Raw genomic sequence first — 144,179 nt, forward strand, 5'->3', positions numbered from 1 at the left:
GCTTAGAGGGAAAATAGAGTAAGGAAAAACAACAGTAGCTGAAAAGGTCAAGGTATTTTGTTTTGTTTTTTTAAGGACAAGGGAATACAAGATACTGCTTGAACAGTGAAGGGAAGGAGCATAGTCCACCAGGAGGAGTTGGGAATGGGGTTTTGGGTGAGAGGGAAACAGGGTGGGTCAGATGTATATAGGGGAGTTCACCTTGAAATCAGAGACTGGGCTAATGAAGCAAAGAATGTAGGGTGGGGAATACAAGTCACTTTGCAGATCATGTCTGTTTCTTCTCCACTTGAGGATCCCAAGAAGAGAGTTGTGGAAAATGTGCTGGTGATGGTGTATGATTCAGTATTGTGTTTAATGCAAGTAAAATATTCTTGTTTGTTCCATTTTAATTTGTGAGTACAAGCAGTTACTTCTGCTGTGCACTGGCAATACTTACAGCACACCTGCCTTCAAACCAACTATGGTGCCCTTAGTCTTAAATAAAGAGCTCTAAATTGATACCCTGTACAGTGGGATTCAGACCAGGTGCTGCTGGAGAGCCCTGATCCTGAGTTCTGACCTGGATAGATGTGCCCACACAAAGTCGAAATGAAGAGTGTCATTCCCTCTGAAACCACGCTGTCTTCCGCCCACGGGGGACTGCAGTGCAGGATTGGAGCATTAAAACATAAAATTGGTCAAACTGAACTCCTTTTTTCCCTGCCCAAACATCCTTTGTAGGTTGAATGAGATTTGCATGTAACTGTTTTCTTACCTGCCATAAATATTTCAAATGGTGTAATTACTGGCATGATGGTCATCTGCCCTGCTGGATGTGTGTTAACAGAACAACCTCATGAGTCCTTTGTAAAATGTAGCTGTATTCATTAAGATTGACCTGTATCACAGTTAAGGAGCACAATAGCAACAGTGCATCTTGTCAATTTCAAGCCATTATCACTGTAACTGTAGTAATCTGGCTTGTAAAGCTCTTTTGATGAGAAGCATTTAATGGGGGACTGTGTAAGCTGCTCTAAAAATGCTGGAAAATGAATAAGGAATAAAGACTAGAAGGGACATTCAGATATATGGGACAAGAATAATAAAAAAGGGACAAAATTAGGAGAATGAGTAAAGGAAATAAAAGAGAAATTTTCTTAGGATAAGTGGAGGCTGACGGAAACTGATCAATGAAAAGAAATTGACAGATGCAAAGTGGCAGTAAAAGACTTATATGATCAAAGAAAACTAAATTAAGGATAAAGAGTGCATAAGAGACACTGGTAAGAGGAACAATGTAATAGACGGGGGGAAATGTCAAGAACATCTGAGGATAAAAAAATAATGTAAGAGCAGAAAACCCTTGGAGCTGTTGTGATTAGCGTATACGTTCTGGAGTTTATTCAACTTCTTTGTGTGGCAAACTCTCATTAAACCTGGTAGGTGCATGCATATAACTCCTAAAGGAGAATTTAAGTGTCTTTATTGGTGTCAGTTAAGGTAAGATGTAAAGGGATAAACTTTTCTTTTTTTATTTTATGATGTATAAAGTTGGATTCGCTATTTATTTTGTTTTCCAAAAGTCCTCTCCTTGCCTTAGTTTACCTTAAAAGTATTAGGAATATCTATCTAGTGTTGGCTTCCCTGTCTTTTTCTAGTATATACTTCAGAGGAGTAAGGAACTAGAATCAAATAGGTTCCATCTATTTTTGTTCTTTCACAACCATCAGGACTAGAGGTGTAAATTTTCTTTTTCTGTGGGAACTTGGCAGAAATGGACTTAGACCTATAGCCAGCATGAAAAGCCTTCCACTTGCCACTGGTAAATGTATTTTTGAAGCCTTGATTTACAAGCTTTTCCACCATAGCCAATGTTTTAACAGGAAAATATGTAATGGAACAGTGTCACAGGAATACAGTGGGAGCATATTATTGTTGGGGTGGGTTGTGCAAGTCATAGTGATAATTGTGGATTCTTAGTTTCAACTACCTGATGGGGAACTAATCCTTCCAAAATGGAGAAGATAAAACTTGACTTGGGGGCGGGGGTGGGGGGGGGGAAGAGGGAGGATTACTTGCCCTTCTCGTTCACCTCCATTTTGCTCCATGAGAAGTTGGATTTGACTGTGGTTTTTTTAAAAGGTATTATTTTTGTTAGTGGTAGTTTTGTGCTTGTGCAAAATGAATTAACTGTATCCAGTTGGAGATGTAAAGTCTCCATATGGCCTCAATCACCTAAAGTAGCACAGAGGAAACAATGGCTTATATGACTTCAAATTAGGGAGGAAATGAAATCTCTTATTAAATAATACAGAGTGTACGCAAATGTTTTAACCTATTGCCTTCATATTCAAGGTGTATGGAATCTTTAAGAAAGTTGAGATCAAGAATCCTTGGAATATATTGGTTAGAAAAGTCTTAAATTCTAACTTTATCCCATGAATACCACTAATTATTTAGTAAATCTTCAGCTTTTTGCCACAAACAGTTTTCAATTGGACACTCTCAGCAGACAAAGATTTCTCTTATGTCAACTTTTAAACATCCCATTTTATAGTCACCGAACCATAATATCCAAAGGAAATTCACGTTCTCCTTTTCCAAAACACATTTAAAATTTTCATCTTTCATGGAACTGATTAAACTTAATATGTGGTTTGTATTTCTTCAGTGTACCAGAAATAGCAGAACCAACTGACACGACACCATCAATTCTTATGAAGTAATATGCTCTAACTTTTTTTTTTCTGGAAAAAAGTGTGGTGATTGTGCACACTCTTTTCTTTAATAAAAAATAAAGAGAGCAAAATAAAAAGCCTAATTGTGGGGCACCTTTTTGGAATAGCTGAAGCCATTCTTCCGATAAAACAGATGTGATCCAAAAGTAGTTTCTTTAGGCAGACAGGCCTAGCTGGGTGAAAAATTGTGGTGTTCCCTTTTGTCCCTATAGGGTGCCTTCTCCCATAACCCACATGACATTTCCTTAGAGGAAAAAGGGTGCTACCTCTGCCACTCCCTTTTCCACATCAGGAAACCTGTAGGACAGGGGTTGGCAACCTTTCAGAAGTGGTGTGCCGAGTCGTCATTTATTCACTCTAATTTAAGGTTTCACGTGCCAGTAATACATTTTAACGTTTTTAGAAGGTCTCTTTCTATAAGTCTATAATATATAACTAAACTATTGTTGTATATAAAGTCAATAAGGTTTTTAAAATGTTTAAGAAGCTTCATTTGAAATTAAATTAAAATGCAGAGCCTCCCGGACAGGTGGCCAGGACCCGGGCAGTGTGAGTGCCACTGAAAATCAGCTTGCATGCTGCCTTTGGCACGTGTGCCATAGGTTGCCTACCCCTGCTGTAGGATTACAAGGGAAGGACTCTACAATGGCAAATCTGATGAACACAAAACCAAATGGATGCTTGAATTTATGGTTTGAAAAATACTTTGGGTTAATTTAGTGTTTGCAAAAGGTGCCAGATTGCCAGGTTTGAGACCAAAACCTCTCTGCTCACATAATTAGACTTTGTGCTCATCAGCACCACAGAGGCAGATGTAAAAATAAGTCTGTATCATAGAAAGCTAAGAACTGAGCACTTCCAGGACACTTCTGATTGTATCTCGGCATTTGATGTCGCTCAAGGTTTTGGTTTTTTGTGGTGGTGTGGAGGGGGAAAGGGGAGTGGAGAAGAGCTTGGATTTTTAGGTACCAGCCTTGCAGCTTTCTTCTACAGGGGTGGTTGTGTTCTCTGTTCAAGTTGTAGCCATAGTTGCAGCTCTGTAACAATATATGAATACTGTATGTTCACCTGATTTTTTGGATGTTTACTATATGAGTATATTGGTCTAGTTTAATACCAGACTGTAAGGAAAAACAAGGAGGAAGAGGAAGAAGAATAGCTCAAGATAAGCTACCCCTCAGCAAACACATGAGGGTTGCTACAGGACAATGGCAGGGCTATTGGCTCCAAGGAGTCTGGCTCGACTTCCTGCTGAGCCTATCAGACTGGTTTTGTGCAGAAGAGCCAAAGCCTAGAAACAGACAAGAACAGAGGAACATTGATTGATTTAAAGAGGCACCCTTAATAGAAGAGGTAATTGTTGGGGAGCTGTTTGGGGGGGATCAGATTGACACACAGGACTTGCAACGATGTCTGAAGAAAGTAGACCTTTCTAGGCTACCATCAGGTAAGCTGTTCGGTAAGATTAATAGCTTTCAAGGTCTGAAGGAACCAACGTGATTATGTAGTCTGACCTCTTATATAACACATTTGACGATTACATTTTGAGACCTATCCGTTAGCTAGCTTTTGGTCCATTTAATGTGTGTCATGTTAATTTTATACCATTCTAGTTTTGTAATTAAAATCTCTTGGCTGCAAGTTATACGGAACTGCTGATTTAAAAATATCTAACTTTAGTAGCTACTGTTGAACATCCTTCTATGGTACTAATGGAATGGAAAGAGAATTATCATCATCATCATATGCTATCACTACTGTTGTATTAATATAGATGGCATAAATTGGCCCAAAGAGTTAAATGTGTTAATATGACCCTGTCACTGTCCAATATTAAACAGCGTTAAACAAGGGTTGGGGTTTGGTATACAGAACTCTCAGCCTGGTTAGTACCATACATTACTAAAAATCCGTCTTAACCTTTTATTAAAGCTACAGGAAAAAAGGGGAAAACTTTTAAAGCATTTGAAATGTAAAATGTTAAGCAAGGCTTTCATTTTAAGATCATTCTTTATTCCCTTTCCTTTAGCTGGAAAGAGTCATTAGAAGACACCCCTCTCACCCCTTTTTGACAGTCTCTTAGATGGTAAAGATAGTAATTACTGTCCTTTTGGGGAGAAGAGACATTAGTTGAGATTGGCCGGAGCTGTTATTACTGTTGTTAAAATCCAGTTATATTTCCTAGAAGACAAAACAAGACAAACACAGAGAGAATTAAAAGAAAAGAACAGCAAAGATAAGAAAATGAAGCTTCTGTCTCTGGTGTTGACACTCACTTGCAAGCTTCTTGCTGGAAAAACACAGGCCTGGCACATGGTCTTATTAGCCACTTTCAGACCTGGTAAACTTGTTCCAGTGTTGCTATTTAAGGCATTGTATTTAGCTGCCTCTTTATTGTCACAGGCTTATGGCAGTGTTGTAAAATATATGGTCTTGGCTGGCTAAGCCAAACTCTTTATTAGACAGAAGGAAAAAGGAGAGGGATAGGAAAGAGAAGAAATAAAGGGGAAAGGAAAAGGACACACAAAGGGGAAGGTGGTATGATGAAGTCTCACATCCCAAACGGTGTTCAGGATTTGGCCAGAGCCTGTGGAGGTGGCAGTGTTATCTGGATCTCTCTCTCTGGCCCAGTCAGTTAAGGATATCCCTTGGGATCAGGATAACAAAGGCCCACTGGTGTTGTGGTAGATATAGGGGTCCCAGGAGACAATTGGGGTGGCAGCCATCATGGTGAAGCTCTCTCCTTCCTAATCTCCTATATTTCAGTCAGCCAGAATCTGCATCTGTCCATCCATAATTTCCCTGCAAAGTTTCTCTCTTAAAAAAAAAAAAAATCCCAAAAGAGAATGATGGGTGGAATAGCTCATCCCCTCCTTATATTGTTCACCATCTAACTTCTGACATACCAAGTTTGGTCCACTGATTTTTGGTCCCACATTTCTCTTATTTACCAGCTATGACTTTAACCCAGTCTTTGAATTAAATCACAAGGCCTTTTTGTTTAGACTAATTCAGTTTTCCTGTCTCCCTTTTGCATCTTTTCTCATCAACACTTGTTATTATAGGTTACTGTGACATTTTATTAACTTTTATTTATTTTTCACAGTTGAACTCACAATTAGGCCCAATTATTACAGCACTATGTGTGTTTCCCCCCCAAATATATAACAACTATTCATTGAACCACTTCTGCTTTTCCTGCATTTTAATCTAATAATGGGCCAATACCATTGTTAGGAACAAAACAAAATCCTAATATACTTAAAAGACTCCTTATTGTCTTTAATTACACTGGCTATGTACACTGGCCAAACCAGACAGTCTCTATGCAAAAGAATAAATGGACACAAATAAGATATCAAGAATTGTAACATTCAAAAACAAGTAGGAGAGCACTTCAGTCTCCCTGGACACTCAATAAACAGACTTAAAAGTGGCATTTCTTAAACAAAAAAACTTCAAAAACAGACATCAACGAGAAACTGAGAACTGGAATTAATTTGCAAACTGGACACCATCAAACTAGGCCTGAATAAAGACTGGAAGTGGATGGGTCACTACAAAAAGTAATTTGCCCTCTGCTAATACTCACACCTACTTGTAACTGTTGGGAATGGGCGACATCCACCTTGATTGCATTGGCCTCGTTAGCACTGACCCCCCACTTGGTAAGGCAACTCCCATCTTTTCATGTGCTGTAATATATATACTGCTTACTGTATTTTTCACTCTATGCATCTGATGAAGTGGGTTTTAGTCCACGAAATTGGTTAGTCTCTAAGTGTATGTCTACACTACGAAATTAGGTTGAATTTACAGAAGTCGATTTGTTAGGAAGCGATTTTATACAGTAGATTGTGTGTGTCCCCACTAAGCTCATTAAGTTGGCGGAGTGCGTCCACAATACCGTGGCTAGCGTCGACTTCAGGAGCGTTGCACTGTGGGTAGCTATCCCACAGTTCCCGCAGTCTCCGCCGCCCATTAGAATTCTGGGTTGAGCTTGCAATGCCCGATGGGGCCAAAACATTGTCGCGGGTGGTTTTGGGTACATGTCAGTCGCCCCTCCCTCCGTGAAAGTAACGGCAGACAATCGTTTCGCGCCTTTTTTCTGTGCGGGCGCCATATTGCTTTCAGAAGACGGTGCAGTAGGACTGCTAACCGTTGTCATCGAACGACCGCTTCCGCTGCCACTCTGCTCTTCTGCTCTGGCAGGAGGGGTGGGGGAGGAGGGAAAGACAAGACCACACTGCACTTCACAACTTATTGAATGCCAGCCTTCTGTTGCTTGGGCAGTCCTCTGGGGTAGAGTGGTTGGGTGCCTGGGGCCCCTCTCCCCGCGTTCTTGGGAGTCTGGGTGATGAGGCTATGGAACTTGGGGAGGAGGGCGATCGGTTACACAGGGGCTGAAGCGGCAGTCTGTGCTCTTGCTGCCTTTCGTGCAGCTCAGCCATACGCTGGAGCATATCAGTTTGATCCTCCAGTAGCCTCAGCATTGCCTCCTGCCTCCTCTCATCACGCTGCCACCAGCTCTCCTCTTGCTCCAGCCATCTATCCTCTCGCATGTCCCTCCTGTACTCGCGTTCATTTTGTGCTTTCCTGGACTCTGACATTGTCTGCCTCCATGCATTTTGCTGGGCTCTTTCAGTGCGGGAGGACTGCATGAGCTCAGAGAACATTTCATCGCTAGTGCGTTTTTTTCGGCTTCTTATCTGCACTAGCCTCTGGGACGGAGATGATAGGGGGAGCGTTGAAACATTTGCAGCTGTGGTAGGAAAAAGAAGGGAGAGTAGTATTTAAAAAGACACATTTTAGAGTCACATTTTGCCTCTTATATTGAGGGCCGGCCGGTTTGGTGTGAGAGATCACATACGTAGGGCCGTGCAACAGAATTCGGCTTGCAGGCAGCCATGGTAAGCCACAGTCTTTTTGCTTCTTTAAGTCTTCAGGGCAAATTCATCATTAAACACGCTTGCTTTTAAACCATGTATTATATTTACAAAGGTACACTCACCAGAGGTCCCTTCTCTGCATTCAAGGTCTGGGAGCCTGCCTTGGGAGGATTGGGAGGGTATTGGCTCCAAGGTGATAAAGAATTCCTGGCTGTCAGGGAGAATGGTTTCTCCGCTTGCTTGCTGTGCACTATCATCCTCATCCTCATCCCCAAAATCCTCATCCCTGTTGCGTGAGACTCCCCCCTTGCAGGAGTCCACAAACAGGGGTGGGGTAGTGGTGGGGGCACCTCCTAGAATTGCATGCAGCTCATCGTCGAAACGGCATATCTGGGGGTCTGACCTGGAGCGGCCGTTTGCCTCTTTGGTTTTTTGGTAGGCTTGCCTCAGCTCCTTAAGTTTCACACGGCACTGCTGCAGTTCCCTGTTATAGCCTCTGTCCTTCATGCCCTTGGAGATTTTTTCAAATATTCCAGTATTTCGTCTTTTGGAACGAAGTTCGGATAGCACGGATTCGTCTCTCCATACAGCGATAAGATCCAGTACCTCCCGTTTGGTTCATGCAGGAGCTCTTTTGCGATTCTGGGACTCCATGGTCACCTCTGCTGATGAGATCTGCACGGTCACCTGTGCTGATCAGCTTGCCATGCTGACCAAACAGGAAATGAAATTCAAAAGTTCCTGGGGCTTTTCCTGTGTACCTGGCCAGTGCATCTGAGTTGAAAGTGCTGTCCAGAGCGGTCACAATGGAGCACTCTGGGATAGCTCCCAGAGGCCAATACCGTTGAATTGCATCCACACTACTCCAAATTCAACCTGGCGATGTTGATTTCAGCGCTAAGCCCCTCGTTGGGGAGGAGTACAGAAATTGGTTTTAAGCGCCCTTTAAGTTGACAAAAATGGCTTCATCGTGTGGACGGGTGCAGGGTTAAATTGATCTAAGACTGCTAAATTCGACCTAAACTCGTAGTGTAGACCAGGGCTAAGGTGCCACAAGGACTCCTCGTTGTTTTTACTGGCCATAAAGTTTTTCTTGTGTCCCTTTGCTTCCCTTATCAATTTTCTACAATTTCTAGATTCTGATTTATATTCATTACTATCAACTTTTATTTTTTATAGTTGCTTTCACTTCTCCTATAAACCAAGTTGTTTTTTTAACCAATATGGCCTTCTTCCTCAGTTGTGGCTTTTTGCATCTAGTAGAGTATTCTTAAACAATTTCCAATTATCATTCACATGTTTCTGATTAAATTGTACCTCCTAGCTGATCTGGCTCATAATTGTTTTCAGCTTTCTGAAACTGGCCCCTTTAAAGCACCAATTATATATATTATTGATCTAGACTTATATATAGATAAATATATAGACATTATAAATGTGATCAAAGTAGATGTATGCAGACTGTTATTCTTACTGTTAAAATAAACAATACTTTAAAGAAGCTGTTTGGTCACTATATTCGCTACTGGTCACAGACAGGGGACTGGACTAGATGAATTCTCAAGGTCTGTAACTGGGCGCATCACTCACCACCGCAGCGCCTCCTGCTGGCCATCCTGGGAATTAGCTTAGGTTGCCAGTGTGCCCGCCTCAGATGGAGTCTCACCCATCGTCACTCCTGTCTCACGTCCAGGACCTGCGTCGCTCCCCGGACCACATCATCCTCTTCTGGAGACAGTCCTCCAGCTGTGCCCCACTCAGTTCTTTCCCCACTTCCAGGGGACTGACAGTCCTCAGTCCAACCACTTGCCTCAGTGGTAAACTGCAATCTAGGTTCTAGCCACTCGTCTCAGTGGCAGACTGCAGTCCGTAAACAGGCCACTTCCCTCAGTGGCCAGTGGGGGTAAGGGAGAGATGGGGGGAGCCTGGGCCCACCCACTACTCCGGGCCCCGACCCAAGGACCCTATATCCAGCAGCAACTTATTGTCCCTCCTCCAACTCTGCCGTATCTTTCTCCCACGGCCCCAGCACCTCCTCTGCTCTTGTATCAGGGCCTCAGTTTGGCAGCCATCAGCCTGAAGCTTTCTCATACTCTGCTGACTCTGACCAGCACGGCTCTATGCATGGTGCTCCAGCCCTCCTCCCTCAAACTCCAGGGAATGACTGCCCCTGCTTTGCTCAGCAGCTCCTTCTTATATGGGCCAGCCTGACACTGATTGGCTCCTCCAATAAACCTTCCTCTAATTGACTGGCACCAAAAGCCTTTCTTATTGGCTGCGTCCTGCGCAGCCGCTCCTCCCCCTCCCCCCAAAGGTTGCTTTAAGCCCTTACATCCCAGTGAGGGACGGCCGCCCCATCATAAGGTCCCTTCCAGTCCTATGATTCTGAGTCCCAAAGGGAAAAACCACAGATGTACAGATCCAGCTGGACCTTCTGGGAAAGCACAATTGATACACAGGGTGCCGTAGACCAGGGCCCAGTCTTAGAGTGGGAGGACTGTGGAATTCTACCTATGAGATATGAAGGATTGAAGCCTGACACCTGAGAGGGTGCACTGAGAGAGAGAGAGAGAGAGAGACAGAGATAGTGCTACAACAAGCCCTGCAACCAAGACAATCATATTCCCTGCTCAAGATGTAGCCAGATTTCTAGCTGAGTTATCCTTCATGTTTATAGGACAGGAAAGTTCTTCTTCTTTGTCACCCTGAATCAGAATCTGGTCCATGAGATGGGTCTAATAATTCAGAAACCCATATGTGTAAGAACATGTTGAACTCCAGTGATGATGTGTGGCTATCTTAGAAGGCAGGGATAGAAAAGCTAAAGGTTTTGTCTTTGCTTACAGCAGACCATGGCTTTAGTGTAAGCTGGTCAGGAATCTTGAGCGAGACAAGGTAGGTAAGGTAATATCTTTTATTGGACCATCTTCTGCTGGAAAAAGAGACACGCTTTCAAGCTGCACGGAGCACTTGGATGAGAAGAAGTGGGGTACATGTCTTTTCCAGAGAGTGACTATTCTTTGTGAGAAAGTCATTGAGTTGAGCAAAGTCTTAGAGTAGGTAGTCAAATTTGAGGGCTTTGTTTCATAAGATTACTTGCTTAGTAAATGTGCATCTAACGCAGAGGTGGGCAAACTACGGCCCGGCCCGCAGGCCACATCCGGCCCACAGGCAGGGCCGGCTCCAGGCACCAGGCAACCAAGCTGGTGCTTGGGGCGGCACCTGGAGGGGGGCAGCGCGGCGCTCGGGCCGCCGGGGAGAGCGGGGCCACAGCCTGGCTCGCCGCCCTCCCCCCGGCGCTCTGGCCGCCCTCCCCCCCGCGCCCTCCCCCCGGCTGCCGGGGGGAGAGCGGAGCCCCTGCCGGGGCTCGCCGCCCTCCCCCCCCCCCCGCGCCCTGCCCCCGGCCGCCGGGGGGACCGCCGCCCTCCCCCCGGCGCCCTGCCCCCGGCTGCCGGGGGGAGAGCTGAGCCCCAGCCGGGGCTCGCCGCCCTCTCGCCGCCCTGCCCCCGGCGCTCTGGCCGCCGGGGGGAGAGCGGAGCCCCCGCCGGGGCTCGCCGCCCTCCCCCCCCCCCCGGCGCCCTGCCCCCTGCCGCCGGGGGGAGAGCGGAGCCTCCGCCGGGGCTCGCCGCCCTCCCCCCCCCGGCGCCCTGCCCCCGGCCGCCGGGGGGAGAGCGGAGCCCCCGCCGGGGCTCGCCACCCTCGCCCCGGGGCTCCGGCCGCCCTCCCCCCGGCGGGAGAGCGGAGCCCCCACCGGGGCTCTCCGCCCTCCCTCCGGGCTCCGCCCCCCCCCCGCGGGGGGGGGGGGGGGGGGAGGCGGCCGGAGGCTTTTTTGCCTGGGGCAGCAAAAAAGCCAGAGCCGGCCCTGCCCACAGGACTGTCCTGCCCAGCCCCCGAGTTCCTGGCCCGGGAGGCTAGCCCCCGGCCCCTCCCCCGCTGTTCCCCCTCCCCTGCAGCCTCAGCTTGCATGCTCCGCCACCAGCGCAATGCTCTGGGCGGCGGGGCTGTGAGCTCCTGGGGCAGCGCAGCTGCAGAGCCCGGCCTGACCTGGTCTCTGTGGTGCGTGGTGGCGGCGGCAGCGTGGCCCGGCTCCAGCAGGGCGGCGTGGCTGTAGCGCCGCCAGCCACCGGTGCTCCAGGCAGCGCGGTAAGGGGGCAGGGAGCAGGGGGGGTTGGATAGAGGGCAGGGGAGTTCAGGGTGGTGGTCAGGGGGTGGGGTTGTGGATAAGGGTCGGGGGGAACAGAGGGTTGAATGGGGGCAGGGGTCCCGGGGGGGCAGTCAGGAAGGAGGGGGGGTTGGATGGGGGTGGCAGGGGGCAGTCAAGGGACAGAGAGAAGGGGTGGTTGGATGGGGCAGGGTCTCGGGGGGGGTGCCGTCAGGAATGAGAGGAGGGGTTGGATAGGGTGGCAGGGGTTCGGGGGCAGTCAGGGGACAGGGAGCGGGGGGGGTGGATGGGGCAGGAGTCCCGGGGGGGGGGGGGCAGATAGGAGGTGGGGGCCGGGCCACGACCCCTTCCCCTAACTGGCCCTCCATACAATTTACGAAACCCGATGCGGCCCTCAGGCCAAAAAGTTCGCCCACCCCTGATTTAACGTATCTGATATCCCTGTCAGATTTATTTGGACTTGTCTTTGTGATTCGTTTGTTAATAAAAGACTAAACTTTCCACTCTCTGGAAAAGCAGACTGTGTTATAGCCATGACAAGCTTTTACGAGGCTAAATAGTGAATGGTAAATGAGAGGAAGAACAGCACATATGGAGAGAGGATACCATCCCAAATCTGTGTGTTTTGTAAACTGAAGATGGATAAAGCCATTTCTGTGGATTGGTGGAATTGGTGTGCAAGAATATTGGTATACAATTTATAAATTAGATGTGAACTCCATTCTTCAAAAATGAGAGGTTTTTAAATGTGAAGTAATACTTGTATTATAACTAGGGTGACCAGATAGCAAGGGTGAAAAATTGGGACGGGGGCGGGGGTAATAGGCACTTACATAAGACAAAGCCCCAAATATCGGGACTGTCCCTATCAAATCAGGACATCTGGTCACCCTAATTATAACTGGACTGTTTTGTTAGAGAAAGAGCCTGTTTGCATCATTGTGTTTTATGGTTGTTAATAAAACAAAACTTAAAAGTTTGGCCTGGGCAATATAAAGATGAGAGTTCAGTCCTAATGCTGATTCTGTGCACTTCAGATGACTTTGCAAATCCCATATGAAATCACTTTGTTTCCTAACAGACAAGGCAGAGTGCACTGTATGCTCATTAATGGAGTTGGACTCCCATTGACTTATATGGAAGTTGGATCAGGCCGTAAATAACTAATCCGAGTATGTGTGGATGACTGTATGCAATAAACTATGCTTCTTGACCTATTCATTTGTTTATTTTCCCAGAAGTTTATATTTTGCAGCATTACTGATTTGTAACTTAAAGTGGGTTTGAAAAAGACAGGTTTAATCACGTGATAGCGCTATCTATATTTATATCTATATAATTATTAGTCCTATCTCTAAAAAGTTAATTTTTATTTGATTCTCCATTGTAATTTCTATACAAACAGTGAACACAATGAAATCCTTAAAGGTGACATGCATTAAGAAGGCCTGAAGGGTTTTGTTTTTAATTTTTCTAGTTTGTGCTTTTACATTAGAAATAACAGAAATGTCAAGTTTGGGTTATCTGATTTTGTTAGAGGTCTTCTTGAGGGAGGTGATAACACAGATGTGTGTTGAGAACTCTCAAACAAGAATTGAGATAGTGTGATATGTAATTTTTAACAAAGACATTACATTGTTTCTCTTGCTTGTTTATTAGGCAATGGAAATAAATTAGGTATTCACAAAAACAAACAAAAAGTGTTTTCAACTGTTTCGTTCAAACAGTTGAAAACACATCCCCTCTTGGTTGCTCAGTGTTCAATCTCTTGTCATATAAAAAATTTATCGGTTACAAGGTTGCCATAGAGTCTTCATGGGAGATAAGACCTGAACTTCCAATATAAAAACAAGCAGATTTTTTTTTTTTTAACAAAAGCCTTATCAGCTGATTTCATATATCACAAAGCAGCTAAAATAGGAACAAGCTCAATTATGTTTTTTTCCTTTTCAGTTTATCTTTTAAATTCTGCACTAGAGATATTTTAGAATGTATAAGTAGTTGTGACTTAAAATCTTTCTTAACCCCCCACAACCCCCCCGCCCCAACCGTATTGCTTCTGTCCCCTACTCCACTAAAGTTTTCCATCTTTTCCTTTTACTGATTCATAAATATAAATTACATTTTTGGGTGGTAAAATATTGTCATAAATGTATGTGATTCTAATCTTTGATCAGAAATTGAATATGTACTGGGAAGTTAAAACACCTATTGCTTTCAGTGTAGTGTGATCATCAGATGTGCACCATATGTGAGTTTTTTGAGCTTTCCATCACTGCCAGTTCTCCTTGGCTTGTGATGTGCTTGTAATTTGTGTGGCCATTGGAAAAGAAAGGACTATTTGCCCTTACCACAGGCTCTTAAAATGTGGTTAGCTTATATATGCTGAGAGAACTTGTTTCTTTACAGCAAATATATTTACAGTGGAATAAAGTTTTGTTAATACTGCCTTTCCTACAAACAGTGCCCCAAGATATTAATGCAATTACAGAGCTAAATACGATTTAAACGTGGAGGCAAGGGTTAAGACAAGTTTTCGGTTGAGATGCTTAAAGAAATGGAGAGTGATACTGAAGGCTGTAGGAGCAGCAGCAGGGAAAGTTCTTGCACTAGTAAGGATGTGACTGTGTGGAGACTAATTGGCTCACAGTATGTTTTAGTAATAGTTAAAAATTGACCCTATCTCTTAACTAGAAAATTAGCTAGCTAAAAATCAACAGGGATTACATGTTGCCATGGAGTGTGGGACCGAATGCTTAGCCTTTTGCTTTGTTCTCAGGCGGTTGGTAGGGGCTTGGGAGCACTGCTCATAATGCTCTGTTAGCCCCTAGAGGGACTGAAAGATTGATGGGGTGCAGATGTAGCAAGGTCAACCCTTTTCCTGCTGGAAGAAGAGTGTCTGAAACATGGACACTTTGAGTAAGGACAGTTAACGGAAGGGGGATGCTGGGGGAGCTGGGAGATAGAGGCAATGGAGAAAGATCCTTTCTATTCCATTAAGAACCCTTGGAGTGGTCGCAGAGGGGTGAACGTGACAATAAACTCTCAGTGGCACAATAACACTAAACTAATGTTAAGTTTAAAACCCAGGCTTAAGTGCTCTCTGGAAGACTGCAGAGGGCAGCTCCCTCCTCAGCACAGTGAGAGATCTATGGTGGGGCAAATAGACAAATACTCTCTACCCGCAGAAGGGGTGGGAGGTGATTCACTAAAGAAAAAGCATCATCAGTGGGGTCAGCACAGGAATGAGTCACGGAAGTGAGTTTTAGAAAAGGGGCTATGACAGAGGAGAGGGAAGGGGACTGGGTGTACAAGAAGGGAGAGAATATTCCAAGTGTATGGGGCAAGATGATAGAAGGTAGGAGAAGACAAAGGCTCTCTGTGGAAGGCTGTGGACAGCTTGCTGTGCTTCACTGCCAGGAAAATAATGTACAAAAACATGACAAGTAAATTCTGTACAAAGACAACTGAGACACCATATTTTGTGACTATTAAAGTTGGACAGGTTGCCTGTCTATAGAGAAGGTTACACAGCTGCCTCTATTCTTTGCTTGTCTCCTGCAACCCTTTTTTTTTTTTTTTTAAATGGGAGAAACCTAAAAACAATCAACATTCATATTGTCATTTAATGGGCAGAAATGGTGTCCCTAGCCTCTGTTTGCCAGAAGCTGGGAACGAGCAACGGGGTGGGTCAATTGATGATTGCCTGTTCTGTTCATTCCCTCTGGGGCGCTTGGCACTGGCCACTGTCGATAGACAGGATACTGGGCTAGATGTACCTTTGGTCTGACCCAGTATGGACATTCTTATGTTATTACGTATTTTAAAGGATTTTATTTCACTCATTTGTAACCTCAGTTGCATTAATTAAGAAAAGACATTTTATTATCATTTCCTTATTACACAAGGGCCTACTTGACACTTCCCATATTAATTTTCATTTATTTTTAGATCTCTAATTAATGGCAAGGATTGCGCACTGGAAATCTTGTGTTAAAAGTTGGGGGTTTTGGGGGTTTTGTAACCATATCTAGAGTGACCATATTTCCAAAAGTAAAAACAGGACGGCCGGGCCCAAGCTGCCCCGCCCCCCCGCCCTGCCTGCTAGTCAGAGCCACCCCCCACTGCTGACCCCCCTCCCAGCTCCGTGCCCCATGCCACCCATGGGTGGGGCTGGGGCCGAGTGCCTGAGCTCCCTACCGCCCATAGTAGCGGCTGATGCCCACAAGTGCCGCAACACCAGCCGTTGGGACTGACCTCCCCTGAGCTCTGTGCCCCTGCCACCCACGGCTGGGGCTGAGCCCCCAAGCCCCCTGCTGCCCACAGTAGCGGATGATGCCCCCGAGCTCCGCACCACCAGTGACTGGGACTGACTCCCCACCCCGAGCTCCGTGCCCCGCACCTCAGTTGCCACCCTCCTTCAATGTTCCTCCGTGCCCCCGCTGCGGGGGGGGGGCAACTTTTTTGGTAAACTGGGCATTTGTTTGTTCTTGTCAGCTGATCAGTTGGGAAGAGCAAATGGGAGAAATGCCCATTTTCCTCAAAAAAGTAGGGACCCCCGGGACAGAGCTTAAAAATGTGACTGGCCCGGCCAGAATGGGACATATGGTCACCCTAGCCATATCCAGGGATTTTTTTTTAATAAACATGAAACAGTCTTTGTTGTTCTCCTATGGTTTAATTCCTTTAGAAGCTTGAGATGGAAATTTGTCCTTCCTAAAATATTTTCTATATCTTGGCTTGTGCACTCTGTTTTGATATATGTTTGTGTGTGATTGCAGGGCTGCTGGCATTAAATTTTGTTCAAGTATATTTTTATACTGATAATACTGTTATAGCACTTTTCCCATCTGTCTCAGAGTTTTATGAAGACTCATGCATTAAACATTTCAAAATGAGCCTTGGTGAGGTAACTATTCACAATTTTTACGATTTCTAAAAGAAAGACACAGGGCTGCAAATAGAACCCAGGAGTCCTGTTTATTAACTAGACACATTCTCTCTTTTAAAGGAAAAAGAGAGGTTAATGATTTTTTTTGTGTGAACAGGAGAAAACCATAAAGTTACATGGACTTTCAGATTGACAAATGAAGCCTAACAATAAACTGAAATGTTTCAAATATTTGATATATCCATGCCAAACATCTTTGTACCATTTCTGTTCCAGATGTCGGTGGTATTCCTGTCAGTCAGAAGAATATTGTGAAAAGCTCATTTCAGTTGTGCATTTTAAAAATGCCTTTTTAAAAAGTTTCAGCATGTATTTATTAAAATATATTTTCCTTCTGTTACTTGCAGGTCAAAATTTACCTGGCTGATTCATACTCGCTTTGTCTTAACCATGTTATAGAAGAATAAACATGATGACAAACAGAGGTAACGTCTCTTCCTTCCAGAGCATTGCATCAGGTATGAAATGCACAAAGCACGTCTTGTAACTTTACTGGAGACTTCATTGGTTTTGGTGCTATAATTTTGTTTGCTCTGTAAATTGTCAGTTCTCTGCTCTTGTTACCTTCATAATTTATTTTTCTAAGAGGGACCTATTGTCATAGCACGGGGTGGACAAACTTTTTGGCCCGAGGGCCACATTGGGGTTGCAAAACTGTATGGAGGGCCGGGTAGGGAAGGCTGTGCCTCCCCAAACAGCCTGGCCCCCGCCCCCTATCCAACCCCTCCCACTTCCCGCCCCCTGACTGCCCCCTTCAGAACCCCCCACCCATCCAACCCCCCCTGCTCCTTGTCCCCTAACCGCCTCCTCCCGGGACCCCCCACTCCTAACTGCCCCCCAGGACCCCACCCCCTATCCAAGCCTCCCTGCTCCCTGACTCCCCTGACCCCTATCCATACCCCTGCCCCCTGACAGGCCCCCCGGGACCCCACGCCTATCCAACTGCCCCTGTTCCCCGTTCCTTGACCCCTATCCACACCCCACACCCCCTGACAGGCTCCCTGGGACTCCCATGCCTATCCAACCCCCCACCCTGTTCCCCGTCCCCTGACTGCCCCCCAGAACCTCTGCTCCATCCAGTTGCCCCCTGCTCCCTGTCCCCTGACTGCCCCCTGGGACACCAACCCCTTATCCAACCCCCCAGTCCCTTTACCATGCCACTCAGGACAGCACATCTGGTAGCCGCGCCACCCAGCCGCGTGGCTGCGGGGGAAGGGGGACAGCGGGGGAGGGGCTGGGGGCTAGCCTCCCCAGCCGGGAGCTCAAGGGCCGAGCCGGATGGTCCCGCAGGCCAGATGTGGCCTGCGAGCCATAGTTTGTCCACCTCTGCCATAGCCTCTGGGTGCATCACAAAAAAGAACAAATCTCAGTTTTATGTCTGTCCTCAGTGAGTAGCAGAACTGACCCTCTGATTAACCACCTAGACAGAGAAACCAGACAAGGAAGAAAAGAGAAGATGCTGCCTCTTTATAACTCTCTCCGGCAAATACTTGGCTTAAAAGATGATCCTTGCACTGTGCACTGAAGGTTAAGCAATTACAGCTCTGTCTGACCTCCAAAAGGAATGAATTCCTTACACATTACCAAGCACACGCTGCCTCTAGTCTTCATGAGTACATGTGTAGGGAGTGCCAGCAAGAGTATCTAAGGAGTCATGGTACATTCGGAGAGTCATTACTGAAAGAATAGCTTTAAAAAATTCCACCAAAGATCTGGTTTATGGACAGACAGCTAGATTCAGCTAAGTGTAGAAGTCCTATTGATTTAAGTGCTTTGCTTCATTGAGGCTGATGTGCTGAGGAATTCATATAAGGTAAAGTATGGAACAGTTAAATTCAAGCGGCTGCATAGAGGTATTTCTGACTTTTGTTTGTTTTGCTCTTTGACATGAGAAGTACATGAACAAATGTGATAATTTTCATTAGTTTACTTGTTCTTTCGCTAATGGCTTTATTCTTCATGAGATTAAATGTGCCCCTTCAGTGTTGAAGGGTAGTAATGAAACAGTCCCTAAAATTACATTACTGTGCCTGAACATGTTTCTGTACAGGAGTCAGTAGAAATTATGCAAAAAATAGGGTAATGTTTGATGCTAATTTAGGCTAGTTGCATCATGATCTTGTTTTGAATGGTTAGTATTTGATGCGAGATTAATTGAAAGTGTGAGAGAGATTTGGAATGGGGGGGGTGAAGGGGTTGTTAAGTACTATTAAGAATGGAGTGGTGGATATGAAGAATAAGCTCTCACAATCACAAATAACTTTCATGTTTTTGGTCTTCGGGTTTGAACTTCTAAACACCACTCATGCAAGTGCTTAATCTTTTTCAGTTGGTTTTGTTTTGTTTTACCAGACAGAGCCCTGTGGAACACGAATGGCTTTTTTTTCTTTTTGTCAATTTGAACTTGATTGTCACCACTAAACAAAACTTGTACAAGTCCTGTTGAAGTTTTCTAACTAAAATTTCACATTATAAGGAACTGTCTGGCTCAAAGTACCAACAATGAGATATGAAGCCTTTCATCACTAAACTTGCTGGCTCAAATCCAGCCAAGATTATTAGTATTCAAAAGCCATTAACATTCGATCCTGATTGACCCTGTGAAATGAGTTGGTGGTGTTGTCTACTTTCCAGGGACCTACATGCTCTAGCATGAAGGCATGAAAGGGTATGTAGTGTCAGACTTTGGGTTCAGGTCTGAAGCTGCAGATAGTGTTTTCAACAGGCATAACAGGGAAGGTCCTCTCATGGATCAGTAATTGGTTAAAAGATAGGAAACAAAGGGTAGGAATTAATGGTCATTTATCACAATGGAGAGAGGTAAACAGTGGGGTCCCCCAAGGAATTGTACTGGTACCTGAGCTATTCAACATATTCATAAATTATTTGAAAAAGGGAGTGAACAGCGAAGTGGCAAAGTTTGCAGATGATACAAAATTATTCAAGATAGTTAAGTCCAAAGCTGATTGTGAAAAGTTGTAAGAGGATCTCAGAAAACTGGTTGATTTGGCAACAAAATGGCAGATGAAATTCAACATTGATAAATGCAAAGTAATGCACGTTGGAAAAAATGATCCCAGCTACATATATATATAATAATGGTTCTACATTTGCTGTTACTTGGAGTCTCCATGAATAGTTCTCTGAAAGTTTCAGCTCAGTGAGCAGCAATAGTCAAAAAGGCTAACAATGGTAGGAACCATTAGGAAAGGGATAGAAAATATGACTGAAAATATCATCATGCCACTATGTAAATCCATGGTACACCCACACCTTGAATACTGTGTATAGTTCTGGTCTGCCCCATCTCAAAAAAGATATATTAGAATTGGAAAAGGTATAGAGAAGGGCAACAAAGATGATCAAGGGTATGGAATGGCTTCCATACGAGGAGAGACTAAACTGATTAGGGCTATTCAGCTTTGAAAAGAGATGACTAAGGATGGGATATGATAGACGTCTATAAAATCACGAATGGTGTGGAAAAAGTGAATAGAGAAATGTTATTTACCCTTTCCCAAATACAAAAACTAGGGGTCACCCAATGAAGTTAATAGGCAGCAGGTTTAATACAAACAAGAGGATGTACTTTTTCACACAGTGCACAGTTAACCTGTGGAACTTATTGCCATGGTGTGTTGTGATGGCAAAAAGTATTACTAGGTTCAAAAAAGAACTAGATAAGTTCATGGAGGATAGGTCCATCAATGGCTGTTAGCCAAGGTGATTAGGAATGCAACCCCATGATTGGGACCACTCTAACCTGATTGCCAGAAGCTGGGAGGGAATAACGGGGGTGGATCATTCCAACTGCTCCATTCTGTACACTCCCCCTGAAGCTCTGATACTGGCCACTATTGGAGACAGAATACTGGGCAAGATGGACCATTGATCTGACCCAGTATGGCCGTTTTTATGTTCTTAACAATTAGATGAGACAATAACTTTAGCAATAAGTAAAACAGACTGCACTGTGTTCATATGGTGAATAGGGATGAGATAACCCTTTCCAGTTAATTGATTTCAGTTGGAACTGCGGGTACTCAACACCTCCGAAAATCAGGCCTATGACGAGTCCTGTACCCTCACCACAAGACCATTGTTGCTGTGAAGGATAATTGCTTCCTTAACTTCAAATACACAGCTAATTCCTTGATTTAGCCTGCCAAAGAGTGGCTTTAAAGGTTAAGTGAGCTGTTTTACATCAGCAAAGGCCTGAGATCAAGCCCCCTCAGGGTTCTGTGTGTCTCTGGCAGTGGCTGATGCTATCACTGACAGAAGGAGAGCAGGAACTGCATTCCTTTCACTGCTTTAGGTACCAGAGATTTCCTTTCTAACGAAAACTCCTCAGAACTCTTGGGCTGAAATTTGGATCTTGACACGTAACTGAACAAAAAATGATTTTTCATCTCATGATCTGTTTGACTATGTATTTATAGCTTGTAATTCTGAACTATTGTTCTACTAGGGACATGGGTTCTTAAACAGCTTTCTGTATTTATAACAACCTTGGATTCCCCTTTAATAACGCAAGGTGGCTAACTTCATATTTTTTTTACATCTTAAAGACTATAGTGCTTATAGAGAGCTTTTCATCTTTCAAGTGTTCTACAAACATCAAAGAACTAAACCATAATACCCTTGAAAAATAGGTTGTATTCTCATTTTACAGTGGGGGAAACTGAGGCAAGGGGGTGATTTGTCCACATTTATATAGGACCTTGGTACAAAGCCCACTGAAGCAAATGGAAGCACTCTCATTGACTTGAGTGAGCTATGGACCAAGCACATAGTTAATAGGTTGCACTTAGTCTTTCTGTGTCTCAGTTCTCTGGCTGTAAAATGGGATTAATTTCACTTCCCAACCTCACAGGAGTTTTGAGAAGATACATAAATGAAAGATTGTGAGTTGCGCAGATTCTGTAGTGATGGGGGCTATATATCTACCTAAGATAAATAGATAGGGATAGGACTTGAATTCATGAGTTTGTGTCTCCTTCTCATGTGTTCTAAACCAGTTGTTCTCCACCATTTTGAGCTCAGCACCCATTTGTAAATGTTCGTGGTCTGTTGCCACCCAGTAAATAGTCTGGAGTGGAGGTCCGGGGTGGTTTCAGTCAGATCCTGCCCCCCGTAGTGTTGGGTCCTGCCCAGCACTCACCCCACAGTGGTAGCGCCTATAACCCCTGTGCTGTGGGGCTGGCTGGGATTGGATCTCCACTCTGGGCATTGCAACCTCCATGGTTGCAGTGCTGCTCAGATTTGGCCCCACTCCCCGACTGGACAAAATTTGTGTGAGTGGAGTTGTGATTTGGCTCATGGGGTTGCAGTGCCAGACACTCAAATATGGCGTATCCGTATTCTCATCGTCATAATGGCTGGGCTAAATCTGAGTGGTGCTGGGACCTGCGAGACAGCAGGGAGGTGGGCCCAGCCCACCCTGTTGGACAGGAGTCACGGGAGCTGCCCCACAACCCTTTGAAACATTCTGGCGATCCAGTTTTAGGTCCCGACCCATGGGTTGAGAAACCCTGTTCTAAACCACACCTTTAAAAAACTCTGTTAGAAAAACTAGGGTCAGTATTTCTAGTGGGCAGGTCACCAGAACAGGCGTCAAGGGATGTAGATTCTTTTCCCATCTGTGTCACTGATATGCTATGTAACCTTGGGGAAATCGCTTGACTGCTCTCTGACTCAGTTTCCTTCTCTGTCAAATTGGGATTATAAAATTTACACACCCACCTTTTGTTAAGGTTTCTAATAATATAATTACATATCTTAGAACAAAGTTATTTTTCCATGATAGATTAAGTATATACGATTATTTTTAACTAATTTGGGGGTGAGGCTTTCTCATGTATTTGCTGAAAACTAATTTTTCCCCTTTTTTCCTCTCTCTCACAGATTCCAGTACGATTATGGCAGAATACAGCCACATACAAAACCAGCTGGAATTACAAAATACTAGTTTAGGAAAAAGCTCTGTGATTAATTCCTTTGAAAATGATCTCCAGGATATTATGGATAGCCTCAACCAGAAGAAATATTCATCAAGCCTTAAATTTAAAACAAATGGGGACTCCTCCGGTTCCTATTTAACCCTATCACAACCTGTGCCAGCTAAACCCAGCCCTTCATCTAGTGTTAAAAATATAAATTCCGCTACCAAAATTCAAGGATGTAAACCCTTTTCTTGTGAGAGCCCTTATCTTTCAGATAAAAGTGTCTCTGTAAAGCATATGGGTTTCACTTCTCCATCCTCTAGTGGGTACAGCCTGGGAAGGACAGACTTCGATATTCATGCCAACAGAGAAAATGAAAAACTCTTTGGACATGTGGATAAGTTTCACTATTCAAAATATAGTCAAAAAAATAAATCGTATGACAATGTCTTCTTCCCAGCAGTGCTGGATGGGAAGAAGAACTCAGGCTCTCTTCTTGCAATGTGGAATGGAAGCTCAGGTAGTGAAATAATTCTCTCACCTGTCAGCAGTTCAGGGGCTGCAAGCATGCCTTCCAGCCCAAAACAAGGCAGGAGGATGAATATTCAAGACCACCTAACCCTTCATTCAAGACCAGTTAAGCATAAGGAGACCATGACTGAGACTCTGGGTTCAAGAACTAGGAAGTATTCTGGTGGGTCACTGGGTCATATGGGAGTTTATAGTCGTTCTCTGCCCAGACTGTACAAATCGACAGAAAGCCAGCTGATGCCATTAAGTTTGCCTCCAAGAAACTCTCTTGGTAATTCCAAAAGAAAAAAACACGGAGAAAAAGATCTACCTCAAAGTGCATTAGATGCTGATAATTACCTTAATTTTTCTTCTTGCAGCTCAGGGGTGTCACCATATACAAATTCTGTGTCTGACAGTAATTCCTATGTTAGTTCAACTCTTAGTGTTCCTGCAAGCCCCCGAATAGCTAGAAAAATGCTTTTAGCATCTTCCTTCTCCCATGTTTCTGATGATTTTGATAGATTTGGACTCTCAGGGACAAGCCCCAGTAATTCTTTTTCCCCTGTGGATCTTGACAGAACATTCTCTGTCAGAAGAAACATTTCCACTAGTTCCATGGAGTTTGATGAATCTGACCTGGAAAGCTTCAGACAGACACCTACCTTACGGGAGAGAAAGAACAGTATTAGTTCAATTTCTGGAAGAGATGACCTAATGGACTATCACAGGAGACAAAGGGAAGAGAGGCTTAGAGAGCAGGAGATGGAACGACTGGTAATTTTTCTTTTCCTTTTAGTTTTTACCAGTGTTTAATGCTTTCAAAACTAACTTTCCAAAGCAAACTGTTAAGAGTATACAGTAGATGCAAAACATCTGCTGTTGTGTTTTGAAATTCAAATACATGACCTTGTGCGCTGGCGGCTTGTTTACTATGTCAGTCTCTAAAGTTAATGGGTATATAGTATGCTACATCAACATATCAGATGGTATCATTCAATCATTTGAAAAAAATGTAGGAAATTCACAGAAATTATGGTAGTTCAATCTATGGGTTCCGCCAAAATATCTATGTACATAAAACCCACAAATTGCACGGCAGGGCTCCAACACTCTTAAAAACATTTTTTTTCCCAACTTGATGGCACTGTTTTGTGGTAAACACCGGGTAAAAAAACAAAACAAAACCTATGTCTCCACTGTAAGATTTCAGGGTCATGCTTCAATAAGCACCAAAGAATTGGACAACAAAATTACCTGATGTGTAATTGCTTGGTCAAGACTTTGTCTCCTGAGTGTCTTCATCAAAGCATTGATTTCTCTACTTGTTGGTTCTTTCTAGTGATCACAAGGCGAGGGAGGAGGGGAATCATTTCCATTCTGTAGGACATCCAAAATGTTTGATTCAAGACAAAATATTAAGATTATATAATGCTTCAAAAATTAAAGGTAAAATAATTAGAGCTATACTGATCCATCAATTAAAACTGAATAATACCCCAAAAGGAGAAATCATATAACGGAAACACACTATTTGAAAAAATCAAATCTTTCAAAATGTAAATTTAAAAAAAAATTGTATTTTTAAACTTCCTCACGAGAATATTTACCTTTTTCCCCAAATATTTTTACACTTATAGCAAAGTAAAATGCACCCTTTGTTGCAGGGATCATATAAGGTCATGTATACACAGAAGTTGCACTGATTTTATTCCATCAGTTTAGAAATTGATGTACTTAAATGGGTGCAGTCCCATTTGTGAACACTCCTAACTAGTTTAAAAGTGACTCTATATCAGTTTAGTTCAGGGGTGGGCAAACTACTGCCCACGGGCCGGATCCGGCCCATCAGGGCTTTGGATCCGGCCCGCAGGATTGCCACCCCCGTGACGCCACGGGCCCTGCACTGCTGCCAAAAACGGTCGGCACCATGTCTCTGCAGCCCCTGGGGGGAGGGAGGTGGGGCCAGAGGGCTCCATGTGCTGCTCTCGCCTGCAGGCACCACCCCCTGCAGCTCCAATTGGCTGGGAATGGGGAACCGTGGCCAATGGGAACTTCGGGGGAGGTACCCACAGGCGAGGGCAGCACACAGATCCCTCTGCCCCCTGGCTCCCCCAGGGGCTGCAGGGACATGTCTTAGCCCCGCAGAGAGCCTGTCTTAGCCCCGTTGCACGCCACTGCCACCCTGGAGCCGCTCCAGGTAAGCAGCGCCGGGCCAGAGCCTGCACCCCGAACCCCTCCCGCACCCCAACCCCCTGGCCTGAGCCCCATGCCGCACCCCGCACCCCTCCTGCACCCCAACCCTCTGCCGCACCCCTCCTGCATCCCACCCCCTTCCCTGAGCCCCCTCCCACATCCCAACCCCTTGCCGCACCCCTCCTGCACCCAAGCCCTGAGCCCCCTCCCACGCCCCTCCTGCACCCCAACCCTCTGCCCTGATCCCCCCTGCACCCCAGCCCTCTGCCCTGAGCCCCCTCCTGCACCCCACACCCTCCCACACCCCAACCCCCTGCCCTGAGCCCTCTCCCTCACTCTGCATCCCCTCCTGTACCCCAATCCCCTGCCCTGAGCCCCCTCGTACACTCCACACCCCTCCTGCACCCCAACCCCTTGCCCTGAGCCCCTTCCTGCACCCCACACTCCTGCACCCGAACCCTCTGCCCCAGCCCTATATTCATGGCCCTGCATGCAATTTCCCCACCCAGATGTGGCCCTCGGGCCAAAAAGTTTGCCCACTCCTGGTTTAGTTTGTCAGTTCCTTATACATTTTGAGGTAAATTAAACTAAGGCACTGTTGAACTGATCTAGTTCTATGGGTGCAACTTTTGTGTGTAGACAAAGCCTAATATCTGCAGTGCAGTTTACTTGATTCTGCTCTGTCAGATCATTGTATGACAAAATTCAGGGATACAGATGGAAATTTGAAGAAAGAGTGGCGGTTGGCTATTGAATCCACAAATATGCTGATTCAGCGACCACAAATACTCATATAATGAGTATACGGGGTCATGGCCTTTATTCTAGGCCAAGTTGAAAGCGGTCTCTGGTTGAGGACTGGATTCTGTTTAATTCTTGCCCCTAAATCCTGTGTATTTCCCCCCCACACACACTCCCCGCCCCAACCTCATACCAGTGTAGAGGCATTAATTTCACCAATGTTAGTTATTTAGAGATACTGAACATATTATACTATAATAGGTATACTCAGAGTTAAAGTCTATTATTATTTTAAAAAACAAAGCAAACATTTTCGAAGTTGGGTGCTTAAAGTAAGGTACCTAAATCCATATTGGATTTCTAAATGAAACTAGCTAGATTTTCAGAGATATTGAGGGCCTATGATTTCCATTAAAGCCAGTGAGTGCTGCAAATAGAGTTGGATGGACAACTTGTGGGGGGGGGGGGGGGGGGGGGGAGGGAGGGAATCACCATTTTAATCACATTTTTGCTGAAATCTTTTTGGATATAAGTATTGTCTCCCATTTTTTGACCAGCTTTAGGTATGAGTTGTCAGTGCTTCTGATAATGTGGTGACTTATTTTGGTGCCAGACTTGAAGTGTCCACTGTGGAAAGTTTTGGTTTAACATTTTTACTGTGTTAGAGCCATTGACTCCTTTCCAGTGAACAATGCTACCAGCTTGCAAGAGGGAGGTACTCCGTCACTGAAAAATTCAAACCAAGTATGGTGTAGTGGTTTTGTATTTTTAAGAGGAAAATCCTGGATTTTGGGCGGGATGCTTCTACAGTTAGTACTGCTGTTCTCTTGAAAGTAAAATGCCAATCTAAAGATATGTTCTGATTCTGTTTTTAGATGAGATGACTAAATCTTTCCTTTTATTTAGCATTTGTTTCTCCCAGCTCAATACTTCCTTAGAATCCTGATCCTATAAAAGGAGAATTAGCCTAATGTTTTCTCAACATGTTAAAATGTGTGAAAGATTGACTGTTTTAGGTGCTGTATGACTTACACATGAAGGAATTTGCTCGTTCTTGATTTAGTCTTCTCTTCAACATCCTGCTATATATTACTTTTTGAAGTTATCCAGTTAAGGATTGGAAATCAGAACAATACATCTGAGAGCTTGAGCAATCACTATAATTAGTTAGCCAAGCCCTGGCAGGAAGTATATATTTGTAAAAATACCATTTCTTTATACCCTGTATATAAAAATCAGTGTTGGGTCTCCATGCATTCACAGTCTGATTTTTTCCAAATGGGCTGAGCACCCACAGCTCCTTGGGACTTCTTTACTTTTAGCTTGATTTTGCACACCTGCTAAAGGTACTTAACCCTTCTTCTTCCTGCTTGATGGAATGTGGATTTGTACAGCATGTTTCCTGTGGAAAAGATGATAGATAACCAAAAATGCGTGGATTCAAAGTGCTGAGTAGAAGTGTGGGTTGAATGGCTTAACGATAAATGATTTGGGGAAGTCAATTTTTATCCAAATATTTGGCCTTTTAATGTGAGGTAAGGTAAGCCAAATAGAATGTGTTTAGAGAGAGTCTGGAAATGCAAACATCAGTTTTGAAACCGTGTTTCAGGCACTGTAATACTTTAAAGAGTCAGTGTAGTTTGGCCCACTATTTTCCTTTGAACTAACCAATTTTTTTCTTTTCTTTTTCTTTTTATGATTTTTTAAAAAACATCTCTGAAACTGCTTTTTGTGTGTGTTTGCTTGCTTTTAACTTGCACAGGCTGGTGGAGAATGTTGAAACTGCAGCCTTTGTTAGTCCCTGAATATGAAACTAAATGGTCTGCTTTTACTGTTCACATGGAGTAAAACACCGAAGTAAACAAACAGCACAAACAGTGAAATGTCCATTTCAATTTCTGGAATAATTTTAGCTTCAGTAATGTAATTCTAATTTTGTTACCCATGTGACAAAGTAATTTTCTTTTTAAGAGCAGGGTTTGGTGTTCTTTCTCTCTTTTTAAAAAATATATGTATCCATGGGCCAGAGTCCAAACTGGTGCATGGAGGTGTCAATCAAACTTTCCTGTGCCAGCCTGTTTCCCTGTATCTCATGAGGCTGGTTGTGTCCCTGATCTTGTCCTCCTGTCTGGATTTTCTGTAATGGGTATGAGTGTGTGTGTCATGAGCTGCAGGACAGGGAAGACAGCTTTAGGGTTATAGCCAGAATTCCATAAGAGCTATGCTGATCAAGGTTGCTGAGGAGATAGGGTGATTGGACTTTGCATCTTGGAGGAGTGGAGTGTGGGGAGGATCTTTCAGAATTTTTACCATCAGACGCCATTGTAAATTCTGGCTGAACTTAGCCAAAGTTTAAAAACACATCTCCCCCTTATAACTGGTTTATGAATGTTTAAAGGGAAGACCTATTAGACAAATAAACATTCATAAAATACTTGGCTAAACCTCACATGTTTGAGTATAATATAAACCTCAATACATATTGAAGTTCGAATGCAATCAATCATCTGAATCTAAGAAAAGCAGGGGGATGAATAGCAGTATTGGTTGAAATACTGACTGTAGTAAGGAATTTATACACAAGCTGACAGAGACAAGTTGGATAGATATTAAGGACAATCTAGGCAAGTTGATACTTAGGTGCTGTCAGATAGTCACAACCTTGCTGGAGATTGTCTAGTGCTGATTTAGAGGCAGTACAATATTTTACCTGTAGGTGGAGCCACATATTTAAAAATTACTATTTGGAATTATGTAAAATATTGTCCACAGCCCATCTCTTGGTATGGATCTGTAAACCATACTTTTATAGGTCAAGCAGCCTTTCTGGAAATCAGGAATGTATTCATGAGAGATTTTAACTTAAATGAGCAATGAATTAACAAGCAATATGAATATGGAGTTGGAGGAGAACATATTTTAAGAGACTTGTTTCTCCCAGTTTGCTGAACATTTAAGCATGGTCAAAGTTTATTCTGTAAGTAGGAAATAATACAAAATTAGGTTGAATGTAGAAAACTTGTGGCATCATCATAGTTATGTGTGACGTGTTCATGTGAGTTAAAAAGAAATAAACATAGGTAGGACATTGAAATCAGTACAAGGGATTGACACACATATCATCCATTAAAAATAATTATAATTTGTCTGGCTCAGTCTTCCATACTGCTTGAAAATGTCAATCACTTTCTTTAACCTATCACTTAGGATATCGAAGGATTATGTAAAAAACATTAGCTAGTTAAGTTTTGCAAACAGCGCCTTGAGGTAGTTGAAGGCTAAATATAGATAATTTCTCTCACTGTTTATATTTAGCAATCTTTGTGGTGTTACAGGGCAGCTGTTTAAGAGCAGCTGAATTTAATACAGGAACAAATACCACACATCAGGTTGAAGCCACTAGATGCTTTAGATACACAGGATGTAATTAACCTTGGTATCCTGGTGAATTTCCATCTTAAGTAACACCCCTATTTTTGCAAAATAGTACTGTAGAATCTTTAATGATCAGCAGTGTTAAGGAGGACCTTACTTTAGATCTCTTCCAACAGACCTAAATAAATGTAAGCAGTTAACTTATTTTTTCCTGCTCTCTCTCTCTCTCTAACTTTTTATATATACACATACACACACACTTAGCTTAATTTCTCCAGCCTTGTATTTAATTAGAAGGTGCACTATAGGCCAGAATAGAAATCAATTTCAATGGAGTTACTCTGTTTTTACGCAGAGATCAGAATATGGAACCATACGAGGGCTTGAATAATTTTGGACTCCTACTAGCCTGAGTGTGATATGAAAAATAAGTACAAGTGTGTGTGTTTGGGTAGGGAAGGAAGGCACCAATCTGAGCAAAATGCAATATCCTGGTGAAAACCTCAGCCCCTGCCTCAAAATGCTTTAAAAAAAGAAAAAAGGTGGGGAGGGTGAGGCTGCTAGGATTCCTAGCAAGTGTACTTTCTGCTCAGGGGCTTCATGTTTGCTGGGTAACTAGTGTCTGATCAATTCAAAGCTCCCCAATTCCCCCACCCTTTTCCTGGTTGCTGGAAGAGAGAAAGAGCTTTCTCTCTGGGTTTGTCTACACTGGGAAATTATAGCTATTATGGAATAAACAATAGCTCTTCCAAAATAGCTCCTCATGTGGACACACTATTCCAAAATAAAAATCACTTTATTCTGGAATAAATAGTGTGCTCACAAAGTGCACTGATTATTCTGGAATAAAGTGATTTATTCTGGAATAGAGTGTCCACATGGAGAGCTATTCTGGAATAGTTTATTCTGCCATAGTTGTTCTGGTCAATTTTCCCAAATTCCCTCTTCTTTTTAACTAACCTTTTCCCCCTCCACCTTGAGTGTGCGTGTGTGTGGGTATGTCTACACAGCGTTTTGGAACCTGAGGAGTAAGCCTCCCGGCTTAGGTCGACAGACTTGGTGGTGTTTGTGCTAGCGCTCTAAAAACCTTTGTCTATTACCTTGGGTATATGTGAAGCCCAGCCCACATCTCCTTCTCTTTAATACTGGAAGGAAAGCAAGCTAGGGAAATGTGGTCTAGATGAAATTACCATAAGGTGGGTGCACCACTGGTTGAAAGAACCGTACTAAAAGAGTGGTTATCAAAGGTTTGCTGTCAGACTTGGAAGGTCTATCGAATGGGGTCCACAAGGGTCAGTCCTGCCCGGTCCTATTCAATATTTTTTATTCATTACTTGGATATTGTAGAGGAGAGTATGCTTATAAATTTGAAGGTGACACCAAGCTGGGAGTGGTTGCAAGCTCTTAGGAGGACAGAATTGGAATTCAAATGACCTTCACAAATTAGAGAATTGGTCTGAATTTAATAAGGTGAAATTCAGTAAAGACAAGTGCAAAGTACTTCACTTAGGAAGGAAAAATCAAATGCACAACTACAAAATGTGGAATAACTAGCTAGGTGATAGTACTGCTGAAAAGGATCTGGGCGTTATAGTGGGTCACAAATTCAATGCAAGTCAACAATGCGATGCAGGTGTGAAAAAGGCTAATATAACTTTGGGGTACATTAACAGAAGCATTGTATGTAATACATGGGAGGTAATTGTCCTGCTCTACTCAGCACTGGTGAGGCCTCATTTGGAGTAGGGAATCTAGTTCTGGCTGCCACACTTTATGAAAGAGACGGGCAAACTGGAGAGAGTCCAGAGGAAAAACAAAAATGATAAAAGGTTTAATAAAGCTGACCTATGAGGGAAGGTAAAAAAAAAAACTTGGCATGTTTACTCTTGAGAAAAGATTAGTGAGGGGGACAGGGGACTTGATAAGTCTTCAGATATATTAAGGGCTGTTATAAAGAGGATGGTGATCAATTGTTCTCCATGTCCACTGAAGGTAGGACAAGAATAGAGACACTTAATCTGAAGCAAGGCGGTTAGATATTAGGAAAACTTTCTAACTACAAGGATAGCTAAGCTCTGGAATAGACTTCCATTTGGGGAATCCCCATCATTGGAGATTTTTAAGAACAGGTGGGAAAAACTCCTGTCAGGGGACAATCTAGGTGTACTTGTTCTTGGCTCAGCACAGGGAGCTGGACTAGATAACCTTTTGATGTCCCTTCTAGCCCTACATTTCTAGAATTCTATTAAAGAAGCCTTTGCTCTTTCTGTCTTCTGTTTCCCATAAACTCCTGGATCTGTGATTGGGAGGAGGGGGTGTCTCTCTACTACTCTACCCCATCTCAGTCTCTCTTTTTGAGTCTTTCTCCCCTTTGAATAGCTCCAGTGCACATACTGTTGCTGCTCGATGCACCATGAAGCTGATAAGCTTCTTGTTAGTTTGTTTGCTACTCACAAGATTCTGAAGAGTAGTGGTGGAAACTCTGGTCACTTTTCAGTCTTCTGCTGCTGCTTGGCAAAGCTCTAAGCCATATCAGAGGCATTGGAGCAATCTTGCCTGCTAACAGCAGTAGGCACTGTTGCATTGATTATATCTGGTTCGTGTTAACTTGACAATAATTAGGGGTATAGACTCTATTTCTATATATTTTATTAATGGAATCTTAGATTCTGCTAATGGCACTTTCCCTGAAAAGCTTCCTACTTGCTACAGATGACTCGTCAAGTGGATTTTTCAAGCCCTGCCCTGATATCTTGATCTGACATCACCATTTTGCATTTACATAATTCATACACCTGGCATGTAAATGAGATTCACAGAAAAGAGGAGTAGTTGAAGTGGTTGCCATGCCTTCCCACTATCCAGTTTATCTTCATCAGTGCTAACAATGGTGTGTGTGTTAGTGTAATATAGGCACTAGAGTTGTACACATCACTTTTCACAGCAGATGGCATGGTTAGAACCCTGCACAGATACAAAATTTATATCTCTGGATACAAAGCGAGTATCTGTGGAGTTGTAGGGTTCTAGCGACAACGAGCAAGACCAGCAGGGCCACGGTCAGCGACCGGGCCAGGAACCGCAGCAGTGAAAGCAGCACAGCCGCTCGCTGGCTCCTGCGAGCGGCGGCCCAACACGCTGCTGCCTTTGCCACTGTGGTTCCTGGCCCAGTCACTGGCCGTGGCCCTGCTGGTCTCACTCATTGTGGCTAGACCCCTGTAACTCTGCAGATATCTGCTTTTTATCCGCGAATATCCACATCTGCTGATATACATTTTGTATCCGCGCAGCGCTCTAGGCATGGTGGGTTAAAAACACAGGCAAATGGTGTACATAAAAGGGAAAATGTGCTGAAAAAAGGCTTAAAAGTCTTGATTCAAAGCCTCATGCACTGAATGTAAAACAGCACAACCCAATCTGGCATATTTTATATTTTCTGTAGTGTGTAACCTGAAAACTAGTATGATACATTCCTTGCATAATTTAGTTTATTACATTTTTATCCACATACCACCTTCTTTATCTCTTCAGTTGCTGGGACATTTTCTTGGCTTGCCAGTTGATTTAAAAATTTATGGCTTGAACTGGTGAATGCAGGTGTGTTGGAACTAGAAGATGTTGGCTGCAAACAAAGTGATAAAAATAGAATACATGAAATAGCATCAGACAGAACTTCCTGTGTGTAAGCCTCTTAATACACTGCTGCACATTTTGAAATAGAAGTGAGATAACTTATTCCCCTCTTAGTTGTGCAGCAGTGAGGACAGCAAAAGACACTATTTTTGGTACTGGACATAGGCATTTCTATAACGTGTCCTCAAATATAGAAGTTCATCAGAAACTTTCTGAAAAGTGAGCGAGATTTTTGCCCTAATTTGTGTTTTTTCCCCCAAGTGTTAGAGAGAGCTTTCTGCATTGCCAAGACTTGTAAAGATACCCAAAATAACCCACCCTCCTATCAGCTGACAAAGTGGTAGTTTATCATTGCTCCCATAAGCCTTTTAATGAAGATAAAATGTAGTTATGGTTTAAAATCAGGTATTTCCTATATTGACGAGGTGGGAGACAAGAAATATATCCTGTCATTGCAGGGCAGGATGGGACTGTATGTTTTAATATTGTCTGTCTCATTTCTATCTCTTATGACAATAGTATCAAAGGGCCAGGCCTCACCCAGTGGCAACCACAAGAGATACCTAAATGCTGGAGTTCCTGGCCAGCCATTGCGCAGTGTTTTAGGGATTGGGTTGCCTGCCCTAAAGGTAGCAGCTAGGAGGAAAGGAGGATGAACCTGTTAGGGCAATAAGGAGAGGCTTAGAAGCTTGGGTATAGTTGCATGGAGGGCTTTTGGAGACTAGGGGGGGGGTGTCATAGGTTTGAAGTTGACATCTGTCTACTGAATCTGCCACCTGCTTTATGGAAGAATGTATAAAAATTACTGTATCAGATCAGGCTAGCGGACCATGTAGTCCAACAGCTTGTCTCTGACAATGGCCCTAGTAGCAGAGGCTTCAGAGGACGGTGCAAGAAACTCCATAGTGAACAACTTGGAATAAGCTACCCAAAGGGGAAATTTCTGTCTAATGCCTGTTGCTTATGCCCTGAAACAGGAAGGTTTAGATCTGTTTTAAAAAATACATACATCTGTTCTCTTTAACATTAACTGTGGATGCTCTCATCCATGTAACTTTGTAATCCTTCATTGAATCCTACTAAAAGCTAAGTACTGGTTAATTTGTGTTAAGATTTATTACACTCATGGTTTGCTTCAGGGAAACCGGAAAGAGTGTCTTGCTCTAACTCTTCTACTTGGTTCTTGTTTCTAATTGCTGCTGACTCAAGTGAGATAGGATTACAAGAAGTTAGCTATCTTGCAAAATCTGATTTTGGATTTACTGCCAGGTAGAATTTGGAAACTGAATAAGCCTGTAGTGGTTCTGGCAGGAGGGAGATTCAGAAGAGATGTTGTTGCTGTTGTTATTGTTTTTAAATGTTCTGAGTGATAGTCTAGAAGTGTTTCCTAGAGATAAGATGAAAAATTTACAAAAACCTTATTCATTAGTGTTGGTATTAATGCAAAACATGAAGCTGTCTTAATGAGGTCTTAATATCTTTAAGTAGGCTTATGGTAAGCAGTTTTCCAATTAAAATTTGTTTTCTCTCTTTTTTTTTGTTTAACAAAAGGAACATGAACTTAAGTTATAGTATATTTTTAAAAAATCTAATAATTTTGTTCTGAATTTGATATTAAAAGAAATTATGTATAGCATTACAAATCTGGTTTTGCTTTCTAATAAGTTTTAAAAATACTGCAGAGCTGTTCAAAACTTCTGAGGAATTAAGTGTTTCTACAATAGCTTGAGCCATGACAGCTTGAAGTCTGTCATAGTTGTTCATATTCTCAGTGTTAAGAAAATGGTGTGACTCCTTCATGAGCTTTTATAACTTAACAGTTTGCTGGCAAAGCAATAACCCCCTGTTTTAGGTTCTGTTCCATTTTGGTCAACCTTTGGTCATGACATATTATTTTCCTTCTTAACCTCCTAAGGATCAAAGGTGGATGTCTCCAGATGTAAAGCAACTTACAAAATTGGTGGGGGAGTGTGGAGAAGAAGGGGGAAATGAAAGTTAATGAAACAGGAAATCCTAAAAAAAGGGAATGATTTCTGTGTAAATTGGTTCTATGTAAAATGAGTGTAATCGTTTAATCTCTGCCAGGAGCACAGCCAAAAGTACAAAGTAGATTGACACATCTTTTTGATAGTAAGCTCTATTGGGCAGGACCGTTCACGTTTGGGTGCTGTTGGAAATAAATAATAATTATAATCTTTTTCTGTGGTGAAAAGGGAAATTTGAAACTCGAATGTGGGATCATCTTGAATGGAGAACAGCTTCTATGTTCTCTATCTTACAACTCACTTTTGACTCAGTTGCTTTTTAAATCCCTTTTTATATATATATATATATAGAAAAGAGTTTAATGTAAAATCAGTGTAATCGTTTAATACTGTAATATATATATATATTACAGTATTAAACGATTACACTGATTTTACATTAAACTCTTTTCTACAGAAATTATTTCCCATTTTTAGGATTTCTTGCCTCATTAACTTTTGTTTCCTCTGCCACACCATCATTTTATGTATATGTGTAAACATATATAATACTTTATCCCTAGATTGATAAAGGCACATAAGGAAGTTTAATGAATTTAAAAAATTACATTAAAAAATAGTGAACCTCTGTGTAGCTTTGACATTTTCTTTGCTTGAAATTTGTATGTTAAGTTTAGCACTGTTTGTTTCAATTACTAGGAGCGACAGCGGCTGGAGACCATCCTCAATTTATGTGCTGAATATTCCAAGTCTGATAGCGATTCTGCTGCTGCTACCACTGTTGCTGATGTTCAAAAAATTAATAAAGAACTTGAAAAACTTCAGCTGTCAGATGAAGATTCTGTATTTGAAGATTCTCAAATGAATCCAGAAGCAAGATTTAGAAACCACTTGAAATCATCAGCAAGTGATTCTGATTTCTCAGAGTGTAGTAATCTCAATCGAAGTGCTGCCACTTTCCTTTCCTCTAGAGGGATTAGAGCTGATGAACACTTCAGTGACAATATGAAGACTCCAGTTTTAGCTTCTTCTGCCTTCTTGAAGGGTTCCAATGAGTCTTCGTACCTAAGTATCATACCAAAGGTAAGATTCTTGAGAAGTGAACATCACATATTGGGAACCCTTGGTTGAAGTCTTCCAGTTGAATTCAGTTTTCATGGTGGAAATCACAAAGAAAAAGGCTTAAAGATAAGTTTTAGTCACACAGTACAACTGTTTTGGTCCAGTATGAATTGAAATGTTGGTGATTTCGTTTGCTATGAAAACTGTTTATTTTAAGTACTTTTCCCAAATGATAAACAGTTTAGGAAGAGAGAGCTTGGTAAATAACAGTATTAAATGATTTAAATAGTAGCGTTTCAATCGTCCTGTAGACAGCTCGAGTTTCATGAGCAAAATTAATCTATAATTGTTGTCATGTGGAGTATGACATTTTTTTAAGTTTTAAGTATTCAGGCCTGTTGCCAAAAGAGGAGGAAATCACGTAACTTTTCTCTTCCCCTTGACTGAGATTTCTGCCTGCTCTCAGATCACCAGATTTTTTCTGACAGCGAACCAGAATAGTTTTAAAGGGTGCAGAAAAGAATCACCTGGCTGAATTTACTTCCCCATCCCTTTTTCTTATTCTGAACAAAGCCATTGTTCCAATCAATAGGCTGCCTCTTGCGAAGTGTACTGTGACAGTTGACCTATTCACACACCACAAAATCTGTCCAAGGATATTTTCCAACAAACATCTACTGCTTTTTAAGAAACTGCTTCAGAATATTCCCCATTCATTTCACAGTGCAGTCTTGTAAGTTAAAAGGGTGCTCCTTTTAATAAAATAAAATAATTTCCTTAGTGATGTTACTAATAGCTAACACTTCAAAAATCAAATTAATATTTTGCTATTCATTATGTCTGTTTACCTTTTGGCAGCTTTCCTTCAGATGGAATAGTGATAGGCTAATCTTCTACATTTTTGTATTGTAGTTAGTTTTACTTGTAAGTTCCTTTGCACTGAATATATGTTGTAACTTTCAATGGCCCTGTAACCAGTTTGCATGGAATGAGCAAATTTAATTTAGAATTATTTTCATGTAGAGCCGGTCAAAATTCAGAATTTTCATTCCATGGGAAATTCCGCCATTTTGAAAAAATAGAAATTTCCCGCAGAAGGGAAATTAAAATTTTTTGTTCAGAAAAATCAAAGTTTTTCTGTTTGTTTTATTTTTAAATGAAATCACAAGCTCCATCCTTCTCCAACTCCAGACGCCAGGGGACTCCCCTCCGGACTTTAGAGTTGTAGGAATTTCTGCCATGGAACAGGCAGCCTGGAAGCCCTGAGAGCCCTGGTTCTGTCAGACACCTGACTGTCTGTCAAGAAAAGTTCATTGAAATCGAAACATTTCCATGAAACATTTTGGTTTTGATTAATGAGAATTTTCTGATCAAAAAATGTTTAGTGGAAAAATTCCCAACCAACTTTGTTGTCATAGTTCAAGCAATCAGGCCTGTGGCCAGAAGAAGAGGAAAGAACTGGAATCGTCTCTCATTCCTTCCTCCCTAAAATGTCCACTGTAATGGAAATGTTTCTGTTGGCCTCATATTTTTTAGGAGGGTTGGGGCACAGAGGCTTGCCCTGCTCTGCTTGCCCACCTGGCACTCCAGCCGGGGCATGGGGTCGGGACGCAGAGGCTTGCCCCACTCTTCCCACCTGCCTGGCACTCCAGCCAAGGTGCGGGGGCTTATCCCGCTCCACCCGCCTGGCCCTAGCAGGAGCACCAGGTGGGCAGGCAGGTGGAACGGGGCAATCCCCCACACCCTGACCCCGCTCCACGGCTGGAGCGCTGGGTAGGCAGAGCAGGGCAAGCCCCCGTGTCCCGACCCTGCTGCCTGGCAGGAGCACCGGGCGGGTGGAGCAAGACAATCCTCCACTCCCCAACTCCGCTCCCCGGCAGGAACACCGGGCAGGTGGGCGGAGCGGGGCAAGTGCTGGGGCCAGAGCAGAACTGGGGCTGGGGAGGTGGGCCTGGATGCTAAGTGGGTTGGCCATGGCCCACCCACTCCCACCCGTGGCTACAACCCTTCACCACCCCCGCCCCACCTCTTCCCACCCCCGCTGCACCCCTGCCCCTCCTCTCCCCCACCTCTTTTCACCCCCTCTCCCAAGCGTCCCTCTCCCCACTCCTCCCCCTCCCTCTCAGTGCCTCCTGCATGCCGCCGAACAGCTGTTGTGCGGCGTGCAGGAGGCACTGAGAAGGAGGGGGAGGAGTTGATCGGCGGGGCCGGTGGGCTCGGACATGACTTGCGGACCCTCTGGAGTACCCTTACAGACCCCCATGGATCTGCAGACCCCAGTTGGAGAAACGCTGAGATAGATTACATCAGGTTGCAACAGGAATATCCAATCAGTTACAATATAACTAGATCATCATTTTGTTATTTCAGCAGCTAATCCATTTCCATGCTAACTCTTTAAGGACTCTCAAAATAAAGGAGATGTCAAGGTACAACTCTTCAGTTTAGTCATCTTAATCATCACCTCCATAGTAGGGGATTTTTTACATTGTCTGCTTGATGGTGGCTCCCGTATTTGATGGTAGCTTTCATATATTTTCTGTTTCTCTCCTTACCCCTTTGTAGTAAGGACTACATTAGCTTCATTGCATTTAAATATAAGTTTACAGGGTATCTTCTGTTTGACTTGTTTTTGTTCATGTATAGGTAAAAGGGGGGATATCATTTTCTTTAAAGGAAAAAAAGAGGGATGCTCCTCTAGAACTCTTTCTGCCGAGTCTTTAGAAATAAGGGTATTTTAAGTAGAAACCAGTTCCCTGTAACTACATCTTAATATATTGATTCTCTCCTTTCTTTATCTGAAATTTACATTAAAACACTTCATGTGCAAGTTATTATGCTCTTGAAACCCTTCCATGCTCATGACTTACTTTCTTTCCATAAATGAAAGATCCTATTTTTAATCTCTATTGGGAAGTTGAAATTGAAGATGTTATGTCAGCATTAGCCAAACAGGATACCAGACAAAAAGAGGCTTTCCTGATAGGATTACTAGCACTAGTAAGTAAGGAATACCATTCATTCATGGTAAAGTGTGTTCTGCTAAAGGAAGAGAAGAGCTGTAACAGGCACCTGAGTGTTAATGAAATGCAGTTCATTGTTCTCAAATATCAAGGTCAGATTTGCACATGATCTCTTGTTAAAATGTCTGCCCTCAGAATAGTAATTAGGTAGTTGAGCTTCACTGGGTTTTGAAGAGGGCCATATGGTCTAGCAGTTAAAGCAAGGGACTGAGAGCCAGGATCTGATTCTAATTCTGTCTGGAGACAATGAATGAGTGACCTTAAAAAGTAATTTGACCCTATTGCTTCAGCCTTTAGAAAACAGGATAATTTGCAGGAGCACTTTGAAAACTAGCTGCTGTTTCAGAACAAGGCTTTCTGGGTAAAATAAACTCCAAAAATATCTTTAATGCTGCTTTTTATATCTGTCATAATTGTCCAATAAATAATTGAGGCAAGAGAGAGGGATTTTAAAGATGGTTTGCCATGCTAATTGTGCACCCATCTTACAAAAGCCACTCATTTTGACACTTGCTTATGAAATGCTGTAACATCCAGGTTTTTGTTATACACCTCTACCCTGATATAACGTGACCCGATATAACATGAATTCTGATATAACGCAGTAAAGCAGTGCTCCGGGGGGGGGCGGGGCTGCGCACTCTGGCAGATCAAAGCAAGTTCGATATAACGCGGTTTCACCTATAACACGGTAAGATTTTTTGGCTCCCGAGGACAGCGTTATATCAAGGTAGAGGTGTATATAGAACTGAAGTATACTTTAAAAGGAGAAATTTATCTTTCTGTATCTGTTTTACTTGAGAACGCTGGCTTATTACAACCAAAATAACACAATGTATGAAGTGTCTGAAGAATATAGCTAACAAGAAGAGTTAATGAGAAAAGACTTCATATAGTATGAAGTTCAGTAACCAATGCTTCCAAGTGAAATGTCAATTAGCAGGCATAAAAGCAGAACTCTTGCAATGCAACAATTGTGTAAAGTAGTTGAACACAGAGTGAGAGGAAGGAGAAAATGTACTGCTTTGGAATTTTATTAATAAACACTGCCTAATGACTAATTGCAGACGCCAGAATGCACAAGTGATGAGCAAAGAGGGCAGGAGCTTGGTCGGCTGGAGGAAGAACACATAACAATACTAAATAACTTAGAGGAACTTGAACAGAAGATCAAAGAGTTAAATGACCAGATGGATGAATCTTCAAGAGAGGTATCAAGAAATGAGGTCTCCTGTTTCTTTTCACTTGTTGATTTTAAATGTCATGCTCATTAAATAGCTAAAATTGTATATATGCACGTATCTTGTTTTTTTATATATATATACATTATATATATAATGAATGTGTGTGTGTGTGTGTGTGTGTGTGTATAAAAAATACACAGGAGTCTCATGCATCCACATAGCTTTCAAATCCTCTGCCTTTTGTCCAAAATTAAGTGCAGTATCATATTAACTGATATTTCCGTACTACGGGGACTATTTTCTTCCCTTGCAGGAGGCTAGATAACACGATCTATTTGGCCTTTTCTAGTTCTAACTACTATGCCCCTAAATGTAATTAGAATAGTCCTGATTATTGAATGGTTGATGGATTCATCTGAGTATCTTGTCTCACTTGGGAGTATTGTATCTCATGTAGCCATTTAAAGGGTAAGGATGTGAGATAATTTCTTTTTAAAACTCCTCACCCTTGTGCTGGCAAGACTATGAAGCACTGTTGGTTTCTGGAATCTCACACTTGCAAACCAAGCTGTATGGGCCTTAAGTTGTCCTGTCTCTAATTAGTAACAACAGGAAAGAAGCAGCTGTTCCAAAAGTGGTTAGTGCAGAGGCTGGCACGAGTAGTAGGTACAGTATCATACAGAAGGAAGCAAAGAAGAGGAGAATTTAAAAAATAAGTGCTGAAAAATAATATTTAAAAGTTGGTTTGTTGGTTTATGTTACAATATTTTATGGTGAGGTTTTCCTTTTTACATATTTTTGATCTCTTTGTAAACATGTAGAAGCTTGGTGGCATCAACACTGCTTTTTAAAATGTAACAACAACAAAAAGTGTACGAAGAGTTCTTTGTAAGCTGGATTGCTTTTGAGAAATGTTTTGTGTTCCCTAGCTGGATATGGAATGTGCTCTTTTGGATGGGGAACAGAAATCTGAAACAACTGAACTTCTGAAAGAGAAGGAAATATTGGACCATCTGAACAGGAAAATAGCTGAGCTGGAGAGAAATGTTATTGGTGAAAAGACAAAGGTAAATAAAGTTATCTTCACTAATTTTGTGCTATTTAGTCCTTGATCTTCAAATTATTAACATAAAGGAGGAGCTCTATAACATGCACTGGCTATAGGCAGGTTACTGGATTTAATCTCTCTCTTCTCCTGTTTCTCACCTGTAAATCAGGACTGTTTCCTACAGCGTTTTTGTACATTGTCTGGCACAAGAGGGCTCCAATCTGCTGTAATACAAGACAGGATTGAATGGCAATGGGCAGGGCCGGCTCCAGGTTTTTTGCCGCCCCACGCAAAAGAAAAAATAATAATAAAAAAAAAAAAGGCCAGAGTGCCACCCCTTGAAAAGTGCCGCCTTAAGCACATGCTTGGGACACTGGTGCCTAGAGCCGGCCCTGGCAATGGGGCACAACTCTTGTATAATATAATCTCTCGTGATTGGTTAAACAGCCAGTTCTCTTAGTCTTGCAAATATGCCCTCGCATTTTTTTGTGTGGGGTTGGGGGAAGAAAATAGTATTGAATTGGTCATATTTTTAAAATAAAGCTCTTTGCTCACCCCTCCTAAAAGAAAAAAAAAAAGAAAAGAAAAAAGAAAAAGAACCCATTCCCTTGTCATTAACATTATTGTAGACATCAGTGCCTTGCATTTTAACTTACAAAAAATGCAACACTCTGAAATAAATCTAATTTCCCCCATTCTTCATGACTGGTGTAATGGTATTTTCACAGGAAGGTTTTTTTAAGAGAGAGAAAGGATGTGATTTGCACTGGTGTTAGCAGAGGTGCAACTGCACCATTGCTGCAATCTGGTATACACCAATCCACTTTTAGGTCTTGGTCTACATTAGAAAAATATGTACCCAGATTGCGACAGTGGTGCGGTTGCACTTCTGCTAACACCAGTGCAAATCACTAGTCTAGACAGGGCTCTGGTTTGTTTAATGCCATGCTATGAAAACCTTTTCTGGTAGTAGTGCATTGCACTGTTGCTGCACCATTGCTGAAACATGGGTAGGAACTTGGTAAAAGTAAATGGGCCAACAAAGCCAAGATTCTCCGAAGATGAAAGTTACAGGGGTTTTGGCTGATTGTTTTGTAGTGCTATTAGGTAGCCTCTGGTAAACAGGCTACAGAGCAGAATTTCTGCTTGGTTCTTTGAGTGTTCAGTGGAATTTTAGACCATGTTAGCTTACATAGCAAGGTGTGACTTTTTTGCATATTTGGAAATCGTTTTTGCCTCCAAGCTATCACAGAGGTTGTAGATTAAGCAAGCAGTTTGACCACAGTTTGCAATCTTCCCATTCTTGTAATAACGAGAAGCATTTTTACCCTAAGTGTTCATGTGATTGAAAAGACAGTGCTATTTTGTGCATATTTATTATCATTCACAGGGGGGGGAAACAACAGAACACTGTGAAGCCTAACCAGCTGAAGCCTAATCTAGCATTTAAACACTTCAGTTATAGAATTGCTCGAACTTCAGTAGCAAACTATTGATTGTATGCTCTAGTTTGGCAGAGGCAGTACCAGAAATAATTCAATGCTAATGCAATTTGATACTTGGTTGTAGCTTCATGCTTCCTGGGAAAGAACTTTAGTACAGATTTTGACAAAATGATTTTAACCTGCCTTCTTTGGATAGAACCAAACTGTACAAGTACAAAAAATAAACATTCCCTGCTCCTGCCTCCCCTCCACCCCGTCCCGCTTCCCTAACTTGCTGTTTACTGGAAGGACCATGTCTGCATTCTACTTATGTGGTAGTGCAGGGATTGGCAACCTTTGGCACCCAGCTCGCCAGGGTAAGCGGCGCGGGCTGAGGGATGTGCTGGCTGCTGCTTCCCGCAGCCCCCATTGGCCTGGAGCGGTGAACCGCGGCCAGTGGGAGCCGCGATCGGCCCAACCTGCGGACGTGGCAGGTAAACAAACTGGCCCAGCCTGCCAGGGTGCTTACCCTGGCGAGCCGCATGCCAAAGGTTGTCGATCCCTGTGGTAGTGACACAATTGTGAAGGCTGAATTAGCACCTCTGTTCCATTGCGCTATTTTCAATGACAGCTTCCTCAGAATTACACTTTGAGATGGACTTTTGCCATACTCTATCTCAGTCCACAAGTGATATTTGTCTTTATGAAAGTTGTATAAAACTATATTTATCCACGTTGAATTATCCAGATGTGCAAATAAATTTTGTCATACGTAGCTGAATACCATCATCGACTTGGTTTACGCATAACCAAGTTAACGCAATTTGAAAAAAATAGAGATGAAAATTAGTGAAAAAGAAAATGAAATAATGAATAGGTTGACATGACAAAAGGACAGTGCTTGTGAACTTTGGCACAGATTAATAGAAGTTGTGGCATAAAGGCTTTGCTGCCTGGAAATAAGTGGCCCAGAGACTTAAACCTAAATTTTAGGAGTGAAGAGTTATCCTTCCTCTGTAGGACCCCTCTCATGTCTTGCTGAAATGTATACTCTGGAATGATGACTCTTATCATCCATAGTGTTTCCTGCCTGTTTCCTCAAGAGCAAATTCCATACAGAAGTCAGGGAGTGGTTGGCAGAGGATAACGCGCCTTACATTTTTTTTTGTGAAAGTATTTTTGGGGCAAAAAACAGAACATCTCACACATGCCAGGATATTTGAAACTTGGCTCATCAGAGCCAAATCTGTACTGTAAGGATTGCAGAAACTGAGCCAAGGAAAAGATGCCAGTCTGCCAATCTTTTAAAAGGGACTCCAAGAAACAAAATAATACACATCGGTAGTTCTAACGGTGAGAGTCCAATCTCCTCTGGATCTAAAATTCAGGTTATTGTTTTTGTGCTGCAGTGAAAATGTGCAAAGCCTAAAGAATCAGACAGATTAATAACTCCATAATTTTGTACATCTTCCCTACTAAGGCCTCAATTTAGCAAGATATTTAAGTATATGTATAATTTTAAGCAGTTGGGTAATTTAATTGAAGTCAAGGCTACTGGTTACCACCTAAAAGTAACAAATATGCTGAAGTCCATAAAGGCTGTGAATAGGGTCTGGCAACAATGAGGATACTGATAGGGGAAAAGGATCATTATAGGCGATAATGGATAATTGGAAACCTCAAGTTCATTCCGAGACAGCTATGAAGAAAGTAAATTGAACAGTGGGTTGTACTGCTAGAAAGATACCTGTTCTTTTGTATCCTCTTGTCATCAACCAGTATGTGTTAAGATTGTCCAATATTTTGAAGTTTTCTTATTTAAAGCATTTTGTGCTGCTGGGGATATTATGGTTAGCTGGGAAGACTGTTACTTTTTCTGTTCTGGTAGTGATATTGAAGGTGTTGTTTTCTAGAAAGAGAGATTTTTTTTTAATCAATGAGGAAGCATGCTCAGAGTTTGAGTTTAGGAATCCCAGTTCTCCATTGCCTTGCTGTGTGTCTGTCAACAAATTGCAACGTCTTTCTGTTTCTCCGTGTGTGAAATGGGGATAATACTTTAAGGATATTTTAGACTAAATTAGTTGAAAATTGAGCAGCATTTGGAAGATATGAAGTTCTTAAGGTGTACTGAGTATTAAAATGCTGACAAACTGGAAAAAACTTGTTTTTTTTTTTTTTTTTTAAAGTTGATGTCTGCCAGTGTGGGGCTGTACTTAAAGCAGCAGTATTGTTTAGTCTAATACAGAATTGCTTTAGCTTTGTAGTTGTTTTATGCTTGCAACATTTGATAGAAAGCTCCTGATTCAGATGAGTGAGCCCCTCCTACGATATATCCTAATGTATGTCATCTGTTATGGTATGCATGAGAAACAGCATGCCCTTGTTCCACCACGAGAAGTATTAGGAAAAGAAAAGGAAATGACTTTCCCTTTTGTGTCATGTTCCTTTCCCCATGTCTGGCAGGCACCTATCATTCCCCACCACTAGTGTCTGAGTGACAACCTTAACTTTACCATTAGTAATTAAATTGTGCCAGCTTTCATCCACAACTGTGCTTCTGTCCTAAGACAAAAGAGTGTGGGAAACAGGCCCTAAAGAAACAGGGGAAAGTACAGAGGGAAGAGCAAACAATATGTCTGCTTCATTCCATCCTTGTTTTTTTGTTCTCAGAATGTCAAGCAGCCCTCTTTGTTTTATGAAATCCAGCCACAACTTGCAAGTGCTTTCAATTTTGGGAAACTGGCAATATGTTAGAAACACTAGAAAGGTTGACATTCTTCAACCCTGTCTCACGGTTCTTCCATTAGCCTCCTTTACTGTCTGACCATCAAGGGGTGTGTTCCCCACCTGCTGTCTAGTTGGAGGACTAAGGCTGACTTTTGGGGGGTGGAATATATCCTGACAAATTCCCTACAGATGTTATAGCTCTACTGATAGCAAGTCACTAAAAGCAAAGCGTCTTCCTTCCACTGAAATAGTCAGAACGCAATGCCACTAAGAATTTTATTTTGTGAACAAAGTGAGACTCCCCTTGGGAGCATATACATGTCTATATAGTGATGTGACCCTTCTTGGGGCACCCGTGGCTGTCAGTCACCTTGTTGACACCCTCCTTCTGCATGAGGGAGGCTTGCCTGTGCCACTGGGTGTCAGATCCCTAACACAACCAGCCTGTCAGTCACTCAAGCACTCTTCTCTGGGACTAGTCCTGCTGGTTGACAATAGATGCACCTCAGCCCCAGAGTCCCTTCAAAGTGTCCCCCTGTGGTATCCAGCCCCTGGAGAAATCCCAGATCCTCCATTCCCAAAGGAAGAGTGTACCCCGGTTTGCCAGTTTTATCTTAGCCCACCACTCCTGAATCACACACAGCACTTGAGTTCAGTTATAGTAAAACAAAAAGAAATTTCTTTAACAAAGAATAGAGACCCAAATAGAAACAAGTGAAAGTGATGGAAACAAATGGTTGCATACAAAACAAAATAATAAAACATGAACTAAGGCCTACACTTTATTAACAGTTACCTTCTTTATCTAATAGAGTCAATTCTCACCCCAAAGTTCAGTCTTTTGCAGCATTTGCTGGCCCAAGGAACCAGGATCTCATCTTTCATAAACTACCCCTACACACTGACGTACCTTCTCAGTGAATGGGTGCCGAGTGTCTTCTGTGATATAGTGAATCAGTCTTTTGTCTTTAATCTTAGCCAGGGCGGTTCCCTCGCTGTCATATTGTTCCTTTTAACTCCCAAGTGGTTTTGATGTTTATAGTTAGGGCCCCACCAAATTCACAGCCAGGAAAAACATGTCACAGACTGTGAAATCTGGTCTTTTGTGTACTTTTATCCTATAGCAGCATTTCTCAAACTGGGGGTCCCAACCCAAAAGGGGATTGCAAGGCTATTGTAGGGGGGGGTTGTGATATTGCCACTGTTACTTCTTCACTGCCTTCAGAGCTGGGCAGCTGGAGAGCAGCAGCTGCTGGCCAGGCACCCAACTCTGAAAGCAGCGCCGTCGCCAGCAGCAGAGCAGAAAAAAAGAGTGTCATGGTATGGTATTGCCACCCTTATTCCTGTGCTGCTGCTGGCAGCGGTGCTGCCTGCAGAGCTGGGTGCCTGGCCAGCAGCCACCATTCTCCCGCTGCCTAGCTCTGAAGGCAGCACTGCTGCCAGCAGCAGCATGGAAGTAAGGGTGGCATGGTATGGGGTTGTTGTCACTTTTTGGGTGTCGTCATGGGCTTTACGTGTTTATAGTTTGCTATATTTAAATATGTATTCATGTTTTGTTAAAGCACTGTGAAATTTAAGATTTAGTTATGTGAAACTGTGAAATTCAAGATTTTAAAAATGCTGTGACCATGACATTTATGAAAATGGACCATGAATTTGATAGAGCCATGTTTATAGTGTATCTTTGATGGTTTCCATTGTTTTTTCTGAGTTGTTGCAATTGTGCAATACATTAGATATTCAGCTAGCCAGGGAGGGTTGATAGCTCCCTCCTGCTTGAACAGGCCATTACTGAACATATGATTCTCTGGTGACTCACTTTCGCTCCAAGGCTATAAGTCAGGAGTGGGCAAACTTTTTGGCCTGAGGGCCACATCGGGGAATAGAAATTGTATGGAGGGGCATGAATGCTCACAAAATTTGGGCGTGGGGAGAGGCTCAGGGGTGCAGGCTCCAGGTGGAATCTCCCAGAAGCAGTGGCATGTCCCTTCTCCGGCTCCTACGCGGAGGCATGGCCAGGCGGCTCTGCATGCTGCCCCATCCACAGGCACCGCCCCTGCAGCTCCCATTGGCGCTCTGGAGGGGGCCATTGGAGCACATAGGAGCTGGAGCGGGGCCATGCTGCGGCTTCTGGGAGCCGCGTGGTGCGCCCCCAACCCCAGACCTGGCTGGAGCGCCGGAGCGGTTCAAGCTCCAGATCCCACTCCCCAGCAGGAGCTTGCGGGCTGGCTTAAAACGCGTAGTTTGCCCACCCCTGCTATAAGGGTATAGTTTTCATTATAGTTACAGTATTTCTTAAATATTACCCATACACAGCTCTCAATAATTATGAATATCACTAAATTACAAGTTTTCAAGGGAGACCTCATAATGCTACTCTTTATTATGGGTAAATACCATGAAAATGGGTATTAGGTATAGTGAGTTTGTCAGGTCTAAGACAGGAGTTGCTTTTAAAGAACAGTGAACCCTTTGCCAGTTGGCACCAATGGGTATGTCTACACAGCAGTTAAAAACCCATGGCTGGCCCGTGCCAGGTGACTCTAGCTAAGGGGCTTGGGCGAAGGGGCTGTTTAATTGCAGTGTAGACATTCAGGCTCAGGCTGCAGCCCGAGTTCTGGGACCCTCCCACCTCTCAGGGTCCTAGAACCCAGGCTACAGCCCAAGCTGGAATGTCTACACTGCAATTAAACAGCCTCTTAAGCTGAACTCCATGAACCAGAATCAGCTCACACAGGCCAGCCACTGATTTTCTAAAGAAATGTTCTTTCGCCTCCTTTGTTTGCTGGCCAGTTCTTATGACATCTTTCTATCTGACTGTAGGCTTAGGGGGGCTTTTCTGGAATGTGGTTATGGTTGTCTGGCCATACGTGGAAACAATTGGAGTGTGTGGAGATGTTATTCAGAACGAAGACCTGTTTAGGTTCTTGCTTGCTTTTCGGAAAGCTCTAGAAGAATTTGTTAGGGAAGTACTGGTGATTCAATAGTCTAGTCTATTTGAAAGAGTAATAAGCATGATGGGAATGACATCCTCATATAAAGTCTTCTATCTTAGAACAGTGTTAAACGGATGTGGGTTTGGATTCCTGACCGATGCAGATCCTGAGGTATTTCAAATTGGAGTAATTGAAGTAGGAGACTTGACTCTGTGTTGGATCTTTGGTGAACGTTTATTATTGCATGTAGAATTGCCTGTTTGCTCTTTCTTCTTTGTCATGTTTCTCATGTCAAATAAAAATTTCTTGGCTTTTTTTTTTTTTTTTAAGGCAGCAGAGTCAGATCTTTGTACCCCAGCCATGCAGTCCCTTTCACAATGACCTTGAGCAATTTTTTTTATAGTTTCCACTAATTATTTTTTAAAGTTTCTCCCCAGCTTGTCCTTCTCCTGTCCTCCCAACTGCGAGGTACGAGGATAGACAACTGATCAAACCCTTCCCCCACTAATATCATCAAAACAGAAGACTATACTATGTCAAAATCCAGGCTGCGATCCTAAATGACCAATTCCTAACAAACCCACAATGCTGGGTTAATTTTGCATTGCCAGTCATATTGTGCAGTTACTATTTAGCTTTTATTTAAGGATCCTATATTCAAGCACACTTTTTTGTTTGTGCTATTAATACTTTGCTGGTTCACTTGAACAAAGCCATCATGCACAGAATGTGTCATGCCGTGGCCGTCCAAAATAAAGCTGGTGGTTGAAGTTCTTGCTTACTAACCTTATTGCAATGTCCTCTTAAATCTTGAATTTAAAGAGAAAATGTAATAGCTGGCATACAGATGTTGGTGTTTCTTTTGGTCAGTTTTCTAAGAAAGGTTGTGTTGAATGACCTACAAGACCAGTAAATAAGTGTCCAAATCACAAATACTTTAGATTTAATTATCAAGGTTGCTTCATATTTCAAAGTAATAAATATACCACCTATGTATCCCATAATTGGTTACTGGGCAAAATTATCTGTTTCAAGGGTGCTTCTAAATGCCCCAAATTCCCCCGCTCCCCCCGCCCCCCAGATACTTACATGTATTTGCAGTTAGATTCAATGGGAGATGAGCACCTGTATCTGAAGGTGGAATATGGTCCAAAGTAGAAAATATGGCAGGGCAACATGTCTCATTCCTGGGTTTTCCTTTTCTCCTGCAAAAATAGGTGTTGATTAAAGGGTAACTCATCTGAATCTAATTTTGTTATGGAATGAAGACTGGAGTTTGGAAAGCAGTTGGAATTGCAGGGAAGGTGTTTAACAGACAGAAGTTGACTTTGTGGCTCTCCCTGTTGTTGAAGCTAGCTTTAACTCACATTTATAACTTTGCTCTGTAATACATTTTTTGGAGGAGAGCACAGAGAGGGAGGGAGGGGTACCACAGTGTATAAAACAACAGTAGAACATTTATTAGCTAGGTCAATGCCATTTTAAATTGTATCTTTCTCCTACAAGTTTTCCAAACCTTCTCTTAAAATCGCAGCAATCCTTTAGAGTCAGGATGTTTATGTGGTTAAAGAGCAGCACAGGGAGCCAGAACAGATGGGTTCTAGTGACAGCTATGTCACTGACTGTAACATTGGACAGTTCACTTAAACAGTCTGCACCACATTCTGCGGTCTGTAGTGTCTGGGACAGTAGTACCTACGTCACAGAGCCATTAGGTTTAACCCATGGTTATAAAGCTCTTTCAGATCTAAGGAGGAAGATACTATTGAAGTGCAGATAACTTATTATTCAGTTCACTTCTTTATCAGATTATCAATGTGTAAACTAAACCAATGCAGAGTCAGCAGTGCTGGTGGAATTTACCAAATGCAAAACATATAATGCCTCTAAATTCTCAACGTGACATTTCCTGCTATGATTGCACAAGTGAGCCAGTCTGCTGGGATGTTAGAACTTCCTGAGTTATAAATAGAAGAGATGGGTATCATTTACTTTCCGTCTTCAAGGACTGTCTTACTGGTTTATTGGTGGAAGTAATAATATTTCTGGCATGGTCCTCAGTGAGTTATATATTTGCTGATGTTAGCTGTTCACACTTAGATTGACTTGCCTATTATTGCATGAGTTAGTGTGATTGTTAGGTTGCCTGGATCTCCAGGAAGCTATTGGAGTAATGAAACTATGCTCAAGGTTGCAGTAGTTCTTGTTGCTGTAGATTGCTCTGCTCTTCCTGATCCCTCCCACATAGCAATCTGATGGTGTCTAGGACTAATGTGAAACTGACAGCTAGGGTTGTGAAGACCTGGGTATTGATTTATGAAATATTTAGATTCCCTTTTATGCTGGGGGAAGGGTTGACTCAGGATGTGAGCAACTGCAAGGCCTAGGTCTCAAACCCAGGCCTCTAGAGCTACCAGGTAGCTAACACCACCCTGCTGCCACCCAGCAGCAGCTATAACCAGCTCACGCTCCACAAGCCACGACCCGCTGTGGATACAGACCATGGGAAGTTCTGCCTCAAGGGGTCTGACAGGCAGCAGCTTCATGGCTCCTGATTGGCTCCCCGCCCTATATAAACCCACGAGGCATTCCAGGAAGTGTCTGGGCAACAGCCGTGATCTCCTGTTGCTGTCATGACCATTCCTGCTCCCAGTTCTTGAACTCCTGGCTTCAACCTCAGCTTGATTTGGACCTCGCTTCTTGACCCGGACCCTGAAACCTGATTTGGACTCTGATCCTTGATATCAACCGCAGCCTGGAACTTGACTACAAACTCCTCTGCCACTCTCAGCCTCAGGTTTAACCCTGCGGTGACCTCGGTCCCAACTATCCTTGTCAAAATCCTGACAGATACTCTGTCTGCCACATTCTGGGCTAGTAGTGACAAAGCAGTAATTTGATGACTGTTTGGTGGCCTGTGTGGAATGAGTTTGATCTCAGAACAGTTGACAATAAATAGATGAGGAATTGAGCTCTAGGAGTTATGTCTCCCGGGTTCTACTCTCAACTATATGTTGCTATCTCATTGTGTGACCTCAGTCAAGTCAGGACTGCTCCATACTTGTCCGTGAGCGCTGCTTATGTTGTCTGAGAATAGTGGTGAGGGTGTGGAGTCCAGATGACTGAATATGATGGTTCAATCTCTAGGTTTTTTATTGAGTTTGTGAAAATTGTCCATTGTTCTGGGCAATTCTGTGGCCTGATAGCATGGCCTGAAAAATGACCAAAACGAGCATTTCAATTCACATGAGACCTGATTGTAAACATTTAAAAAAACCTAACAAGCTGCCTTGAGAAAGTGATATTACCCCCGTTTTAGAGGAGAGGAGAATATAAAGAGATTAAACAAACAAAATAGTTTTGCTTACTCATCTCCATGGTACTATGAAGGTTTGAGGACGGTTTCAGTAATAATGAAGAGAATATGAAAGAGCATTCAGCGCTCGTGAAACAGAAGATCTTGTATGGTGAGAGAAGTGTCTATTCAAGGTGTACAAATCATGTACAGTGACTGCAAAACCTGAGTGTGAGGAGCTGCTGAAAAGAGGCACTCGTTTTCAGAAGACAGAGAAAGAGAAGATAGAGAAGAGAACAAATGAGTGGGTATCGTAGCAGTCCAGAATTCAACTGTCCTTGGAAGGTTCAAAGAAAGAGGCTGGAAAATTTAAGGCACCTAAAATATCAAGACGACATGGAGGTCTGTTGCGAAATGAGAAGCCTGTGTGTAGCTCAAAGAGGAGGAGAAGAAGCAGGGATTGAACAATATTGGAGTGAGTCTGTGAGCAGCAGCTGACTAAAAATTGTGTTAAGAAAGCCTGGCTGTCTTCATAGGTGAAGCAGGTTCTTGATGGGTATCCTCTGTTAGAGACTAATTTTTACCCCATCAAGGTTTCTGGAATTGTACATGTCTGGCAGCAGCTTTCGATGGCATGTCAGGCATACTGTTCCTTCCAGACACGTTGCAGGAATGTTTAGGGGAATGTACCCAAGTATGTTTGCCAGTGCTGAAGTGAGTAAGTTACATTCAAGAATTTCATGTACTCTGGAGAGATGAAAAGAACATCTATTTAGGGACACGGCTGGAGTTTTCAGTGAGGAGTATGTAAAGCAGCCTTATATGCATCCTAGAGAACAGGAAACAGTTCCCTACGGGATTAACTGAACAAATTCAATATGTTTTAGATACTCAAACAGAATTTCCTGTCCCAAACATACTACTTCACCGTAATCTGCCTCACTTCATCATTTTACTGCTTGTTAATCTGTGCTCAGGAAGTAGACAGGTAGTTTACTCATCTTGAGAGTTCCAGTTTCCCTGTACAACCAGAGTATATAAAATATTTCACCCTGCTCTTTGCAAAAACTACTTTTTTCACTTCACTCTATCATTATCAGACTAACATGCCTGCTGCTTCCTTAACCATTTTTTACTAGATAAGAAAGATTTAGATTAGATTTGAAAGATGGAACCAGGCTAGCCAATGCCTTTTGAGCATGGGAGTGGGAGGAATGTAACTCCTATGCACAAAGAACAAGGACTAGGAAGAGAATTAATTACTCCACTGCAATGATTAACTTTTGTTTTATGTCAACTTTACACCCTATCATTGCAATTTCTGCTAACAGTGAATATCTGTCTTTGAACTACATGCTTAGGCTTTTAGAGTTCATTAATTATCATAATTGCTAACAACTGCTTGGGTTTGAAGGTAATTCTGTTCTTTATTTTCTGGTTCAAACTTTAGGAAAAAATAAAGCTTGATGCTGAAAGGGAAAAACTAGAGAGGCTTCAGGAGCTTTACTCCGAACAGAAGACCCAGCTTGATAATTGCCCTGAATCCATGAGGGAACAGTTACAGCAGCAGCTGAAGAGGGTCAGTAGCAAGTTTCAAGACTGCACAAACTTTTTTTTTTTATTGCTAAGTTAATTGTAATATATTCTATCTCACATATGCAAAGAAGCATCTGCAAACTTTTTGCAGCTTAGTTGTAAGGGTTAAGTATTTGTTTCAGTGCATTCTTAATTAATATGTTGCATGGTGACAATTGAGTAGAATGCAAATCAGTGGATTAATTTTTTTTTGGTACTATTTTAAAAGCTGTAAACCAGTCACATATAATTAACAGCCTGCGCCTGTTGGCTGATGTGAAAGCTGATAAGAATTGTGATATTTAGATGGACATTAGAGCATCACCCTGTAACTGAACAAGCAGAGACAAATACTTGGTTTCAGTAATTAGGATAAACTTAACACTCCTTGCTATTTGACACAATTATCTGTTGCTTTTTTGCCACACTGTAAACTGGTCTCTGTGTGTTGCTGTGCATACTTATTTTCTTCAATACATAATTTAGTTTTTAATCTGAATCATGCATTGAAAATGTCATTCCTGAGGTTGTGTCTGCACAATTGATTTACATATCTGAGCTACTCTTTCATTCTTTGCAGTGGCACACTTGCATTTTATTCAACACTTATACAGTCCAACTTGACTTTATTGCCTGTAACATAACAAAGTTAAAGTACAGTCTAAGTATAGTTAGGTACCGAAAAGACACTAAAAATGGCATTGTGGGGTTCTTTTCTCTCCGAGATCTCTGAGGCTAGCATTTGGAAATTGTTTATCTTCGTCTTCTATTCAGTTGGCACATGTGGTTGTTGAAAGGGTTAGTGAGACAATATGAACCAATGTGCTGTTAGTGCACTACTGTCCTTCTATCGTCTTTGATGGGCTAGGAGACTCAGCCCCATCTCCATCCTGGTGGATGCTGACTTGGCCTCAGTTGTTTACTCTTAGCTGGACCACAGCAATGTGATATATCTGGGCTTTTAAGTTTTCAGCACTTAGGAAACTCTAACTTGAACAAATTGCTGCAGCATGTTTCCTCAACAGCACTGGCTACCGCAAGCACATCAAACCTGTCTTCTGCTCTCAACACTGTCTTCCCATAGACTATCAAATCAGATTCAAGGTTTCAGTCCTTACCTTCAAGGAGTTCCATGGCCTGGGCCCAGCATATCTAAAACATCAACTGAGGCTCTGGGATGAAGACTGTGGTCAACAACTGTGCTCCTCTGGGACAATGGGACTTTCTGCCATTAGGGTAAAGCTCATCTGTGCAGGAAACAGTTTTCTCTGGGGCTGGTCCAAGACTGTGGAATGAACTCCCTAAAAGCTAAGAACCATCATAAACCTGACCACCTTCCACTCCAAGTGCAAGGTGCACTTCTTTGACCTTGCCTTCTCTAAGATAAACAAATGGATAGCAATGTGTGTGTGTATATATTACATGTAAAAAATCCAAAACAAAACATTCCACTGCATACACTTCTTCCCTTGGGGAGAGGATGAAAGGACAAAAATGACAGATGTCAGTCACTTTTTTAATCCACTACTGGAAAGCACTCGGACACTCTGGTGATAAGCATGTTGTAAGAAAATGTTCTGAATAGAAAGTTCTTTCAAATGTGTGTATGCACAGGTGATTCCATCTTTTTATGTTTAATTCCTGTGAAATAGAATTCTGTGTAATAGTGGGATGTTGGGAGTAATTGAGGAAGTAACCCCACCGTAAAGATGAGTCATGTTTATGATGATGCTAATCCTAACTAAAGAAATCAAGTTTCTATTTGTTCGGACAGATTTGTGGAATGAAATTGAATAATAATTTTAGACTGTGATTCATAGAACCAAGTTAGAAGGGACTGCAAGGGTCATCTAGTCTAACCCTCTGCCAAGATGCAGAATTTGTTGTGTTTAAAAAATCATCCAATACAGATGGCTATCCAGCCTCCTTTGGAAAACCTCCAGTGAAGGAGCTCCCACAACCTCCCTAGGCAGTTTATTCTATTGTCCTACTGTTCTTACAGTTAGGAAGTTTTTCCTGAGATTTAATGCTGTTAAGTAACTGTTCTCTGATCTCTGTAAATGCAAGATTTTTTGTGTGTTTGTATGTGTGCTTGTCTTTAAAGGATGCTGATCTGTTGGATGTAGAAAGCAAACACTTTGAAGATCTGGAGTTTCAGCAACTTGAACATGAGAGCAGGTTAGATGAGGAGAAAGAGAACCTGACACAGCAGCTCCTGCGTGAAGTAGCTGAATATCAGCGCAGCATCGTCAGTAGAAAGGTAAAAGGATTAAAACTCATCTCTTTGCTTGATGTGCTTTTTTAAAGTCAAAGCACCGTTGTTTCACCATTACCTGGTTCGTTGCTGATGCACATAAAAGAGATTTAGGCGAATTCAGAGTTTGACTGTCCTTAGGAAACGTTACAAAACCTTTCTCTGAAAAAGCATCACAGCAAGAATGACACTCATCATGATGACAACCTCATCTATCCAATCACACTCCACTCTAAAAAGTAAATTAAACTAAGGAACAAAGCCCTAGAATACAAACTCATCTCCACCCCCAAAATAAAATAAAACAAAAATACAAATAACAACCACAAAAATATCCCAAGCAAGGCTATTATCCTTAAAAGGTAGGAGAGCCAGATATTCATGATATTCACTAGGGCAGTGGTGGGCAACCTGCAGCCCATGGGCTGCATGCGGCCCATCAGGGTAAGCTGATTGCAGGCCGCAAGACGTTTTACGGACATTGACCGTCTGCAGGCACGGCACCCCACAGCTCCCAGCGGCCACAGTTTGCCGTTTCCAGCCAATGGGAGCTGCCGGAAGGGGCGACCACGCTTTCTGCAGCTCCCATTGGCCAGGAACAGCGAACTGCGGCCCCTGGGAGCTGCGGGGGGCCGTGCCTGCGGACGGTCAATGTCCACAAAATGTCCCATGGCCCGCAATCAGCTTACCCGGGCCGCATGTGGCCCACAGGCTGCAGGTTGCCCACCACTGCCCTAGGGAGTTCACTCTTGCCACTTTATGTAGGAAGCTCTCTGATAATATGATGATGGGCAGCAGCACCTTTACTATGATCACCTTTATTAACTTTTCTCTTTATCTTTAAAGATAAATTTACTAAGAGGTGAGAAGTTGCATTTCTACCTGTAGCAGGACCACCTACCCAGTCTGGCTTTGGGTTAGCTCCTACCTCATTTTCCTCCTTGGATTCCCCAATAACTTCGACACAGACTTTCATGTGTCAATGAACACTCCTTCTTGGGGTCTGGGTCTGGGAAAACAAGAACTCCCACAGAGCCTTTGTAGCTGGTTCATGACCCTTTCTGCAATGTTCTTAGTCCTATACCTGCCAAGACTTCCCTGTAGCAGATTGCCCTCCATGCTCCAGCCTTCTTATCTAGCTCCCGATGTCTTCAGGCTTGCAGCCCCTCTGCCTGGGAGCTAGGGAGAGTCTTTATGTATAAAGCAGCTCCAGTAGCCCTCCTACTCCTCTGCATCTCTTCCTGCTCTCTATTGAGTAGCAACTCCCAGGGCTTCCTACAGGGAGTCTCCCTTCTCTTCCCTTTGACTCTCTACAGGCTTCTCTTTTATCTACACCCAAGACGCCTGACTTTAGTCACATGATCTGCCTATCATGTGGCATTACTCATTTTGTACCTCTGTGCAGACAGGTGGGGCCACCACCCCTTAAAGGGCCAGTCACCCTGTGACACATCCCCTCATACCAGCCTTATACTGGGGTGCAATCACAATATATCAAGACCCATATCATCTACTGTGTATTGTCTTGATGTTTTTATGCAGGCCTCCCCAGCTCTGTCTATATAAGGTAGAAAAAATATTCCAACCCTCTTTCCCCATGTCAGCTTTATGCTTACCAGTTGAAGAGCCCCTAATGGTTACTGATGTTTGTTATTACTCTGTGCACTGTAGTGCCTACTCAGAAATACTTGAATGCCCTATGCATGTAAGGGTACGTCTACACTTACTTCCTGGTTCGGCGGCAGGCAATCGATCTTCTGGGATCGATCCCGGAAGTGCTCGCCGTCGACGCCGGTACTCCAGCTCGGCGAGAGGAGTACGCGGCATCGACGGGGGAGCCTGCCTGCCGCGTCTGGACCCGCGGTAAGTTCGGACTAAGGTACTTCGAATTCAGCTACGTTATTAACGTAGCTGAATTTGCGTACCTTAGTCCGAAGTGGGAGGTTATTGTGGACCAGGCCTAAAATCCAAAGAAGTTACCAACCTAGGGACGCAAACAGGTGAAATAGATTTGAGTGAGGTTGCAGTCTTAATGCTGAAATATTTGATTGTACCAGATGGATCTTCAGATGTTTATGGTTTTATGGAGATATTCGGCAAACATCCAAAACTGGGTGGGATAAGAGACAGAAGCAGCCAGAATCATTGGTGGACAATAAGAAGCAGTAGGGAATGTAGGAGATGGGGTTGGTCCTGCTTTGAGCAGGGGGTTGGACTAGATGACCTCCTGAGGTCCCTTCCAACCCTGATATTCTATGATTCTATGATTCTATAAACCAGAGATGGATAAGCTAACACTGTGACAAGGCACAGGTAATGAAACAAGTATTTATTTAAATGAGGGCAGTCGTGTTCAAGATCTTCTGTTTTAATTTTCCCCTTCACTTGTGGAACAACCTGGAGTATAGTAAGATAAAAAATGTAAAACCATCATTGCTTTTGTTTAACTGTTGCAACCTCAATAAATGAACCAGATTGCTGCTTCAATCTTGCCCATCTCTTATCTGTATTTTAACAAATGGAAAATTATGCAATAAAATCTCAGCATCATGGCAGAATATAACTTGTTCTACTTCAACACAATGAAGTAGACTGAGAATGTCTGTCTTCTTCCCCCCCCCCCCCCCCCCAGCTGATCTTGCCTTGTTTTCCTGTCTATGGCACTTACAAGGAGCCACTCTCCATACTGTCTAGTTCCTATTGAATCCTCCCCACATTTAATGGAGAGATTGGCTGTCAGTTAGAAATTTCGTTGTTAGTTCTGTATTACTTTCTATCTTAGTGCATTTCATCTTCAAAGCATTTAAACATTTTAAACTAATTAAACCCCAGGCAAATATTATTATCGTAACTTCACAGAGGGACCAACGGAGGCAGAGATATTAAGAGTCCAAGACTTCAGAAGAAGTAAGGCTAGAACAGGAAGTAGAATTCAGGAGTTCCTGGTTCCTAGTCCTATGCTTGTGTGATAAAGCCTTATAGCAGAGCACTATAACATGGAGAAGAGAAAAAAACAATTATTTATTTTCACAGATAGGAGACTTTCCATATGCATACACACACACAGTTAGAGCATAAATACTTTTGCTGGAAGGTAGCAATGTAACACCACTTTATTTCTTAGAATTCAGAATGATGACACACGAGAACCCCAAAACAGAGGCACAACTCAAGCCATCTTACTCTGGGCTGGCTCTCTGCAGACTGATCGATCACATGCTTCCCTACAGAGACTCCAAGCCTGCAAGCAGGACCAGGAATCCCCTTACAAATTGAAGTGATAGCTTGTCATTTTTAACAGTTTTCCATGTACCACATTAAGGATTCATACATTTTTAATAGTTAAAAATTCTTTTCCAGTAGTTACAATCTTAACTTTAAGAAATAGTTATTAATTATCAGTTCTGTTTTGCCAAGTTTATGGATGAAATACATACCTTATATTTGCTAGCATGTGCACTCTCTGAACAAGATCCATGCTGCATATATTGTCCTTTCAAATTTAAATATGTAAAATGTGGTTATTATATTTGTATATTAGGAGAAGATTTCTGCTCTCAAAAAGCAAGCCAATCATATCGTCCAGCAGTCGCAGAGGGAACAAGATCATTTTGTAAAAGAGAAGAATAACTTAATAATGATGCTGCAAAGAGTAAGTGTTTTCTTGTCTTTGTAGAATTTTTTTATATTGTTGTTTTTTAAAAAAACATCTAACTGTTACATGGAAGTTGGAAAGACAAAATTATCTCAACAGGCTTCTGTTTTCCAATAGCATTAAAAAAAAACACATTATTACCAGCCGGTTTCCTAACTAAAAATTGTAGTGGTGTTTTGTCTTATAAGAGGTTTTATAGAGATTACCTCATAATGAACAAAGTCTTTGCATTAAAAATATAGTAAACGACAGCTGTTCCTCTGTTTTAGGATTATGTATATATAAAATGCCAACATTTCATCCGTCAAAGGCTATCTGGGAATGTGCACAACCTCTGCACCTCCCAAACTATCAACATATAAAGGCCAGTAATTGGCCACAAAATCAGACTACTTGACATGACCAGCTTCTGGCTAATAAAATTCTAGAATGAAAAAATATATCTTTCTCCTGGGGCCTAAATTTTGGTTTAGTCCACAAGGAGGAATCGGATTCTGTTCTCTGAGAACACCTTGCTCTCATCTGTCTGCTGGAGACAGACCTCAAGAGCTTTCTGGTTTGACCACAGCTATTGGCAAAGATTTTTAAAAGTGACTAGTGATTTTGGGTGCCTTTGTTTTTTTGTTTGTTTTGTTTTGTTTTCCAACATGGTACACTTTAAAAAAGGGCCTGATTTTCAGAAAATTTGGAGCCCTCACCTCTCAAGTCAGGCTTCTTTACTGTGTCAAGAAACCCCAAAACTCAGACACCCCAAATCACCGGTCACTTTTTACAATCTTTGGCGATTGCGTTAGGACATATAGTGTGTGATCCAAAGTTCACTGAAGCCAAAAGGAGTCTTTCTGTCAACTTCAGTGGGATTTGGATTGGTCGTAAAGTGTGGGACTGCTAGGTCTCAGGCCATTTGGAGCTTAAATCCCACATGTGTGTTGGGAACTGTTGGAGAGTTTCAGTTCTGCTATAAATAAATAAAATAGAAACTGCTATTGCAGTTCTAGCCACACCACACAGTTTCCTTATATCCTTTAAATAACTGGCATTCATTTTAGGTGGATAAATATTCATTTCTGAAATAAACACAATGTCTATTCCTGACAGGAAAAAGAGAATCTTTGTAATCTGGAAAAGAAATACTCTGGACTCTCTGGAGGAAAAGGATTTCCTGTCAGTCCTAGCAGTCTAAAAGAGGTAAGCAGTGTTAACTGCTGTTTTCCTGAACCTCTGGTAAGCTTAATGTTTATTAACATTGTATGCAATAGTGATTTAGAGTTTGGCAAAACTTGTAAAATATGCAATGCATTATTCATGTGATTTTCAATATTCTGTTCTTGCTATGATTAGGAAACTTAGCTGTATTACTTCTGGAAGTCCAAATTAAGCCAAAAAATAGCTTATCAGATGTTTTTCCCATTCATTAAACTTTTGCCCTGGATAAATTACCATTTTTCATTTGTTAGAGAATCTGTTTTTCTCTAAATAAATACTTGAACCTAACTCACATGAGGAAAGAGAGATCTAGAAACAACTAAGGACAAGTGCGACTAAGTTACAGTGTTCTTGCTCTTATATTGTATATTTTACATTTTTTTTTTGTCACTGACTTCTCCTTTTTTGGGATAGAAAGAATCCATTATAAATGTTTATTTCAGCTTTTCATCATTTAAACACTGAGTTAAAGACTTTGAGCTATTGTAGCTCTATTTATTTAATCATTGTTGGCAGTCAAAAGGGAAGAGGGTCAAAAGTTTTGGGTGAGGTATTGAGTAAGTTAGGGGTAATGTGAAGGAAAACCTAGACCTTGCTGCACTTGTGAAGCTCCAAAGCTCTGAGGTTATCGTTGTGAGTCCTCACAACCCACACCTTTGAATTGGGTAAGGAGTCCGAGGGGAGCTGAGCCACAGTCCCTACTTTTTGTAGTGATCCAGCCAGTTCATATCTTAAATACATTGATTCAACATTGCTATCATCTTAACTCATCATAGTGAAGTTTCTGTGTCTGTGGACTGCAGTTTGTTGTAAACAGAAAATACTAGCATTTTGAATAAATTGTCAAATATCTAAGGCAGCTTCCTTAACTTAGAATCACACTTGAGTTTCCTGAATAACATCTGGCTTGAGATTAAGTGAATAAAATCCTCCATCTTCTAGTGTGTCTTTGCAATGCTTCTCCCTGCAGCCAAAATATTCTTTTGCTTATTCTTAAAGATCCCTTTTAAAAGCAGAAATACTGTAGCAGTAAGTTGTAGCTGTTCTGATCATCTTAATTCCAGAAAAGGACATATTTTCATGTATTAATGAATCAGTGCAGTTTTATAACTATATTCCATTCTTTCACCTGTTCGTCTTAAAAGTGGTTCACTGTTTCTTTTTTTTTTTTTAAATATATTTCTGCCTTCTTTTTATGACACTATTTCAGCAGTGACTTCCCTCCTTTAAAATGGCCGTTTTCCACAGCTCAAGAGTTGGGGCATTTGACTTATTTATAATCAACATATTGAAGTTGTATTTTATTTTTGAAGTGAATTTATTTGACAGCACTAGACTCTGAATTTCTCTTGATATCAGAACATGTACATCAACTGTCCTGCCATTGTGCCTCGCCTCCAAGTGTAGCATAGTCTCCATACTTTTTCAGTCAGCCCTTGGCCCTCTTCATCTAAGATTGCTTATAGAGATTCAAATTGCAATGGCTACTTTTAAGATGTGGACTCTTGTCCATTAGGAATCAGACTGATACCCATCAGCATTTTATATGAACCTCCAAACAGCCATCAGATGGAAGCAACTTTTAGACACTGCTAATTTAAGCAACTATTATTAGAGTAATTTACAGAATAACACCACCATGTCATAATACCAATCCCATGAACCGTCCGGTCCCCACAAATTTAGTTAAAAGGTGTATCAGGAAATAAATAGGGATGGGTTTAAAAAAAAAAAAAAAAGTGAAGAGAGGAAAATCCTAAGCATTAAACATCCACAAATAAGACTTTTGTTTTGGAGGAAATGCTAATGTTATGTTTAAAATCTAGGTGGTGGCTCTAGCTAAGTGGTTCAGATTTAAACATACTAAAACAAAACAAGAAGCACTGATGGCTATACTTTGATAAAGAGTCTTGCTCACTTATAGTTGGTTTGCCTTTTGGTAACACAAATGTATTTGGAATGACCAAAAACATTCTTCAAAATTAAAGTATTCAGTATTTTAAAAATATAATTGTTATTACTGTTTTAATGAAATATTTTGATAAGATCACAGATATTTGGCTGTATCACTCCAAACTAACCTTCATTGTACTGGATACATTAACACTCTTGCACGTCTTTTGGCTTTTACTCCTTTTTCGTGTTTAATTTCTGAATTCCTCCTTTTAGGGTTATATCAGTGTAAGTGAAATTAGTGAGCTGTATGGCAATTCCACGAATAGATCCCCTTCCACTCAGCCCCCCACAGATGCTGACGCTGTTGCCACTGAGCCTTCCACGGCTGTGCTGGCGAGCCAGCCACAAAATAAAGAGGTTTGTTTAAGAGACATTTCCCTTTGTTTACATCATTTTTTCACAGCTATTTTTTTTTTTTAATTTCTAGTGTAATAAGTTTAACCCTAAAACAAACTGTAGACTTAGCGATGAAGGGTCAGATGTTGGTCTGACAGAAAAGGCCAAAGGAATTCTCCAATTATAAAATGTGTTTCGTTTTGGATTTTGGATTTTAGAGGCTACGAAGAATGCCCCTATCAGAAATAAGTGACATCATTGCCTTACATATAGTAGGGGTAGCATGTCCTTTGGAAAAGTAGTCTCAGGTCATATAATATAATGATAATTTGTATGATGGAGGTGAAGTGTTGATTTCCTATCTTATTGTAGCTCATTTTTGTGGGGTGAATCTGTGCAGAAGTAATATCGATCTTTAATATTTTGGGTACAGATCGATACCTTCACTTTTTCTTTGTTGTTCCAATCTGTTCTTTCTGGCCTTTTTTGTGCTGTGTCACTTTTTGCTCAATCTTTACATTGTTTAAAAAATAAACAAGCCTCTCTGTGTAAAAATGGAGTAACTTTATGATTAAAAAATTCCTATCTTTGTGCTGCTATAGTTTACCAATAAACTTGGTATTTAGCATTTTTACATTGCTTCAAATATTTAAATATTTATTTTACCAGTTCCAGCATAATATGTACTTTCATTCTAAACTCTCCCAATGAAATATTGTTATAAACTGCAGCTTGTGTGTGCCATGTGTATTGAGTAATTCCTAGTAGAAAACTCTGTGTGTAATTTCTCTCTTTCCTATAAAGCTAAGATCATCTCTCTGTTCTGGATTTGTGTTTCCTCACTCTCTTTCTCCTCGCTCTATTGCTCAACTTCCATCAGTCCATTGGCCTGAGGTCATGGTTACACATGTAGATCCTTTTCCTTTATCTGATACACCTCCTCCTCTCCCAGCTAAGAAACACCGCAGGCAACAACAGGTAACAAATTAAAAGCTGATCATCTTGGATTTTTTTTATGGTGGCAATGAAGTCATTTACACATGAATTTTTCATGTGATGTGATTATCTAAGAATCCATAATTGATTTAAACTTGCAGAGTTCTGTACTTAAAGGTTTTGCTGAATTTTTATGAATCATTACTGAGTGGTGTCGAATAGTCTCTTCTTGATGGTGGTCTGTGAATGCGTTTAGTGATAGAGACATGCACAATGAGATGAGAAAAGATCTCATAATAGGCCGTGGCACTGTACATATTGTATGTCTGTTCACTTTTAAAACAAATGAATAACACAGTGGAACATGCTGACACTTGAGAGCTATCTTAATTGTTGGAAGCTCTTGCAACAGTAAAGTGCAAGTGGTTAGATCTACAGTCAAATTTAAATGGAGGGTTTTCTATTACCTTCCAACAATGGACTCTCCAAAAATATATTGGCTTTAAACTACCAGTTCATTAGCATTTGAAGGGGTTTATTTTTCCTTTGCCTAATAGGATGCCACTTGTAAACTTAGGCTTTGTCTACACTACATAGCTTTTACCGACATGGCCGTTAAAAGTTTGGCAGTGGCTGTTTGTCGGCACTTTTACAAAATACTTCCATCCCCTATGAGCGGGGTTTGTGTTGTCAACAGGAGAGTGCTCCTGCCGATAACGAGCTGCTTACACTGCCACTTGCTGTGGCAAAACTTTTGTCTTTCAGGCGGGGGCTTTTTTAAGCACCTGTGAACAACAAAATTTTGTCGTTCAATTGGCTATGTAGGCAAAGCCTTAGACTCCTTGTGTTTTTAAAACAATAATTGGGTGCAGGGCCAACAACGTGTTCCTGTTCTTACAGTGTTTTCTTAATCAACAGGCAGTGCTGATATAAAATTACAGGCCCATTTTTATGTACAGTAATATTCAGTTGCAAATTGGTGATGATTTAACATTAAGCTTTACTTTCTGTTTATGAAATATTTTTCATTCTGTGTGTGTGATATCCTACATTTTTGAGAGCCTTGTTTAAGATGAATCTCTTAACAACTCACCAGTATGGAAACAAATTTTTAATTTTAAGGGTATGAAGAATTAAAACTGTTGTTTATTTCTAAAATAATCCCCGTGTCATTAATTTGGTCCACAATCTCCATAAAAAGAAATATGTTACAAGTTCCATTTCTATGTCCCATTGAATCTTGGAAATCACACCACTTTTATTTGGCCATTTATATGTCATAACTAGCAGAACTCATTAATGATAAATGCTTAAATGGGAACCCTAAGCACAGCACAAGCTTCAGAGAATCCTTAATGCTATTGTAAATTGAGAATAGTTGATAATTTTTATCTTTGGAGACAATTGGCTACTATTTTACCATGCACCATATAATTTTTATGACTAGTAATATGTTTTTAGTACTGCAGCAGCCTTTAAAAAAACAACAACAAATTCTGGACAAGATGTAAAACAGAATATTTAGCTTTAAAATGAGACACGTTCTTTACAGTGAAATTTTGAGACTGTAGATTTCATTATATTCTGTGTGGAACATAATTTACCAAACAGTTCAATTCATTTTGTCAAAACAGTGTTGCAAATTATATTTTAAGCACTTTAGAAATCTGGAAGAAAGAAAGAAACAGCACAAGGAGGGCACGTATTTGAGTGATACGCTACCCCGCAAGAAAACCACTCCTTCTGTATCGCCACACTTCAGTAGCGCTACTCTCGGACGAAATGTTACTCCTAAAGTAAGTAATATGCCTATATATAGTTTTTCCATTTCTATAGTCCCACGTGAAAAGTTAAGGAGTTAAGGTTGAGTAACGTAAGGATGTTGTAATTATCCCAAAAGTAAGGCTATGTCTACGCTCTAAAACACTCTGCAACTGTTCTGCTGTAGAGCTTCAATGTAGACACTTAGTACAGTGATAGAAGGGATCCTCCCATCTGCGTAGATAATCCATGTCCCCAAGAGGTGGTAACTGGGTTGACAGAAGAATTCTTCCATCGTCCTAGTGCTGTCTACCCCGGGTGTTAAATCAACTTAACTATGTCTCCCAGGACAGTGGCTTTTTCGCACCTTGAGAGACATAGGATACGTCTTCACTACCCGCCAGATCGGCGGGTAGTAATCGATCTATCGGGGATCGATTTATTGCGTCTCGTCTAGACGTGATAAATCGATCCCCGAACGTGCTCCCTGTCGACTCTGGACCTCCACCAGAGCGAGAGGCGGTAGCGGAGTTGACGGGGGAGCCGTGGCCGTCGATCCTGCACCGTGAGGACCCAAGGTAAATCGATCTAAGATACTTTGACTTCAGCTACGCTATTCATGTAGCTGCAGTTGCGTATCTTAGATCGATCCTCCCTCCCCCCCCCCCCCCGTGTAGACCAGCCCATAGCCATGCCAATGTAACTTTTCAGTGTAGATAAACCCTAGATGTTACAAACCAGTAAATTCAGAGTTAAACTTAAAGGAAATCCAAACATGTTAAGATAGGAAAAGGCACCAAAACAACCTTAATTCAAACCTGTAGTGATGTCATGCAATAACAGTTAATTATGATTACTATATAATAGTGGTTGCAATTCCAGATTAGAGTAAACTGATTTTTAAAGAAACATTTAGAGTTCTGATTTTTCTTTTCCTCTTGGTGTTACTAGAAGGTGGAGATGAAACTGAAAATTGTATCTAGATTGTGGCACCATGAATCATTGTAGAGCAACCAAGAGCCTTCATGTGATTTTAGGAGGAGAAGATACTTGAAAATATTTCAGAAATTGAGAACATGTACAACTAAAGTAGCTTATAGCTGATACTTTGTCATGAAATCCATATGAGGTATTAGTTTTGTCCGGAATTGCCGACTGACAAAGTTGTAAGGTGTGCAGTTTGTAAATAGCTGTTCACAAAATTTCATGCAGGGTCATTTACCACTAGGACAGAGCAACAGCTGTGGCAGTGTACTTCCTCACTGTCTGGCAACCATAACCAAAGAGTCCGAATCAAGAAGAATGCATAAAGGTAAAGTTATTTTAAAACACTTACTTTCTTGTCATGGGTATCTAATGTTCATTCTTCTGGAAAGTAAATCCCAAATCAGTGTACTTATAATCTACAGAGTTTACGTTAGGGCTTTGAAATAATATTTTTCCTTTCAATATGAAAATAGAAAGCTGCATATACTTCATGTATACTTCATGAACTACGTGTTCAGACTTCAGCAAAAGACGATGTTAAAGATGTATGGTATTAAGCTTTATTGCAGGAGCACAGGCAATGGCTCCTTGTCATTTCCCATTTCAATTTAAAAGTACATAATTTTCACATATGCCGTAGTAAACAAAAAAAGTGCATTGAAGAATATGTATTGGGTAAACTGGTTAACTCCAACTAACTTGAGTGGGGGTTTTTGTGGGGTTTTTTTTGAGACAACTTATTAAAGATAGGGTGTGTGTGTGTGTGTTTAGAAACATTATCTAATGTAGAGTGACCAGATATCCCGATAAAATCTCTGGTCGGGACGCAATTTGTCCCAATATTTTGCTCCGCCGGCGGGTTTTTTTTTTTACTTTACAGCAGCAGGCAGCACTTGGCTTTTTTTTTTTTTTTTGCTCCACCGGCAGCACTCGGCTTCCCGCCCCCAGGTCCCGATTTTCTTCCTCTGATCTGGTCACCCTAATCTAATGCCTTCATCTTGTAAATTACTCTTCATGGGCAGATACTTTTGCCAGGGTGGAATAATCAGGGTTTATGATTGTCCCTTAAAGAAGAAGTTTTATAACAGAGTACAGTTTATTTTAATCTATCATAGATGTGTGTGCCTAAAAATATTGATTGTTGTAGCTTTGCTGGTGCAACTCTGAAATAAGGACATGACAGTCTGCATCCAATGTACAGTACTGCTGTGAAACATGTCCCTGCAAGCCTTGGGGTTCTGTTTATTTTCATTCGTGCTCAATTTTTAAAGTAAAAATATGTTTGATTCTGTCAACTCTGCAAACTCAACTGTTTCTGAGATCTGAGAATCAATATCTGTTCTTTCTGGTATGTGCATCATTTCCAAAAATAAATATTCTACTGTAGAAATTTAATTTACAATTGTGTTAATTATGCATTAGCCAAAATAGAATTCATAGTACTTTTCCATCATAGTTTCCCATATCTGTGTTGGCTATTCAGGGCTAACAAGTGTTAAAAGCATTATTGTAGTCTAAGAAGATGCTTGTAGTCAGCCAAATCAACAGAGGTGACTGAACACACATGGAGCAGATTTGCTGAGTAAAATTGCACCATTTTTACATAGTCACCTTACAGAATTGAACCACAATTGTGGGTTTGCCTCTTAGGGTTCAGTAATCTGGAGGGCCTTGCACAAACTTTCTGTATTTTTTGTTTTGTTTTGTTTTGTTACTTCCACCCTGAAGTATTTCAGAAGCAGACACAAAAACAGCTTAATTGTCAGCCTGGAAAGCTTCTCCGTTGTGTATTTTGCAATACAAGATAGCTTACAAATGCACCCAGACATAATATTTGCTATTTTTTGTGACATAATTTGTTTGCTTTGGCTTACAAAACATAAGAGACAAATATTAAGCAATTCTTTTAAGTTAGACGATCACAATTTTTTAAAATAGGAATGATTTTTGCAAAGTTATTTCAAGACTGCATTTAGAGTAGGTGATGTGAAACAACTGTGAATAGTTAAAGGCTTTTTTACAAATTGAAGACGCTGGCTATTATGGGAAGGATAGACCCACTAATTTTGAAATTCCTTGCCCACCTTTTATGTTGCAAACTCTGCCAATCAAATTTCTTTTGTCAGAATGCAACCAAACTATGATATGTGTGCCATACGAACAATTGCCTGATACATAGATCAAGAAAATGCTGAGAGAATGGGGAAGAGAATCAGTGAAATTAGTCAGTATAGTAGAGGTGTAGACTAAAAATATATAGTCTAATTCAAGACTGAATAAGCAGATGGAGAATACAAAAAAAAGGTATATTTGATACTGTGCAAGGTGCTTTTTTCGATGCCATCTGGAATAATACGTGCTATGGTGATTGCCATATCACAGGAAGATAATTATTGCCTTAAAAGAGGCAGCAGAGAGGATAACTGTGTGAAGACACTAAATTATGAAAAGAGGTTTAGGGGATTGGGTTTAGTCTCATTGGGAAAGAGGAAATTTCTTGATGGCCTAATTTGAAATGTTGAGGCATTATAAAGCTGTTGAGAGATGCTTTGCTTGCACTCACACAGGTTTTAAAAAGTGAGAGATATAATTAAAACTATGGGGATCTAGGAATAAATGCAAAAAAACAGGCAGAACTGTCTCTGCTTCACTCTCCTTCCTTAGTGATATTTTTAATGTTTATTACCTTTTTGCTCAGATTTATTTTTTTGGAAGGAGTTTGAAGGATATAATTGCTTTTTTCTGTTCCTAAATTGTCTTACGGTTTGGGGAAAGTCCTTTAATCTCACAAATCGGCAACTAAATTGTTTGCAGAAACTTTTCTTTAGACAATTTGTTAAATACTCCTGTATGTTGAACAAATCAGTGAAGAAATACAAAAATTCATCGTCAAACAAGCATTCGGTGTGTGGAAACCTGAGGGGCAAGTTCTAAAACCTTTAAAAACAGGCACAAACAGGGCTCCTATGGAATTTAGTGGGGAGGCCTGTACCGTGAATATAATTTAGCCCATTCGGTAGAACTTACGTTCTCTTTAATAGTATCAATGGAGAATGTGTGTTGCCTTAGAATAGTGAAAATTGGGTAAAAAAAATCACTCGTCCTAAGATTTAAACATAATTTTTAATTTAGTTTAATTATTATTAAGGACAGGTCAAATTCTGTTCTCGAATATGGCTCCCATTGATTCAGTGGAAGATAGATTTGTGTAACCAAGGCCCAAGTTCTGCATAACTTCACAAACACAGTTGAGAATGAAGACAAATCAGGTGTGAGCAGAAGTTAAATTTATTCTTCTTTCTTTCCTAAGTCCTGACAACTATATGATTTCCTTTCCTTACTATCATCCCTTTATTTCTTTGCCAGCTCTCCTCGTATATAAAAACATAATTCATCAGAAAGATAAGCTTGGCCTTTCGACTAAAAACAAGTGTAACAGCTGTTGAGTATCTGGGAAAGTTATATGCTGCTCTTGTAGGGGGATTGATATGTTGATCTTGTACATCTTTCCCATTTCTCTTAATAACACTGAACCACCAGAAAAGATTAACTTGAGAGAAGGGAAGATTCTTGTACAGCCCAACACAGAGGGCAGGCTTATATAGTGGTATATAGGCTTGTGATATATAGACATTTGTGAGAACCAAAATATAGCTGTTGTCTAATTTTAGATCCGGCAAATGATGTCACCCCTCCTGGTTTACGTGATCCTGCATTGTGCTACAGGACTTCACAATTGTTTGTTCAGTATATTGTGTGGCTTTGCAGAGATAAGTAGTTTGTTTTTTTCCCCAATAAATAAAGAATAGATATAAATATTGCCTGTTTGTTCAGCTTAAGTGGACAGATCAAGCAAACACATGTATAAAATTCTTTAGACATGTTAAAACAATAAAATCATGTATTAATCTTTAATATCCCCCACACTTCCCCCAGAAAGCTCATTTTGTTAGTACAGCATATGTAAAAAGTAGATTCTAAACATTGTAAACTCGTGATGCATACTAAAACATCACTTATTTCACTTGCCTTCTCTCCGACAGTTGACAGGCTTGACGCTCCAGTGGGTTTCTGTGCTGAAAGTGATGTGTTGTGGGTGACATGATAGTCCCAGTTTATTGCTTCCAAAAGCATGCACAATCCCATTGAATTTATTGGCGTTATATATGCTTATGACAGTGGTGAATTATAGTTTTGTATGATGAATGCCTTTTTATCCTTACTATTTGGAGCATATACCATAAACATAGCACGGTGTCACATCAACTGCAATATTAAATAGAGTTGAAGTGCTGCTCAGGTGTTAATGGTGTTTCCAGTGGCTTACAAGCTTTCTTGGGGCTGAAATTATTAGGCCAGAGATATCTGTGTGTGCATATGTATAATTCTGTAGAAAGTTATTTAGCTGTCTCTGGAGGAATTGACAGTTAAGCTAATTCAGAAATGTTTTTCTAAAGTAGTATTAAATTAAATACTCCTACAATTATTTTTATTTTTCTCTAATTTTCTCTCCAATTTCTACTTCACTTACCCCAAAAACATAAATTTGAAAATCCAAGAAAGTAAAATATAAATTTAAAGATGAATATTTTAATTTCACCAAAGTCAGGAAATGGAGCATTTTCAAATCCACTTCAATTTGACCATGTTGTGCATATTCATTAAGCTATATGGCTTTATGCAGGAATAGAAAACACAACAGATAGGCAAGGGGACTGACTTAAATTTCATGTGGGAACTGCAGCTTTGCATATCTTGATTCTGGGGCAGTTGATGCCTCATCTGCAAATAAATTTAAGACCAGGTGACGATGGTTTTCATTTGGAAGTATTTTCACAGATCCATTCATACTAAATGGACTTAATTGCAAAGACTATCAAAAATGTGAGTGACAAGTAACCTGATTTAAAAAAACTAGACCTCACAAGGAAATAAATAAGGCCTTGTCTACACTGGCAAGTTTCTGCACAGTAAAGCAGCTTTCTGCGTTGTAACTCCTGAGGTGTGTACACACTGCCAAGCCACTTAGTGCGCAGAAACTGTAAAAAAAACCCACCCCAACGAGAGGTGTACAGCTTTCTGCACCGGGCTACAGCACTGTGGTGCCAGTGTAGACACCCTGGTCAATTACAGTGCTGCGATTGGCCTCCAGGAGGTGTCCCACAATACCTGTTCTCGCCTCTCTGGTCATCGGTTTGAACTCTACTGCCCTGCCCTCAAGTGACCAACATCCTTAAATTACTTGGGAATTTTGAAAGTCCCCTTCTTGTTTGCTCAGTGACACATGCAGTGATCTCAGTGCATCTTTCCAGGTGACCAAGCCTGGTTCATGCACGATCCCCCACTTGGCACAATGCCGAGCTGCTGGATTGCATCAGCTGCCTGTTCTACAAAGAGCTGACCGCGATACTCGGTGGCAACCCCACCTACACTGCGAAGGCCCCTGTGGCTACTTCGTTGGCTCATGTGCCAGTCAAGAATGGACCGAGCCAGGAGGAGGAAATCTTGGACAAGGATGTGGAGGGGGAGGGGGGACCCAGAGGCAGAGGATGACTCGGAGGCCAGAGATGCACGGAGTCAGGAGCTTTTTTCTACCCCGGATGACCCTAGCCAGTCACAGCTATCGGAGATTGGCGAAGCGCAAACAGGAGAGGAGGCCCCTGGTAAGTGGATCTGATTTTGGGAATCGCTGAAGCAAGTTGTTGGGGGTAGGAGGGTTGCAGAAAGCAGGGTTGTCTCCCACTGCATGCTTAGTCTGAGCAGCGGAACAGGCTGTTGATTGACTCCCCACTTCACGGGAATCTCCCTCCGAGATCTCCAGGAAACTCTCATGGAGATACTGGGATATCCGCTGACACAGGTTCTTTGGCAGAGCTGCTTTGTTTCTTGCCCCATTAAGGGTAACTTTCCCGTGCCACTGTGCCGTCACTGGGGGGCCAGGGCGGACGCTGCAGTCTTGGAGAAGACCCTCCCTTGATTCCCTGCTCACCTTCAGCAGTGAAATATCTTTCATAGTGTGGAAAATGTGCCTGTGGAAAATGTGGGGACAGTAATGATTATAAGGCTTCCCCTACAATGCTGGCTCTCCCCAAGAGCCATGTGCCCAATGTACAGTACGGTCCTGGAACACTGATTTCTCCTGCCCCTGCAGTTACTCACCATTTTGGGGGTCTTGTGGCTCTTGTGTGCTTGCCTGGGGTCAGCCAGTTAGGGACAGGCATGTGAATAGTGGCTGTGTTTTAAATCAGTGGTTATGTGTGTTGCAAACAATACTGCTTCTGTAAAATGTTGCATTTTGGCTTCATAGATATGACCTTGGAACCCAGCCTCCCTCTTTGTTATCGCTGGCTAAACAGCTGCGCAGAATTAGAAAGCAGCCATGAAGAACTAAAGAGGACTTTCTGTGTGATGTCATGATGCACTCCATGGCCAAAAGACAACAATTGAAGGAGTGGCAGGACAGCGAAAAGAGGGACCGAAAGGAGAACGCGGCACGCCAGAACAAAGCCATGGAGTGGCTCTTAAACATTATGGAGCGCCAAGCAGACACACTCCAGGTGCTACTAGCACTGCAAACCGCACCCGCCCTCCCCTGAAGCCACTGTCACAAAACTCTTTCCTATGTGCCCCCCAGACACTGCCAACACACTCTTATCAATCTGCTGGCTCCAGTCTGTACCCGCTGCATTCCATTCCTCCCCCCTCACAGTCCTGCCCTGCAGACTCCAAGTACCCACTTCACTCAACACCCGTTCCTCTGCAGTTTAGCCCTGCTGAAGTACAGTACCTGCTGCACTGTACTCCAAAGGAGAAGGTTGGATATGATATCTGAACATACACAAATCTTTAACCATCCCAGGACCCCACCTCCTCCTAGGACCCTCCCTTCCCCCATCCCCCTCAGTGCTGATGTGTTTTTTTGTTTGTCTCTCTCCTCTGGTTGTTGTTTTTTAATAAAATAATTGTTTTGGTTTGAAAGCAATCTTTATTCCATTAATTGAAAGCAATCAGAGCCCTGCAAAGTAACAGGCAGTTTTCTTACACCTTCATAGTGCATCGTCTGCACCAATCACAATCACCTCCTAGCATTACAAGCACTCTACTCCCGAGCATAGCAACAAATATTAGTGGCTTTCAGCTTCAAATTGCTGCCCCAAGGCATCCCTGATCCTTATGGCCCCACGCTGTGCCTCTCTAATAGCCCTGGTCTCTGGCTTTTCAAATTCAGCCTCCAGGCACTGAGCCTCAGTTGTCCAGCCCTGAGTGAAGCTTTCACCCTTCCCTTCACAAATATTATGGAGCATACAGCACATGGCTATAAGCATAGGAATATTGTCATCAGCCAGGTCCAGCCGCCCATATAGGCAGCTCCAGCAGGCCTTTAAACGGCCAAAAGCACACTCAACAGTCATTCTGCACTTGCTCAGCCTGTTGACAGCAGCAAGGAGCGGTTCAACAAGATACCCTATGTATGGCTTCATAAGCCACAGCATTAAGAAGTAGGCAAGGTCTCCCAGGATCACAATGGGCATTTTGACTTCCCCTACGGTGATCTTCTGGTCCAGGAAGAAAGTCCCTGCAGGCCAGTGTTCCGAAAGATGCGTGCGTCATGCACCTTTCCGGACCAGCCTGCGTTAATGTTGTGAAACACCCATGGTGATCCACAAGTGCCTGGAGAACCATTGAGAAATACCCCTTCTGATTATTGTACTCGGTGGCTAGGTGGTCTGGTGCCAGAATTGTAATATTCAATGCCATCTATCACCCCTCTGCAGTTAGGGAAGCCCATTTGTGCAAAGCCATCCACAATGTCACACACATTGCCCAGAGCCACGGTCTTTTGGAGCAGGATGCGATTAATGGTCCAGCAGACTTCCGTCAACACAAGTCCAATGGTCGACTTTCCCCACTCAGAACTGGTTAGTGACCAATCAGTCTGGAGTAGCCAGCTTCCACAATGCAGTCGCCATGCGTTTCTCCAGTGACAGGGCAGCTCTCATTCTCATGTCCTTGCGCTGCAGGGCTGGGGCGAGCTCATCACACAGTCCCATGAATGTGGCTTTCCTCATCCAAAAGTTCTGCAGCCACTGCTCGTCATCCCAGACGCGCATGACAATGTGATCTCACCACTCGGTGCTTGTTTCCCAAGCCCAAAAGCTGCGTTCCACTGTAGTCAGCACCTCCATGAATGCCACAAGCAATCTCATGTCGTAGCTACTACGCGTGGCGAGATCAATGTCGCACTCCTCTTGCCTTTGAAGTTTAAGGAATAACTCCACTGCCACTTGTGATGTGTTAGTCAGAGCGAGCAGCATATTTGTCAACAGTGCGGGATCCACTGCTGCAGACCAAAGAGGCAGAGCGCGCAGAACACAAACTGTTCAGAGATGGTGCCAAATGTGGATGGGAGCACAGTGATTGATGGGATGTGAAGCAATGCATCAGGACACTGGGACAGGACGCAGGATGCCCCGCGACCCACTCCATCTTCCCGCAACTCTTAGCGGCAGAAGAGAAAGAGGTGCTCTGTGGCATAGCTACCCAGAGTGCACTGCTCCGAATACCGCTGCAAGTGCCGCAAATGTGAACACGCTATTGCACAGGCAGCTGACAGTGTGAACATACAACAGCCATTTCTCTTCAGCGCTCTCTGTGCAACGCTGTAACTGCTGGTGCTGTAACTCTGTCAGTGTAGACATACCCTAATACTATTTTAGCTAATAATTATCTGAGTTAAGAGCAGTTTGTCACATGTTAAATATCTTTGGCATAAACCATTAACTGAAAAATTGTTTCTTAGCTGTCATTCTTGATGGATTTCTCAAGGATTGTGGTGTAAGTACAATTCTGGCATATATAGAATTGATTTAAGAGCTACCACTAGATAAATGAGACATCCTGTTTAAACTAAGATGTCTACAAGTAAAGGTGATTTTAAAGTTCAGCCATCTAAAGAGGAGGAGAAAGTGATTGTTCTGAGGAAAAATTGGGCTCAGGTGAATGCTTGGGCCTGTGCAAATTCAGTGGGACTCCATCCATGTGTACAGTTTAGCCTGTGTATATTGGGTAGCATGGCTAAAGAGCCATTAAAGTAGGAATGTGAGACTTGTCCAAGTAATTAAATCTAACCAATCTATGTAGTGGTCTCCTAAAGGAAGTAATAGAAACTGCACTGCTCATGAGTTAAAAAAAAACCAAGAAAAGACAAAGCACTGGAAAACATGCTGTGTAGAGAGCACTCATCACCAGCTGCCAAGATAATGAAGGTGGTCTTTTTCATCTCTAATTTTTACTGTGTCAGTTTGCCACTCAGAACATTGTATATACAATTTATACGTAGTTTAAGCACTCTTGGGACATGACTAAGCAAGATCTTGGGACATGACTTATTCTACTTTAGAATAATGGGCACTAATTAAAAAAATGAAAAAACCTCTTAAATGGATACAATATGATTTTTTTTATTCTTCTTATCAAACTTAGGAAAATCCAAAAAAGGTATGAGAACACCCTTTTATCTGTCTGTGTGTGTATCCCTGAGATGTTTTGCTGAAGTCACGGATTAAAGTGATACTGTCAAGTAGTTCAGGACCAAAATCTGTGTAAATTTTCAAGTCGTTGAAATGTAGTGCAGAGCCTTCTACAGATTCCCACTTTTTTTAAAAATAACTTTTCAAAATAAACTCACAACTCTATCACTGGTAGCTAAAAAGTTCTCATACCTGCAGAGCCGCTGCCTGTGCATTATCCTAATGTTTTTGCTCTGTGCCTCAGAACCAAACAAGGGGAGCACAAATAACAGAACTATGTTCACACAGCTGGGCTGATTTATGTTTGATGACAGGAAAGTAAAGCCAACAGTTCTATTCTGGCATATGCTCCATACAAAAATGGGTTCAGAGGCTGAGATGTTTGCATATATACAAACAAAAAATAGGAAAAGAGATATTTTTAACCTTCTAAGAAGATAAAGGAAACGAAGAGAGTTTTTTAAAAGATCAGTTATTAAAAATACTTGACAGTGTCTCTTTTGAAAGCAGCTTGAGTTAATAGCTGTGACCTCACACTTATTCAATGTTACTAGACTTGTGGCTCTATAACAACTGTTGGTCTTGGTGTTTAATGAGCTGGTTTTGTTGTTGCATATGCATTCTTTGACTTAACTACGCAGTTACTAAAATTATTTTGTTTTGTTCTTATTACTTTAAAAAAAATCCTTAATCTTGTTCTTTTGTTAAATAATTAAATAATAAGCTTGAGGTCCTTATTACTCCCTTGTCAGAGGCTATTTTATTTTCTTTGGTTATCATCCTGACTTCAATATTGGGAGGGCGGGGGGGAGAGGGAGACATACCTTGAGTATATCTGTTCACAAAAAGATTCTGGATGATAAGCAGTGAAGGGCTGTAATGGACATAGGTAGGTTGTATTTTGGTGCCATTGGAAAGCTGATGCTGAGCTATGTTAGGACTGGGACTAAAGCAAACTGCCTGTCTCCTAAGGCACAAAAAGAAAAGGGGAACATGGTATTATATTTTCTGCAGCTGAACACATGACCTACATACTGTACTTAGAAAGAGATATAGTTTGTCATTGAGTTATATTGGCATAAATTCAATTGCAGGAGCAATATTTTTTTAATTATTATAATAGTGCAATTTCTCTTCACAGGAAATGATACTCTGCTTATTTCAATGTGTGTTCATAGTTGTAAATTATCCTTTTTGCTGCATGGCATTTTAAAATAATTTTGTGAGTTTTCATACCCTTCATGAATCTTACATTCTTTCTGTGTGTGAAGAGGGTGGAAGATAACCATCGGTGACAGAAAGTATTCTCACAAGAACAGTTTAAAATCCTTTCCTTTCACGATCATCAAGATTCAAATGTTTCACTGTATGTTTTATATTCAGGATATAAAAAAATAGGGTTCATTTTTTCCAGTGAAATATGGGAAATGTTTCATATTTAAAGTAAAATTAAGGGTATTTTTTAGTAATCTATATTAGTAAACTAGGACTCTCTAAAAATATACCCATTAGAATAATATTTTTCCTTTCAGTAATTTCTGTTTCCTTCTCTTTACATAATGAATAATTGAAAACCCTTTTAAAGGAGCAATTAATCATTCCAAAGGTACAAGTATTAAAGGTAATTTTATCAAATGTTGGAAATATCATCATTTGTCATAATAATTATTAAAAACAAACTACACATACCAATCTGTAACATGTTATAGAAACTGCATTACATGGTGTCTATTATTATCCATCAAAGCTGAAGTATGTGTGTGTCAATTTTTCTCCTCCACTAACTAGTTCAGTTGAACTTCCAATGAAATCTAATCTCTTCTTGAATGACAAGTACAATGCTATTGGCATCTTGGAAATCAGCTTTAATTGTATATAGGAAAACATTCAGTAGCTGACTGGAATGGAGAAATAATGTATGTTGTCTTGGAGATGTGTGGAGTGCATGCTTTCCTTAATAAAGTAATGCCATTTATGATTTGGTGTGAGCTATGCACTATTCATATACATTTTTGAGAATACTGTAGCTTTTTTTTGATGAAGCTCCAGTGACAATAGTTTGCTCTCTAAAATGGAATTCTGCTAACTGTCATGCCAGAGAAACGATCCTAGAACCAAACCAACTCACGTGCAGGTACAATACCAGAGGAAGAAGGCCTGTTACTAAAAATTACTGTGGAAAATATTCCCAATTTGTATTTCTCAAGTCATTAATAATGGTGACTAATAAAAAATGTATAAAATATGATGTGGCAAAATCCCCAGAAAAATTATTATCTGGATTAATACATGTGAATCAGTAGATTGTTTCTTGATTCAGGAGAGATTTTAGTATCTTACAATTGGTGCTGTTCATCTCCTGGTCTAATGCATGTTCATATTTTATCACAGGTTTATGCACAATGTAGTCTGAAGTATTTAAGAATCAAAGTGCAAGCAGCTCTTTCTTTGTTTCAAACAGAATGTGATCTGTGACCCAATGTGGACAATATAATACTTTAATACAAGCATTAAAAGGGATTTTATAGAATATCTTTATGCACCGAACTGGCAGCCTCCTTTACACCTCCTTCTTATGAATCAAAGGCTTATCTATATGGTGCGGCTACGTGCATTAGAATTCTAAAGCACACCAACATGCTGCGCACTTAACTGCTCCGTGAAGATCTTCCTGGTATGCATTAAAGTTCCCTAGTTTGTGTTAAATGTAGTCATGAAGTGTTATCTTAATGTGCAGTAGGGTACTTTTAGTTCATGCCAGCTGGGTCTCCATGGGCCAGTTAGTGTGCAATACATTGCTGCACTTTAGAATTCACACCCCTGTAGAGTGCATTGCCATATAATGTAGACAAGCCCCTAGATCGCATGAACATGATCTCTTGCACTCTGTATAAATACTGCAGCTTTATTTACAAAAGTTTTCAAAATTATTTGGTTAAAACTAAAACAGACTAAATGTCTGCGTCCAAGAAGGCAAATGCTTTAACTGAGTAATTCCAGTCCACCCACGTGATTTACACAATCATGATCATTTAACCTGACTTTTTTTTTTTTTAAAAATAAGCATTACAAATGGTTTGCTTACATGGGGCAAGAACTAAGATTTTTATTTGCGTGCTTACCATCTGTACATGCTTGACGGATGCTCACAGGAAGCAGGAACTACTTGTGATTTTGTAGTGGTATTTAAAACAAAAAAAAAACATTCACACAAAAAGAAGTATTTCATGAGGCTATTGGGCTACAAAAGTCTCTGTTTCAGTCTTGTAAGGGGAATCTCAAGTAGTACAAGTAAGTTTTAGGGAGATACCTTAGTAACGTGAATCAGGATTAGTTAAAGGATATGCTCTTTATTTTCAGCATATAAACTAAAGGCCTGATCTGCAGTTGCCATTAAGGCCAAAACAAAATTTGACTTTAGTGGGAGCTGCAGGTATTTGGCACACCTGAAAATCAGGGCATTTTAATTAGGTGGTGATTTAGATGCCTAACTTTAGCTACTCTGTGTCACAGTTTCAGGGTAACTGTGCTTATAGCCCCGAGGGTTGCCAACCCTCCACGATTGTCCTGAAGTCTCCAGGAATTAAAGATTAATCTTTAATTAAACATTATGTTGTGATGAAACCTCCAGGAATATATCCAACCAAAATTGGCAACCCTAAATCCACCCCACCCCACCCCACTCCGTGGTTCACTCCAGGAATGCCAAGTCAGTTCTCAGGCCTCTATCTGTCACCAGTGTCTGGGTGGGGACCTATGTCTCACTCCCTTCTGACTGGCAGTTATAAGGCGTCACAGCCCCTGTCATACCCGGTGATACCCCAGCAAGCCCATCTGCCTAATGGCCAGCACCTGTGCGTTGCTTTCTCTCCGAGGGCTATGAACTGTATATTGCCAGCAGTTACAAGTTACTGCACAGCTCTTTCTATGCAAGCACATTTATTCTTATGATAAAAGCATTACAGAGACACCATAATAAAAATATAAACAGATCTACCCGCTTATTGAATGTACCAGAAATTGCCCATCAATCCTCCAGGGCCCTGGTAGGCCAAAGTCTTTCAAACCCTTCAGCAAGGGTTGGAGGTGTCCTCTGTCCCCTCCTGCCTATTTGCTGAATCAAAAGAAAGACACAAATCTGTTTAAACTCTACTTTTAATGCCACAAGCCCTTTCTTTGTTTGAATCTCTGGAAAACCCAGCTTGAATCAGTATATGCAAACCACCCCAGAGGCTGGTACCTCTCTGGAGCTGTTTACAGTCTCAGCAGCCCACCTTATCACTCACCACTCTTTTTAGTTCTTGGAGGAGCTATGGTAACCGTCTTCCATGGAGTAGTACATATATAACTATTCATAAATTTAATACAGTAGACCCCAAAGGTACTTTATGGGGTTGCAATATCTGTCACACCTTAGTTTTAAGTTTTGGGCCTAAGTTTTGCACCTTTGTTTCCGTAATTCACATACAAAAAATAATATTTAAAAAAAATTGTTTGAGAGTTGATGAAGTTTAGCCAATAAACTAATCCCACAAGTGATGAAAGTGAATTCCTTGGTGTCAGTCACAAGCAAATCCAGTTTTCATAAATCTTCTGTATGTTTATGATTATTCTATTAAATTCTTTAGAACACTACTACTTTGGACACAGTGCAATTTTAGATTGAGATGGTGTTCAAAATGCTTCTGCAGCTATTTATAAACATTTAATTTTTAGTTCAGAGAATTTTACCTCTAAAAATTAGGTAAGCTTACTTTTCTTTTCTTTGATTGCACTCTGTAGGGTATAATCATCAACACATATGTGAAGAACAAAGGCAGAAATCTCCTGAATTCTACAGCAGAACTGCATCTGAATCTAACGTGTATCTGAATAGTTTCCATTATCCTGATCATAGCTACAAGGACTATGCATTTGATACATTAAGCTTAGACAGTTCTGACAGTATGGAGACCAGCATATCTGCGTGCTCCCCTGATAATATTTCCAGGTAAATGTTAACGTCTCATATTTTTTTCTTAATGGAAACTGTTAGAACAAGTTGTAAACATTGAAGCTGTATATCCCTAGGGCAATGGAAACATATTACTTCTCTTTAAGGTGAGAAAGAGAAGATAGAAGCTTTTACTAACTGGATAAGAAAATCTGCAAGAATTGGACAGAAATATTATTTAGCATTTGGATACTGTTTTTCATCTTCAAATCAATTTAACTAATTCTCATCTCATCCCTGAGTTTTGCAGATGGGAAATTAAAGTATGGAGAGGTTAAGTAATTACTCATTTAAGGTCACACAGAGAATCAGTGTCACAGCTGGGATTAAACCTATAGAGGAGTTGACTTTCTGCATGTTTTAGTGGATTTGGCATAAAACTGCCTGTCTGATCACTGTAGACTTCTTACGTAGGATATTCATTGTCAAGTCCATGATCCAGCAACTAAGTTTACTCTCTGTCTGTATCTAAGATGTTACCTCATTAGGGGCTTGAACTGCTGAACTTTTTGGATCTCTTGCTAATAATGCTAGCAATCTAGTCTCCCGTCTCCAAATCAGAATTTAAAAAGAGTTCTTGGTTCCCAACCATGGGCCCTGATCTCTAGGCTATGCTTCTCTTATTTTAGGATCTTATCAATTTAACCACTAAAGATAAAAGTAATGTCCTGTATTTATTTAAAAACAAAAATGCACAGAAGCTGGGGTCTGAAAAGAGTACGTTGACAACCCTTTCTTCTCTGACTATCCCATTGTCATGATAGCACTTTGATTTCTGCCAAATCCCCGTTTGGGTAGTTTGGGAAAGCATGGGAATCCTGTCAATGAAATAGAACATTGTCACAGAATTAGAACTTCTTCTGAACATGAGGAAAGCTTTTTGGCTGCCATATTGTGTTTTGTCTAGCATCTGTTTCCTTGAGTATCAGCCCATTGTGCTCCTCTTTTATTGTGGCAGTGCTATGGGAGTTTTTACTAATGTTATGGAGCGGTTTGAGGAATAGTTCCCTTTTATCTGTATTGTATTTACCAACTTAAATGTAATGGAGAAGTTGGTGAGTTATTGGAAATAGATATTCAGGATCAATATTTGCTGCAGTCCTCTTGTTTTGTTTATAGCAACAAATTGTAATAGAGAAGATAGATGTAAAGGCCTAACAGAGGTTTGTGTTTTCAATGCAGGAAATGTTGATCCAGTGACAACTGAGTTTTCATTATGTGTTGTTACACTAAGTGGCAAATATAATTTTAAACTTTTCTGTCTAATGTATATTGATGTAGGGAAGCAATGGCTGTTCACAGCTGGGCCAGATTCTGATATCCTTACTCAGGCTGAGCAGCGTCTCAATGATGCTGTTTGTACAGTACAGTACAATTCAGCTTAGTAATGGTATCTGAATCTGTCTCTTTGCTATGATTGACTTATTGCACTGTGATTCTCTTTAACAGAGGCATCATACACATAGGCTACCCCCAGACCAGCTTGCAAATAGAAGCTTAAAGCTGGAATTTTCAAAGATGCCTAACAGAGTTAGGTGCCTAGCGCCTGTTGAATTTCACTGGGATTCAGGTTCTTTTGGGAATCTCAGCCTAATTTCTAACTGTTATTGACACACAAACACTCACACACAAATGCACGCAGTACTTTTATGGATCAAATGATTTTCTCACTAGATAAAGTTAGTTTGGGTGGGTATTTGTTTATTTTTGTTGATTGTTCATAGATAACAGATGTCTTCCTCTTCTGAGACAGATTCCAGGACCATTAGGCATATTGAATTACAGAGGTCTCAGGGGGTATTTTAAAATGATTTCCAGCCATGTCCCAGCTCTAGGGGGAAATTCAACATTGCTGTTTACTAACTCACATACAACATAAAACATACAAAAGAAATAGTTTGGGGATAAGGAGAGAGGTTAATTGCAGGGAGTATCTGAAGTCCCACAGTGCTCAAAATACAACTGAAGTATAAATTTTGAAAGGTCATTCTTTAGCCTATACAAATAAGAGATCTCAGGAACCATTAGTAACTTCAGTTTTCCTGGTTGAAGTGTCAGAGTGTAGAGCCTTGAGCTTTACAACCTTATCTGAACCTGACAGGACCCAACTACACGTGTTGGGATTGGGTTGGGTTGGACCTGAAAATAACCCGATCTGAACTCAGGAGGATCGGGTCATCTCTGATTACCTCCTCTTGCCCATGGAATTGGCATGGCGGTAGCTGCATGCCCCACTCCTGCTGACTGCCACCATCTCGCTGCACTCAGTATATGCTACGGAGTGAATGTGCTGGTGAGTTGCAGTGCCTCTCACTCGGCAGCATGCACAGCACAGCAAGACAGCAGCTGATGACGCACCAACCTCAAGGGTCAATGGTGGCTGGAGAAGGATCCCAGGCATGGGCCATGCGAGTGGGTAGCCTCCATCAGGCCAAGCCCCAAGGTTTGGGGGGAAGTGTCAGGTTTGGGACAGGTCAGTTCTGAAAACAACCTGACACTCGGGTCATGTTCAAGTTGGCTGTGCTTGGCTTAGGTTCAGGTCTGGGTTGGGCTTTAAAATAAGTTCTAAAAAGTCCTCTAATAAGGCTTACATTTTTAAGGGTCTTCAAAACCAGCAGGGGCGAACTAAGTTAATTGCCTTGGATAGGGAATCATTGTAGAACAGGGAGCTGATATGATCATGGTTACTCAGTCCAATGTGCAACAGTGCACTCCCATAGTGAGTTTAAAGTGTAGTCCAAGCATTTGTCTACTGCAGAGACTGAGCAAGGAAACCTTTACAGGGCAAGAAGGATAGTTATGTTGTATTGTGCTGCACCAGAGTCTAGCACCATTTTGTTGTTGGTGCAGCGGTCAGGTGTCCCCACTTTTTGCCAAGGTCTATGTGTCACAATAAGAAATTCTTCTGCTGCACCTAAATCACTTTTGTAGGGTCCCCAAAAGGGGTGATGGGTGGAATAGTCATCCTCTTACTATTTTGTTCACCATGTAGGCCTAATTTCCAAAGCACCAATTTTGGTGTATTCATTTCCGGTACCCTACTCCTTCTCTTACCACCCCACGACTGTGTTATCAGTAGACCCTCTCTGCTAAAATTAATTCAGCCTTTTTGTCTCTTCTTTACATTCTTTCTTAAATAATTTTATATAACTGGGCATTGTGGAAATTCATGAACCTTTACCCACTTTCCACCAGTTAGGCATACAATTAAACTAGACCTGCTAGGACTCAATGATTACAATAGGGCCTTCAGTCTTTCTCTCCTATCTTCAGTACTGAGATGTGAGCCTTTCCGAATATGGGATTGTGTGTCCTGTCATTCAGTGCATTTTACTGATATTCCCTACTACCTGCTCTTTATTTTAATTTGGTAATTTCTGATGACAAGTTAAGTGATACAGAAGATAGACACTCAGTTCATGGCCAGAGGGACTTCAGTTTTACAATTAGATGGTTACTGATGTCAGTGCAGGGGATCAGTAAATGAGTGCTATGTTTTGGGCTAAGTGGCCTCTTTAGACCCACATGTTATAGGGATGGCAAACCACAGTGAACCCACAAACTCTATAGACTCTCAGGTCTGCATTTTTAGACAATTCTGGATGAGAGACTATATTTATTGAGAGTATATTATACTTAATACACTATTTGTACTTGGCGCTAGCTGTACTAAATTGGACCTGAATTTTTATCAACTCTATTATTAAATTATCCAGAGTTAGTTTGTAAAATATGGCTTCAGTTTTCAACTATTCTCGTAGGTAATTTTTTTTTTGTATACAGTGCCAGCACTTCAAATGTTGCCAGAATAGAAGAGATGGAGAGACTTCTGAAACAAGCTCATGCTGAAAAGACACGACTGCTTGAATTCAGGGTAATCTAAAGATTTCTTTGACAGAGGTTAATAGATACTTTGTTAAGATAATACAAATTTCATTTAGCCATTTTCTTAAATTGCAATTGCCGAACACAGCCCTGAAGTACTCGTTTTCCACTTCCCCCAACTTTGTCCCACTGGAATCCTGCCATTCCTGATACTCTGTGCAACAGCTACCATTTCTGTGGCTGAGGTGGACAGAAATCCTTTCAGAGCTAATCAACATTGCTCCTTCATCTGCTAAAGGGATGGCTTATGAGTAGTACTTGCTTACCACCCCCATCTTTATAGGACTGCTTAAAGTCTACTAGTCCAGGAGGCAAGAGACCAGCCCCTGTAACTGAACCGAAGTCTCTCAAATGGCACGGCACTAGTCTACTAGTATATATAGACCAGTCCCTATTGCTGGACTTCAGGTAATGGTTTTAGATGGTTTAAAATAAAATCAGCCCTATTTTCAAATTTTAAAGTGACTCATGAGTGAAAAACAGGTAACTTGAAAACAAAACCTGCTTTAGCTATGAAACAAAATAATACTGCACTTTAGAATTGACATTACTGAATGTTAGTTATATTTGCTTGCATTTAAATAAGACACAAAAGATTTACAGTCCTATTTCAGTCTCCTAATGTTAACAAATACACTTAAATCCCAGTCAGCAAAATGTTTGATAAGAAGTAGCATTTCATTTCATATTACAATGGCTAGGTTGTTCTGCATTCAGGCATATATTTTGACCTTCTTACAAGAAAATATTAATGCTTTAACAATGAGTTTCCCTCAGAATCAGTCAAATTAACAGACTAGACAGCACAGAAGGTCAATCCCTGATAAAGCTAGGATTGGCTATACCGAGCTCAAGTAGACCCTGTCCAAGTTGGGGGAAGACTGTTTACACCTCAATTTGTAGGGGGGAATGACGAGATTATATTGTGTAGATGCAGCTTTAATGTAACTCAGTACTTTTGTATAAAGATATATTGTCTTCTAGCTTTCTGTTTAATATGGCCCTGCTCACTCTGGGATCGGAACCTGCTAGTGGTGTTTAAACACCATTACTGCTACCATAGTCTTAGTGCACTTACCATGACATAATGTGGACATGGATTGTATTTATTTATTTTATTGTGAGAACTGTTTTGTAGCCAACTGGTGTGGTAGACTACCATGTTTTCTGTTCTCCATTGCTCCAGTAATAGACAGTGGTCCCTCTTATAAACTTCACTGTTGCCTTAGATCATACTCTGTATAATGAACCAATGATACTTTACTATTTGCAGCATTCTAGGTCTTCTGATGTGATATGGTTCCCAGACAAAGTCCCCCAAACCTATCCAGGTTTATTAGAGAAACCATGCTTGTGACAAGCTTGTTCAAATGTGATTCTGATCCCTGTTCCCAATCCACCTTGCATATGTTCTTGGCTCCCTGCAGGGCCGGCTCTAGGATTTTTGCCACCCAAAGCAAAAACAATTTTGGCCGCCCCCCCCCGCCCGTTTTTTAATTACCCCACCCCCGACTCAACTCCGCCCCTTCCCCAAATCCCCAGCCCTGCCTCCTCCCTCCAGGCTCTCAAGCCTAGGAGGGAGGGGGAGCAGCGGCGCACGAAACGGCCACTCGGGATCTCCCCCTCCCTCCCAGGTTTGAGAGCCTGGGAGGGAGGGGGAGATTCCGAGTGGCCGCGGCACGGGCGCCGCTTCTCCCCCTCCCTCCCAGGCTCTCAAGCCTGGGAGGGAGGGGGAGCAGCGGCGCGCGAAACGGCCGCTCGGGATCTCCCCCTCCCTCCCAGGTTTGAGAGCCTGAGAGGGAGGGGGAGACTCCGAGTGGCCGCGGCGCGCGAAACAGCCGATTCGCGCGCCGCTGCTCCCCCTCCCTCCCAGGCTTGAGAGCCTGGGCGGGAGGGCGAGAAGCGGCGGCCGGGGCACATTTTTAGGGGTGGCATTCTGGCGCCGGCCATGCCGCCCCTAAAAATGTGCCGCCCCAAGCACCAGCTTGTTTTGCTGGTGCCTAGAGCCGGCCCTGGCTCCCTGAGAGGTATAAAGGGGCTTGTAGGAGCTCTGGGTGGGATCAAGTTACTTTTAATGTTTATCAGGTATAGTTTTACATAGCCTATAGCTGAAACTCTGTGTGCACTGTGGTATATAGGAACGGGAAATGGAAGCCAAAAAACGAGCCCTGGAAGAAGAAAAGCGTCGCAGAGAGCAACTAGAAAAAAGATTACAAGAAGAAACTAGCCAGCGGCAAAAATTAATTGAAAAGGAAGTCAAGATACGTGAGAAACAAAGAGCACAGGTGTGTTGACAATCTACCATGTACACACTGAAATAGCTATATAGCAAGCTTCTCACAATGATGAAGGGAAGGAGTTTCTGTAGATGGCTGGTTGCTTGAGTGCCTGTTGAATTGATTATTTTAATACTTCTAAGATTTTTGTCAATGGTCTGTTAGGGGCCTTGGATAGGTGTCTTTTTAGTAACCTAAATATTTATTGATTTAGATTTAAATATCTCTTCCCATTTATATTGGCATTGTATATGTACTGTATTAATCCTATAAGGTTTGTCACTGAATCCACTCATGGCAGAACTGTGCAGTCTGTGTCACAACTATGCTGAATAATGGACATTTCTGAGAGCAGTAACTTTGTGAAAGTACACGATGACTTTTATATGTGGGACATTTTGGATTGTGAGTTGTCCTCTTCCGAATATTTTGTTGAAAAGAAGACTTTTATTTCCCCCCATTCCCTCCTATACACAGCCTCTTCAAACCAACTGAGTGATAAATATTTATTTTGCCAACATTATATGAAAGAAACAATAGTTCATATTTGGTGAATGGATCCCAAAGCAGAGACACCATGGAATTGGATTGACATGATGATATAACTCATTTTTCATGAGCACTATATATATATATTTTTTTTCAATTACGAGTTTTTCTTTTGGTTACCCAGAAAGACCCAATTTCAGGATTCTGGGTTTTTCTTTTCAATTCTTCCTGACATTTAAACACCAAAAACAGTGGAAGGAGCAGCATGTTCTGCAGAAACCAAAGCTACCCGAAGCTTGTTCAGTATAGTGATGTACAATTTCAGAGAGTGCCAAATATACACAATACAAAAGGCCACCACTGTATGTCGAAGGCTGCAGTGATACTAAGTGTCTCAAAGCACTTGAAAACCATTAACGAGTTAGTTATATACCACTCCATTGCATAGATAGAGAAACTGAGGCACAGAGCAGTTAAGTGACTTGTCCAAGGTCACACAACCAGAGTTCTTCTTTTCCCAAAGCTGCCACAGATATTTTGATCTGTGCTTTAACCCCCCCCCCCCCCCCCAAAAAAAAAAACCTCTTCTGTGATTTGAACTCTGTTACTTAATGGATGCTTTTACGAAACCTATGTTCTCTGCTGAAAATCCTTTTTTTTTTTTTTTAATGCCAGTATTCAACAGTTGACATAGGTACATATTGCAAAAATTTGTCTGTTCTCTTAAGAAAATCCAAGGCTGCAACTCACAAATTTAATCTTTGCTACCTTCATAGTTTGAACATGGGTGCTACTTGTACTTTTTATCTGCTTACCACATAAAGAAAAAAGATGAAAGATTTATGGAGTATCTTTTTGCTCTGTGTTAGGCCCGCCCCTTGACTCGCTACTTGCCGATCAGAAAGGAAGACTTCGACCTACGAGGTCACATCGAAACAGCTGGTCACAACATAGAGACCTGTTACCACATCTCACTCACGGAGAAGACCTGTCGAGGCTTTCTGATTAAAATGGGAGGGAAAATTAAAACATGGAAAAAACGGTGGTTTGTTTTTGATAGAAGCAAGAGAACATTTTCTTATTATGCAGGTAGGTTGTGTTTCTTCAGCCAGGATTGAGTCCTTCTGTGGCAGTACCATTCTTATGTGCACCCATCCCAACATTTGTCACATAGGCCCTATTGTTACATTAAGTGTCATTTACGGGTCTTCAAAACCAGCAGGGACAAACAAAGTTACTTGCTTTGGATAGGGAATCATTCTAGAACAAGGAGCTGATATGATCATGGTTATTCAGTCCAATGTGCAACAGTGATTGTTGGTGTTGTGGAGGCTTTTTCAAGTCCTCAGTCAGAAAGGGGCTCCATTATGCTGGGTGTTTTATTTACATGTACACACATATACCACCCACTCAGACTCACACTATCTCTCTTTCCTTTCTCCTGTTCTGAAGAGTTTGCAATCTGAGATGAGACACAAATGAGTGCAACAGACAAAGGGAGGGAAGAGGGCAGAGGAGGGTAACAACAATAAGATCATCAGGTTCCTACTGTACAGCTGGTTTTGTGTTATTTAATTATTAAATAAAATCAGTTATAATTGACTTTGGTATAGCCTGGTCCTCACTGGTGGCCTGATTTCTGGTAGGCTTCACAGAAGAACTTGATTCGTGTTAACTTATTTAAAAAAAAAATCAGATTAATTACTTGCCTTTATAACGCACTTTCTTTAATTTAACATCTCAACATATTTTAACATTGTTCCTTGTGGTCTGGAGATGACGAAGATCATCGTCATAATTTAATGATAAATGCGAACTAGATTCTTGGTTTTAATTGTCATACTCCTAAAGGCAGTTAAAACACAGACCAATCAAACTTCTGTCATTTCTAGACTAAGGAAATCCAATAAATAAATTTCAGAAACAGCTACATCTAGATTACTACCATCTTTGAAGATAAAATCATAGGCTTTAAATTGCTTTATTACATAGACTAGTTTTAAATAAAAATACTGGAAATATACAAACGGATGCAAATACAAAAAATCTGCAGTGCTACTGTACATTTTTGTGGCTTATTGTTTGAATGTGAAAGTTGGGATGGATCCAGAAATATATTTTGTAGTGTTTTAACTTCCATTGGTAAAAGAAATCAGGTGATATGTGTTCCTTTGCTTGGTAACAGTTATCTGCTATAAAATCTGAACAGTTCCATTTCCTCACGTGGCATTACATTAGCAGCAGGCAGAATGGAGCTGAATATTGGTGGTAGAGGAATATATTACAAATTACCCATTTTATGTTTTTGAAAAATTGATACTTATAGTCACTAAATGTCCATAATATTTCAGAATAGTTTGCAATATTAGTTATGGTAAAACTTAAACAGAAACATTCACTTTTACTGTTCTGAACATCTGGTTTATTTATTAGCAAGGCATTTAACAAATAGTATAGTGCTCCCATCTGGTACTGATTTTTAAAAGATAGTTACTTTAATAGTTACCAGTTTCAGTTTCGAGTTCAGCACAGCTGCTCTAATGTAGTGTCAATTATCAAAGAAAACATTTCATAATGTCTCGAGGACTCAAGCCAACAAACAAAATTAAATGAAAACCTCATACCAGCTGAGTACAAATGCAGCTGTTGGTATGCATTAGAAACTGTCAATGTGACTTTAACAATACAGCAAATTTCCAAGATAAGTATTGATGCTATAAATGTAGAGCCCATGGCCTGTAACTGAATATACAGGTATAGTGTCCTTAGGATTGCAAGTGTACTGAGCAGAAAGAGAATTGACCCCCGAAGCCTGTAATGTAGCACAAAGACTAAAATGTAGTTAGTTCTTGACCTGAAAATTATATAGAACTTTCTTGGTACAAAGACTAAGCATTGTCTAAGCACTGAACATTACATCATCAGATTAACATTTTGTCACGAATATTTCTTCCAAAACTGTAAGAATGGTTACTCACGTCTAAAGTGAAATGCGCATATAGGGCCAGACTTTGGAGGGGCAGGGGAAATGAAAGCAGCCTACCCTCTTTGCAAGTAGAAACTGCAGGCACAAGTAATGGAACTTAGATGGTGAACATGTCTGCATAAATGACAGGAATCAATCCCAAACAAGAGGCCAGTTGGAGGCTGTGCAGAAAATCCAGTCCGTAATCTTTTTCTCTTTAATGTCTCCTAATTAAAGCCATCCCTGATTCAACTTCTCCTTGGTCTCTTAATACCATCATTGCTACAGTAGTGTTATAAATTTGTAAAGGACCCGCTTGCACCATTGTTAAGTAACAAGTAAAATTTTAGTTTGAAGCTTCTGAGAGTTTACCGTAAACAGGAAAACTATTTTTTTTTTAAATAGAAAAAGTCTTCACGCAATGTTGTTTTGAAGTAAAACTAAGTATTAAATTGTCTGCTAGATTTGGTCTTCATAGCAGCTTTGGGGGGAAAACGTCACTGTTAGCGTGCCAGTTTGTTGTAATGTTTTAGCAACAATGATCTAATAAAAAAAATTAAGGTGAACACTGTATTTAACTTTGTGTGCAATTTTACCTACTGTAAATATGCTACCCATATTTGAAAAGGCAAGCTGAAGATTCCATGGGGTATTTTGCAAACGAAAGTGCTAGCGTGCAGTCTTTGATTAATATAGGAGTGAACATGCAAATTCAATTAACCCTTCAACGCTTATGTTTGTTTCAATTTTCAAAGCCCAGTTTCTCTCTCGTTTGCAGACAAGCATGAAACTAAATTAAAAGGAGTAATATATTTCCAAGCCATTGAAGAAGTCTATTATGATCATCTAAAGAATGCATATAAGGTAAACATTATCATTTTTGTTATTTTTATTAATTATTCTATAATAGCACCCAAAATGTGGTAGATGTTGTACAGACATAGGAAGATAAAATTCATGTCTCAAAGAGCTAAAAAAAACCAAAACCCAAAATCCCTTACACACACACAAGGCATGGAAACGCATAGAATGTGTAGATAAAGTGGCCAGGGCAATGACTGGCATACCTAATTTTGTATGCAGTCTTGTAGCCGTGTCAGTCCCACGATATAAGAGAGACCAGGTGGGTGAGATATTATCTTTCATTGGGCCAACTTCTGTTGGTGAGAGAGACAAGCTTTTGAGCTTAAACAGAGCTCTTCTTCAGGTCTGGAAAACGTACTTGACGTTTCAGCTAAATACAAGGTGGAACAGATGTGTTAACTATTTATGGTAAACAATCTGTTCCACTTTGTATTTAGCTCTGACACTGTTGAGTAAATTTCCCAGACCTGAAGAAGAGCTCTGTTTAAGCTTGAAAGCTTGTCTCCGACACCAACAGAAGTGGGTCCAATAACAGATCTTACCTTACCCACCTTTTGTCTCTCATACATAATTTTGTTAGTTCAATATATAAAACAAGATATTGAGAAACAGAAGAGATGTACTCCACCTGGCAAGTGATGTGGTCTCAAAACGGGCCAGGGGCGACAGGTACTCCTGAGTTCTAATTCCTGCTGTGCCACTGTCAATCCCTTTGTGGCGTTGGGTAAAAATAAGTCCCTCAGCTTACATTTCCCTCACTATAAAATGGGGATAATAATGCACTTTAATCAAAGGATTGATAGTGTTTATTACTTTACACGAAAGAGAAAAATGGTTCTTCCATTCTGAGTATTGGGGCAGCATTCTGCTATCTCCGCTCAAAAAGTCCCAGTCTGATGAGAGACTTTTCAGATTTTCCAATCATCTGCAAAGGTACCAAGTAGTCGGATCTCATCCTTGATATAAATGTTTAAAAATCAGCAGAGGTTGAAAACAAGGAATTAGACCAATTAGATTTGTCCTCTTTTACATTAATGGAGTTTTCATTATATAAAGAGAACAGTACTTAGATACAGAGCCTACTCCCAGACTTAAAGAACATTTAAAGATTTACTTCTGTGCACAAGGGAAATGTAACTTCTGCAATAAATCCCTATCCTATACCACCACCCATATCTGGAAAAGAGAGAAATGGTGGTAGAGTATCTGGCAGCATTAGGGTTTAGGGAGGACTCGGCAGGCGAGAGATGACCACATGGAGCTTTTCGTATCTGCCACCAGTCCCAGATGCTGAAAATGCGTCTGATGGCACATACACAGAGGTTCTTCCTGAATATGGTGTTTTAGGGGTGAAATATTGGCTCCAGTGAAGTCAATGAGTATTATGCCACTGACTTCAATGGACCAGGATTTCATCCTAGGTTACTAGAGCTGCAGCTACAGGTGGCCTAAATCAGGGGATGTAGTTGTGTTTCTAGCCCAAGATGGGAGTTGATTTGATTTTGAAGCCCTGGGAGGAGTACCCCTGACTAGCATCTGCACTTTGGAAGGACTGTGAGCTGTTTCAACCCATCCTCAAGAAGTGGACTTTAAGAATTAAAATCACTTTTGATCACTTGCTGCAGCAGGTGCACAGGGGAAATTGTGGTTTAGAGATGAAGCAACATTTGGTCTCACATATTGCTGCTCAGTTTAGGAGTAAGTCATACAGTGTATCTGCATTAGGCCTGAGTACTCTCAACACCTGTTTCCTGCTAGAGGTAGCAGGATGGGGTTGAGCAAATCCTGAGTTACTCAGGATGAGATGTGAAGTAGCCATTGCTCAACTGGCTTTTTCCTTGACAGTCTCCCAGTACAGGATTTTACTCACTGTCAATAAACTGCTCTCATGTCATACAACTGATTTTGCTGCTTCTTTTTTATTTTAGAGTCCTAACCCATTACTCACTTTCAGTGTTAAGACTCATGACCGAATCTATTACATGGTTGCTCCAACGCCAGAAGCCATGAGGATATGGATGGATGTTATAGTTACAGGAGCAGAAGGCTACACCCACTTCATGTTATAATAAAATGGTGCAAGAGTTCATTCACAAGGCATATTGCAATAACCCCAAACATGAATTTAGCCATATGCAAGTGAATTTGAAGAGCCATATACAATATTGATAACTGTCACAAGTATTCTCCCTATGATGTGCACACACACTCTCAAAATCAAAAGATTTTATACACACAAGTGAAAGTAAGATTATTTGCTTCTTTTAGTTGATCATTATAATAGCAAAAGAACTAAAGCTATTGAAAGTGTCATAGTGTTCTATCATGAGTAATCAAGTCAACTTAAGTATGGTATATTGATTCAATAGTAATTTCTTACAAATTCTATATAGAAGATGTCTTCATAAATACAAACTAAACAGTTTACAGAATTGTTTGTGTGTGCTCATTGGTATGCAAACATTTTAGTAACGGAACAGAACAGTATAATAGCATATATTTTTAATATGCAGTATTTGACATTTATAGGTAATTAGATGGCTTTTTAAAATTTGTACTTATATGTATTTTATAAAAATATATATATATATGAAAAACCCAAACACACCAGCCTACAATACATGTAGTTCTTGTCTTAGTATTTTAAAATACTACAGAGCCAAAGATTTACATGATTCCTGTATAAGAATGAACTCAAATTGTGAGCTGCGCTTTAGCTTTGTGTAATGGAACAATGCCAAAATTCTTCCTAAATTTTAATATAATTCAATACAGTATTCTGTACATTTAAATTACCAGTTGCATAAACTGTATGTGTAAAGTAATTTACATAAAGCACAACAAAGAAGCAATAGCTTCACAAAGATGGTCTCTCTCACAAGGTAAAACTGAATGGAGACAAGAGTATCAAACTTAACTTTGCCATAAGTTTTCTGCATTCTCTCTGCAGGAGGCATTGAACTGATTCTCTGGCTGGTTCCTGTAGCAATTTCTGTTGTATGGAGTTCAGTCTTGCCATAGATATGATTCTAGTCTAACGCTAACGTGCTGAAATCAATGGGTAAAATCTTTGCCCAATTGAAGTCTGCATGAAAACTCCCATTGACCTCAGCCAGTGAGACTGTTCAAAGTATACACTGGCCTAGAATTTCACCGTATGATAGGGTAGAGCACAAAGAAAGGCAAGTTGTGAGAGCCCATACTAAAACAGTATTATAAATAAAAACTTTTAAGTAGCAAACATGGCAAAGACCTATTTTTTCATGTATGCTCCTTGTAAATGTTCTCCCATTTAAAAACTGCTTTCTAGCCCTTGACTATTGTATAAAAATAAATTATTATTGAATAAAACCTGGACTTCAGGCAAATCTTCAAATAGTTCCATATTTTAGTATTCTGGATTTGTAAGTGCCATATTGTTCATTTAATTAAAGAAATCACACTAAAAGCAAAGAAGAAAGTGGCTTTTGATTAAACCAGGGGTGGCCAACCTGTGGCTCCTTAATAGTTAATATGCGGCTCCTTGTATAGGCACCAACTCCACGGCTGGAGCTACAGGTGCCAGCTTTCCAATGTGCCGGGGGGTGCTCACTGCTCAACCCCTGGCTCTGCCACAGGCCCTGCCCCCACTCCACCCCTTCCCACGCCCTCCCCTCAGCCTGCTGTGCCCTCGCTTCTCCCCCTCCCTCCCAGAGCCTCCTGCATGCCACAAAGCAGCTGATCGGGAAGTGTGGAGAGGGAGGGGGAGGTGCTGATCAGTGGGGCTGCCGGTGGGTGGGAGGTGCTGGGAGTGGGGGGGTGGGAGGAGCTGATGCGGGGCTGCTGACGTATTACTGTGGCTCTTTGACAATGTACACTGGTAAATTCTGGCTCCTTCTCAGGCTCAGGTTGGCCACCCCGGATTAAACAAATTAAAACCTGAAAGCAGAATAAATTATGCTTGCAGAAAGTGTTGCACTTTTAAAATCCTATATCTGGCACGAATGGGTATGAATTTTTTTTTTTTTTTTTGGTGATATGCACAGGTCACACATGGTTGCTCTAGAATCATTTTATTAGTTTTGATGTGTGCCAGATTTGACATGATGAATCGGGAAAGATGGAACTGTTATCATCAGGAATAATTTTTATCTTTAATTTCTGTGCAGATTACAGCTACAAGAAATTTGTAATCTAATGATTTTAAAACATAAAAACAATACCAGAAAATAGTTGCTTTGATTTATATAATTACCGGTATTTTTTTTTCTGTGATTGTACCTTGATTTTACTTTAATGTATGATTATACAAGTTTTCTAATAATGATTTTTGTATCCTGCATGATGCGATTAAGACTTCTAAATAAATGTTTTTAAAAATATGTTTGTTTTTATTTTTAAACATTGACCTGATTTTTCATTATGAAACAGTCTTGCTTTTCTTATCACTATCATCATTTCCATTGCATATAATTAATATTGTTGACAAATGCAAAAAGTAGTTGAAATCTGATGTGATCCAATAATCTTTTCCATAAAAGAACTGTGGAAAATACATCTTTAAGTATAGGTGTATGTTGTACCTAAAAACTATCTTTTGAAGAGTACTACCTGCCTACATTGCATGTGCATATCTTTCGTTAACCTTCCTTCTTAGTTTGAGAGTTGTGAATTGCCAGCCCTTAATTTTTATTTATCCACAGAACAGGAACAGCAGTAGTTCAAGTTTTTTCCCATGCTTGAAGGCAGAAGATGTTAGTTCAGTCTCTATGGCCTATGTAATCCTTGATTCATCTGCTGAGACTCCCAATAAGGTTGCAAATATAGAGTGGTGGGTTTTGTGCTGTGGATGCCTAAAAGCTGGACTAAAACTACCAACTTTATTTTATATAAACCCTGAAAAGGGACCCTGACATCTCATTAAAAATCCGGTTGGCCGCCCACAGCTGGGCAGGCAGGCTCCATCCCCGGCAGCTCCGCAAGGCCCGGGAAGTGGTGGCAGTCCCTCCAACTCCCAGGCGGAGGGGCTGCTCAAGGTAGGGTGACCAGACAGCAAGTGTGAAAAATTGGGACGGGGGTGGGGGGTAATAGGAGCCAATATAAGAAAAAGACCCAACAATCAGGACTGTCCCTATAAAATCGGGACATCTGGTCACCTTAGCCCAAAGGGCTCTGCGCACTGCCCAAGCCCTGAGCGCTGACTCCACAGCTCCCATTGGCCGGCTGTGGAGTGGCACTCAGGGTGGCGCTTGCAGGCAGGGGCAGTGCGCAGAGCCCCTTGGTCAGCCCCTTCACCTAGGAGCTGGAGGGACATGCCGCCGCTTCCTGGGAGCCATGACCGCATGGACTTCCTCTGTCCCCGGCCTCTAGGGTTACCATATTTTAAAAAAACAAAAAGAGGACACTCCGTGGGGCCCCAGCCCCGCCCCTTCCCCTGGCCCCACCCCAACTCCACCCCTTCCCCAAAGTCCCCGCCCCAACTCTGCCCCCTCCCCTGAACGCTCTGCCCCCTGCTCCTCGCGAATCAAATGTTCGCGGGAAGCCTGAAACAGGCAGGCAGCAGGTAAACTGGGGCGGTAGCGGTGGGGCGCAAGGAGGCGCAGCCCAGTCCGGCCCCCCCAGCCGAGCGGCTCTGGCCCCGGCGTCTCCGGCCTGGCTCGGGCCTTGGGGCGCCAGCCCCGGTTCCAGCCGAGCGTGCTGGCCCCAGCCATGCGGCTCTGGCCCCGACGACGCCAGCTCTGCTAGGGCCCCGGGTCACCGGCCTTGTCCGAGTGGCACCGGCCGGCGGCCGAGTACCCCCAGCCCCGGTCCCAGCGGCTCCAGCCCGGCTTGGGCCCCGGTTCTGGCCGAGCGGCTCCGGCCCAGACCCACCCCCGGCCCCAGCAGCTCCGGCTCCAGCCCCAGCGGCTCCAGCCCGGATCCAAGCCCCATGTCCCCTCCCTATTTTCCCGGACATGTCCGTCTTTTTGGAATTTCCTCCTGGATGGAGATTTGAGGACCAAAAAGCCGGACATGTTCGGGAAAATCCGGATGTATGGTAACCCTACTGGCCTCCTGAGGGCAGTACTGCCTGCACCCCATACCCTCTCTCATGCTTCAACCCCCTGCCCCAGCCCTGAGCCCCCTCCTGCCCTGCCATCCCCTCAGCCCCAGCCCTGAGCCTCCTCCTGCACCCCAACCTCCCCATCCCAGAACCCGCACCTCCAGCTGGAGCCCTCACCCCAACCCCCTGTCCCAGTCCTGAGCCCCCTCCCAAACCCCGGAGCCCCAGCCAAGCCATACCCCCAGCTGGAGCCCTCCCCACTTCCCTTGCCCAGTGCAATTGAGTTAGTGAGCAAGGGGAGGGGGATGGCGTGAGCAGGGGGCGGGGCAGGGCTTTCGGTTTTCTGCAATTAGAAAGTTGGACTCTAGGCGGGAGGAGGGGGATGTCCTGCGGGGGGAGGCACATGCTCCCCCTGCCTCGGGCTGGCCACGCGCTCCCTGGCGCTGATTGCCGGCGCCTGCGCCTCTGGCGCGATGAGGAACTAGGCTCCCTCCCCCAAGGGACGAACGGCCCTGCTCTCCCGGCTCAGCCTCAAGGCGCATGCGTCCTCCCCCTCCCTGTCCGCCTGCGGGAGGGGGCGCATGCGCAATCCTCCTGTTTTGGTCATGCGCAGGCGCCTACGCACTTTCTCGTAGTCTGGTCCTTAAGCGCCGACGCAGCGTCCTTATTACGTTGGAGACGCAGCGTCCTTATTACACTAGGCTGGGAACGCAAAAACGCATGCGCACAACCTCTACTTCTCAGTGAGGCGCATGCTCAGTTCTGCCCCCGCACTGCCGAGGAACGACGAGGGCGGGACGTTCACCCCACGCGGGGCAGAGCGGGGCCGGGACATGGCAGCGGCGGGCGGCGGGGTCTGGGCGCTATGGTGGCGGGGACTGATCTGCGGCAGGGCCGCTGCTCGCTGCGCAGAGTCCGGGGCCGGCCGCGCCTCGCTGCTGCTGCTGCGGCGGCCTCCAGGGCAGCTACTGGGTAAGCGCGGGGCCAGGCCGTTATCGGCGCCCACCCCGGCTCAGGCGGCCCCGGGGGCGGGGCCTGGGCGCGCTCTGCTGTGACGTGTGTTCTGCCCGCAGCCCCGCGGGGAATCACGTGGCGCCGCAGGGGGCGGGGGTTCTTTGGAGGAGCTGTGTCAGCACGTGCTCCCTGTGGCTCCCACCTAGCCCGTGCTGTTGCGGGTGTCCTCACGCTTTTTGGCCCTCCAGGGTTGGATGTCACTTGTTCTTGCTGCTGTGCTATCAAGACCCGTCGGTTTTTCCCAGGAGTGTTTCTTTTCTTGACGTAGCTACCTGAGGTAGGCTGTAGTGTGCTTGGCCCACACTGCCAGCTACCCAGTGTTACGGGCTCAGGATCATCCTGGGTGCCCTGGTGTGTGCATCTTCAGAGGTGGCAACCCTAATCTTGATCTTCTCGTGGACCGTCGTGCCGGGGGTTCTACGGGCATACATACATGTAGTGTCCTTTTCAGAAGTGCAGCTCTTTCTTAGTGCATGGTGGGGATGTCAGGGCTGGAGGGCACATGAGGAAGGCATTAGGCCTCAGGCCTCAACTTGGAGAATGTTTTAGCCAGCCTTAAGAATATAAGAACATAACATAAGAATGGCCATACTGGGTCAGACCAAAGGGTCATCTAGCCCAGTATCCTGTCTTCCAACAGTGGCCAATGCCAGGTGCCCCAGAGGGAATGAACAGAACAAGTAATCATCAAGTGAGCCATCCCCTGTCATCCATTCCAAGCTTCTGGCAAACAGAGGCTAGGGACACCATCCCTGCCCATCCTGGCTAATAGCCATTGATGAACCTATCCTCCATGAATTTATCTAGGTTTTTTTAACCCTGTTATAGTTCTTTTGACATGTAGCTAAGGTCCAACCCATTCTGCCATTGCCTTGTCATCTGTTCATGGTGTGGCTAGGCTCAGCATGCCTTCCTGAGGATCCCACTACCTTTGATGCTCCACCTTGATCTGAGTAGACTTCCCCTAAGACACTGTATGCTGGGTTCAGCTGACTGTAGCTTGCTTTAATAAATATTAAAAGCAGCCATGAGCCTTTAGGAAGCTGTGGTCCGTGCCTTCACTGGAGCAAAATTTGCAAGCCCTTGCAATAAAACAATAAGGGGGAAATGTTAAGTTGTTCACATAGTATTTCTTGAGATATTTCAAATCTGTCACTCCAGGAAAATGGCACCAAAATGATCTGAGACAGACTTAGCTTATTTACTGCTTAAGTATTATCACCAGGCTGTACAGACAGACCTAGTTACATTGTTTTCAAACTGAGTTAGCTAAATTTAATTTAAAACTCAAGTTCAAGTGCAATTATTTGTCTGGCCAACATCAGTAGATTGTTACCTGTATAACTGTTTCTGAAATCGGTTGAAATATAATTTAGTCTGTTTGTGCAATCCAACCATATTGTTTCAGCAGAATCTGAGTTCTGAACCAGTTTAGCAAAATCAGTCTGTGAGCCCGTTGGATATAGAGGCTGTAGAGTACTTGATTTTTGAATAAGTTATTATATACCACTTAAACTGGAGCTACAACTGTGAACAAATTCAGATGATTTACTGGTAGTTATTCCCCTTCCCACATGGGACTATCAATACCAATACAAACTCCTTTTGTACTGAGGTAACTGCATCCCCACTTACACTGCTAAACCATACCAGTATAGTTAAAGTGATGCAATTTTCTAGCACTGTATAGACAAGGAGTGTAAGAGTACAGGAGTGTTCCTTTGGCCAAAATTCTTTTTCCTTTCCCCTCCCCTGTTTTATACACTCCTCTCCCATCGATATGTGTTGTACTATATACTGAGTGTTTACCACTTTTCATCTTTGAACTGCAGTCATTTCTACTTTGTGTTGTGTAGTTTGAAGCACTTCAGGATTAAAAACCTTATATAAAATATGAATTACATAGTTCATGTGTTGTCATCTCATACTATCTGTCAGTGCAACTTTTGAGGAAAGTAAAGAGGAGGAGTCATGACAAAAAGGGCTCAAGGTGTGGTAACTATATCTATCTATTCAAAGTTGTTTACCATGAACGGTGTTTTGTATCCCAAAGATCCTTCTTTTTTGTTTGTTTGTGCTGAGTTGAATGAGTTGTGGAGAACACAGAAGTTGCTGTACAGAAATTGATAAACCCAGATTAGCTTTCCAATTTTTCAGGCATCTGCCTGCTTGGCTGGATCAGATTGTTGGTTCAGGGCCAATTTAAAAAAAAATTGATGGAGGGAGGAACATCGCTTTTAGGTTCTATGTCTGCCCAGAGTCGCACTAGATTTTTTTTTTTTTTTTTTAGCTTGTACTGTTTCTTTTTTTTAATTTTCTTTGATGTGCAAACAACCCCCTCAACTACAGAACAAGATAATATACCAGACTACAGACAATGCTGTTAAATACACTGTGCGAACTGAAAAAGTATAGGGTTTTTTTTTTGCATTTCATTGTGAGAGTAATCCTTTTTTAAAAAACAATTCTTCAAAAATGACTGACTTTAACTTTTTGCTCAAAAGGTACTATAGCAGCTTTAAAGAGCAATGATCAATATTTACTCTCTTACTTATCAGCATAGTGCATCTGTTGCAAGTTATAATTACTTGTGCACATATGTAAGTAAAAAGGAGATGATGTGAACATAGCCTTTAGGGTAACAGGAGACTAGATCTTAGTTGCTGCAGGACAGTTCTGTGGTGTGATGCTGTCGCCCACTTGTTTTAATGCGTAGCATTTCTGTATCTACTGAACTACATCACTAGGTCAGCCTTGAATTAATATTGTAGAGGCCCAGCAGATTTTATTTGGGGATGCATTAGTTTTTCATTAGTGAAAGGTGGGTCATTGGAAATTAATAATATGTAAATATTATATAGTGCTTATGACATAGCTTTAAGAATCTGACCTAATATGTCCAAAGGTCCATACTCAGCATTTCATAGATCGTATATAGGAGGGGAAATGGTCCCAAATCACTTTGCTTCATCCACAACTGAAAAGCTGCTAAAAACTGGATTTAATTTAAATATTATAGAAACCCACGAGGTCTATTGAAGTATTCAGTATATCAGCATTTTCTTAATCTCTCCAATGTGTAAAATTTGCATCAAACTGAATGGCACTGAAGCCTTCAGCCTAGTCTGTGTTTTCAAAAGTGAAAAGCCTTGTTTGTGGCCATCTTGCTTTATTGTGTTCAATACAACAATAAGAAACCTGACTTGGTTTATAATTATGTAATGGAAATCAGTGGTTCTCAACTAGGGGTCTGTGGCCCCTTAGGGGACTGTGAGGCAGGTTCAGGAGATCTGCTAGCCCTGAGTCCCGATGCCTTGCGGGGTAGAAGCCCAAAGACATGAGTGGAGTTGTGGGGATGGGAGGGACCAGGGATGTTGCCCCCCAAAACTGCAGTGCCAGAGCAGGATAGTCCTGGGGCAGCTCCACTCTCCCCCCGCCCCGGTCCTGGCGAGGTTGGAGGTGGGGTGGGGAGCCGGGCAGTGTCATAGAGTGGGCAGCCACAGTGCTCCCCCGTCTCCTCCTCCTCCTGCTGGTGCCCAGGGCTGTGGCTGCTTCTCAGTCAAAGGGGGTTGGGAGCTGCTCCTGCCGCCAGTAAGAGCCTTCCAGGTAGGGGGACCCGTCTCTGGGGTGGCCAGAGCCCTTCTGGAGCAGTGACCGCAACCTTCCCAGCATATAGCCCCTAGCTACTCACTGAATGCACCCTGAGCTACCCCCCTGCCTGCATACTGTCCCTAGCTTCCCCTCTCCCTGCACCATGAGTGGTTTTCAAACTTTTTGAGCTGAGCCTCCTGCCCCCCCCCCTTTGAATTATAATTGTTGGATGCATGCCCCCCACAACCCAGACAAGGTGCGGTGCAGCTGAGGTGAGTCTGGGAGTGGAGGTGGTGCTCCCTCCCCGGGCCCTGCTGTGCAGAGCTGGCCCGAGCCCCGCCAGGCCTTGCTCCCCTCCAAAATAGAAATCAACTATGCCAAGAGTCCTCCTGCCCAGTGGCCAGCGCTAAAGCCCCAAACCTGCCCTTTCCCCTTCCACCTGCTGGGCCCTGGAGTTTTCATAGCACGTTGCAGGGGCTCAGAAAGAAAAAGGTTGAGAAATCCCTGATGTAGATGATTTGTCTAATGTTAACTAGGCCCTCTGATTTAACTGTTCTAATATGTGCAAGACAATGGAAAATTTTCAAACCTCAGTAACTTGTGGATAGTGGGAGAACATGAACTATAAGAACAATGTGTCTGCATTGGCAAAAATCCCCCAAACCACACAGTGAGGAATCTGTACCTATTTAGCGGATGATAATTAGAAGTTGTATAAGTATACTCTTTTCCAAGCAAATGCACATCTGACAGACTAAATGTATTGTTATTGTACCTCCAAGCAGAAATAGAATAAGAGACAGAAAAAAAGATGACCACAACAGAGAGATACTTATCTTCACTGTATACCATGAATTTTAAGCAGCATTGTTCATAGTGGTAGTATTCATCTTAAAACTTGGAGGAGGGCAGGAATGATAAATTATCAGAATCCTACTGGACAGAAATGGCATGCAAATGTGATAGCCTTTTGTACTACACATTTTCACACATGTATTGTTCCAGATGCAGCCTTCAGTTCAAACATACAGGTGACCCCAGCATTTGTTATCTCCTCTGTCACATACCCTCTGACTTTTTGATAACTGGATTCTTGCTCTTATGGTATGTGGAGAGAGAGAACCAGATATTTTTGCTTAGGCTTTTTAGCTGACATGATAAATGTTGTCTTCTTTATCTGAAAGATCAATCTGACAACTCCAACTAAAATGCTGGTTTCATCCTGGTTCTGTACAATAAATAATGGCTCCAAGGAATCATTATAGTCCATCATGTCCTCTTAGGTACACGGTAGGGGCTTTCCACTCTTTCTATAGATGGCATTGGAACTAGAGAACTACATTTAAATGACATTGAGGAACTGATCACTCAGTTTCCTTGCTTTTATGGATTAAGCTCAGTCCTGAACCAGTTTCTTTGTGTCAGTATTTCAGCAACTGCTGAAAAGTAACTGTTCTTCCCATTATATAGGGTTGGGATACCTAGTAATGGAGTCATTATGGTTTAATAAAATGGTATCAAAAACAGATCCCAGTTCTTAACTGTTCATCACTTTTTTCATAGCTCAGTGGTTTGAACATTGGCCTGCTAAACCCAGGGTTGTGAGTTCAATCCTTGAAGGGTCCATTTAGGGATCTGGGGCAAAAATCTGTCCGGAGATTGGCCCTGCTTTGAGCAGGGGGTTGGACTAGATGACCTCCTGAGGTCCCTTCCAACCCTGATATTCTATGATCTTTGATCTTTGTTGCAATCGGGGGTCGGCAACCTTTCAGAAGTGGTGTGCCGAGTCTTCATTTATTCACTCTAATTTAAGGTTTCACGTGCCAGTAATACATTTTAACGTTTTTAGAAGGTCTCTTTCTATAAGTCTATAATATATAACGAAACTATTGTTGTATGTAAAGTAAATAAGGTTTTTAAAAGGTTTAAGAAGCTTCATTTAAAATTAAATTAAAATGCAGAGCCCCCCAGACCAGTGTCCAGGACCCAGGCAGTGTGAGTGCCACTGAAAATCAGCTCGTGTGCCGCCTTTGGCACGTGTGCCATAGGTTGCCTACCCCTGATCTACACACACAATGTTGAGTCCGTGATTTATCACCATTTTGGAGCAGGGACCCTTGAGTTTCTTGCAACTGCCCCATGTCTCCATGCTACAGCCCCATTTCACTCAACATTGCCATGTCCAGTAATAACCAGAAGGGGTTAGAGCTGCACAGGAAGCTTCTCCTATCAGGAGTAAATCTGCTGCCTTTAGAATATACCTATTCCTGTGGCGTAGGGAGCTTTCCCTTTATTAGAATGCATTTCTTGAACTTAAAAATGGACTTTTGTTTTGTTTTTTGTTTCCACTCACGTTTGAGTGAACAGAACATGAAAATTTGGCTTTAAATCTCTGTTGAAATTTTCCCTTCCCTATTAATCATAAGCCTTTTATATTTAACTGGTAGTTTGATCATCCTCTAAACAGCAGCTCAACCAGTTACTTTCCTTGTGTTTGGGATTGGTTCTTTCTGCTAAATGGAGAAGCTTATTGAAATATCTTCTACAGTATTGGTGCTTTATCCAGCTGCAGTGGGACTCTTGAAAATATTGTTTTATTGTTATTAAAATAACTACTGTATTAAGAGACTTCACGGGGAAGACTGGCTTCAGTCTGAGTTTAAAATTGTTTGACAAGAAGTTGATTCCTCTAAGTATGACAGTGACTTCAAAATATTTTTAGGATGTTAGTGGCGTGTACTCTTCAGAAACTAACTTTGCCTTTGTGTGTGTGATTAATCTGGTAAAATTTTCACCAAAAATAACCATTTCATTTTGAGTCAGCAAATTTGTCAACTTACTGAAATTGCCTAATGACAGTGAGTTCATGGGAGCATACTGTTGTTTACTTACTGGTACATCTGTGCTATCTCTCAACATTGGGCGCAGGGGAGGGTTTGTACCACTTGAGTATTTTTCTCTAATATAAAGCCAGCCCTTTATACTGAAATATTTTTATGATAAAGGACTTTAGTTTTTAGAAAGCCCATGTGGCAATTCTGTCTTTTCATTGAAGCTTTTCTGAGCTTCATTTTATTAATTATGAAATTAAATCTAGAAAACACTGCTGTTGTAACTTCTTAAAGAAGTGATGGATTTCAGACTCTGACTGAAGTTTTTGTACAGCAATAAATGTACTTGAACTTGCTTTTCAGAGGCTGGTTGTCTAACTACAGTGTTGCTAGTAGAGGGGTATAGTTTTTTTTAATTCGAAATTAAGCATCATTTTGTGTGTGTCAGCATTTGTACTTAAGTGACATAATTGAACAGTTATTTCAGTTAGATACGGTTAACTTAAATAACTTAGCTAAGGTGCCGTGAGATGGAATAGTCGATTACAAGCAGCTCATTGTTGGTTCTAGAATGGTTTAAGGATTTGAAATTTGGTGCTTGGCTATCACTGCTTAAAATTTAATGCTCCCGAGGAGTCCAAGGATCTGAATTTTGTTCTTTACTGACTCAGAATATTAAAATTACAAAGGAGAATGTGAAAAATGACAAGTATTGAGCATGCTCAATTCATTAGAGGAACGAGAAGAAGAGGCATGAGGTTGTAATACACATTAACTGAAATAAAACCCCTCAACTTCAAGGATCTAGCTTGAAAAGTAGTAGTATTAATACATAGCAAGCGTTTTTTCTGGCCATTGATAAGTTCAGAATGACAGAAAGTCTGTCAAACTTGGTTTCTGATCGCACAAAGCAGACCTGCCACTATCAAAAGCCCAGTGGGGGGAAATGATGCAGGCAATCTTTGTTGTATCAATAATGTAAACGGCCTAGACAGGTGACTGTCATTTTAGTGTTGGCATAATAACGAGAGAGTGTCTCCATTGATGTTATTAAATGATTTAGTAGTGACAGGGGGTTTTGGAACTGAAGAAACTGAGTCCAGAGGAGACTTACAAAAGTAAGTTTGCTTAATAAGACCTTTACTGAACCTCAGGTGGTAAAGAGGAGAATGTCTAGGGTTTCCATAGATCTCCTTTGCTAAAAATATCTAGCAAGATAACATGTGAAAAGATAATGATACAATAACTCCTACTCACAGTTTTTACCTCATCAGCCCAAACTCTCATGGTTGATCAGACTTTGCAGAGGTTGTCATATTTCTAGCAACGTCTAAAAGCTGCTTTTGCCAAATTAATCATTTCATGATTGAGCCATAAATCACAGGATAGCTTTAGGCCTGGCCAGACTCAAATACCAAATACAGCTGTAGCAGAGCAAGCAGCAATGTTGCCTGAAGAGTTTCTATAACTGTTTGTATGATTTCTTTTCTTAAAGCAGGGTGGATTGATTTTAAATCAGATCTTAATTATGCTTTAAATCAACAAGCAAGAATCTTGATTTAAGTCATTGATTTTAATAGTTTTTTATATTTTTACATTTTATCTATTTTCATATAAAAAGATTGGTTTTTTTCCATTGGTTGATAACCTTTAAAACACATTGATTTGCACCTCAATATAGCCGTTATACTAAACTTGATATTTTTTGCTGACCACGAGGACACACTATCTATATTCGCTCATTTAAGCAGTTATATAGAACTCGTTAATTTTTAGCTTTATGACGTTAGAAAATGATGAACGATGTATTATTTACTAGATGATTAACTTTTCACTTGTGATTTGGGTAAAGCTGTATTTGGATAAAAATTCAATTAAAAATGCACAAAAATATTTTACAATTGATTTAATCAAATAAAACTACTATAAAATGTGCTGGATAAGAAAACAGTTTATCACAAAGTATCAAAACATGTTTTAATTTAAAATGAATATGTTTATTAACCAAAGCAAGTGTTATTTAAACTTGGTGAATTGAACTTATTGTTTCAGGTTTCCACATGTCCTTCAAGGTTTTAAAATTAGTAAGAAAATAAGATCTACGATTAGTTTTATGCATAGTTTAAAAGAGGAAAACAAGTGTTGCTGTTTTTTCCACTCCGGGTTGAGAGAGAGAGAGAGATTTTTAACTCTGAAGGAACTAGTCATTGAACTGAAATAATTGAATATACACCTCTACCCCGATATAACGCGGTCGTGGGGAGCCAAAAATCCCTACCGCGTTATAGCTGCAACCCCGTTATATTGGGGTAGGGGCGGCAGGGCTCCGGCGGTGATTTAAAGAGCTCTGGGCTGCGGGGAGCCCGGGCCCTTTAAATCACCGGCAGATTTTTTGTGTTTTTATTTTTTTGTTTGTTTTTTGTTTTTGTTTTTTTTGTTTTTTTATTGGGCAACTTGAGAACATGGTGTTCAAAGATTCCACTAGGTGAAATTCTAAGACTTCTAGGTTTTCCTTATTAGTAAGCTGAAAAAAGAGAAAAATGTGTTAGATTTATTCCTTGTTGAAACTGTATAAGTAGCAGCAATTTAGGATGGAATTATGAGTCTTGGAAAAAAAACCTGTTTTAACATACAAATTTCTGATTGCCCCATTAATATTGAAGTATCAATTGAAAAGGAGCAAAATAACTAGCAATAGTCTCCAGACTAAGTTGGCATTACTGCAATGATGTTAGTTGCACTACTAAAGTTTGACTAACTTTTTATTTATTGAATTTCTGTTGGGCTTTCAGTACAGTAATGTTACTTCCATGTATTGGTTTTCGTATGGTGGAAAAATCCAAAGCTTGTTTCATTGTTCTCACCTCCTCCCAACTTATCCCCATTCTGTTTAACATTGATTACAGTGGGACTCTGGGCAGGAGATGGACTGAGTTTGTAGTTCTCTATGGAGGACTGGTGCCTTTGATTGTAGCTTGTTCCACACCTATGGTACCATGTAAATAAAAACTTCACTTCTTAAGATTAATTTTGAAAAACATACTACTTCAGAATAGCAGAGAGGCAAATAATAAGGAAGCGCAAATAAATAACTTTAAACTAACCAGATAACTAAAGTTATTGAGGAAATATGAAATTAGTAACAAATCAAGATTCAGTAACATTCAGTTGTGTGCAAACCCTTTAAAAACTGACAAGGGTTAGTCAACCACGCTTCTGATTATAGAGTGAAACTGTTAGTATTGCATGACTTGAATATCATCTTGCTTTTTTCACCCAGATAGCTGTGTGGTCCCAGAAGATTTGAAATTGTACTAATAGATAGTATTGAACATAATTTCAAAACTCTGTTGGGATTGAGTATTTTACTTAAACTAAAATATTTTGTTTCAAGATGATTTCTAATATGTTTTCTGGTATCTTACCTCAAGTACTTAAGTATTTCTGATGATGATTTTCTTTATAAAATGTCTTTTTTTGTGTTTTTAAAGCTTGCAGACAGAAGGCATCAGTCAGTTTCCTTAGTCGACCTGATCGTCCAAATCTAGCTTATAATAAGATAAAAGGCAAGAACCCAGGTGTTGTCTTCCTCCCAGGCCTTAATTCAAATATGAATGGGCAGAAAGCAGTTGCACTCCAGGACTTCTGCAAATCTCTCGGTCATGCCTTTGTAAGGTACAGTCAAGAAGATTGTTTAGAGAAACTAGCATGAATTATAGTATGGCAGCCAGGAATGAGGAATTCTGTGAAAATACGACTAGGATGCTGAAAATTCCTCCCCCGCTTCAGCCTGTTAGATTTTGACATCTGATTGAAAGCATGCAATATAAGCAATAATGTCTGCCTCTTGTGATGGTGTTACCATCAATCTGTATCTGAGATATGTTCATCTTTTCTATGCAGAAGTTATTTAAATCAGTAAAATGAATTTTTCAACACACTTGCATGACTCATTGAAATTGTAATTATCTCTGTTCTAACCTGAGTGATATGCTTCATGAAATAGTAAGATTATCAGCATAAAAATGAAAAATCTTTGAAAATGGAAATCTTCACTTATATTATGGTTAATACATATAAATTAAATAGTTACTGCATGCTTAAACTCCACCCTGCAAGGGGCACTGTGTTGGTGGACTCCTGCTTGGAGCCCCTGGATTTGGGCCTTAGGACAGAGCTCTTGTTTTAGCTCTCTTACAGAATGCTATTTGTGATGACTCAACTGCTAACTCTTATGAATGCAGATTAGTGTCTATTGGTCAAGTATCTTGAGTGGGTTTAGAGGAGTATACCTAGTGAAATGAATCGCATAGTACAGATGAAACATTATTTAAGAAGGTACAGAATGTAATAAGGATGTACAGTCTCAGTACTTGACGACACATTTATGAACCATGTATAGTATATGAAGGAGACTCTTGACTTGAAAATCTAAAAATGAAAAAATCATGTAGGTCTTTGACTCGTTCTTCAAGGACAGTCCTGTCCATATGTCTGAGTTAAATCTGCAAATCCAAATTTAACAAGCTAGTTAGTGCATGGGTGCACTGCATCTCCTAGTTGTCTCGTGCTCCCAAATCCCTATGTATATGATTTGACGTCCAAGAGTACCGTATATACTTGTTCATAAGCCAAATTTTTTTAGTAAAAAAGGGAAACACCAGAGTCGGGGGTCGGCTTATGAACAGGTATAGAGAGGGAGAGGTGGGACACAATCCATCCCCCCCAACAGAGGGAACAAGGAGAGGCAGCACAGCCAGCAGAGCCAGAAGGGAAGAGGTGGTGCCAAAGTCTCTCCGCTTCTGGCCACGCTGCTCTCCTCCCAGCCTCCAAAGCAGCTGCAGCTCCGGGGCTGGCAGGCTTCAGCCATGCTGCTCGGCCCCGCCCCCCAGAGCAGGCTGTGGCCACGCCGCCCGGGCTCCAGAGCACGCTGCCCGGCCCAGCCCGATGGAACATGCTGCGGCCGCGCCGCCAGATCTGGCCCGCCAGAGCAGGCTGCGACCACGCTGCCCAGCCTGCTGGAGCAGCTCCAGCCAGGTCAGAGACATCCTCCCCTGGCCCTCCCCAGATAAGGTGGGGTCATGTGGGGGGTGGTCACAGGGGTTACTCCCCTGACTCCCAGTTTCTCCCCCCCAAAAGAATTTCCCCACCAGTTGCTGTCCCGGCCCGTCAGGGTAAGCCGCTGGCGCGCTGGGACACTTTGTTTACTTAGGTTTACCTCCGTGCCTGCAGACACTCGAGGTAAACAAACCATCTTGGCCCGCCAGCGGCTTATCCTCATGGCCCGGGAGCCAAAGTTTGCTGAACCCTGAATTATAGGGTCGGCTTATGAACGGGTTATAAAAATTTTCCATTTTTACTTCTGCATCGGGGGGGGGTCGGCTTATAAACGAACCGGCTTATGATCGAGTATATACGGTAACTTTCTCTCTTAACTGAAATTTCTGAAAACCTCCATGATTATGAGGTATGTTGCCTTTATTGCAATTGTTTAATTCTGATTAACAGTGAAGAGTATTGTTCCTGTTCTGTGTAGGTACTGTTTGATGCAGCTTGTTTCGTAAGTAATATTAAATTTTTATCTTGACTGTTAACTTGCAGATTTGATTATACAGGATGTGGAAGTTCAGATGGTAATCTTCAAGAGTGTACGGTTGGAAAGTGGAGGAAGGATGTTTTGTCTGTACTAGATGAACTCACAGATGGACCACAGGTTATATTTTATTTTTAAATATAGCATAAGCCAGAAATACAGTTTAATGGTCCTTGTGAATGATCTTCTATAAAAAAGAAAAGAACTACCTTTGTACTCATTTCCAGTTTGAGTTGTTTCAAATGGAACAAAAAAGTATCAGTCACGAAGTACCTTACACAGGGATGGAGGTGCTGATCAACAAGCTAATAGCAATGGAAATAACATTGTAGAACAACACTAAATGGAAAATAAACTAGATTAGGTAATGAAACAACTTGGGGAGAAATCATTTTAGTTCAAAACAAAATAAAGTCAGGAAGTCAGTGTTAAGCTGTCCATTGCATAGATACCATTGCAATGGACGCTTTCAAATACTACATACTGCTCAGTTTAAATTAATGAGAGGGAGTTCTACTAAGTAATTACTTCTAATATAGCTCAGAGTGAATATTAGAACTACTGTATTGTAATGTGTTAAAACTTGTTTTGTGTGTTTGTCTGACTTTTATTAATGAGCCTTTACAAGGCTCATTTCTTTAAAGATGTTAAAGCACTTCAACAGCTGGAAAAATAAAAAGTAAAAGTACTCGATGCTCAACTACATTTCAATTCTCGTTTTGTTTACAGTGGGTCAGTCTGAGAAAGCAATAACCTGCCCCACTGAACAAAAAACAATAGTTAAATGCCAGATCTCGTGATGCTTACTCAGGCAAAATTCCCATTGGAAGTTACCCCGCAGAATGGCTGTAAGGGCAGCAGGATTATGCCCCAGGTTTAAGTAGCTAAACAAAACTGAAAATATTTTGATTTAAAAAAAAAAAAAAGTAAATTGGTAATTTAAATAAAAAATCATTTTGTGTGTTTTTGTTTTTCAAATCTTATTTTAAGATTCTAGTGGGATCCAGCTTAGGTGGATGGCTGATGCTTCATGCAGCAATAGCTCGTCCAGAAAAGGTGGCCGCTGTAGTTGGAGTAGCTGCAGCTGCAGACTATCTTGTAACAACTTTTAAACAACTTCCCCTTGAGGTAAATGTTAACGGCTTTTAATGTTCTGTTTTTGCAAATTTTGAAAACTTACTGGTGTGAAATCCCGTTATTAAATTTTTTCATTGTGTATCTTATGGTTAAATGGACTGTAAGAGTTGGTGTTGAGTTAGCAGCCTGCAAAATAGTGAAATTTCTGAGTGAAATTGTCAGAATTAGTTAAAATGAAGACTTCTTACAACCACCGTATATAAGAGCCTTAATTGTGGACCAGGGACTCATTGTGTTAGGCACAGTAGAAGCACAAAACAAAAAGATACCTGCCCCAAGCAACTTAAAATCTAAGTATAAGAAAAAGAGATATCAGATAGATACAGATGAATGGAGAACAAAGACAGTATTCGTCAGCATAATAGGCAGTGGTCTCATCACACCAGCAATCTAACTGTTGTCAGGATTTTGTAGGTATCATGACAAAGAGTTCTGAGGAGGGTTATGAAAGGGGATAAGAGGTAGGTAGCTTTGCGCTTTTTACCAGGAGCACCTCACATATATGAGGAGCAGTATAGGAGAAAGCAAAAAGATGCTGGTTTGAAAATTTAACAAGTGGCCCGTTGAGGCTGGTAACATGGACTGATCAGAGGCAGGAATTGACATTTCAATAGTGAATGAGAGATGATAGATAGGGTGGGGATAAGCAGTGAAGAGCCTTGAAAGTGAAGACAAGTAGCTTATATTTGATAAGCTAGAGAAAAGGGAACTGCGGGGAAGGGGAGGTGCATGGGAAAAGAGTGGTGATGTGGTCAAGCAGCAGACTAAGAAAATATTTGAAGAAGCATTCTGAATGGATATGAATGGGGCAAAATGGCATTTGTCAAGGCCAAAGGGAAGGATGTTGCAGTAATTGAGACGTGAGATGATTAGGGCTTGGATAAGGCTTAGCTTCATGGATGGATAAGAAGGTTGTTTTTTAAAGATGTTGTGCAGAAAGAAGATCTAAAGGGAGATCCTGACTGAGGACCTAGAGAGAAGTCTGAATCAAATGACTTCTGGGATATGGGTCTGAATGATAGGCAGGATGATTGAGCAAAGAGTTGGGGAGGGAAAGATTGAGGTAAGTGTAACTATTCGATGTCCAAGGCTAGAAAGTAACTTCATATACCAACACCACTGTGACAGATATGGCAGTTTCCTGCAATATCTTTGGAAGAACTTACTGCATTACGTTGAAATAGCTTTGGAATCCTTTGTGTCATGAATGCAAAGTTGATGTATTATTTTGGGATTGTATGTGACATCTCTTGGGGGAAGAGATGGGGCCAGTGTAAACCCTGGAGAAGTGTAATGCGCTTCAAAGGACTATTTCAAACAATATGCCAGACAAAAAGGAACTTTTGGGACAAACCAAGTTAAATGGGTTTGTTAGAAAGGACCTGGAGGGAGATGAATGCAGGTTCCCATCACAACCTTTTTGAAACTATGCCCTGAGGGGAGAACCATTGTCATTACCTATTCATGGTCTCTGAAGACCCAAGTGAAAGAAAGGTGTATGCCTATGGGTGCTTGTTCAGAGTAAAAGCTTGTATGAACTTGAAACCACACACCCTCTGTGGGGTTTTAAGGACTGATGGCTTACCAGAGCCCTCCTTGGAGTTGGAGGTGATCTCTGGTACGCATATCAGCCTGCATGTAGGTTTTATTGTTTTAATAGGTCTTCTGTAATGCTGTCATCTTAAGAGTAAATGTGCCTGTTTAGGAAAAAGCTGTGTGGTAACTTGTAACTGTGGCAATTACACTGTTTATAGCCTCTGAGAAAGCAAAGCACAGCCTGTTTAAGTAGTCTGTCTTTCTGGGGAATTCACAGTGTAGGCAGGGAGCTGTGCAGCCTGGAAATACTCCAGTCAGGACCAAGAGAGATACGGGTCTCTCAACAGAAGAGGTAACAGCTGAGAGTCTGGGAGCCTAAAATGGGTGTCCTTGCTGGACCACAGAGTGGGAATACAGATGCAGTTGTGACAACTACTTCCATTTGAACCTGACTTAAATTTTGGTAGGTTAGATCTGGGGTTGAAGTAGGATTTTTCTATATAATTTGAAATGAACTGGATTTGGGCTCCAAATTTGACACAGTAATTATTGAAGTGTTTACCTGAGTGCAGAACTCTAGTGTAGTAGCTTTTTGGTTCTTGCTAGCGATACCTTATAATATAACCTGATCTCAAGGGTGGAGGGAGGGAATGTCCACCAAAAAACTTTGGGTGGGAGGGTTTGGTTTTGATGGGCTTTTTTATGTGTCTCTTTTTGTGAGGCTTAACTCCTGCATGCTCAAAGAATTTCCCCAGGAGGGAAGAAAGGCCACAAATTGTCTCCTCCCTCCCCCCACTGGTAACCCCCCTGTCTTCATCGGGTCCCCTTCCTTGGTGACTTCTTTGTGAGGTCCAAAGGAATGAAGCCCTGAGCCTCTGAAGACTTGAGGGAAGTCAGTTGAGATTGGAGGGTGCAGGGGTCTTCGGCTGGGGGAAAGCAGATCAGGTAATATTTCCACCTTTCCCTTTCTGTGGACCTCCTGAGGTGTGATAGAGGAGAGAGCTCATGACAAGCCTTTGGAGGCCAAGGAGTGAAAAACCCCTATTCCCCATGAGTCTTTCGCTCATTGACAGTTAGTGAACTCTTCCGAGCCTTGGTTGACTTCACAAGGACTAAAACCAGTTGTGGGTTGTAGGGGGCTGCTGACTCTTTTGGCTGGGTCATGGCTGAGAGGCCTGCTGTGTGAGAGCCCTGAATAGCTGAAGTTTGTGGGAGGGAGGTACAGATCAGCTTCTGAGACTCATTGTGGGTGTTTCCCTCCTGTAGATGTCAGGGGGGTTACAGGAATGGGTCAGATACGCCCCTCTTCCGCCTCCTGACCTCAACTGGTAAGGATAAGTTTGTAAGAGTTTGGGGTTTTTTGTTTGTTTTTGTTTGCTCTTAGTAATGTGCTGAAAACAGAGTCAAGGAGTCTGCTTGCCTCGTTTAATAAGAGTGAATCGCATTTGTCTGGAATATTCTTTTTCTTTTCTAAAACAGGTCCAAAAAGAAATAGAAGAAAAGGGTGAATGGAAGCTGCCAACAAAACACAACGAGGAAGGGTTTTATTGTTTGTCATATGAGTTCATTAAAGAAGCAGAAAACCACTGTCTGTTGAGCAATCCTATTCCTATAACCTGCCCTATAAAACTTATCCATGGCATGAAGGATGAAGATGTCCCATGGCAGGTATCCATGAAAATTGCAGATCGTGTTGTCAGCACAGATGTGGACGTGATCCTCCGCAAAGTTGGTCAGCACCGAATGAATGAGAAGGATGACATGAAACTTCTTGTGTACACTGTTGATGATTTAATTGACAAGCTGACAACCCTAGCATGAGTTGCATGTTAGCACTAATGCATGAGCTTAACACTCAGATCTCTTCTGTGATTAACCAAAACCTCACTTTTTTTATGGCAATGGAACACTGCTGAATCTGGAAGGATGCAAAGGTCACAAAAGAAAGGAAGTGGAGCTTTAATTTCTGTCTCCTTACCTCTGTTTTGTAAATAAAGGTGTTTTCTTAATGCTGCATTTGCACAAATGGTAGAAAATGTGAAGAAAATGCTGCTGTTTGTTGGAAAACTTTCCCCCACCTTGATTTCCTGTGACTTTTTTTTCAAGTTTCCTACACTATTTTGTACTGAAACATGTTTCCCTTTCTTACATTTGTGCCAATGGTTAATTTTTGCTACTATTAGAACTGTACAGTACAACTTAATTTTTTTATTCCTTTTGACATCCTAAAATAAATATTATGTTTTATGCTTTAACATTATTCCATTTCTGAGTTCTGAAACTTGTGTGGGAGCCTTCCCACCCCAAATATGTACCTGAAATGTTCAATTAAATAATGCCCCTAGAAATAGAATGGGGGAAAATGCAGCATAATAAAGCTGGCTTCAAATATAAAATGGAGTTTTAGTATTGATATTAAGCCATAAAACAGCTGCACAATATCTTAGTGTCCTTTGTGCCTGGGAGAGTGATGAGCAAGTTTGATTTTTTGAGTTGCTCAGAATAACTAAAAACTGAAATTTCAGTTGTACAGATGTCTTTCTAAGCTCATTATACCAGATGAAAAGTAATCACATGGTCATTGTTCTAGGGTCCTAAGGTTGATCTCTACCATCATATTCTATAAGAGTTGTAGGTCAATTACATTGAAAGATTTAGATATTTCTGCATTAGTGAATATATTTAATCCTATTAAGGCAGAGTGAAGCAAGGAAGCAGGAGTTGCCCAACATTCCTCCCTAATGTCATGCAGAAACTTACATACACAATAACACTTCTTTAAAAAGCTATATGCTGTACTTGATCTTGGCATATCAGGAAATAATACTTACTTTTCAACATTTGTGGAGCTTCCTATTTGTAGAATTGGTTATTTGTGTAGCATAAAAGCCTACTCAACCAGTCAGTTCAGCCGTCTCTGTTTGTGATACTTTGACTTTTTACTTTTCTGCAACAAATCCATGACTTAGCCATACTTGTAAATGGGACATGCATCCATTCTAGGAATGGCTTTTATTTAGCTGTAACTACCTTTCCATAGTATTTACAGTTGTGGGAACACTAGTAGAAAAAACAGCTGGGTGCATTTGCTCTGGGTGAGGTAATCATATTGACCATACTTTGGTTTATCTGGGTTTCTCCCTATTGATTTCTTGTTACAGAGGGGTGGAAGGTACCTTTGAATGTGTGTTTAAAAATGAAAAGGGAAGAGAGGCCATGGCTGACTCATTCTTGCCCTTGAATGGAAACTTAATTAGTAACCAAGTCAACTCAATAGACAGCAAACCTAAGCTATGTAATAAATTACAAACCTGAACAATTTACAACTGAAACAAAAAGGTGGGCGGTCAGATGCATCTACTGAGAATATAAATTACTCAGTATCTGGATCATGTGTGGATTAAGTTTCAAATGTTGCTTAGTTACTCATCCAGAAATGAACCCTTGTCTATGTGTATGAATTGCAAGATGAGCATATCTAGATGGGAGCCTGGAATTGATTACCAAACTTGAGCAATGTTACACCTCAATCATAAGCAAAATCATTTGGTGTTTACTGGTTTCATTTAATTCAAATGGTAAACTGCTCCACTATGGTAAACTGAGACTCAAGCCACTACAGGGGCAAATTATTCAGGAGAATTTCACATGATTATCGAGCCCCTAACATTTTTAACATATGGCGGTTTTACTATTAATTTAGCAGGGATATAGGGACTTCTGAATGACTTTCTGTGAAGTGGGGTTTGTGTGTGTTGTTCTCAGCAGTATACAAAATAATACAAGCCTTATAGGTTTCATAATTGAGCAGGAGAGATGAAATAAAGACTGCTTTAAATAAAAAGAAGTTAGGATACATGCATCTTTTACTCCATGCCTTTCATGGTTTTATAGACCTATCTTATCCCTCCTTGCTCATCTTTTATCCAACTTGAACAGCCCCAGTCTTTAATCCTTCCTCATATGGAAGTTATTTCATATGCCTAATTGTTTTTGTCGCCCTTCTCTGTACCTTTTCCATTTCTAATATTTTTTTTGAGATTGGGTCACCAGAACCGCATGCAGTACTCCTGGGGTGGTCGTACCATGGTTTTATAGAATGGCATATTTACTGTCACCTTATTGATCCCATTCCTAATGTTTCCTAACGTTAGCTTTTTTGACTGCTGCTGCACATTGAGTGAATGTTTTCACAGAACTATCCATGAAGCCTCCAAGATCGCTTTCTTGAATAGTAATAGCTAATTTAGACCCCATCATTTTGTATGTATAATTGGGATGATGTTTTTCATGTGCATTACTTTGCATTCATCAACATTAAATTTTAGTTGCCATTTTGTTACCCAATTTTGTGAGATCCCTTTGTAACTCTTTGCACTTTGCTTTGGACTTAACTCTCAAGTAATTCTGTATTGTCTGCAAACTTTGCCACCTCACTATTTACCCCTTTTTCCATTTTACATATGAATATGTTGAACAGCACTGGTCCCAATACAGATTCCTGGGGGACACCGCTATTTATTTCTCTTCACTGTGAAAACTAACCATTTATTCATACCCTTTGTTTCCTATCTTTTGACCAGTTACTAATCCATTAGAGGATCTTCTCTCTTAACCCAAGTAGGCAGTGATGGGATAAGAGCCTTTGGTGAGGGAGCTGGTTAAAGGCTTTCTGAAAGTCCAAGTACACTATACTCAGTGGATCGCCCTTGTCCACATGTTTGTTTAACCTCCTCAAAGAATTCTAATAGATTGATGAGGCATGATTTTCCCCTTATAGAATCCATCTTGACTCTTCCCCAACAAATCATGTTCAATTATGTGTCTGATAATTCTGCTTTTTATTAGAGTTTCAACCAGTTTGCCTAGTACTGAAATAAGGCTTACTGGTCTGTAATTGCCAGAATTGCCTCAGGACCCTTTTTAAAAAAAAAAAAAATTGGTGTTATATTAGCTGTCCTCCAGCCATCTAGTACAGAGGCTGGTTTAAATGATAGGTTACATACCACAGTTGCACATGCATAGATGGGTTAAAGCAGCATGGGAGGACATAGTGAAGAAAAAGCTGGCACCTTATTTACGTTTGATACTCCAGCTAAGGCTATCCCACTGAAAATAATAGTGGGATGCCTAAAGGAAAAAAATTACTGTGGAGAGAAGCTGCCTGCTGAAGGATTCCTGCTATCAGAGATATTTACAAGCCACTGATAATGATGTGTTTCAATAGGTTCTTCAAACTTGGCTTGGATGGATGCCCTGTTTTACCATGAAGTTTACCACTCTCATGTTCTGGTGTGATTCTAATCTCACTGAGTAATGCCTCTGTATCCCACCGGATACTTGGCTGTGGCATCTATTCTCCATCTTCCTTTATATAATCACCTAGATAATGAATATTTTTAATGACCACCTGCCCAAATAAATTATTTTTGCTACCTTTATAGACATGTGTGCTGACACTTATCTTTATCTTTAAAAAATAACCGGTCAGTGATTATTTTTTTTTAAATCATTATTTGACCTATTGTAGGTATCGGGGTACCTTCCTATTCTCTCTATCAAGCATAATTCACCTGCTTTCATAATGATTACAATTTGTATTACATCATTTCTTTATATTAGTCTCCCTGTCCGATTCATTGCCAGATACAAAGTATAACTTAAGAGCATGTAGCATACTAATTGGATCCAGCTTGCTGTACAAGAAATCTAATGATTTAAATTCTGTGTGCAGATTCAAGTGTAACAGCCCAGGCAAGTACTTGTTAATCTCATTTTTCATACAGTAATCCACATATCTCTGCTTCCTATCTCACATGATGTTATATGAAGCATTCAAAGTTTCCTTAGTCTAAGTATTATTGATGATCAAGGGATCACTTAAAGTTTCAAATCGGCTTTGTGGCCTATTCAAAAATGTTCAGGGTTTCACGTTTCGTCACACATCTGATATCCAAAGTGAAATGAGGGGTCATCCTGTTTCCCACTCAATCCTCGGCCTTCCTCCTCCAGCGAGCAATGTTACAACTTACTGTTGTTTGGGGTAGTGGGTTTTTGTAATGTGTATGCTTGTTCAATAGGAAATAGACTGAAACCAAAAAATTCACTTTGCAGTCATCAGAATATCTACATTTAGGTGCCATTACTCTGGGCTGGATTTGAATTTACTATTTGCAGGTGAAATGTTTTAAAACTCCAGTAACAAATGTTTAGACCACAACCAATTTTATGTAGCTAGGACATACAAAGGATTTAGATCAAATTTATTCCCTGTATTTCTGGTGAAAATAGTTACAATTACTTAGTTGTCTGAGTAGAATCAGTTGCTTTCCAAAGGAAATTTTAAGAATTTCATTACCCTTCTTATCTTAAGAACTATCACTCTACATGCCTGCTCTCTCTTATCTTTAAACTCTTTACAAAGGTGATAACGAACTGACTCTTGCAGAGTCAGGATGAACAACAGCCGAGAGAGCAGGCAGGGTTTGGAAGAAATTTCAGCACGATCGACCATATATTTATCCTTAGCCAGCTCCTAGAAAGAGCGAGGGAATACAAAAGCTGTGTATTGCTTTTGTCGACTATGAAAAGGCATTCGATAGCGTCAAGTTCAACACAATATTAAAGGCGCAGCGAAGGGCATTAATACGCAGTACATGCATTTGTTGAAGGAAGCGAATACTGGATGTACAACAGACATTACTCTCCTCGAAACTCCCCTCCGCATCCCAATCAAGAAAGGCGTAAAGCAAGGAGATACGATTTCACCTAAACAATTAGAGGAGTGGTGTTAATATAAATGGAGAACGATTATCTCATCTCAGATTCACGGACGACATCGTACTAATTGCTGAAAGCACCAAGCAACTGCAGAGCATGCTACAAAGACTCAACAAGAAAAACAGATCGGTCTGAAAATGAACCGTTGCAAAACAAAATACATGTGTTATTTGGGCTTATGAAAAGCCCAAATAACGGTAACAGGAGAAGAAATTGAAGAAGTGGAACAGTACGTATATTTGGGCCAAGAAGTTAATATGTGCCAAAACATGACCAGAGAACTCTCGCAAAGGATTTGGGCAGGATGGTGTGCGTTTAACTCCATCAACGACATCCTCAAAAGAAAAATCGACAAGACCACAAGTACAAATACCTTCAATTCAACAGTGCTGCCAACCATGCTGTATGGCAGTGAAACGTGGGCACTGACGAAGAGAGAACAACAGCGGCTGTCGGTAGCTGAAAGGGCAATGGAACGAGCTATGTTGGGAATTTCCCTTCTGGATCATATCCCAAATGAAATTATTAGAGAACGCAGTAATGTGAAAGATATTGTCATGGAAAGCAGATATAATAAGATACGATGGCCGGGCCACATAGCACAGTTCACGGACAATAGGTAGACTGCAATCATTACTGAGTGGTACCCGCGAGAACAGAAAAGACCACTTGGTTGGCCTCCAAGAAGATGGGACGATGACATTGTTAAACGTTTCGGATGAACATGGAGAAGAAAGGCAAGAATGCGAGAAGAATGGCGGACGTGTTGTGATCGGCGCAGTCTTAATGACAGCTGAAGACCGATTGATACAGGTGATTACCCTTAGTCTCCTTCAAAATCAATGTTGGTCATCTTAAATGTTACCATTTTGGTCACCAGGTTTAAAGTGCTGCTTTTTCAAATGTCCTCAGCTTCTGGCAGTTTTTATTAGGTTTACTGGGCTCATTGATAATTGACTTCACTGCAGATTTATCTGAACTAAGAATGGTGTCCCAGCAACACACAGGAGCTCTGGACATTGACAGAGAAACTCAGCTGGGGAGTCTTGCTGATTTTGATTAAACTATAACACTGCTCTACAGCCAAAATGCTTCTGAAATAAATGTAGTCAAACTTTACTAATTCTGGGTCACTGAGAACAAAAATGATGCTTAAAATTGTTGATTGGCTCTAGTTTTCAAGATATGCTATTGGGTCAGTATACACGACCCTTGACTTGGGAATGGCGGTGGATAAGTGAGTTATAAAGGGAAGGGATCTCAATTTAAACCAGAAAAGACTAAAATACATCTTTGACTGGATCTAGGAATAAATCTATGACTGGGTTTGGACAGTACTTGCTTTTTAGGCAAAACAATGAATGATGCAATCTGAAGCTGGTATTGTGTCATACATGATATGAATTGCATCATGTTATTCCTAGAAGTCATGGATGATGCAATCATAACGAAGCTTACATCACTCTGCTGAACAAATTGCCCTATATCAGCTCTCGAAATCATACAGTGTTGTGCTCTCTTATTTGTCAGTGTTTGATTTTGCAAAGGGACACATTTCCGTTTAGCCAAAGTGAGCAGAGATGCCTCGTACTTGTGTGAACAGTGCAGATAACTTCTGCTATGTTTGTGGTGAAGTGACTTTTGCATCACAAAAGCGCAGTATAACCACTATGATTAAGAAAGCCTATCACCTTTATTTTGGCTGCAAAATTGGAGATCAGGACAAGAGGTGGGCCCCACACATATGCTGCAACACTTGTGCAACAAATCTTCGCCAGTGGTTGAACAGGAAAAGGAAATCTATGCCTTTCGCAGTGCCAATGATTTGGAAAGAGCCAACAGATAATACCAGCAATTGTTACTTCTGCATGGTGCCTCCAGTTGGGAAAGGTGTGTCAAAGAAGAAAAAGTGGACTGTGCATTATCCAAACATTCCATCAGCTATACGCCCAGTACCCCACGGAGAAGGACTGCCGGTTCCTGATGCACCAGAAACATTCTCACTTGAGTCAGACGAGGAAGAGGATGAAACTTCTGGTCCTGAACCATCAATGTCACAGGACCCACATTTTCTCCCATCCTCCTCCTCTGAACCACACCTCCTAACACAAGGTGAACTGAATGACCTTGTCAGGGATTTGGAACTACCCAAGAGTAAGGCAGAGCTGTTGGGCTCCAGACTACAGCAGTGGAATCTCCTGGCAGGTGATGTTAGGGTTTCCATGTTCCGTGACCGTCAAAAGGATCTTGTCCCATTCTTCTTCATGGAAGGTGATCTTGTAGCCTGCAACAACATCGATGGTGTGATGGCAGCCCTCAACATCGTTCACGATCCAGATGAGTGGAGACTGTTCATTGATTCATCGAAGACGAGTCTTAAAGCTGTTTTACTGCATAATGGCAATGTTTTGCCATCAATTCTAGTTGGTCATGCAGTCCATATGAAGGAAACCTATGACAACATGAAACAACTTTTGAGGTGCATAAACTATGACCAACATCAGTGGCAGTTTTGTGGCGATTTGAAGGTTGTTGCTCTCTTGCTTGGTCTGCAGACTGGATACACAAAGTACTGCTGTTTTCTCTGCAAATGGGATAGTCGTGCAAGAGATTCCCTCTACATCAAGACAGATTGGCCACTCCGACAGTCATTGGATCCTGGGAGGAAAAGTGTTCAGCATCCACCACTTGTTGAATCAAGGAAGATTTTGCTAGCATCCTTACACATCAAGCTGGGTCTGATGAAGAACTTTGTCAAGGCCATTGACAAAACACAAGCAGCTTTCAAGTACCTCCGTGGAAAATTTCCAAGGTTAAGTGAAGCTAAGATAAAGGAAGGTGTCTTTGTTGGTCCTCAGATTCGTGAACTTCTTCGAGATGATGCATTTGACCATGCACTGCGTGGCAAGGAAAAGACGGCATGGAAAGCCTTCCAGTTAGTGGCAATAAATTTTCTCGGAAACAACAAGGCAGACAATTACAGGTTGTTGGTGGAAAACCTCCTCAAGGCATACAAAAGCCTTGGTTGCAACATGTCACTAAAGATACATTTTTTGCACTCTCATCTAGATTTTTTTCCACCGAACTGCGGAGCAGTGAGCGACGAGCACGGCGAGCGATTTCACCAGGACATTGCAACAATGGAGAAACACTATCAGGGCAAATGGAGCCCATCAATGCTTGCAGACTATTGCTGGACAGTGACAAGAGATGCTCCATTTAATGAATACAAGAGACAAGCCAAGAAGCGCCGAGTAGACACTGAATAGGACTAAACTATGTACATAATAGTTTTTTGCCTTTTGTTTCATAATACATTTTATTTATATAACCCTTTTGCTGATTTTTAAAGTGTTACGTAAACAGGGCAGGTGAAATATTATCATGTAAAGCAACCATAAACACATGAAAAGACCTAGGTTTACAATTTATGATTAAAACTCTACTATCTACACAATATACATAGACATAAAATGTAAAAACTTAAATATCTTAGAAACAGTAGCCAATCAGTTGTTTTAATTGTCATATTTGAATTCAGCACATCAAAATACATAATAAAAAGCACATTTTATCTCTGAAGCAGACGACTTCTCAAAAATTGTAGACCAGTGTAATGTGTATGTTGTAGACGCTAATAAGGGCTTGTCTTCACTACTGGGGAGATTGACACTGCTGCAATCGATGCGGTGGGTGTCAATTTAGCGGGTCTAGTGAAGACCCTCTAAATCAATAGCAGAGTGCTCTCCAGTCAACCCCGGTACTCCAGCTCCCCAAGAAGAGTAAGGGAAGTCGACGCAGTGAAGACACTGGGGTAAGTCGACCTAAGCCATATCGTCTCCAACTACATTATTCACGTAGTTGGAGTAGCGTAACTTAGGTCGAGTTACCCCAGTAGTGAAGACAAGCATTATAGATGTGCTCATCCCCGCCATGACATTATTTAGACAGTATCCAGTTGTGTTCAATATGCAGCTAAAGGGTCATTCAAAGATTCATGATTTTGAAATTGTTTTCAGCTTTAAAAATAGGGCAAGCAGAGAATCACTGTTGAAGAATAAATTATAACCTCTATAAAGATCCCTTGTTAATAGATTTTATAAAAAAAAATTTAATAGCTATCTAGCTGACCAGTGCAGTAGGTGGATAGATTCATTCTTGACTTAACCTTTTGTTGCAGATCAGTTTGTAAAGTTCATGAATCTATCCAAATTTAATCTACAAAAACATTTTTAATGCTGCCTTCCAAAAGTGGGGCAGTGCTGCCTGTCTAACACTTAGGAGCAACCCTCAAGGAAACTGGTATGCATGCATCAAAAACAAGAAACAATTCTGGTAAGGGGAAAAAAAAATAGGTGTAAATTTACCTGGGGTGACTATAATCCACACAGTGAAGGATGAAGCTTTTTTAATGATGAACAAAGATCTGGACTCTGACCTTTAATAAACTTAATTCCTTTGTGTATTTAAAATATTCAGCCATTGAGAGAATGCTTCTGTTTTGTGTGTACTCGGTTTCATTCATGCAGTTCTATCCACATTTATTTGTATTTATGCCATGTTTGTCTGATTGTTCTTCCCCTACCATTACTTTTGGTTTTATATTACATCCAACATCCCCTTTTTTCCCTGTGCTAAAAGTAAATAAACGTCATCCTGTTTTATAGGCTTTCAATTTAGCCTGTTGTTTACCTCTTCATTATTGGCTCAGTGGGCCAGACCTTACTGAACCTGCCTCCTGCCTATCATTTTTGTTAATTGTGGTTAGATACTGTCCCTTAACCCAAGATAGTCATTGTTCAGGACCTGAGATTTATAGCATCACAGTCCTCTAACACCAAATAAAAATGCAGACTCTCTTTCAGAGGAAAACTTCTATTCAGCTATGCCTCTGCAGCTGCTAAGCTGTTGGGATCCCTCTAGTCTTGCTGTTATACACAATAGGGAAGCTGTGTCTGAAAGTGTATAGAGAGATGATGGTGTTCAAGGTGACTGCATTGGTGTCAGGAACCAGGGCCTGCGGTAGACCCAGTCTCTGGGCAACCTTCAACCACAGCTAGCTTGTAGTAGGCTGCCTGATTGGCTATACCACCTGAGAGTTTGGAAGGGTCAGCAGAGCGGCTTTTAAGCCCCAGCAGCCGCAGAAGTTCAGTGGCTGTGCAAAGCATTTGTGCACGGCTGTGATAGCTCCTGCATCTGCCCTAGCCCTGCTCCTGTTTGGTTCTGTCCCATGGCCCCAAGTTCCTGACCTCTGACTTCAGCTCTGGTCCTTGGCTCTGGTGTCTGGTCTCTCAGTGCAGTTCTGAGCCTGGGCTTCCGATTCCTGGCTTTTGATGTCGGCTCTAACTACTCGGCCTGAGTGCCCACATCCTGGTCACTGAGGACTGGTCCCTAAACATTTTTATTATCTGTCATCCCCACGACCCCACCTATCATTCAGTGTGGAGAGCAGTGGAGTGTATACCCTCCATGAAGGACTGTATGTGTTTTTCTAAGCTAATAGCCTGCTATTGTTGATCATACACTGCAGGTGGAACGGACCATGCAAACAGGCACACCTAACAGTTAAAGGAAAGCAGTAGTAATGAACAGTTATAATAATAACTTAGATAAATATGCATTAAAGAAGGAAATATGTGGTAATCTGTGTGATAATTCATTTTTATAGTTGTGAGGGCGGTAGTGACTGCAAGCCCTCACGCTTTTCTGATATCGCATGCTGGAAGGATGGTAGGATTAGGGACCAGTGCATGCTATGGATAATTTAGTGCCCCTTTAACAAAATAATTATAATCCATAGAGTGGACTAGGCCTAAGTGTCTGGGCACTTCAGTTAAAGCTTTGGACAGAGAACCTAGATAGTTTAATGCTTTAAATTATAGAATAGGCATATTCTCACCCTGTACTAGACTGTCTAGATTTACCTTTGACAGCTATTGTTTGAGCTTTTAGCTAGCATCCCATCAGTATTGGGGTTAGACTGAAAATTAAGCTGTAACAGACAAAATTTCCACTCATTTTGAGTTGAAAGCACAAAGTGCTATGTGGTTTCCAACTGAAATAGAAACATTCTAAGATTCAGACAAAACTTTGTCCATTGTTCCTTCTGTCCAGCGTTAAATTTTAGGTTAACCTTCCAAAATGGAGTGTGTGAGTTGTCTAATAGCAATGAGACACGTGAGTCACATCATAGGCAGGTGAAGTGACTTGTTTGTTCATGAGCTCTCCATTGGCTGTGTATATTTTTAAACTAATACAACCAGCTGGGGGGCCCAGCCCAGGATTGGTACGTGTGATGTTGTGCAGTCTATATGGTTCTATAAAAACATAATAAGAAGTGAATATAATGTAACTGGAATAGTTTTATTAAAATATGATAAGTGAATATAATGTAACTGGAATATGCTTCATGCAAAAGGTCTCTTGTAAGGTATAATTACAAAGCTTATAATCTATTGAGTGTGATCATCCCATTTGTATAAATGTACCACTCTTGTATCTAAAACTAGAAATATGAAATATAACTCTGAGGGCCTATTGTAATTATGTAAAGTGTGGGCCATTAATGATGGTTTGAAACCTTGATGACTCCCATTAACCAGGACCATTGTCTGCAGATGACTGTGTTTACCTGTTAGTCTTCCTGTATATGTGTGTGCTGGCAAGTGGGCAATGAAGTCTTGCAGTGACGTGATCATGTCACCTGAACTGGAATCCATCTTTAACCTGGTGCTTTTCCAGTGAGCGGGGGGGGAGGTAGAAACCCAGAGGGACAAGAATTGTGCCCAGGCCTGGAAGGTGTCCAGTCTAAGAAAAACTTACTGAAGCATCTCTGAGGGTGAGATTATCTGTATTTAGTTTGATTAGACATAGATTTGCGCATTTTATTTTATTTTACTTGGTGTGTAGTGAGGCGTGGCTCCCCTCCGCCTCCGGCAGGGTAGAGCTGCTTCCATCCCCAGCGTGGGCGGAGCTTCCGGGTCCGGGGCCCGCCCCTCCGAGGTCACGGCCCCGACCCGGAAGTATAAAAGCCCGCCACCAAAGCTGAGTAGGAGCCAGCCGGCCGGAGAGAGCAGACGTCCCGGACCAAGCTCCCGCCTGGGAGACACCGGCAGACCGCGAACCGCCTGCTAACTCCCCGCGCCGGTCTAGCCTCCCTCTCGCCCGGTACCCCGAGGAGGACTGGCCCAGCCTGCCCCGGACCCGGTCACCCGAGGAGGACTGGCCCAGCCTGCCCCGGACCAGCGGCCCCGAGGAGGAGTCAAGTCTGCCCCGTGCCAGCTATCCCGGGGAGGAGCTACCGAACCCCCAGCCCCGCCACCGAGGAGCCGATGCTGGTGGACTGGCCTGAACCCAGCCCCACAGACGAGGTAGGCCCTGAGGGGGATCTTGGAAGTAGCCCGGGGGTAGCCGACCCCGGTCAGGCTGCAGAGGCCTGTGAGCCGATGTCAGTGTGTTTCGGTCAGGATACCCCACTGGCCGGCAGCGAGAGTCATCGCTGCTAGGGCCCCGGGCTGGGACGCAGTGGAGTGGGTGGGCCTGCGTCCCCCCCCCCCTGCCACCCCTACACACGGGTGGCAGGCTTCCCCCTCACCCAACGCCCAGGTAGGAACCTGGGCCCCCTTTGCCTACTTGCCTGATCAGCCCCTGCTCCAAAGGGGCTTGAGCTTTAACTGCTGTTTGCCCAGCCCCTGCTACAGAGGGCCTGGGCTCCGTGAACTGCTGTGTGCCTAGCCCCTGCTACAGAGGGCCTAGCCTCCCTGAACTGCTGTTTGCCTAGCCCCTGCTACAGAGGGCCTAGGCTCCTTTAACTGTTGTTTTTCCTCAGCCCCCACACCAGAGGGCCTGAGCCCTGAGCTAACCGGCTGTTGATTTCGGCCGCAGTGAGTCGGCGTGGCTCCCCTCCGCCTCCGGCAGGGTAGAGCCCCGACTCACTCTATTACAGGTGACTTACTTTGTTCTGTCTGTTACTACTTGGAACCACTTAAATCCTACTGTCTGTATTTAATAAAATCACTTTTTGTTTAGTAATTTATTCAGAGTATGTATTAATACCTGGGGGAGCAAACAACTGTGCATATCTCTCTATCAGTGTTTAGAGGGCGAACAATTTGAGTTTACTGTGCATAAGCTTTATGCAGGGTAAAACGGATTTATCTGGGTTTAGACCCCATTGGGAGTTGGGCATCTGAGTGCTAAAGACAAGCACACTTCTGTGAGCTGTTTTCAGGTAAACTTGCAGCTTTGGGGCAAGTGATTCAGACCCTGGGTCTGTGTTGGAGCCAGACGGGAGTGTCTGGCTCAGCAAGACAGGATGCTGGAGTCCTGAGCTGGCAGGGAAAACAGGAGCAGGGGTAGTCTTTGCACATCGGGTGGCAGCTCCCAAGGGGGTTTCTGTGATCTAACCCGTCACAGTACGTAAGTGCTGCTCTGCCATTCTCTTGTCTCATACTCTCTGCTCCGCTCATGGGGAATATGGTATCTTCCCTAGCTGAACTGTAATGTCACAAATCAGCCAATCAACTTCTTCCTTTCTGTCTTTGAATACATTTGCATACTGCCAGAGGATTGATTAAAATGCATGACATATTCATTATAAAAACACTTCTCTTTAAAAACAACTCAAGTGACATCTCAGCCAGCAAAATCAGAACTGTCCAGTAATTTTCTGTAATCAGATATGTTAGACCACTGAACACAATATACTGCGCGTGAAACGGTTACTCGAATATTATGTCCAGTTCTGGTGTCAACACTTCAAAAAGGCTGTTGATAAAGTATAAAGGGTTCAGAAAAGAGCTACAAGAATGATTTGAGGTCTGGAAAATCAGCCTTAGTTTCTCACTGTAAAGAAGCTCAGTGTAATTAGTTTATCTAAGATAAAGTTGAGTTGACTTGATCATGAGCTATAATTACCTGCCTGGGGGAAAGGCTTCTGATAGTAAAAGGCTCTTTAATGAAACAGGCAAAGACATAACAATATCCAATAGCTAGAAGCTAGATAACCTCAGCCTAAAAGCTAGAGATTTTAACAGTGAGAGTAATTAGCCATTGGAACAACGTAACTAGGGAAGAAGGGGATTCTCCTCTACTTGAAGAAATTAAATCAAGACTTGGATGTCTTTGAAAAAGAGATGCTCTAGTTTAACCTGAAGTTACTGGCTTGATGCTGGAATTACTGGGTGAAATTGCTGAGCTGTATAATTCCTGGGCTCAGATCAGACTGTCCGGGGTTGGCAACCTTTCAGAAGTGGTGTGCCGAGTCTTCATTTATTCACTGTAATTTAAGGTTTCACGTGCCAGTAATACATTTTAACATTTTTAGAAGGTCTCTTTCTATAAGTCTATAATATATAACGAAACTATTGTTGTATGTAAAGTAAATAAGGTTTTTAAAATGTTTAAGAAGCTTCATTTAAAACTAAATTAAAATGCAGAGCCCCCCGGACGGTGGTCAGGACCCGGACAGTGTGAGTGCCACTGAAAATCAGCTCGCGTGCCACCTTTGGCACATGTGCCATAGGTTGCCTACCCCTGGACTAGATGATCCTAATGGTCTCCTTATAAATCCTATGAATATAACACAGCCATGATGGTGATAAACGATGTTTATTATGTACCTGGGAATGGTTTGCTAATCCATTGACCAGGGACCTCATGTAAAACTGAAGACCTACAGGCAGCCTCAAACAGCTGTTTTGTAAATCACCTTGCCAATGCAATCTTTCCTTCCCCACAAATATGGAATTCCCCTTCTTCCTGCTCTCACCCTCAAATCATTCATCTCTAAAGCCAAAGGTGGGAAGTGTTTAGTCCTGGACAAGTGAGAAGTTTAAACTCCACTATCGCGCTACCCTTAGGACTAAGGAGGAGCTCATTAGCACTTTATACCAGTGTACAGGAGACATCTTCTCTTAGGGTATGTCTACACTACGAGAGTAGTTCGATTTTACTTAAATCGAATATGTGGAATCGATATTACAAAGTCAAACGTGTGTGTCCACACTAAGGACAGTAATTCGACTTTGTGAGTCCACACTAACGGGGCAAGCGTCGACATTGGAAGCGGTGCACTGTGGGCAGCTATCCCACAGTTCCTGCAGTCCCCGCTGCCCATTGGAATTCTGGGTCGAGCCCCCAATGCCTTCTGGGGGAAAAAATGTGTCGAGGGTGGTTTTGGGTAACTGTCGTCATCCAACCGTCACCACCACCCTCCCTCCCTGAAAGCGCCGGCGGGAAATCAGTTCGCGCACTTTTCTGGTCAGTGACAGCCGGAACGCCACAGCACTGCGAGCATGGAGCCCGCTGCGACCATCGCTGCAGTTATGGCCGTTGTCAACACCTCGCAGCTTATCATCCACCTTTCCCAGAGGCAGATGCTGAGAAATCGGGCGAGGAGGCTACGGCAGCACGGTGAGGACCTGAAGTCTGAGAGTGGCACAGATCTGTCACAAAGCACGGGACCCCGCGCCGAGGACATCATGGTGGCAATGGGTCATGTTGATGTTGTGGAACGGCGATTCTGGGCCCGGGAAACAAGCATGGACTGGTGGGACCGCATAGTGCTGCAGGTCTGGGATGAATCACAGTGGCTGCGAAACTTTCGCATGCGGAAGGGGACTTTCCTGGAACTTTGTGAGTTGCTGTCCCCTGCCCTGAAGCGCAAGGACACCCGGATGCGAGCAGCCCTGAGTGTCCAGAAGCGAGTGGCCATAGCCCTCTGGAAGCTTGCAACGCCGGACAGCTACCGGTCAGTCGCGAACCACTTTGGCGTGGGCAAATCTACCGTGGGGGTTGTTGTGATGCAAGTAGCCAACGCAATCATTGAGCTACTGCTCTCAAAGGTAGTGACCCTGGGAAACGTGGAGATCATCATAGATGGCTTCGCCGCGATGGGATTCCCAAACTGCGGTGGGGCTATAGATGGAACTCACATCCCTATCCTGGGACCGGAGCACCAGGCCAGCCAGTACATTAACCGAAAGGGCTACTTTTCAATGGTGCTGCAAGCACTGGTGGACCATAGGGGACGTTTTACAAACATCAACGTCGGATGGCCGGGCAAGGTTCATGACGCTCGTGTTTTCAGGAACTCTGGTCTGTTTAGACGGCTGCAGGAAGGTATTTACTTCCCGGACCACATAATAACTCTTGGGGATGTGGAGATGCCTATAGTCATCCTCAGGGACCCAGCCTACCCGCTAATGCCCTGGCTCATGAAGCCCTAGACAGGCGCCCTGGACACTGAAAAAGAACTCTTCAACTACCGGCTGAGCAAGTGCAGAATGGTGGTGGAGTGTGCTTTTGGACATCTCAAGGGGAGATGGAGAAGCTTACTGACTCGCTCTGATCTCAGCGAAACCAATATCCCCATTGTTATTGCAGCTTGCTGTGTGCTCCACAATCTCTGTGAGAGCAAGGGGGAGACCTTTATGGCGGGGTGGGAGGTTGAGGCAAATAGCCTGGCTGCTGATTACGCCCAGCCAGACAGCCGGGCGATTAGAAGAGCCCAGCAGGACGCGCTGTGCATCCGGGAGGCTTTGAAAGCTAGGTTCCTGATTGAGCAGGGTAACCGGTGACTATTAAGTTTGTTTACAGAGAAGCTGAACCTGCCCCCGTTTCTTTACCCAGTAAATGTTCACTATCCTCTCCAGTTACATACCCCGTTCACCCCGTTTCCCCCCCTTCCAACACACGTTTAAAAATAAAATCACTTGAAATTTGTTAATGAACACCGTTTTCTTTATTACTGTTTTCGCGGTAAACTGTTGAACCTGGGACGCAGACTGTGGTGGGGAGCGGGTGTAGTGTAGTGATGCAAAGGATGCTTCTAAACTCGAGGAATGACAGGCTCCGCACTGGTGGACTGGTTGTTTCAAAGGAGCCTGCCACCCCTCCTGTTCGGGACTCTGTGTGTGGGGGCTATGTGACTTTGTGGCAGGGGGAGGACGGTTACTGATCCCCTGCTGCATGGCTCTGTGATCCAGGATAAGGACCGCTGCATAAGATCTCTAACCGCCCTCCCCCGCCACAAAGTCACATAGCCCCCCCACACACAGAACATGAAAACCACCTCCAAGACTGACCAGGGTAACTAGTGACTGCAATGTATGTGTGCCCTACTGCTGAACCTGCCCCCGCATCTGCACCCTGGTAAAGGTGACTGTCCTGTCCAATTACCAACCCCCTTCCCCCCCTTCAAACAGACTCTCCTCTAAAAGAACATGATGGAAACAGTAATTAACAGAAACGTATTTTTTATTAGCAACTACCCATGAAACTGGGGGATGAAACTGGGACGGGGGCTTGGGTGAGGCGGGAAGGAAAGGACTTATCAAATTTTGGGGAATGAGAGCCTTCTGGTACTTGAGCAGTCTGCAGGGGTGGAGTGAGAGTTTTCACGGACTCTGCCGCCCCTCCTTCTTGGGACTTTGGGTGAGGGGGGTATGGGACTTTGTGGCGGGGGAGGGCGGTTAGAGAGAGACTGCAGCGGGGCTCTGTCCTCCTGTCTCCGGTCCTGCAGAACATCCACAAGGCGCCGGAGCGTGTCCGTTTGCTCCCTCATTAGTCCAAGCAGCGTTTGAGTCGCCTGCTGGTCTTCCTGCCACCACCTCTCCTCCCGTTCCATGTGTGATCGGTGGATTTGGGACAAGTTCTCCCTCCACTGGGTCTGCTGGGCTGCCTGGGCTCGGGAGCAGCCCATAAGTTCCGAGAACATGTCCTCCCGTGTCCTCTTCTTCCTACGCCTAATCTGCGCTAGCCTCTGGGAGTGTGATGCCAGGGTAGGTCGGGAGACAGTCGCAGCTGTGGGATGGGCAAAAGGGAGTGAAGTCCTCAGAAAGATAAATTTTTTGGTGAACAAAGAACATAGTCTTTCTCTGTGAACAAGACCATGCACAGCACCTATCACATGCGCACTCAGGACAAGGTCGAATTTTCGGCCTTCGCATTCAGTGCCTGGGGTCTTGCAGTGCAGATCAGACAAGCGGGACAGGACAGCGGAATTTGGGTAACAGGCTGACATGGTAAGCCGTAGACTTGTGGCTGCTTAAAACTTTAATAATAGCACTGGCCTCCTTCCACGTTCAAAGCAATGCCAGTCCCTGCTGCCAGCAATCCGGCAAGCATGAACTCTGCCCCTGTCCCACCCCCTCGCGGCTGTCCCAGGGAAAGATCCCTGTATGCTGCCCCTCTCCCGCCTCCACCGCGTGGCTGTAAACCGCCGGTTACAGTTCTGTAAAGGAACAGGCAAGCAGTCCCAATACTAACATTCCCCTACCTAATTCAAAGCAGGTCACCATGAGCGACATCACTCTGATGAGGATTTCAGAGACCGAGAAAGAAAGGATGCTTCGGGAAAGCCTGCAGAGACCAGGGCCGTATGCCACCATGCTCTGCAAGGCTATGATCCCCGAGTACTTGATTGTCTCCTGGCGCGGAAACGTTTCCTACCACGGAGGATCCAATAAGGCCGCTCTCCCCAGGAACCTGATGCAAAGGCTTTCCAATTACCTCCAGGAGAGCTTCGTGGAGATGTCCCAGGAGGATTTCTGCTCTATCCCCGGACATATAGACCGGATTTTACTGTAGCTGCACTGGCAGGGACTAAACAGTAGAGCGCCTAGGGCAAAGCAATCATGCTAAACCGGACATTGTTAGATTTTTTTTCAGTAGTTGCACTGCCAAGGACTGAAACGTTAAGCGCCTAGGGCAAACTAATAATGAAAAACCCATTGTTAATATTGTTAATATTCCTGTTCTGTTAAAAATAAATGTTTACATGTTTAAAACACTTACTGACTGATCCTTCCCCTGATTCTGTGTCTGGGTTAACGCCTGGGGACGGTTGGTAGGGGATCTCTGTAAGGGTGATGAAGAGATCCTGGCTGTCGGGGAAATCAGCGTTGTAAGTGCTGTCGACTTCCTCGTCCTCCTCATCTCCTTCCTCATCTTCCCCATCCGCTAACATCTCCGAGGAACCGGCCGTCGACAATATCCCATCCTCAGAGTCCACGGTCAGTGGTGGGGTAGTGGTGGCGGCCGCACCTAGGATGGAATGCAGTGCCTCGTAGAAACGGGATGTCTGGGGCTGGGATCCGGAGCGTCCGTTTGCCTCTTTGGTCTTCTGGTAGCCTTGTCTCAGCTCCTTGATTTTCACGCGGCACTGCTTTGCATCTCGGCTGTATCCTCTCTCTGCCATGGCTTTTGAGATCTTCTCGTAGATCTTTGCATTCCGTCTTTTCGATCGCAGCTCGGAAAGCACGGACTCATCGCCCCACACAGCAATCAGATCCAAGACTTCCCGATCAGTCCATGCTGGGGCCCTCTTTCTATTCTGAGATTGCATGGCCATCTCTGCTGGACAACTCTGCATCGTTGCCAGTGCTGCTGAGCTCGCCACGATGTCCAAACAGGAAATGAGATTCAAACTGCCCAGACAGGAAAAGGAATTCAAATTTTCCCGGGGCTTTTCCTGTGTGGCTGGTCAGAGCAGCCGAGCTCGGACTGCTGTCCAGAGCGTCAACAGAGTGGTGCACTGTGGGATAGCTCCCGGAGCTATTACCGTCGATTTCCATCCACACCTAGCCTAATTCAACATGGCCATGTCGAATTTAGTGCTACTCCCCTCGTTGGGGAGGAGTACAGAAGTCGAATTTAAGAGACCTCTATGTCGAACTAAATAGCTTCGTTGTGTGGACGGGTGCAGAGTTAATTCGATGTAACGGTGCTAAATTCGACATAAACGCCTAGTGTAGACCAGGCCTTAGATGCACAGCTCTTTCTTTTCACTCTTGAATATGCCTAGATATTGGACTTTAAATCTGTGGAATACAGAAAAAATAGAGTTCATATTTAGAAGTGCTTTTTAAACATTTATCTTTAATGTTTTTTCCCCCCTCACCTTCAGAGGTCTGTACAAGCTAACTGAGGATAAATAAAGCAGTTGCTTATAGGTAAAATGGAAAAATATTCCTAATAACTTTTTTTAAACAAACTTAGAATGATTTTCTTGTAATCTCTGTGATATAGTCAGAACACATGTTAATATGCTGTAGAACAAAGCAAGAGTGTGACTAAAACCAATATGCTGAATATCTTACTTGTGGCTTCATAGCTCATGACTAATCTGTCCATCTCATAGTCATGATGACAAACCTTGATACTGCATCACCTGTGCATTTCTAGAATGCCTTTCAACAGATAATTTGCATGCTCTTCATCCAATTATGTAGGGATATTAAAGAAGATACTAATAGTGATTCCCCCAGTGACAGTGACCCCCCCCCATAATTTGTCCCCCACACTTTAAAATCCAACAGTTTCACCAAGTACAAAAATCTCTTGGGTCTTTGTTAAAACTTGTAAGCTACTGTCTGTAGAAACCATTGATTGTATCTGTCCTGTGAAAGATACTTTATTACTTTGTAAAACTTACAAACAAGTTAATTGACTTTGTTCTTGAAGGGAACACTATGGGTATGTCTACACTACGGGATTAATCCGAATTTTCAGAATTCGAATTTTGGAAACAGATTGTATAAAGTCGAATGCATGCGGCCACACTAAGCACATTAATTCGGCGGTGTGCGTCCATGTACCGGGCTAGCGTCGATTTCTGGAGCGTTGCACTGTGGGTAGTTATCCCATAGCTATCCCATAGTTCCCACAGTCTTCCCCGCCCATTGGAATTCTGGGTTGAGATCCCAGTGTCTGATGGGGCAAAAAACATTGTCGCAGGTGGTTCTGGGTACAGCCTCACCCCTCCCTCCATGAAAGCAATGGCAGACAACCATTTCGCGCCTTTTTTCCTGGGTGAACACTGCAGATGCCATACCACGGCAAGCATGGAGCCCGCTCAGCTCAAGACAGCAGTCATGAACATTGTAAACACCTCGCGCATTATCGTGCAGTTTATGCTGAACCAGGACCAGAAAAACGAGGTAAGGAGGAGGCGGCGATGGCAGCGCGGCGACGAGAGTGATGAGGACATGGACATGGACACAGAATTCTCTCAAACCGCGGGCCCCGGCGCTTTGGAGATCATGTTGTTAATGGGGCAGGTTCTATCCGTAGAACGCCGATTCTGGGCCCGGGAAACAAGCACAGACTGGTGGGACCGCATAGTGTTGCAGGTGTGGGATGATTCCCAGTGGCTGCGAAACTTTCGCATGCGTAAGGGCACTTTCATGGAACTTTGTGACTTGCTTCCCCCTGCCCTGAAGCACCAGAATACCAAGATGAGAGCAGCCCTTACAGTTGAGAAGCGAGTGGCGATAGCCCTGTGGGAAGCTTGCAACGCCAGACAGCTACCGGTCAGTCGGGAATCAATTTGGAGAGGGCAAATCTACTGTGGGGGCTGCTGTGATGCAAGTAGCCAAAGCAATCACTGAGCTGCTGCTACAAAAGGTAGTGACTCTGGGAAATGTGCAGGTCATAGTGGATGGCTTTGCTGCAATGGGATTCCCTAACTGTGGTGGGGCGATAGATGGAACCCATATCCCTATCTTGGCACCGGAGCACCAGGGTACCCAGTACATAAACCGCAAGGGGTACTTTTCAATGGTGCTGCAAGCACTGGTGGATCACAAGGGACGTTTCACCAACATCAACGTGGGCTGGCCGGGAAGGGTTCATGACGCTCGCGTCTTCAGGAACACTACTCTGTTTAAACAGCTGCAGGAAGGGACTTACTTCCCAGACCAGAAAATAACCGTTGGGGATGTTGAAATGCCTATAGTTATCCTTGGGGACCCAGCCTACCCCTTAATGCCATGACTCATGAAGCCATACACAGGCAGCCTGGATAGTAGTCAGGAACTGTTCAACTACAGGCTGAGCAAGTGCAGAATGGTGGTACAATGTGCATTTGGACGTTTAAAAGGTTGCTGGTGCACGTTACTGACTCGCTCAGACCTCAGCCAAACCAATATCCCCATTGTTATTGCTGCTTGCTGTGTGCTCCACAATCTCTGTGAAAGTAAGGGGGAGACCTTTATGGCGGGGTGGGAGGCTGAGGCAAATCGCCTGGCTGCTGATTACGCGCAGCCAGACACCAGGGCGATTAGAAGAGCACACCAGGAAGCGCGGCGCATCAGAGAAGCTTTGAAAACCAGTTTAATGACTGGCCAGGCTACCGTGTGAAAGTTCTGTTTGTTTCTCCTTGATGAAAATCTGCCCCCTTTATTGACTCATTCTCTGTAAACAACCCACCCTCCCCCTTCGATCACAGCTTGCTTTCAAAGGAAATAAAGTCACTATCGTTCAAAAATCATGTATTCTTTATTAATTGATTATAAAAAGAGGGAGAGAACTGACAAGGTAACCCGGGTGGGGTTTGGGAGGAGGATCAGAGGGAAGGAAAAGACCACTAAAAAAAGGTTAAAATAATAACAGCCTTTTGCTTGGGCTGTCCACTGGGGTGGAATGGGAGGGTGCATGGAGCCTCCCCCGCCCCGCATTCTTACACGTCTGGGTGAGGAGGCTATGGAACATGGTGAGGGGGGAGGGTGGTTATACAGGGGCTGCAGGGCAGTCTGTGATCCTGCTGCCGTTCCTGAAGCTCCACCAGATGCCGGAGCATGTCTGTTTGCTCACGCAGCAGCCCCAGCGTTGCATCCTGCCTCCTCTGATCTTCCTGCCGCCACCTCTCATCTCGAGCGTCTCTCCTCTCCTCACATTGGTCCCTCATGTCCTCATGTTGGTCCCTCCTGTCCTCACGTTCACTGGCATCTTTCCTGTACTTTGATACCGTGTCCTTCTACTCATTCAGATGAGCTCTTTCATTGCGGGTGGATTCCATGATTTCCGCGAACATCTCGTCTCGCGTCCTCTTTTTCCGATGCCTTATCTGAGATCTCCTTTGGGACGGAGGAGGGAGGCTTGAAAAATTTGCAGCTGCTGGAGGGAGGGAGGGAAAAAAGGGAGAGAAGTATTTAAAAAGATACATTTTACAGAACAATGCTTATACTCTTTCATGGTGAACAACACTGTTCACATTACATAGCACATGTGATTTCTGTGCAAGGTCGCATTTTGCATCTTAATATTGAGTGCCTGTGGCTTTGCTGTTAGAGATCACAGACGCAGGTCCGGGCAACAGAATTCGGCTTGCATGCGGCCATGGTAAGCCATTGTCTTTCGGCTTCTGTGCCCTCCTTTCCCACATACCAAGCAAAGCCCGTTGAGTGCTGCTGTTTTCCTGTTAACCTGCAGCAGCAGAAAACAAACTAACCCCCCCTCCAATTCTCTGGGATGATCGCTTTATCCCTCCCCCCACCGCGTGGCTGGTATCAGGGAAGATCCCTGCTAGCCACATGTGAAAAGCTCAGCGCGAACCCCCCCCCCCCCACGCTTGGCTTACTACAGGGAAGGATTTCTTTTCAGCCACAGGCAAACAGCCCAGTAGGAACGGCCACCTCTGTCCCCTTAATTAAATTCCCTTATTTCAACCAGGTTACCCTAAGCGATATCACTCTCCTGAGGATTACACAGAGAGATAAAGAACGGATGTTGCTTGAATGCCAGCAAACACCGGGACCATACGCTGCCAGGCTTTGTCAGGCAATGATACCAGATTACTTGCTACTAGCATGGCATGGTCAAGTGTCCTACCATGGAGGACAGAATAAGGCTGCACTGCCCAGAAACCTTGTGGCAAGGCTTTTGGAGTACCTCCAGGAGAGCTTCATGGAAATGTCCCTGGAGGATTTCTGCTCCATCCCCAGACACGTTAACAGACTTTTCCAGTAGCTGTACTGGCCGCAAATGCATCCCAAGCCCTCAGGGCAAATTAATCATTAAAAAACGCTTGCTTTTAAACCATGTTTTATATTTTAAAAGGTAAACTCACCTGAGGTCCCTTCCATGGGGTCATGGTCTTGGATACTGCCTAGGGAGGCTTGGGAGGGTACTTCAGTCAGGCTGAGAAAAAGATCCTGGCTGTTGGGGAGAACGGAGTGCTGTGTGCTCTCCGCAAGCTCGTCGTCCTCCTCCTCCTCCTCCTCTTCCCCATCTGCAGAATCCTCAGGTGTGGCTGAGATTACCCCCGCCTCGGAATCCACGGTCAGAGGTGGAGTAGTGGTGGCTGCCCCCCCTAGAATTGCATGCAGCTCAGCGTAGAAGCGGCATGTCTGTGGCTCTGACCCGGAGCGACCGTTTGCCTCCTTTGTTTTTTGATAGGCTTGTCTGAGCTCCTTAACTTTCACGCAGCACTGATCTGAGTCCCTATTGTGGACTCTCTCCATCATGCCCTTGGAGATTTTTTCAAAAGTTTTGGCATTTCGTCTTTTCGAACGTAGTTCGGCTAGCACTGAATCCTCTCCCCATATAGCGATCAGATCCAGTACCTCCCATACGGTCCATGCTGGTGCTCTTTTTCGATTATCGGACTGCATGGTTACCTGTGCTCTCCACGCTGGGCAAACAGGAAATAAAATTCAAAAGTTCGTGGGCCTTTTCCTGTCTACTTGGCCAGTGCATCCGAGTTCAGATTGCTGTCCAGAGCGGTCACAATGGTGCACTGCGGGATAGCTCCCGGAGGTCAATACCGTCTAATTGCAGCCACACTAACCCTAATTCGAAATGGCAATATCGATTTTGGTGCTATTCCCCTTGTCGGGGAGGAGTACAGAAATCGATTTTAAGAGCCCTTTATTTTGAAATAAATGGCTTCGTTGTGTGGACGTGTGCAGGGCTAATTCGATTTAATGCTGATAAATTTGATTTAAACTGATAGTGTAGACCAGGCCATCGTTACCACCCCTGCTGTGAGCCTTAAGCCGTTAAGTGACTTTCACTTCATTGTAACAGCAACGGCTCCTAGGAACAGACCCCCACCCTCTGTGATTAAAGGGCCAGGAGTCTCAAATGAATTAGCACACACCCCGAAAGTGGTGGAGACAGTAAATTAAAATATGGTTAAGGTATGGAATGTATGCTGATGAATGCTTGATGTACATGAATGGTTAGGGAGGTGCCAGCCTAGAAAGGGAGTATCCATCGGCCGAAGAATGTGTCAAGTGGACCACCAGACAATCCCCGGAGGGTAAACTGGGATCCACCCCATCACCTGGAAGGATGAGAAACACAAACTGTGGACAGTGTGGAGCCACCAGGAATGTGCCACTTTGGACAGTGTGGAGCCACCAGGAATGTGCCATCTGCTGATTGAGTCAGCAACAGCAGGATGAAACAGTTCCCATAGACTAACATAGGAATTAATTTCTATAAGAATGGACTCTAAAGACTGAGGACTTTGAGTCTCTGGTTCTGCTGCCAACCTCCAGGAGCATCAGGTGCGCCTGACACGGACTTGGCTCCATCCTCATGACCAAGATACCTGGCCAGTAACTTGGCATGAGCAACTTCTAGGCTGGTAACTATAACACCTATACAGAACTTGAATGAATGATTGTGTGAATAAGTGTGTGTGTGTGTGTGTGTGTGTGTGTGTGTGTGTGTGTGTGTGTGTGTGTGTGTGTGTGTATAAGGAATAAGTAGTGATAGGAATAAGTAGTCAAACAACGTTGTTTACTTTTATCTTTTGCTTTATCATTATATTTACAATAAATGTGGCATCTTTGCCTTATCCCTCTTAATAAGATCCTGCTGGTTTTTATTCTATTGGTATAACAATAACACAGTCTTTCAACAACCTTTATGAGGTTCAGCAGATAAGTGTTGTACCCATTTTACAGCTGGGGAAAAGAATTCGTGGAAAGATTTTTTTTTTTTATGACTTGTGCAAGGGCTTACAGTCCGCCGTGGCCGAGCTGGGAACTGGACCCCAGAAGCAAGATTCAGTTTCATTCTAACTGCTAGACAAATTCCACATGTGATGAGCTTACACAATGTGACTTAAATTAGCCATTTCTTATATTTTCCACATTTTGAAAAATTTAGATTTGTATAATTCTTTCTGTAGGTTAAGGGAGGCATGAAAGTGATGAATCTGAGCAGGGATTAGAACTGTATGTGTGGCAGTGATGAAAGGTTACTACTCTGCCCTTAGTATCCTCCTCCTTTGTGGAGATTGGCTACCGTCCAGTCACCCCAGACCTACCCAAAGTCAATGGTTAAATTAATGCTGATTTTTGTCAGCATTCATTTATCCATTTTCATAGATTAAGGCCAGAAGGGACCATTCTGATCAGCTAGTCTGACTGCCTGCACTACACAGGCTCTGAAACTTCCCTGAATTGATTCCTGCTTCAAGTCCAATAGCTGTGGATGAACTAGAGCATGTCTTTTAGAAAAGACATCCAATGTTGATTTAAAGATGGCCAGTGATAGAGAATCTACCACAACCCCTAGTAAATTGTTCCAATGGTTAATTACCCTCACTATTTAAAATAAAATTGTGCCTTATATCTAATCTGAATTTGTCTAGCATCAACTTCCAACCATTGGATCTTGTTATACCATTGTCTGCTAGATTTACGAGCCCTCTATGATCAAATTTGTGTTCCTCGTGCAGGTGCTTGCACACTGTTCAAATCACCCCTTAACCTTCTTTTTGTTAAGCTAAATAGATGGAGGCCTATCACTATAAGGCCTGTTTTTCAATCCTTTATTCATTCTTGTGCTCTTCTCTGAATTGTCTCCAATTTATCAACATCCTTCTTGAATTCCGGACACCAGCACTGGACACAGTATTCCAACACAGTTGAACCGGTGCCAAATACAGAAGTAACATACCCCTCTTTCTACTTGAGATTCCCCTGTCTATGCACCCAAGGATCACAATGGCCCTTTTGGCCACAGTGTCACACTGGGAGCTCATGTTGAGCTGATTATCCATCGGGACTCCCCCAAGCCCTTTTCAGCTTCTGCTTCCCAGGATAGAGTCTTCCAAACTACACTTTACACTTGGTTGTAATAAAATCCCATTTTACCAAACAATCTAAATCACTTTGTATGAGAGACCCATGCTCTTTACTGTTCATAAACAATATGAAGATTGGGGAAGTGGTAAACTTTATCATAGTGATTTCTTTCTTCTTCCAGGTCATAGAAACAAGAAACTCCACACTATAAACATGTGCTTGATGATGATTCCCTGCTTAAAGTTACATTTTGAGACCTATCAGTTAGCCACTTTTTAATCCGCAACATGTGCTGTGTTGATTTTGTATCATTCTAGTTTCTTAATCAAAATGTTGTGCGATACCAAGTCAAATGCCTTACAAAAGTCTATTACATCAACACTATTACCTTTATCAACCAAACTTGTAATCTCATTTAAAAAAAATCTGATTATTTTGACAAAATGTGTTTGTCCCATAAAACCGTGTTGATTAATATCAGCGATATTATCCTCCTTTAATTCTTTATTAAGCAAGTTTCCGCTTAGCCATTATTTTGCCTGAGCTCACTGGCTGGTTGACAGGACTATAATTACTTGTCCCATGTACCCTTTTTAATTATCGCCACAATATTTGCTTTCTTCCAGTCCTTTGAAACTTCCCCTTTGTCCCAAGACTTATTAACAATCAACATGAATACTCTGGCGAGCTCCTCTTCTTCCACAGTGTGGAACACCCCTTTGAGAGCAGGCTTGGGGGCAGGATTGCGGGTGGGAGGGAATACATTGCTGCGCAGCCTGTGTTTCCTGTCCCTTACGCAGGAGTAGGCTAACCAGTGAATGATACGGCCCAGAACCATTGCTTTTATGTAAAGGCAAGCACATTCACATGCTACTCTTCCTTTTGCTGTGCTACTGCTGCAGTTTCTTTTTCCCGCCTTCTCAAAGCTTGGTTTGAGGTCTTTGTTCTTGTTTTGTGTAGCTAATCGCTTCTGTGCACCTGAGACAGCACGAAACGGAAAGGACCTGAATAATAGCCTTGTCATGTAATGCATTCTCTGGAACAGCTGAATTATGTAAGAATATATTTCATGGGTTTTAAATTTACCAGTGCACAAAACAGAAAGCACTAAATGAAATGCTTGTGGAGAAGAATGAATGAGGTCATCTATTAAATTTTTCATCTACTGCATCTGGTTAAGCCCCGGGGTGTCCTGAGCAATATAAATCTGAGAGCTCAGAGCTTCAGAATCTGAAGGAAATGGAAGAGGAGAGAGTCATGTGCTAGATATACAAAGAGCTGTACAAAGAAATAATATACAGTTGATTCTGAATCCACATCGGGGCTTTACAAACCACTTGCATTCAGAGTTCATGTGTCTAAAAGGGCCCATATTATAGCAGGATGGATTCAGAGCAAGGACAAAAAGATGCATGATGAAATTTGGTGTGACTAGAGAAAGGATCAAAAGAATTTTGGTTTATAAACCCATAAATCATACCAGTTAAACCAAAAAACACCCCATCTTGGGTTATCTAGTGCTCCCGCCCTGCTACTGCCGTGTTAGGGTCAGGTCCTCAGCTAGTGTAAATTGGCATAGATCTCTTAGAGCTCAACAGAGCCATGCTGACTCACACAAGCTGAGGATATGGTCCTTGTTCTGTACAGCACAATTGCTCATTTTTAGTCCAGTCATGTTTTTAATGTCGCAAGTGATGGGGCTTCTAGCTTTTTCCTTGGAAGACTATTTGACAGCCTAATACATCTTGCTGCTAGGAAGACTTGCTTTAGTCTGCCTAATCAATCTCTCTTTTGTTTAATTTTATTTATCACCCCTAATTATACCCTTGTTAGTACTTTACTTTCCAGCCTGTGTTTTGGTTTTGTTCTTTCACCCTCCAATGATGATAGCACACAGGATGCAGAGCAGGGAGAAAAATACTCTCCACATTTTCCAATATCTATTGGTTCCTATTACATTCGGATAATGAAATGATACCTCCTATAAGTATTTTTAACTATAGGGAGCTCAGTTATTCTGATGCTGGGTTCAGTGGACAAACCTAAGTAAAGTAGACCTGGCTCAGGAAAGTGAACAAAACAGAGCAGGGGAAGTTGGCACTTAAGCAGACTGCAGATTAGATACCTCCTTGGCTATGCTGAGTAGGCAGGCCTTTTAATGGCTCTTAGCAACGCCCCTGCTTTGACCCTCCTCATATGTGAGGAAAATCAAATCAATACACTGTTCTTCAAATCAGGATGCAGCAGCAGCAGCAGGGTATCACAGCAGTCTTCATCTCTTCTTAAATTTCTCAGTGCTTTTCCATTCGATGGTCTCTGGATTTCCAAACCTCACACCCCAATTGCATCTCTCAAAGGATCTCTTGAGTTCCCATGTATA

At 42.3% G+C, this 144,179-nt stretch overlaps 3 protein-coding genes across 4 annotated transcripts in view; all 3 read left to right on the forward strand.

Moving 5' to 3' along the window:
- The first annotated feature begins 22,631 nt into the window (after positions 1-22,631).
- Positions 22,632-93,540, forward strand: PHLDB2 (pleckstrin homology like domain family B member 2). Of its 2 annotated transcripts, XM_065416360.1 has the most exons (17): positions 22,632-23,951; positions 35,804-36,187; positions 40,257-40,400; positions 41,303-41,440; positions 53,254-53,382; positions 55,483-55,638; positions 59,174-59,284; positions 60,386-60,475; positions 62,663-62,806; positions 65,377-65,517; positions 66,695-66,794; positions 80,782-80,989; positions 84,776-84,866; positions 87,016-87,162; positions 88,512-88,731; positions 91,386-91,471; positions 93,400-93,540. In XM_065416360.1, exons 1-17 carry the CDS (start codon positions 22,641-22,643, stop codon positions 93,538-93,540), a joined length of 3,741 nt encoding a protein of 1,246 aa, XP_065272432.1. In that variant the 5' UTR covers positions 22,632-22,640. The 2 variants fall into 2 exon arrangements, with proteins under 2 accessions (XP_065272432.1, XP_065272441.1); XM_065416369.1 differs by lacking the exon at positions 53,254-53,382 and having other exon boundaries at positions 22,635-23,951.
- A 4,850-nt stretch (positions 93,541-98,390) lies between these two features.
- Positions 98,391-115,450, forward strand: ABHD10 (abhydrolase domain containing 10, depalmitoylase). The gene is made up of 5 exons (XM_065414493.1): positions 98,391-98,465; positions 108,421-108,604; positions 110,531-110,642; positions 111,513-111,650; positions 114,675-115,450. Exons 2-5 carry the CDS (start codon positions 108,540-108,542, stop codon positions 115,014-115,016), a joined length of 657 nt encoding a protein of 218 aa, XP_065270565.1. The 5' UTR covers positions 98,391-98,465; positions 108,421-108,539; the 3' UTR covers positions 115,017-115,450.
- A 28,507-nt stretch (positions 115,451-143,957) lies between these two features.
- Positions 143,958-144,179, forward strand: part of TAGLN3 (transgelin 3) — an 11,530-nt gene continuing 11,308 nt past the window's right edge. The window contains exon 1 of the mRNA XM_065419318.1: positions 143,958-144,111. Within this exon, the coding sequence (XP_065275390.1) occupies positions 143,958-144,111 (154 nt within the window). The remainder of the gene's footprint in view (positions 144,112-144,179) is intronic.

This window comes from Emys orbicularis, chromosome 1 (assembly GCF_028017835.1).
Source record: "Emys orbicularis isolate rEmyOrb1 chromosome 1, rEmyOrb1.hap1, whole genome shotgun sequence".
Classification (NCBI taxonomy): Eukaryota; Metazoa; Chordata; order Testudines; family Emydidae; genus Emys; species Emys orbicularis.

What these genes read in the sequence shown, in the direction of transcription:
- PHLDB2 (XM_065416360.1), top strand. Translation starts at nt 22,641, where the DNA reads ATGGCAGAATACAGCCACATACAAAACCAGCTGGAATTACAAAATACT. An exon ending in GCAGCATCGTCAGTAGAAAG is followed by an intron (nt 55,639 to 59,173) that starts GTAAAAGGATTA and finishes TTTGTATATTAG; the next exon opens with GAGAAGATTTCTGCTCTCAA. An exon ending in ATCTAAAGAATGCATATAAG is followed by an intron (nt 91,472 to 93,399) that starts GTAAACATTATC and finishes TTTTTATTTTAG; the next exon opens with AGTCCTAACCCATTACTCAC.
- ABHD10 (XM_065414493.1), top strand. Translation starts at nt 108,540, where the DNA reads ATGAATGGGCAGAAAGCAGTTGCACTCCAGGACTTCTGCAAATCTCTC. An exon ending in CTCGGTCATGCCTTTGTAAG is followed by an intron (nt 108,605 to 110,530) that starts GTACAGTCAAGA and finishes GTTAACTTGCAG; the next exon opens with ATTTGATTATACAGGATGTG. An exon ending in AACTCACAGATGGACCACAG is followed by an intron (nt 110,643 to 111,512) that starts GTTATATTTTAT and finishes TCTTATTTTAAG; the next exon opens with ATTCTAGTGGGATCCAGCTT.